Source organism: Dermacentor variabilis, chromosome 5, assembly GCF_050947875.1.
Source record: "Dermacentor variabilis isolate Ectoservices chromosome 5, ASM5094787v1, whole genome shotgun sequence".
Taxonomy (NCBI): domain Eukaryota; kingdom Metazoa; phylum Arthropoda; class Arachnida; order Ixodida; family Ixodidae; genus Dermacentor; species Dermacentor variabilis.
In genome coordinates, this window is record NC_134572.1 from 66,759,246 (window position 1) to 66,903,424 (window position 144,179).

The 144,179-nt window shown below is 45.1% G+C and overlaps 1 protein-coding gene across 1 annotated transcript; it reads right to left on the reverse strand.

Annotated features, from left to right (window-relative positions):
* Window positions 1-12,235: 12,235 nt before the first annotated feature.
* LOC142582720 (uncharacterized) lies at window positions 12,236-58,633 on the reverse strand. The gene is made up of 8 exons (XM_075692686.1): window positions 58,403-58,633; window positions 34,800-35,008; window positions 20,840-20,975; window positions 18,931-19,064; window positions 18,257-18,458; window positions 17,079-17,212; window positions 15,922-16,207; window positions 12,236-14,482 (listed from the first exon to the last, which is right to left on the reverse strand). Exons 1-8 carry the CDS (start codon window positions 58,485-58,487, stop codon window positions 14,391-14,393), a joined length of 1,278 nt encoding a protein of 425 aa, XP_075548801.1. The 5' UTR covers window positions 58,488-58,633; the 3' UTR covers window positions 12,236-14,390.
* Window positions 58,634-144,179: the final 85,546 nt, after the last annotated feature.

The following is a 144,179-nucleotide window of genomic DNA, read 5'->3' on the forward strand; positions in this document are numbered from 1 at the left end:
CCTTGACGTTTCTGTTACGGCCTATTCCCATTCTTTAGCGCTGTTTCGACTTCTATGTGTGCCAGCTGGCGCGCGTCAACGCTGCAGTTTTGTCTATAGTTCTGATGAAGTGTTCCTAGACTCCTTATTTTTGTGTCATTGCAGGCCAGACGTTTTTTATTTTCTTTCTTTTTCTTTTTAGTTAATATGGTTGTCCTGGAGCGCTGAAATCGACTCCGTAATAGCGTGGGACAATCCCTGCATAATAAGGTCACCCACACTTTCTAAAAACTGCCTAAAGAGTTGGTTTGCATAATAAGAAGACTTAAAAGCACTTTCTGTTGGGTTAGTTGGTAGCTGTTCGTTATAAAATATAAGGACACCAAATAAACGGACGCACACAAGAGAAGAGAACGGGACAGTTGCGAGTGGCGCCCTGTCCCGTTCTCTTATCTTGTGGGTGTCCGTTTATTTGGCGTCATTATATTTTATAATAATAAGATGATTGAACACGGCAGTCATACACGTTTTTTATGCTAATTACGTTAAATTTTTTGAGAATCGTTCACAATATATTCGTAATATTTAAGGCTGGCAACATGTGGAATGCTTTTTTTTTTTGCATTATTGAAACTTGTATCTATGTATGCATTGTATGTTGGATTTAGTTGTTGTCAACCAGGCTAAGCTACAATAATTAGTTCGAGAAACGAACACTGCATAATACATTTGAATTTTAACGTTTCAAGGAAGAAACCCACGGCCCCGCGACATTGCATCGCTGACTGATGCAAGGCTTTTACACAGCGTGAAATTGTGTATACCATGTAAGGTTTGAAGTACATGTTACACCGAGCAATGTATGTTTCTCAACTATTTCAATTCATCATCGCCACATTTAATGACGTGTTCTGTTCTCACTTCCTTGTTTCTGGCGTGAAAAAAAGGAAACATAACTTTTGGTTTTAAGCGATTAATTTTAAATGAGTTCGACATGGACCAGTTAACAATTTATCAAGTATGTGGTTACATTTAATTGCAAGCTTGTTCTCGTCAGGACCAGAAATAATCATGGTGTCACCATCTTCGTACTACATGACGAACTTTACAGTTGAATAGATGTTTACAATGCTGTTTATGTACACGTTAAATAGAAGTAGTCCCAACTCGCTTCCCTGCATTACGCCTCTTGTTATTGGTTATAAAGGTGGTTTGTGTGTCCTGATACATACATATGGACTTTTGTCAGGTAGGTAAGACTGTATTAAAGCTATAGGGTTTCTTCCTCTGACTCTTCACTGCCTTAACGGCGCGGCGGCTACATTGTAATGCAATTCCTTTCGCTACTGTTTAATGCGATCTCGTTGCTGATTTAGAGCTGTCTGTTTTGCACTGTGGTTCAAACGTTAGCGACTGTTCTATGATCGAATGCTTTTCGCAGTCGTCATCTTAGTTCTCGCGCGTCGTCGATTTGTCATTCCACATGTGCATAGTGCCTTGGGGCGCCGACAACGTAAGGTTATTCCATTCCAACGTGATTATAATCTGTATTTATGATTATAACCGTCTTATAATAAATCTTTTTATTTGGTTTGACCTTATCATGCATAATGAGTGAGCACAAGCCATCGCAGCAGAGGGCGTCGAGGGCACTGTTGCATTTTTTAAAGGCAACAGAATTGGACAAGCGGCTGTAGCCTGAACAGATGCTTATAGTGCTGCAAGTGCTACTGTGCCGTGCTGTGACAATATGCGGCGACAGTGACCGACTGTGATTGTATATCTGTGCTCCTTTCTTTCTTTATCTCTGCTTTGTTATCACTTTACCTCCCCTCCCCTCTCTCCCCAGCGTAGGGTAGCAAACCGGATCTACCCCTCTGGTTAACCTCCCTGCCTTTCCGCTTTCCTCTGTCTCTCTCTACTACACATCCTCTTGAGATGGGACGTTTTGCTGGTTTTCGTGGCGTCTTGTGACAGAGAGGCGAAGTGAGCGTAGCCCCCAGAATGTTTGACCAATCACGGAGGGCTACTGGAAGAAATGGAATAGAAACAGCTTGAAATAGAGTTAGGTTACAGCGCCCTTGGTTACTTCGGCGTTTGCGTTTGGTGTAATAGATAAGAAAGAAAAGTGGTTGTCGCGGCGCAGTTACAGGTTCTGGTGCGTTTTCTTAGAGGCTTTATATACCACCATCGTTGTGACCACGTGATGGCGATGATTTATTGCTACGGACATTTGTCTCTGGGCGCCATGCAGCTGAGCACTCGCGATGCGGAGTGCGCAATCAGAAGCTGTCGACCGTCGGTTAAGCTAACGTGTCAATCTTGTCATTGCAGTCAGCATCTCCTTCCATTGTAATGCTTCGGCTTGCTTGATTGCGATCTAATACGGTTTTCCCTCGACAAGCCTGCGTTGTGAGATAACTTGCAGTGACATGTGCCATTACCAACAGCCTTTTCTTTTTTCATCTTTTCTGTGAGTCAGATTTAGTTACGAAGTTTATTGGACCGAGCGACTTTGTCCTTAAGCAGAAAGTTTAATCGATTAGTTCTCAGAATAGCGAAATACGGGTCCTAATGAAAGTCGTTCTCTTGAGGGCTACACTTAACGTTAAATACGAAACACAATGGGAAACCGGCAGCTCTTTCTATATCGCACTGCAATCGCCGTATTACTTCGCTTTTCCCTCCATGACGTTGACAACATCGAAAATAATTAGGCCATGCTCGCCAGCTAAGTGCACTTCGCGCTGTCAACTTAATCACTGGAAGGTGACAATTAGATCACCAGGCGGACTTGCGAATTTACTCAGGTCAGCCGAGAACCAAAGAACCAGTGGTGTCAAGGGGAGCGTATAGGGCATTATTTCATGTGTGATGCCATAGCTGAAAGAAAGGTGCTAATGTGTGTTCATCTGGGCCCTCCGCGTTTGCTTGTTCAGTGCCTCCCTCCGGCTTTGATCAATCATCAGCGCACGGATCGTTGTTATGGTGAGGTGTATATATATATATATATATATATATATATATATATATATATATATATATATATATATATATATATAGCGTTTTCCACACGAATTTACTCCGTGGGCTTTCTATGAAGCCTTTAAGGAAGGAAGTGAGCTGGCGTATTCTCTCTTTCATGTTTGGTTCTGTGTGATAACTTCGTGCGTCGACTAACGAAGAAGCGATCCCAGGCTTTCAGTTAAACTTCGTCTCGTCTTGCCGGTGTATCATTGATGCAATGACTTGTACACAGTAAGTGGATTCTCACGGCAGATTTATTTTTTCTCTTAGCCACTCTTGCTTTGCCATTTTCTTTTTCATGTAGAAGTACACTGATTCAGCGCAACATAAGGTGGTTGAACTTGTTTACCAACTTACTTTGGCGGAAGTGCGATGATGACAAAGTAGTTAAGCCGTAATAATGAAAAAAGAAATAGAGAAGACGTATCACAGGCACAAGTGCAGGCCCATATAAAAAAAGAACGGCGCGTCTAACAACGCAGAGCTTGCCAATAACAAAACGAAAAAAAAAGAAACAATTTGGTATAATTTGTTGAAACATAGAATAAATTCATATGTTTAGACTTGTGTTGTGATTCTCGGACAGAAATGCACTATGCTTGTCAAACATTAACCGCATAGGCTTGATGCACCGGTGAAAATTCATAAAAAAATTACAACTTACCTGGAATCAAAGTGTATGTGCTAACCAGCTTGCCGATCACGTAACTGCTTGATGAAGATGTCGCTTCCTTCGCGTATTGGCTCAGTAGACCACTGGAGTTACTTGGAGGGAAATACCGAGCAGCGAGGGGAGTAGAGAAGGACGTGAGAAGGACGAAAGTAGAATCAATGAACTCGCAAATATCGCTGGTACGGGTTGTCATTGGTTCTCTCTGAAGTTTAGAAAAGTGGACAGCTGGCCGACTTGGTTGACGTGGATATTGCTTGCAGCACAGTAGCGACGCAAGACCACCAGAGAGAAATATAAAGCGTAGGCACTGTATAAGAACTGACTATTTTATTAGGATTGTGCATGTGCGTGTTCAGACTGACCTTTTGGATTTATTCGTTGTGGTTCTTAATAAATTTGTCACTTGTTAATCAGCGCCGGTCCTTTATGCTCGCCTCCCCTTTGCATTACAAGTACGATTATTATTTCTGGAAAACGAGAACTCCTCGTGGGCTGATCATAAAACCATCACTTCTCACAAAGAACAACTAACTGCATTTGATTAGACTAATGCATCACTTGAGCAAGCGTTCGCGCATTCTCCTTCAGAATGACCTTGGACACAGCCTCTCCTTGAGAATGGAGGGGGCTGACACAGTAACCCGGGTGTGTCCCACCCAGTTTTATTTTGAGCTTCTTTGGTCCGCCCACCCTTATCGTTATTGTGCGCCTGTGAACCAGAGTTTCAAGGACGAGAGTAAAACGCGGAACGAACCAAGCAGCGCTTAGAGCGTTAGCGGCCACATATACACGTACTTCGAAACCTAAGTAAGTAAACAAATAAACAGACAAAGAGATGAATAAACCAAGCTGACTTTAGAGCGCAGCTCTGCAGAATTACTTCATGCGAAAGTGCAACTGCAGAAATACGTCTACTACAGCGTAGTCGCGACCACGACGGAGCCATTATTTGAACGTGTTTTGCCCCTGAGGAGGAGGTCGCGAAGAACTGTTAAGAATACGACCTGACGGGATAGCAACGAGAAAGAACAAACTGTTATCCTTTAACTGTTCTCTATTCCGCAGCTTTTGTGGTTGCTGGCTGCAAGCCAAGTTGAGTTTCCGCACGTGTTTCTTGTTTTCTCTTTCGCTGCCAAGAGCTCGAGAATCGAAACGTCGTCATTGTCTGTGTTTTCGGTACGCCTTCGAGAAATCGCCGAGATGCCTAACAACTCGTGTCTGAAATATTCGGTGCAGCGACCATTTTATTTGCATTCATGCAAGCCGCTTACTTTTGATTTTGTTTCCTTTTCTTTTTACTTTCCCGCCGAAGAAAACAAGAGGGGAACGGAGTATGAGTATATGCGTATACACTCGCTTCAGTGCTCGGGAATCAGGGGCCGAATTCACAAACTCTATCGCTCGTAGTAGCTATTCGTCGTTGGCCGGTCGCCTGCGCTAATATTGCGTAGTATTGTAATAACGGCTCAGGACCCATACTCGTAAAACCGTTCTTAAGCTAGAACCATTCTTAAGGGTAGCTACCAGCCTACCGTGGTGTTGGATATATTGTTAACGAAGAAGCCCGGCCAGCGACAAACAGCTCCTCGAACCAAGAACTTTACGTTATTTGGCTGCAAAATTGTTGAGTGGAAGGAGAAAATGTTGTTTTCGGCTGGATATTAGTCGAAATAGCCATAGCCAAATCGACTTCAGGACCCGTATTCACAAAGAGTTCTTATGCTAGATTTGTTCTTAGGATAAAGTTTTGGCCAATCCTGATACCGGACACGTGATAAACGAAGATTGCTTGCAGATGGCAAAGAGCACTTACGAACGAAATGTTTTCGCACCAACTCTTCGTGTTCATGTGGCGGCGCCGTATGGCTGACAGTAAACATTGCAGCGCCCTCTTCGAGTCGCAGAAAATGGACCATTTGTATGTTGGTTTATCATTAAACTGTAGTTCGACTCGAAGCTCTGCCACTTCTTCTGCCGTCGACATTGTCAAGAGAGGCGTGCGTTTTCTTTCACTTTCCCTTTGCCCTCCTCCTAAACCTTACATCCTCCATACCATTGCAGGGTCGCAAACTGGAAATGCGCATTTGGTTAACATCCCTGCCTTTCCTCTCTCTCCCTCTCTCTCTACGAACGAAATGTTTTGTGAACTCGGCCCCAGATATTATTCGTGGCATGCCAGATAGAGGCATATGAATAAAAATGACTGCCCCAATTCACAAAACTTCTAATGAGTAAATCCCGTCCTTGACTAGCCATTGCTGCCGCTGCCATCTTGTCCTCACGCCTGTATCACTGTTACTAGTAGCGGGCGCTCAAGCGCCGGCCATTCAGGAAACATACGTAGAAGTTTTGTTCATAGGGACCAAGGTTGTATGCTCAAGCCAGCAGCACATTAGCTAGCAAACATTTAGAAGAAACAAAGTGTTCTAACCTTTACCCGATCAGGCCAAGCGTTGAATACTCCTAGAAGCATCGAGTGCCTTGTAGTTATCAGCAACCTCCCGACTGTCGAAAGCCGTTCTGCCCAACAGCGTCACACCTAATGTGAAACTGCGGCACACGCAGCTGCACGAACCATAGACGATGAAAGACTAACGACCAGTTGCAGATGAATACCTCTAAACATCTGCTAGTGTCCGAATTCCTAAGCTGGCACGATTTGGCCTCTTCTGTTTCTGCAGCTGCAAGTTGTGCCCCAATGTAATAAAGAAAGAAAAAGGAATTCAATGCGTAAATGCTAGTTCGTTTAAGCATTATTTGGCGATAATCCCGAAATTTTCTTTCTGCCGGCCAGATTAATGTGTACGAGAAAAAACAACTTCTTAATCCCTACTGCGCATTTTTAAGGAACCGTAACTTGTACTTGAAGTTTTTGCTAAAACACATGGTATACGTATAACAAGACATGCGCTACAAACCCTAGCAGCATAAGCTACTCAGACTCTCACCGTTGGAGTACAGGAGAGCTCATTCTGCAGCTTAGAGGGTCAAGGGCGCTGAAGGTATTCGCTGATGAAGAAATAGGCGTGGTTTTAAAGACCAAGAATATCGATTGCGTTGGCACTTTCTCTCCGTCTGCAAAGAGCCAAGCGTAGCCGCTTCTCCGGAAAATTAATGGAGCTGGCTTCGGCGACTATGCGATGAATTGCTCGGCTTTCCATCGGGGTCGCATTTTCTGCAACATTTCCTTCGGCGTGGCAAAGGCTGAACCAACTTGAGGAAGTAATGAGAATTTATGGTAAAACGTTGCCATAGAGAAGCAACCAAACATATAAACATACCAGTTTCTTAAAAATATCACTCTTATTTTATAGAAATTTGTCCCTAGAGTTATCTCTTTATTATGTTGCTATCGCTTAGTAAATGCTAGAAAACAACTAAAAAGAGTGAAAAGTACGCCGCTATGTTCTAGCACTTAATTAGGAAACAGTTATCTGTAGGACCGGCCGCATGCTTTGTTTTCTGATTGTTTTTGTTATTGTGATACGTCACAGATTGCCATAATGTGCACCAACTTTGCATTGTTTACAGTCATCAGCGATAGCAAGCAGGTCATCGGCAATTTCGTCCGCGGTAGAATTTCCAAACAGGCGTACCATGTCCTCACGCGGCGCCCGCTAAGCGGCTTGAAAACCCTCGTGTGGACCCCCGCTCACTCTGCTGTGCCCGGCAACGCGTCGGCTCACAGTTTGGCTCGAGATCTCGCGCGCCGAGCCTGAGGAGGAGAGACACGAAGAACCCTGCGAGACTTATGAAATATCCCATAGGTATCGCTTGAGGCGTCGCGCGCTCCCATCACCGGCCAAGCAACTCGATAAAACGCAAGCAGTCGCGTTTTAGGCGACTCCAGACAAACACATACCCATACCCAAAGTACATTAACAAAATGACAGGGGGCAAGGAAAGCGACCAATGTAGGCTCTGTTCACAAACAGGAACACTCACACATATAATGTGGGAATGCACCTCGCTCCCGTTTTCTCATCCCCCCGTCAGCAGCGAGACTGACTGGACAGGCTGGCTCAGTTCCGGGTGGCGTTGACCGACAGCTTGAACTGGTGGACTAGGCGGAGAAGGCCAAGCAGGCCCAGGGCCTTACTTGAGCCCGATCCCTCAGCCACGTCTCCCTTTACCCTTCCCCCTTTCAATAAAGTTTACCACCACTACCACCACCTACTCCAAGCCCAAGAAAACTCTTTCAGTATGTTCTTTTTTTTTTGCAATGTGCATGTTCAAATAATTCTTTAATGCAAGAACAGGGGAAAAGAAACGAACACTAAATGATGCCGGAAAGCTGAGCAATGGGCGGTGATGTGCATTCGCCTAATATTATTTTATTTCTTTGGCTTTCCATATGCACTATGTATTTTTGCCGCTGGGAAAGATTCAACTCAATATACACGAAAAAAAAAAGGCAATGACAAGGAAGCACTCTTGCATGCTAACCTTTGTTTAACGATAGTGTGTTGTTGTAGGTTAACCTTGTCCTGTAAGCATAGGAGGGTTTGCCGACTACAGAAGAGAATTCGCCGTGTGGGGAAACAAACGAAGAAATTCTCGGCTTAACGTCACAGCACCACTGAATTTATGTGCTAATTTCGGCACCCCATCGCTGATTTGCTTCGCAGCATAAAATAATCGGTAAGGGCAGATACACTCGGGAAGCAATATACCGTGATGTATAGCCCCGACTTATCGTAGCGCGACGAAAACACAACGTATAGCCACATCACGCCTTCCCAAAACTGCTCAGCGTTCTTGAAAGCCAGAATTTGCAAGAACTTACACTTACAAAAATACTTCTGCCCTTATATGAATAGCCCATATACCTTCTGTATGTAAGTAAAGTCCGTGAGCCGAATGCAGACTACTTTCTATAGAGTTTATATTCTCTACACGCTGTCTAGAGTAGTCCTCGAACTTAATTGTTGAATCTCCATACAATTATCGTCTTTAGTATGTCAATAAACGCAAGGTGAATTATCTGGCGAGGTGAAGTAGCACTCATTTTGTCTGCAGGTAGTCTACGCACTGTGTAAATCAATTTCCGCAAATAAGGCAGATGCTAAGTTGTTGACGCAAGTAAAGGCCAGCCAGCGATCGACGCGCATATTTTCATGATGTCAGGCGCATATCCTCAGCTGTCGTGACTGGTCAGCATGGTATCACAGGCTACTCACAAGCCATCCTCCTGTACAATGACCTTTATAAAATACATGTTTGACCTACGACCGCTGCAGCTTCTGCAGTACCATACAGTTTGAGAAACGCGAGGTGGAGCAGTTTCTTTCTGCAGCTGATTCGTTTCTAAATCCGGCGAAATCTGCGCACATAATGTAGCACTGCCGTCCACAACTGCGATTTGCTTTCCTTCGCACCCATTCGGCTTAAAGAAGACCGCCTTTCCCTCTTCTCCACGCATTACATGTCCTATGCAATGTATTTTTGTGCGTATTATTTCATATTCCCATCTGAAGTGTTGGGCTATATAGGCATGGCCACCTGGCAGACCTCTCCAAACTAAGGACTCCTTTCTTTCTTTCAGTGCTTTCATTAATTGCCTTTTTTTTTTCGCCCGGACAAGTGGCCACTTTTTCGCGTAATTTTCGCCAGTGCACACTACGCCAGCTTTGCTGCGCAGCTATTGACACGGCGCCCCCCGCAGCCTTCGCAAAATAAACTATAGCCGAAGTGTTTCTGTAAGACAAGAAGCTTTAGGTACTCTATGAGCTCATCCGACACGGAACAGCAGCAATGTCACGAGTAACCGCTGCACTTGTCGCCCTCGCATTTAGTAGTCGCAGTGCTGCCCATTTCCACGGTGACCCTACTAATGGACCATGCGAGGAGCGCGGCAGCCATAGGAAACTGCGTGATCTACGTTGAAAAATAGAACAGAGCGGCCGCCATCGCTTAGTTCGCTGAACCAATTAAGTTCGCAAGAGAGACGTCGTGAACACTACTTTTACTTCGGGACGCACGTGTGCTTAGCTAGGCTCAACACGACCTACACTTGCTACTTCAGCGCTCCTGTTTTCGTTGTTCTCCTTGTCCTGTCCTACAGCGCTGCTTTGTCGCTTGTCCCTATTATCTGCGGAGGCCAATCGCAACGCCTGCCGAGGTAGTCCTTATTTGAAAAAGTTGGTTTCGAAGAAACGACAAAAAGCCAAGCGCGGTCGAAACGACGGCTTGTGATGAAGGAAATAAGCGAGTAGCTCGCACGTGTATCGCGTCAACCGTCGAGCTTATTAGATGCTGAGACATTAAAACTTACGTGGAGCGGACCCGAATGGACTGTTCCTTTAGGGGAAACAAGGTGAAACACGTAAATAACTTTGGCAAGAACTCTTTGGCATTGATTTGCCACATTCGTTATATTTATGCTAGGTGCACTGTCGCCATTATTCAGCGAATGCGTTCTCGAACCACTATCGCTCACGAACTGCGTCATAGATAAGGGGGCACAGTTCGCATTCACAAAGCAGTTCCAGAACTGCTTTCACAAGCACTCATTACGAAAGGAAGGTATTCATTGAATGTTGCGAATGATTTTAAGCGTCGCTGACGCACACTGTGAACGACTTAAGAAATTCTCATACGCTTCGTTTTCTTTTTTGTTCTTAAATGTCAGAACTTTGATTCTGGCCGACCTCTATGTTTTCATAATAAATATATACGTATCCATCCAGCTAAACTGCAGTAATGCGCACGGTATAGAAAAATGGAACGTGCGGTGAACTGGTGCATTGAGAGAGAAAAATAGGGTACTTGCACAGTAACAAAGCACGAAATGTCTTGCCGTTTCGCTGCTGACGCTGTGATAGCCATCATTACCAGTCAATTTTACTTCCACTACAAGGCAAATTAGAAGCCTCTCCCATCGAAGTCCGTCCACTGACTGCATGCCCCATGCTTGGGAATTTCCTAATCTCATCACACCAGCTAATGCTCTGCCACCTCAACTGCCTTTCCCCCTTTTTTTGGCACCAATTCCTCTTAGACAGTCGTGTACCTGCTAAGTAACCTGCACAACCTATTTATAAATCTAACTTTCAACTAGGATGTCAGCTGTACCCGTTCGCTGGCCATACCCGTGGCTCTCCAGCCCACGCCGCCATCTTCCCGTCTCTTAATGCCACGCCAGTCATTTTCATTTCCACCGCTAGTGGCGCTGCCCTTTGTTACTTCTCAAGCTTTATTCTTATCTTGCAAATGTCAGCTCCATAGGTTACTACTGTTATAACGGACTAATTTTGTTTTATTTTGGAAGCACTCAAGGGTAATTAATTCCGAGTCGCAACCCTCTTTTATCCCTCAGATGAGCTGGTGAACAAGAATTCAAGCTGAAATTACGATGATTTTAACTAAAGATTGGACATATATTTATACGTGACATCCGTGAGGCTGAAAAATAGTTACAAACTACAGTCAACGGGTATTTATAAAGCTTCAAAAAAGCCCCACTCTCTACTTTCCTAGTCCCCCACATATGCCTCATCAACAAGAACAGGCAAGACCGTATTTAATCAGCATCGCGAGTACGTCCACTCCATGCACCTCAATGTCGTTCTTACTTCTTAAGTATCGACGTTGCACAACCCCTAATTACGGTGGTTTTAGCCGCTCGTCGGCCTGGAGTAATTAGTAACTGTCAACATGGCGCTCGAGTTCTCCTTGGCGTATTTGAACACATTAGACGCCTTAATCATCCACGCATTTGTTGTTCGTTTAGACGTTTTGTGCACGCATTTGCCATGCGATGAGAAGTTAGAGAGAGACAGAGAGACTTTATTGTTTCAGAAAGAAAGTTCGGGGTCAAAATTTCACCCACTGACGCACGCGCGCTCACACTTTTCCTTTCACCCCACACACAAGCACACACTTGCGCATGCGCACAAACATTACATCGCCGTGCCAGCTTCCCCGCAGCATTGGACTGCTAAGCACGAGTCGCGGGATCGAATCCCGGCCACGGCGGCCGCGCTTTGATGGGGGCGAAATGCGAAAAAACCCGTGTACTTAGATTTAGGTGCACATTAAAGAACACCAGGTGGTCGAAATTTCCGGAGTGCCCCACTATGGCGTGCTTCATTATCAGAAAGTGGTTTCAACACGTAAAACCCCATAATATAATCTATACACAGGGCCCACTGCCTGAAATATTGCAGCCCACGAAAGCACTAGCTGACCATAATCACCATTTTAACAATGCACTGGCTATCTTTTTTGTATCACCGGAAAGTGAGCTTGGAGTTTTTCTGAAGGACCCATTATAGTAGGGGATTGGTGTGTTTGCTTTCTCTCTCTCTCTCTAAACCCACTATAACTGTAAGTGTATGTTGCCAACCATGCACAATATATCTTTCGTATGCCTTGAAACAGCGTATGATTGATGTGAAATTCGAAGCTCACCGTTGCTCACCATTGATTCGAAGCTCAGCGTTGCATCCTGTCGCTTTCATATTTTGCGAATTCTTGGTCGGCTTCATTTTGTACGTAGTTGAAGCAAGCCATCGGCATTCAATTGAGGCCACCAATGAGACCATAAAAGCACTTATCTTTCCTTTATTTACATATGACGGTGAAGTTTTGATACAGATGTGACGCAAGATAGGTGTAGCAGATATCAAAGGAAATTTCGAACAGGTATGCCTACACGCAGTGACTATGTCATCGGGATGTTAACAAATTTCCCGGAACAACAGAAATTCCACTTGGTCAGAAAAGGGTTCCCTTTATAAAACATTCAGAAACGTATGATGGCATGAGAGGTACTCTGCACAAAAGAATGCAAATACCAGCAAAATATCCACTTTCTTAGAATAAAAGTAATACCGATTACTGTAATAACGTTTCATCTTCGCGTGAAATGTATAAATATACATCAGACAGTTTATCGCTTCATGTTTACTTTAGTTTTTGGACAGTTGCGTATGTTAAATGTAAACAGCAGATGTAATAACAAATGTTGCTCGTATATGTGGGTAACTGCTGGTAGTCAGCACAACTGTGTTTAAACCTTTAAGCACATATATACAGATAGAACGGCAAGTGTAAGAAACCACTCAACTACGACTCTACAAATTGAAGACAGTGTAATTGTGGGTCCTGTATTTAGGTATCCAAAAAGTTTTAGATAGTACTGCAAACAATTTGGGTGATTTTCGCTTATATCAGCCACATTTTACAATATCGGCTTCTGTTGCTGGGAGCAGGTGAGACCAACGGAGACTGATATAGCATCTCAATGTAGAGCAATTTAAGTGGCTTGCACTTTCGTCTTGCGTCTTGCGTCTTGTCGTCTACAACGACACAGCGTATAGAACATTCGGCTGTAGCGGATGAAAGTTGACTGTGCACGAACATATGTAGCTTTTAAAGGAAGAATAGCTGACTGGAACAGTGCTTTCCGCTGACAGCTTTAAATATTGAAAGTTAGCAACATGCTACAATGAGCAGCCGTTAACTTTTAGGAAATTTTCCTAAAGGAAGTATGGATGAACTTTGCCACGTTTGCGAACTTCACGCTTAGACGCAGTAGCAGCATTGAGCAGCTCCGTACTCTTAATACCCAAAAGTTTAATAATAATAATAATATTTGGGGTTTTACGTGCCAAAACCACTTTCTGATTATGAGGCACGCCGTAGTGGAGGACTCCGGAAATTTTGACCACCTGGGGTTCTTTAACGTGCGCCTAAATCTAAGCACACGGGTGTTTTCGCATTTCGCCCCCATCGAAATGCGGCCGCCGTGGCCGGGATTCGATCCCGCGACATCGTGCTCAGCAGCCCAACACCATAGCCACTGAGCAACCACGGCGTGTACTCAAAACTTTGTTAATGCGAAAGCGTCAAATGGCCCATTGAGCGAAAATGTCGGCGGCCTCTGTAGCAGCGAAACTTTGCATTGGTTGCGACACCACCTAACGAGCGCTCCTTGCGCGCACCTGACGCCGGCTCTCGCTTGCTGGCTCGGGCCTCGAAGGAGCAGAGCGGGCGAAAGCGAACACCTGCTGCCGCCGCTTTGCGTGTGGGGAGAGGTCACCGCTGCGACGCCACGTCACCGTCGCTTTCGCTCTCGGAAGCCTGTAGAACGCAAGCTCTCACCTGCGTTCTAACTGCGCCTCGGTAAGGCCAAATCAAAATGCGTCAAGCGTCTCAACGCGCTGGTTTGCCCGCGAGGAGTTCATAACTCGAAGAACCGCTCAGCAGCATTCAATTGGACATTAATGCTTTCGCATTCACAACTCGTAAGAAGTTCTTAGTTGTCCTCGGATTCAGTAACACTTTTCATTTCATTCATTTATTCTATGAATGTAAAGCGCACTACGAGTCCATTAAGCTACAAACAGGACTTTCCCTTTTATTATCAAATGTGGAAATAGTAATGCTGTTCATATGGAACTCTTATGTAAAAGACTACATCTGCGAACACGACAGCTCGCGAACGATACGTCAAGATGAGCGATATATTGCGCATAAAATTTGCTTTGTTCGTCAGCCATCTTCGCGAAGAGGTAGAAAGGCACTGAATTACATACACAACATTGTTCCGGTCCAGCGTCGTGTCGCACACGTTATCGACGCCAGAAATTGTTATCATGCGTGGTAGCTGAATTTCTTGCTTGCCGCGATCGATGCTGATGGAAAGCCAGATAACGTCTTGACAGCAGCGTACACAGGGTGCGAAGTCGGCTCTTCGTCTCCATGCTCATCGTGCACACATCACGAATAACGTGACTGCACAGCTTTGGACGATCCAGGCCACGGCCAGCCGTCTGGATGATCCACTGCTGTCCAGTGCTGAAAATAGATAGTCCAGAACATCAGAAATGTTCTATGAAGACTGCAACTACACTAGATAGCGGAAAGAAAGCAACTGAGAGTAAACTGTGAAATGGAGAGGGAATTGTGAACCGAGAAAGAAAGGGAGGTTAAATGGAAAAGCGGCCGGTTTACTTACCCGACAAAGGAAAAGAGGAGAGCTTATAATTGAAAAAGGAATAGAGAGAGAGAGAGAGAGAGAGAGAGAGAGAGAGAGAGAGCTCTATCTGAGGTAGTGACTGGGTTTTCAGCGGCCCTCTGTCCAGAGCCTGGTCACTGGCGAATCTCGTCAAGACCAACTCAACGAAGTACGCCAGATACTCTTATCTTCCGGTGTGGTTGCTTGATTGAGTCAGCCACTCGGCATTTGGGGGTGGAGTGAGGTGGGAGATAGGGGGGAGGGGTGCCAGCGACGGCTCACATTCCCAGAGTATGTGTGGCGAGTCAGAGAGAGAGAGAGAGGAAGAGAGAAACGGTGGGAAAGGCAGGGAGGTTAACAGGAAGAGGTTCTGGTTTGCTATCCTGCACTAGGGTAAGGGCAAGGGGAAGTGTCAGAGTATTCATCGCAGTTAATACTCTGACACGCCACACTTACTTAGTGGCATTGCGTTCGAGAGTCATTGACAATACCCCATATAATATGGAGTCGAGCCGGTTTTGGTAAACTGTTTCTCTGTGCTTGTCTGATTAATTACCCCTGGCTTCAGTTTATTTGCTACTGATCTTGGGAAATCTCCCACTATCTTCTTAGTAAGAGCATAAGTGGTTACAAGGTCGTCTGGTTTGGGTTAGGGATGTCAGGCGCCCGCTGGAAAAAATCGATAAGCTTCTCTGAACACATTCCGTACAAGGAACGTGTCATGTGGTCAAAGGTGACCACCCAAGACAGTCGATATCAAAAGAACGCAACTGCCTCTTAGGAGCCTCGCATTCTGAAATGCACGGCGAAAAACTCACAGACACTACATCGTCCTTGGCGGAGGCTGGCGCATGGCCTGCTTCATTGTTAGTGGCAGCAGCTTCACAAGCATCGCTATGGGTTTGCCACTGTCTCGTCGGCGCTCAAGTTCGGCACGGAGACCTTCTTTCTCTATTTTCTGCACCGACACTGGGGTAAAGGGAAGAGAAATTCTCAAGCTTTCAGCGAGATACGCAGGCTTCAGTGTACACTGTTCAAGAAGGTGCTTCCGAAAAGGACTTTGTCGTCATCCGTAGGGCAAACATCTGGCGGAACGAAGACGTTTGTGCGGACGCTGCGGTAAATTCTTTTTAATAATGTTTAGGTGTCCTTTGTATTGCTTCGCCCCATGTTTTTAAAATGCTCATTATCGTTTATTTTGAGCTATCAGTTAATCTGGACCAGTACAAGCAAGCGCGCGATGCTGTGAGTTAATGGAAAGCAGCAACAAAGAACACACCTGCAGCGCCGTAATGCTCCGAGACGTGGAGTCCCGACGAGTGGTGGCTTCTGGTGCCGAGCATGAACTCCTTCTCCGAGTAGGCGTTGTCCCTCGGCGAGGCGGAAGATGACGTCACCGGCGGCGGTCCCCTGCCGGCGTTCTGGAGCGTGGCCGTGCATTTGATGCGCATCTCGTCGCGCACGAAGTGTCCGGGCCGCACCGTGAAATGCAGGCCCAGCGACGTCACTTGGCCGCCGGACTCTAACCGCCGGAGTGGGTAGTGGACCAGGTACCGGTTCGACACCTGCGCTGCCCCAGTTATCGGTCTTGCAAGTCACGTGACGGGGCCTAACGATTCGAAGAAAGTTACTGAATCGATCGAGCTCAACCAATCGACTTTCGTTCCTTTCCTGCGACAATGTCGACAAGGACGACGATGCGCAGCATCGTCAGAGCCACGCGGTAGTTGTATATGTATGGGTGGCCTTTTGGGCCTCGAGATAAGAGATTTTCGAAAAACAGGTAGGCATTTTTCAGGCGTGCTATCGTTCACAGTATGTGTCTTTCTCGTATATTGTCCGGTGTGAATAATTTGAAAAATGAATAAGCAAAACCTTTTTCAGCATAGCGCCATAGCATTATTTTTATTATTTTCTTTTTCAATAAACGAGAACTAAGCGCTGAGATGATAACGCAATGAAAGCATCGGGTCGTTAGATGCAGCCTTTTGCATATTTCAAGGGTCAACTTAGATGTTTTGCGCGACTGTCAACGTTTTGTTTCATTTTTTTTTTGCTCACGTCCCAGTTTTTCTGCTAGTGAGACGGTGTGTGCGAAAGCAGGCGGCACCCAGCCTCTCCCGTTTTACCTCGGGTAAACATGCCCTAACTCAACATAACTGTTACTTGAATAGCATATCTTGCAGCGCCTACGTTATGACTTCTTTGAGCCAGCTTTCTTTTTTTTTTTTTTTTTGCCCCATCCAGTCTCTCTTGAACCAAACGCCAATAGCCTAACAGCAACGTATTTTGCAGTTTAAATGAAAACTGAAGGAACTTTGCGGGAAACTTAATACATAACTTGATTTCTTGTCCTACATTTGCTTTTTATCTTCTCTTTCTCTCTCTTTTAACTAGTCTAACGTGAAACGAATTAACCAAGTCAGAGCAACGTGCCTCTTGGTCGTTGAGGTGCCACTGTAGGTCGACGGGGCGTCCGTAGCGGGAGTAGCTGCAGGTCACGTTGACCATGTCACCGACATGGTAGCTCGCTTGGGCGCCAGTGATAGAAGGCTTGTCGTCTTCCGAGGCTGGGGAAACAATTTCAGCAACAGATTCTGGTAACAGCGTGCATGAGGGGGCGCGCTTAAAACTCCCGCGGCAAGAAAGAAAACCACTGTCACGCATGTCGCAAAGTGCTGCTTTATTTTGTTTATCCCCGGATGTTTTCGTAGCATGACCAAGTGGCACTTCATAGTAGGAATTGTGACTTTTCTCGTAACGTATTCGTTCAACGAATACAAAACAAAATAAACACGTGTCCTTCATAGCACCGTCGAAGTGATTACATAGCGGGGCTGGAGGTTTAGAAAAAAAAAAAACAAGCATGTAGTAGGAAGAAGCATATAGCAGGAACAAGAATATAGTAGGAACAAATTCTAAACTCTATGCCTCGCCGGCACATTAACTGCAGCTAGCCTAATCTCCGATTGGCCGTACACATCTTCGACATAATCGCAGCAACTAATGCTGCATGCTAATGCCCTTGGCAGTACGTACTGAAGAGAAACGAAAAGAAAATTCATAGAGCTCAAACTTTTCTATTTCTACCAATGAATAATCGGTAACTCGTGGTGAAATGTTATTTTTTTGATGCGAGAGCTTTCGTGCCCACTGCGAAAGTATTCCGCGGGGCCCTTCGCGCTGTTTGCATAGCAAGTCTGCGATAGACGTTAGTTATTATTGCGCTTGCTTCCCCGTTAACACATGCTACTCCCAATCGAAACCAAGAACGACACTACACAAGTTTTAATGAAATATGCTTAAGAATCTTTGAACAACCCCATCTTGTTCAGAAACTTGGAAAGAAGACGACAATTCCGAATTTTAGGTCAAAAAGTTTGTAGCATTAAGTGGAGATAAGAAATACAGAATGCCGGTGTCTATGTTTGTGAGTTTGTTTGCTTGCTTTCTTGCTGGCTTTCAACGTGACATCCATCTCCATGTCTCTACGCCCTCTGCCGGAAGACCAGTAGAAAGTTAAGTCCTCTGAGGAAGACCAGTAGTGGTTGTCGCGGGTTGTCTGACCGCGGAAACTAAGTTCATATACGATCAGCGGTCGTCCAAACGCGTACCGGTGCGCTTGGCGTCAGCCGCTGCCACGATCTCCTCGCTGGACAGCGAGTACGCGCCGGACACTGTAGCGGTGCACTTGAGCTTCATGGTGCCGTAGGTGAAGTGTTGGGGCTCGGCCGTGAAGGTCAAGCCTAACGACGAGTGGTACAAGTGGTCCTGGTCGCGGAAGATTGGGTACATCCTCTCGTATTCGGGAGGAATCTGTACAGACCGAAGAGCGGAAATTAAACGAAGTAAATTAAGGCGAAGCGCAATTATCGTGGTAATTTAAGCTATACGTTCTCGCTATTTCGCTCGGCTATAAACGATAAGTTAGAGTTCATGAAAATTTTTGCTGTCGACCGAGAATAACCAAAGCATTAAAACCGCCGCACTTGCGGAAGCACTGCATTTGAACTGCTAAGCATTAGTTACCACACAAAAACATTAAATCATTAGTCTTTATAGAGATTACCGTAACATGTAAACGTGCGCGCTCAAATTAGCCTTTTTTAAGATGCCAAGGCAAACTGTAGGCAAAATTCTAGTCATTTCCTGCCACGTTAACGAAGTCGTTGCGATATTCACTGCGAGAATATGACTGTGGCTATTCGAGTTTGATTACAGTATATTCGTTGGTTTCGCAGTGTGACATCCGAGGCAATGCCCTTTTCGCAAGAGAAACGACGCTTACCTGCTCACCGTTGATGTACCACATCAGGACAGCTGGTGGCTTTGTGGCGCTTGCGTAGCACGTGACATTCACCATGTCTCCGATCCTATAGTGGGGCTTGGTACCGCGAATCACGGGGCCTTTTTTGGGCAGCACTACAATGGAGGGAGAACTAGATAAATAAACTCAGGTGGTGGTGATGATGTTGCTACAGGCGAGGTTAGCCTGGCAGACATGGCCGATAATTGCTCCTCCTGAGCGCCTCTTTCCTCGCCAAATATTCACCGAAAGGTGTGATAGACATTTGTCTCCTATTTTCGCGTAATTGCATGAAAGCAAACTGTGGTACAAATCGAGCTGTATCATCTGTCCACCAGAAATAACCAATTAAATAACACCTTTGCTCTCAACCAGAGATAGCAGAAGAATGTATTCTTGTTTAGAAACAACTCCCCAGTGTGCAAAGCAGCACACCTAACTTATTGAGGGTATCAATACTTTGACATCACAGGTTTGTATTTAGGAGCGCCGACACACTGTGCGCACAGTCAAGGTTTGCATGGTTCAACGTAATCACAGGGGACTGTGCTACGCAAAGGGGCGTCTGTAAGGTGCAAGCAGTAGTTACGAATGCGCTCACTCCTAACTAAATTTTCATAATCCGCCATAACAAAGCAATTTCGCAAACCCGATTTCAATTTTAATATTCGACAAAACGCACGCCGTCCGAAGGTGAGCGTTGCTGCAATAATTACGTCCGCAAGCTCGTTTACGCATACACGTCATGAAGAAAACAGCGGCAGTGTCACCGCGTACTTGCCACATCACACGTTGCATCACATGCTCGCACGCTGTGATCACTAATTCATTTCTAGATCTCGTAGTTCAATAGTTGAGCAATGGATAATGTATATACTGTGAGTTTTTTAGAATAATCGAGCACACAAAATGTTCTCACACTGGCCACCTCGCTCACTCCTGTAATGGTCTTTGGAAAAAAATGCGAGGGCACCTAAGCACTTCTTATGAGTTGTGAATGCGAATTAATGTCCTATTGAACGCTACTGAGTCGTCCTTCGAGTTTTGCGCTGCCAGTAATGTACCGTAGCAGTACGTGCTGCCCGAGCCATCAAGCAGCAGCAGCCTGCGGTGCCAACATACGCTGCATGCCACCGACGCCCTGCGCGATGATAGACTGAGCAAGCGGCAGCGGCCTACAATGCCGGCAGGCGCGCTCAGCAGCTCAGCCCAGTAGAGGTGAGAGAGAGAGAGAGAGAGAGAGATATGCTGCGGACCACGCATCAGCTTCCGAGAGCGAGACGACGGCACCGCGCACGCGCGTCACGCGACTGCCTCGCCGACGACAAGCCGCCTCGCTCCGCGGCGTTGCGCCACCGTATCTGCTCCGTCGAGACGCGCTGGTGACGTGGCGTCGCGGCGATACACTCTCCCCTCACGCAAAATCATTTCGCTTGCTCTGTTCCGTCAAGGTGTGGCCGTGACGCAGCGTCGCTTCCAGTGGAAATTTACGTGCGTTTCGCTGTTGCAGACGCCGGCATTTTCGCTCAATGCGTCATTTGATTCTTTCGCATCGAAAAATAAGTCCTATATGGCAAATAAAAGGCTACTTGACTATACTATTTGAAGCATGATTAAGGCACCATATGACGGGGAGTTGTGGTATAGAAAATTTGCCGATGACGACCATTCACGCATTGAACCATGAAAATACCCATTCATATTCAGCAAATGCCCATTCCTACAAGCTATCCACGAAACGCCGACGCAGATCGTAAATATCGCAGTTTGCCTGCTTGCTACCTGTCCACGTCTTTTCGCTCTTTGTCCCTGAAACTACTATATACGAGTTTCGCACAGTCTCACTCCCTGTGCAGTGTGATCTTGTAGTACCGCGTCGCTGGACGCTCACCGTAGACCTTGAGCTCCTTCTCCGACCGGACGGTCTGAAAGGAGGGCGCGTCGGCCGACACCTCGCACGCGTAGTGGCCCTCGGTCTTCAGGTCCGTCTCCGTCATGTAGAGGCTGCCCACAGAGCTCCGGCTGACCTGTCCGATAGTAGCGGCAGTAATGAATAAATAAAAATGAAAAAAAAAGTTTGAAAATTACTGCTTGCTGCATGCACTGCAACTGCCTAGCTGCGTCCGCTGACACCAGAATGGCAGTCAGCAATCGGGGTGGGCTTGAAAGGAAGGGAGAGAGATGATAGAGTAAAATGCAGGTAACTGGTTAGATAATGCACGATGTGGCAAACAAACAAACAAACAAACAAACAAACAAACAAACAAACAAACAAACAAATAAATAAATAAATAAATAAATAAATAAATAAATAAATAAATAAATAAATAAATAAATAAATAAATAAATAAATAAATTCGACTATGTTATTATGAAAAAAACATAGTTCGCTTCAGCTGCCCCTTCGGCGAAGTGCAGAACAGCTCATCTGCATTCAAGAGAATACAGAAATAAATACTACATTTTAGGGGTGCGCGATTATTGATTTTTGAGACCGAGTCGAATACGAATCGAATAGTGCCAGAAGCGAATCAAATCAAATCGAATATCGCATACTCTTCGAATATTTTTCGCATAATGAATAGTCGTTAATAGAATTATTATAAAACGATGTTCACATACCAGTCTTCTTCAAATTAGCAATTTTCCTTCATTACGTGGTACAATATGATGCGTTGCTTATTAAAAGCACAAGTGAAGCATTAGGAGCAATCAAGTAGTTTCTTCGCATGCACAGGATTTTTCAAAGAGAACAAATAATCGCTTTACAGCCTGTAAAGTAAGGCTACCTAAGCGATGTAACCTGTTCCACCGCTCAAGGCGCTCATGTTTTATGTCTATGTTATGCCCGCGGGGATGATAACTTACCGTACTATTGCTCGAATTTTGTGTTTATTTGGGCGCAGTGGACATTTCGAATTGTTCGAAAAGTATTCGAAAACTCTTCGCTTTTTCGAATAGTGATTATTAGATTCCAAGACCGAATCGAATAGGACACTATTATATTTATTATTTGGAAGTTTCAAATACTCGCACACCCCTACTATATTTGTCAAATGAAAGAGAATTGAGATCACTAAAGGTTTGAACAAGGATTTTCACATGTAAGAAACGAGGAGCAAAAAAAAAGAGAGAGCTAGAATAGACAGAGAGAGAGAGAGAGAGACGAGCGAATGGTCGGCAATGGTTTGCGCGTCTGTGACATATTTGAAAAATTGTTTTTTTAACGATCTTCCAGCGACCACTTGTTGCTATAATTTAGGTTTGGTTCAAACACTACAAATGTGACTAAATTGCCTAAGGCCTTGCCTACTGAACATTTTATTCCGTATCACAGATATATCAACACGCAAATTCGAGTTGGGTCTGCGCTAAAGTTTTCTCTTAACAAAATTGGACGAATGTGGGGCAAAATTATCTGCCAGATGTTGGGAGCATAGGGCGTTTAGTTCTAGAGCAGAGCTTCCCACACTTGTCTCTTGTTTTAAACGCCTGGATTGCTACGTGGCATAACGTCGGAATGAAATTACATTAAGCATGGAGGCCTGCCTGATGCAGATACTGCAAAAGCGACTAATAAAATCTATTTTCGAGAGCCATCGTTAATAGTTTTCAGCTTGGTCACTTCTCGACTTCACACCCCTAAGCGCACTTTTGTCTACTGTCTTTCTCCCAGAGTACGTCCAAAATAGATGGCGGGAAGAATCTGCCGCAGATTCAAGAACGGAGCACTTCAGACACTACTGCACTTGTTTTCCATTACGTTATAAAAGGGCTGCCGTGGAAAGACTAAGCTAGAAAAGAACTCGGCCATACCCCTTCTCCCCAACTTCAATACAACGTCTCGTATGTTTCTTTAACCACATCCTGCTTCACATTTACACAGCAGCTAATAAACTCATAACGTGTTACGTCGGCAGATAACAGTACTTTTCACGCGCATGCTGAAATACTTACACTCAACGAAAGCCTTCTATGATCTATGAAAACTGGCTGAATATCTTGTGCCGCCGCGAACGTGACTGCGGTATCGCGTTTGCATCCTTCGCTCTCCAGACTAAGATCTAAAAGCTGGAATTCCTGATTTTTCTTCTTTGTATTTGTCCTCCCACATGTCATGTGCTGCTTTCGCCCATGAGACTATGCGCATGCAGATCTCTCCTTCTGCTATGCACATTTGCAGGTCCTGACATGCTACCTTCGCTTGTATGCGCAGCGGTGTTGCATGCGCAGCCATTGCCACTGTTTCATGTCTTTCGTATTCCAGAATCGTCGTCTACAAAATGGCTTCCTTTACTTGGCTTGTGTTTTTCCTTTAGACAATGTACTTTCAAAGAAAGAATGAGAAAGAAGTAAAGAAATAAATAAATAATAAAAATAAATAAATAGAAAGAAAGAAAGAAAGAAAGAAAGAAAGAAAGAAAGAAAGAAAGAAAGAAAGAAAGAAAGAAAGAAAGAAAGAAAGAAAGAAAGAACTACTGTTTCAAATGTGTCAGCCCCCAGTTGTTTTCCATCACCAACATTTATGCAAAAATACGAAGCACCATTGAAAAGAAAGTACAAGGGTACATCTAGAGACGCCACGGGCGCACTTTAGATGTATCTTCGACAGGCTCCTGTGATTTTGTTCTGCCTAAGAGAGCTAACACAAAGCAACACCGTAGAGCTGGGGCCCTTGGAAACTAATACAGAAATAAAGAAAAAACCTAACGCATTCAGGAGCAAACGCTGCAAAAGAGGAACGTCCATGATTTGAACGTTGAGAGTATAAACGAACACTACGGGCTTCAAAAAAAAAAAAAAAAAAGATGAACAATTAACATGTATTTCAAAACACGTGCATTCCGGGGCCAGCTATGTAATAGCGATAATAAAGGTGCCTCGCTCGGGCACTTTCACGCCGCCACACAGTATACGACCACATCCGTGTGTACAACAAAGGAGACGAGCAATGAGCGGGCTCGAGATTTACGCTTCTTCGCTTCCTGCGCGGCGAACAATGCGGACGAGTCCGGCCCATTCGCTTCCTTTGATCCTCCTGCACAGGGAGGAAGCGTGGGCGCCCGAATGCGCGAGCCAGAGCTCCGACTCGGAGTGCCGCGGCCACGGGGAACAAAGGGAGGAAACGCCAAAGGGTCTGAACACCGGGAACGCAAAGCACGCGGCGCCGGGATGCGGGTGCCGACGGACCATCTGCTATAGGGAGCGCGGAGCGAGATGCTGCGTTGCTGGCCCTCGCCAGTCGTCGCGGGCTGTGAAGGTAAAGTAAGGAGCGGGGACGTTTATAACGTGCCGAGGCTCTTTCGCACTGACACGGCTCGGCTTGGTACAGTCCGCAATAAAAGAGTGCAGTGAGTTGGTTATTGAATTGAAGGAAATGCAAAAATGGTTCGAAACCTCTTGGCACGCCGGCAGCAATGCAAAATTGATTGTAGCACTTTCTTAAAACATTTCTGTGGCGTGGTTTTCCTAGTGCCGTAGTTTTAAATGGCTGTGCCATTTGGCCCCTGTGTCTGTTATGTAGTCTTCAATATCTTACAACTACAGGCGTCCACCAGTGCTGTTGGGGCAGCGCACGCAGTCGAAGCGTCAACCACACATTTTCCAAACGAAGTATACGTAAGTTATGTCAAGGTGTTATTGCTTCTGCATTTACCACTACTTCTCTACCGCTGCAGTCGATATTTGCCATTCAGCCGAAGGTTTCTACACTCCAGTGCTAACTTCAGCGTTGGCCAGGAACATATGAAAAAAAAAAAAAAGAAATGCAGAGAGCACATTGTGACAACTGCTTCAGGTATAGCAGCAATTGTATTTATTTATTTATTTATTTATTTATTTATTTATTTATTTATTTATTTATTTATTTATTTTATTTTTCATAACGGACAATATAAAGCCTGATGCAGGGGGAGAAGCTAGAGGCAGTTGGTGCCTGACGAGGCCTCTGACCCTATACACAGTCCGGAGCAATGCAGTTAAAGAACATTGGAAAGAAAATTGCGCTGAACAAGAGAAGATATGTAACGCGACATTTTACCCTGTCCTAGGGTTACGAGAACCTGTCACTTGTACAGTAGCCGACACAACAGATCATACATTGCATGACACTATCTAAATATTAGGAGATTATGAAGATAAGGTCTAGGCATGTGAATATTGTAGAGAGAGATGCAATCTTTATTAATATGCCGCAGTTGTTGGCCTTGCTGATCAACTATATATACGAATACAAATATAGAAACAACACACTATTTACAACTATAGCATGCGCAAGGAAGAGAAATGCCACTCCGCAATCGCCTTGCCCGAAATGACTTGAAGTATAATATGACGTACTAGATAAATTCACGCCGTGTCTGGTAGTAGTCCGAAGAAAGAATAGCCTGAAATCTGGCGACAAATGCGCAGACTGACAAATTTGCGACACATGAAAATAAAACCTTGTAACATTGTGTTCTAAATCTGGAATCTGGCCTTTTTCGTCGCAATGAACGGAAATAATAGTCTTACAAAAGAAATAAAATAAATGTCGAGAACTGAGTAGGGGTGTTTTCAGGTCTGGAGAGAGAAAATTGCTTTTTCAGTCATCGCCTCGGAGCCATAATCGAAACACGATGCCTCAATGCTGTTCCGGATTGGGGAAAAAGAACTTGCGTTCAGGGTTGCAAATATTAAAGCAACAAAACAAGCATTAAGAGAACCTCGGAGCTTGTGCCGGAAAAGAATAATAAGAGAAATCCGGGATATCGCGCTGTTAGCTCACAGTAGCACGGTGCTCTCATCAGTGCCTTGTTTATCTTCGATGCTTGTTCGACGACTGGCCCCTGAGTTCGTCTGAAAGAATAACATCGGACGAACGCTGCAGCAAGGTAGTGGTAAACGGCTAAGGAAACGACCCTTTTCGTTGAAGTACGACGTATACAGAATGAAGCACGATTTACTTTAGGATATAACTTCCACGAAGCATTTCTGTTTTCGGAGCTCTCACTGCCTTGGACCCTATTTTGGGAGTCTTCTCTTTATCCTTTTACGTTCATTTCAGAAAATTTGATCAAGGCAAAGGCTAGTCACCTTGAGAAAATTCTGGCACATCTTTCTCCCTCCATCTTCTTCAGCTGTTCTAGCCTCTTCAGTTCCTCAAGTCAACTTACAATCTCAGTGTACAGTGAAAAAAAAAAGATAGTAAACCGCGATCTTAGGCATTTGAAATTTCTTGCAACAGTCGTTATCGTGATGCCCCAAACTCTTCCCGCATTTGTGCTCAATTGCGGCCTCAGAACGATGCTGTCTGTTGGAAATAATTATCTGTCCGTCGGCTCGCCACTGCACATTACCACCTACTGGACTTCAGTAGATGTGGGCACCCGTACCCGTGTACTTAATAATGTGCTCACTCATGGCGTGAGATAAATTCTTGAATGACACTACAACTCAACCACAGCGTATATAATGTGGCACATTGTTAGAGGGAGCCCGCCGTTGTGGGTCACTCGCTTTGCTAGCACTTCAGCTAGAAGTGGCAGCTGAAGCTATACAATCATACTAAACGTGTGCGTAGAAAGATACTAGCGCTGTTAACCTCAATTAGGTCCGTCTGCCAGAAAGCCGGACACTTTTACACTTGTCAGAGCAAAAAAAAAAAAAAAGCACATGTTTTACACTCATGCATTCTTTGAACGACTGTAAAATACGGGACGCGATGCGCTGAAACTTCATGCGAGTATAACGTATGAATACACCAATGGACGTCGATAAGAAACAGTAGTGTGCCACTTCTGATGCGCATATATGCATTATTTTTTCCCCTTTTATTTTGTTTTCTGAGTCATGGTCTACAAAGTGGCAGAGGTAAAAAGCGACAATGCCTCCGTCCCCTTTACACAAATACACAGCGATTAGACTATTGACGATTCCTCGCATCTCGACACATTGCTACGTCAGGGATTGCCTTCGCATCGCTTCCTTCCTCATTTTGCTTCTCTTCCTACTTCGCTTTATGGTCGAACCTGTGGTAGGAACATAAGCAGATAAAGAATGCCCCGAATTAATTTATGAATTTGTATCTATGTTCTTTATACATACCTTGTGTAAGCGCAAACAGAAACGCGCCCTCGTGGTACCATTTTCCTCGTATTTCCAGAGCTACCGTACTTTCCCGCTGCATTTGAGTGAGGTTGACGGCCCAGTCTAATCTTCGCGTCTCCTGAACCAGGACGACATCTGCTTCTAGCTGGGCTCCTCGCGTTTCTCGAGTTATTATATTTTTTTTCTCATGGGCCATTCTGCTGTGAAAATTTGGCCGTCACGGGGCTTCTTCCTTTTTGACAGCTCGGACGCTGTGAAAACGAAATTCCTTCCTATTCTCTTCCGTCACGTCTTCAAGAACCGCGCTTCGAAACCAACTTTACTGGCGAAAGAAGATCAAAACGAAACGAAGCTCTAAACGTGAGAGGAGACGACAGAAAGCGAGGACAGCGGCAAGGCAATGGAAGAGCGGCTGCGCTGGGACGGAAGTCGCTCCAAAAAGTGCAATGCGGCACTTCGTTTTTATCCAGGCAATGTTTCTTTTTTTTTCAGCTTTCACAATTCAGGGCGTCGTATGAGGTGGCACGCTGCAAAAGGAGAGAAATGGCTCGGTGAGCCATCGTAGTACGTGACGATGCGAGGCCGAACGGAAGCAGTGATGTCCAAGGCGGAGGACGGCAGATAAGAAACGGAAAGCCAAGGCAGGCGACATGAAAAGAGAGATGCGTGTGTGCTGAGAACACGGCCACTGACGAGCAGTGTCTCTAGTTATCTTGTACTGCTGCCGAAGGGGTGCTGGATAGATATAAATGAGCATGTGCGCACGATGTGGCACATGTATTAGGTGATTGAACAACTACCTAATATTTAATAGTACAAATGTTGCCTTTAAAAAAAGGAATCTAGAGGAATAAAATAAAAGAGAGGACGGGTTCCCCACCAGCCAACCTACAACAAATTTGGGCTGATTCTCAAATTAATCTTGAAGCTTTCTAGCAGCAACGGGTGGATATCCTTATCTGAAACAAAAATATAGGGCCAGATAATTCTGCCAGCATTTCCTTTATTCAGCCTTGGAGGTCGAAGAGAAGGCTGGATACAAAATTAAGATTAGCGCAATTGGTGACGCAAGGAAGAACTAGATGCGACGGGAAGAGTAGTTTGTATTTTAGGAACGTATCAGTGTTGGTGATATTCTAGCTAATTGCTGATACTCTTAAGTTAGCTTTAGCATTGCTTGTGACGCTCCAGTGTGCGACTATGCATTGGGTGTTGCTTCGTACCAAGAGACTCCTGCGTAGTTGAATGATAAAAGAATATGTTTTAGTCGCAACATTCGATTTATTGACGATGATATTCACCACATTTGGGCCGCATAGCCTTGTCAAACAGCCAGCTTTTTTAGCTTTAGGGCGCTGCGTCCTGCGCTTACCTGACAACTTTTGTGGATAAGGTTGGGCCGCTCCTATAAGGGCCAAAAGGGTCCACGCTCGGCGCTCTTATACGTTAAGGAGTCTCGTAAACACTATCGCCGGAGCCTGCTAACGCGCTGCTCTATTGCCTTAGAAGGTGTCTTCGCCGTCATAAAACAAAGCCTACGGCAAAGCAAACGCAAAAGGAAAGTAGTAGCATTAGCGTTTCGACAATGCTGAGCCATGAACTTATTGATTATCTGTGTTCATAGCTTGTTCAATTTCTAGGATGTCTTTTATGCTGCTTCATTCTATGCTGTACTGCTTTTCGTATTATATTGTTTTGTGTTAGTTACATCCAGGGTCCCAGCAATAGCGTTAAATATGAGTCCTTCGTCTCTGTATTTGAGTAATGAATTTTACCATCTTAAACCCTAACAGCGATTGATTGATTGCGTGATTGATTGATTTATTGATTGATTACAAATATTCAACAATACAAAACACAGCGTCGTTCGAAATTTTTTTTTTTCAGTATCTTCGGCTCCCTTATAATTTATGCAGTACGGATGAGAAAATGCATTTCGATGTAGCGGCATGCGCAGATGCATTCGCAATCTGTAGCTGGTGGGAAATGGCGGAGAAAACACTTCAGAAAAATAGCTTAATTTACACGAGGTAGCACACCGTTCCTTAACGTCTGACGTTCCGTCGGCCTTACACTATTCTGTGTAGTCGCCCAGCACTTAGGACTCAACACGAAATGCAATTAAAATTGAAAAAAAATCACCGTCCAAGCAATCTGTACAGGTGGTTAACAAGCGAACCTGAAACGAGCGGCCCTGGTGTTTATCACTGGGTCAATCCCAGCGGCTCATTAAACGACGGCTTGGTAGGCTGCCGGATCCTCGGTACGCAGTTGCTGCTTGCGCTCGACTGCACGAGCCTGTTCTTGTGCCCGGGCTGCAGCATCGACACGGCGCAGACGAGCTCATTCCCGGTTCTGCTCGCGGCGTTGCTGATCGAAAGCTGCCTACTCCTCGGGAGTGCGTATCACGCGTAGCCTACCCGTTTCAGGGCCGGAGAGAAACTGCCGCGCGCGCGCTCAACTGCGATGGAGAGCAACGACATCACTACTGAGGCAGCCAATCGCGCGCCTCTTTTTCTCTTTTTTTTCGCGCGTGCGCATGGAGTTGCGCCGCAGGAGTTTCTGGACGGATGGACGGACGGACGAATCGGCTAGCCATATACAGCTTCGCTGTCAAAAGCGCTTTAGCCATTGCCTGTTCGATTATATTGAAATATTTTGCATTCGACAAGCGTTCGGATAAGGTACCTTGTTATAGCCCACGAGACGAAAATAAACTTTATTTATGAGCTTCGTATCACGCAATAGGCTTTGTGATTACATTGGCTATCAATACTGTGACTGGCTATACTGGGCTCTCATCATTTGTGGTTCCTGCCAATCTCGAGCCTTTATCAAGGAAACGCATGCAAGCATTTCTGATGGTGTGTTTTGCCAAACAAACCCATGCTTTGGTCATTTCGATTGACAAAACTTTCTGAACTGGATACATGTGTGCCCTAGTCAATTAATTATAAAATAGCTCCTCTCTCTGATCCGCCACTCCCAAACGGAAACGACTTCGCTATCTCCTGCAGCTATTCACAGTTGTAATGCCGCCGCAATGATTCAGTACGATGTCCTTGGTTCCGCACGTGACCTCCGTCTTTGTTCATCCATTTTACGTGTCACGGAGATCAAGACAGCGAGCCTTTTAAAGCGACCTGCACATGACACGCTCCATGACAAATTCTATCGGCTTACGCCGTGGTGTCTCGTAATAATGGCAAAAACTTTGTACGCCATCGTTGTATCGAATTTAGAACCGTATGAATGGCACCATTGGTGTACTACAGCTTCGATTCAGAGATAATACTGGGACGTGCGGGTCATACCATATGGTTCTTATCACCAATTGGATTTGTGAGACACAATTCGTGATGAGAAGGTATGTAAGGAAATAAAGAACGACTTATGAAGCGGGGACTTTCGCTTGTCTTAACAATAAAGCTACGCAGCGTGCGGAATCTCGATTAGGAATATAAATTTCATTTGGTATCAGCAAAGTTCGTTTTCTTTCTTGAACAACATTTTTGAATGATTATCAAATCTAAATCCAGCGCTTATCCTGTCCCCTCTTTCAACTTCCAAATTCCTTATATATCTAACCATTTTACGTTTTGAGAACGCTCTTGTTTATTAAAATAATAAGTAGCTGCCACTTACGCGCGCTCTAGTTATAGCGTTAGGTTACACATAGAAGAAAATAAGTAGCTCAAAAGCACCAGTGAGAACGGTAAACTGATTTTGAATGCTGCAAGAGAGTTTTACGGCTTAATGTGAATTTGAGAAAAAGGAGCGCACCTATAGCCCCATTCGATTTGTTCCTTCGTCGAGAATGAGATACAGTTGTAAGGCGTCTTTCAATCCAAATATTCTCGTGTTCTCGCACTGAGGTAGTAGTTGTAGAGAAAAACCTCGGTTTCACTTCGAAATAATTCGGAAAACAGTAGGGAAGGACAGATATGGACTCCGGATAAGGTGATGACTGTTAAAATATCAAAATGTTCGAAAATGGTAAAAAAAAAAGAAATATCGACATTTCATCAGGTTTCAGACTGACTTCTACGCATATACGTCTAGAATCCATGCAAACGAAAAGAAGAAACGCCTGTAAAGAATGCGTAAGCACCAAATTGCATAAAGATAGGCAATCTTCATAAGGCCTGGTCATTCCGTCACGACATGGTTGATCACTGTTGACGCGGAGAAAGATACACTGCAGGCAGCATTACGCGCACGGCGCGTCCCTCTTGAAATCTAGTTGAAATCAAGAAAAAGAAATGGGCATGGGCCGGACATGTAATGAGGAGGGAAGATAACCGATGGTCATTAAGGGTTACGGACTGGATCCCAAGGGAAGGGAAGCGTAGCAGGGGGCGGCAGAAAGTTAGGTGGGCGGATGAGATTAAGAAGTTTGCAGGCATGGCATGGCCACAATTAGTACATGACCAGGGTTGTTGGAGAAGTATGGGAGAGGCCTTTGCCCTGCAGTGGGCGTAACCAGGCTGATGATGATGATGACGACGTCCCTCTTGGTGCGTGCGCGCGCTAACGCATGTCTGAGCGAAAGCAGACGTAGGCGTTTTAAGACGTGATAGTTGAGGTTCGGCTACAAGAGCCCCACGCAGGTAGGTTGTGCCCCTCGATATGGCGAGGAGGAGGAGCACGTGGAGGAAATAAAGAGAGAAGGCAAGGATGTTAACCAGAAACCCGTCTGGTTGGCTATCCTACTCTGGGGGACGGGAAAGAGGGAATAGAAAGATAAGATAGAGAGAGGAAGAGGGTGGGACAACGAACAAGAGTCAGACCGCGCGCCCTAACGGCACATCGAGCGCTCATCTGATGCAGCCTTCTACCTCCCAAAGAGAATATCATTTGGAACGAGCGCAAGAGCACCAATATGTCCGCGTAAGTGTCGCCTCTTGATAGGGGAAGAAACTGATGAATACACTGTTGAGCTGAAACAATCTTTTATTATGTGCTCACATTTGTTAACAATTTGGACAATTTCACGCTGTAGCGCCATCTAGTAACGTCTCTGACTGCTACTTTTATCTAGCCGTATTTTTCTACTGCACGTTTCAGCAAACAGAGCCGTACATCGCAAAGAGTATCTGGCGCACCTCAAACTCTTAAACACACCACGGGGCATCAATAAAGGAGCGACACTGTGACAATGGCACAATAGACACTCTGTACATGGAGACGACGCGCCATGGGTCGGCCTCGACTTCCGCAAAACAACGCATCAGCGGCTCTGATCTTGGCTCTGATCTTGGCTCTGAGCCAGAAGTATGCGAATTCCTTGTGCAAGGGTGAGGAAAGCTTCAGAGGTTACTGTTCCTTTCCGTTGCCCTACTTTCCTTCGCACAATTTAGATTTCTGTCTGCAGCTGCCTCAAGGACAAAAACTTATGAGGCGAGAAGGGCCCTCCTTGCTCGATGAGAACTGCGGATCTAGTCACGGCTGTGGCTGGCCTTGCTGCAATCCATGAAATGAGAATGCACAGTCCTCATTGCACTAACAAGTACAGAAGCGATTTGCCCTGTCTCAAAGCATTATCCGTCGCTCGGGCGCTCTTCTCAGCTTCGTTTTATGTTTCTTGCTGTCTCCATTGTTTCAACCCCATAGGTCAGTACTGGTACGATGCGCTGATTGTCTACAAACAAACGCCTACGAGAACTGCCTGATTAAGTATTTCGCGCAAAACAATTAAAAAAAGAACAGGTAACCTTCTTGACGCTCTTTTATTCCACCGGGGCTTTGAAAGGTCTATCTGAGAGACTATTAACATTAATCCCTTGGCTTACGCTGTCTCTCTTCGTAACCCATTTTATTTTCCCTTTCTTTTGTCCCGGCGCAGAGTATCAAAAGATAGGAGTAAACCTCAGGTCAGCTTCACTGTCGTTTCATAAATAAACGCACCTCTTTCTATCTCTCTCTGCTCTCTTTTTGTAATATTTTTATTTCCGATTTTAGCGGCAAGATTCCGTTCCCGACTTCACATATCCTGCAGCTTCTACTCGTGATCCCCGTAGAATCTAGGGACCAAAATAAATGTAATCATGCACAACTTCACACGAAGCTTTATTCTCTTACCAGGCAAGATATTTAACATTGCCTCCTTCTTCTGCATAATAAACTTCAAACCTGCACTTGCTAATACTTCATCCGTTCATGTCCCAGACCACCTGTTGAAAGTAATTTCCGCCTATGCTGAACGCGTTAATGTCTCCTGGAAGCGACGGGTTGTTGAGACATCCCCCAATCGGTCTTCGCATTTAATCCTTTCAAATGAAGTCGTCCCATTGTTGAAATCATGGGGTGCATACCTGACAGCCTTCTTAATCAGTATTTCATCATCTTGTTTTGTGAACTACGGCAACTGTAAAACTTCTGTAGATATTTTCTAAAGTACTCATGAATTTTTCGTATGCGCCTTGACTAAGCCCACGCTATTATAATTAATATTAATAATTATAATTATAATATTAATTAATATTAATATTAATATTATAATAATAATTAATATTAATAATTAATAACTGAATCGAACGCATTTATGTAATCAAACTCCAAGGTAACAAAACTCTAACGCAATTCTGGTTGAAGCGAACGCACGCGCCCTTTCTGTAAACGATGCTAGTATGCTGTAGAAACGTAGAAGGGTGCACTAAACATGTATATCACAAGTACACGTTGTTTAAAGCCAGTTTGAAGAAAAAAAAGTATAGCGAGCAATCAAAGGAGAATTTCTGTGCCACCGGTAAAAACGGGAAGCTTTTCCCACCTGGCTCACACCTGCGCATAAAGTTTCTATTGTAACGAGGTAATAGAAGCGACGGATCATAGCGAACACCCATAAATAGAAACAAATTTTACGTTATTTATTTGTCCATTTATTATTTTTACATAGTGCAGCTCATGCAGAACTATTTGTTAAGTGAGTTTGATTGTACAAGAACAAAAATAACAACAAGCAAAAACAAAAAAGGAACAATTAGAAGAAGAAGCGGTAAAACACATTCAAAGATTTTTACGTATCGCTGTGTGGATACAAATTTATCGGGCGGCAGGCAATGAGTACTGTCGCTTAAAGAATACCGGAGCCCAATTTTCCACGGAAAGAAGCTGAACTTAAAGATGTCCAGCGCAACTAATAATGCACCATTAAATTCCTGGTAATTCTGAGATCACGATTCCTTTGTGAACGTTAAGAAGGTCTTTAAGAAACAGTAGGAACAACTTGCAGTGCAGCGTAATGTTTTTAACGACTGGTGAAGCGACGCTAAGAGAGACAGGTTGGATTCAGCGAGTCTGGAACTGTAGAACGAGAGAAGTCGTGATCGTAGTTGTAAACGATCAACAGTTCCTGTTAGATTTTTTTTTTCTTGCCCGAAATTTAGCACGCACTTAGTTCGACAACATGAAATGAAAGGGGGCGGTTCATTGTAATCAATCAGCAATCATCTTCGACATATCTTCTTTCTTTTTATGTTGTAAAAAAAAAAACTGTCCACTGAATTTCGGGAAAGTATGAGCCAGCTATAGCTGACTGGAGAACCGGTTGGCGAGACTGATCTTGTTGTAAAAGCCGAGCGGGAAAGAGCTACCGCTGTTAAACGGCGGCGCCAATGTTCTACTTAGGTGTATTTTTATAATTATCTTTCTTTTCTGCTGCGATGATTTGCTTCTGAGCAGGCCGCACGGGTACTCGCATAGCCTCGCGCTACCTTTGTGTTCGTGCAAATCTTCCCGTTCACAGAGCGACTCCAACTCACGTCCACATAGACGCCCGACAGTTTGTACGCTTGTCCAGGCGGGCTTTCATTGGGCAGGTACCGAAAGAATTCCCTGTTGTTCTTGTACCACTTCACGGAGTAGAGCTCGTCCGACTCGAGGTCGAAGGAGCAGTTCAGCCACAGCGGTTCACCCCGAATCACGACACCGGGCATATCGAGCCGCACTAGTCGCAGAGCCTCGCTCAGCCCTGCGAAGAGGGAACAAGAGGAAAGCGAAACAAAAATTGCAGGTGAGTGACTGCTCAGTTTGCTTCCAGGTTCAAAGTAGATATCGATGTAAAAAAATAAAGAGAGAGAGAACTGGCGAAAGAAGATGCAAAGGTACGTCGTGCCGGTGTCTACATTTGTTTTTGTTTCTGACACACCATGCTTACAGAATCACGCATTAACGACTCACTCAAACCGCTGCGCTTGTGTTTATTACAATAAGAGACGGGCGATGCAGACCGACTAGAAAGAGGGAAGCCGGCATACTGTGCACCCCAATGTTGTCTGACATAAAGCTCACGCCACAGTATCGACCGTTTATACCACGAGAGTACTTGGTGAGGGCTAAGTCGTCGATGGTAATTAAAATGAGGCAACGCAATGGAGAGAAAAAAAATTATGCAGAAACGATCCACGATGAATCTCAATGCAAGCGAAGGGCCGAAAGCTTCTATAAAGCTGTTCGTTTTACGAACGGAAGAAGGCTCTTGATGGCTTAAATGCATTTGTCGTAGGGCTGTTCAGGTAGTGGTTGTTGTTTCACTGCGTAATTCTGTAGGAAGCAGAGCAGTTCGTCAGTACACCAGTAGCGGTAGCATAGGTGGACACCTGCGCATCTTAACGAGCTATAATAGATATCTAGAAATGACTCAATGTGCCATGAATTTGCGGGGTATGTTATGTGTAATGTGTTGCGAAATTGTAACACTTCTGGATTAATTATGATTGGCGCAAGTAATTACTCAACCCTCAACTTTCAACCCTCAACCCTGCCCAACGAGAAATTTATCCGTCACGTAAGAAATAAAAGTTCATTGTCTGTCTGTCACGTAAGACAGTGAGTGGCTCATACCCATATAAGGAAGCAAAATATTCAATGGCTCGTACCCACGTAAGGCAGAGGCTACAAGCGCTCAGCAAAGTGATGCGAGCAGTGCATACATTCATTGAGATTACCCATACAACACACAGAATAGCATACCTATACGTTTCAATAAAGCACAAGTTCAAAACAAGCATCCGAACCTACACTAAAGCACTCATACCCGCTCAGCAAATGTAGCGGAGGTTTGGAACAGCTTCGCTAAATTCACCTTAATTCACCTTAATCAACATCGAAGGTCGTGGGTTCGACTGCCACCGAAGGTCGAGGGATCGACTGCCTTAATGAACTATACCATAATTAAGTGTATAATTAACTTCGCCTTAATTAACACCAATGGTCGTGTGTTCGAGTGCCATATTGCAATCTATCTTAAATAAACCTAACTTATCATGTTCGCTATCGAACAAGATAAGCGAACGACCGATGAGGGTTGGTAAGGATTTATACTGGTCGGATCAAATTATATAACATTGACAATGATACCGCGCTAAGCGGAGATGAGCAAGTTGCACAATGCTTACGCGTACTTGGACAACTACCAGAGGAATTTCTGCGTGAATTTTTTAAGCACATCAGTCCATCAGTTAAAGCCCCGTAGCCTTTTGGAGTGGTGAGAGCGTGTTTCGTTTGGTGAAAGACTGGATGAAACTGTCCATTTCTCTTTTCTATTTTATTGTGAAAGAGTACAGTCGAACGCCTCTACAATGAGCGCCTCTGCAGCGAAATGACTTGCATAACGAAGGACTGATTATGTGCCGTCAGGATTCCAATCTTTCCTATGTGTTATGAACGCCTCTGTATACAACAAATTTGCCTGCACAGTGAAGAAATTTAGGCGTCTCCGACCGATGATTTGTTGCTTGGTAACGAACGCAACGTAGCAGTGCCACCCGCTGTTTTTCGCAGACTTCACCCAGTAGCGCTCTACGCTAGCGCTAATGGCAGGAAGTAGCGGTGCCCACTTGAGTGTTCAGTTGTCCTGCTGCGCTGCTCCACGAATAGATCAACTCGTACGCTGCTTGTTCTAGCACGTCTGCGGGCGTGACTGCTGACGAATACGTCGCACTTGAGGACGACGGGATGAAGTCATCGCAACTGACGACCTACGGTGTCTTCAACGTCAGCTAGGCTGGAAACTAAGTGAATATCAACGAAGACAACAGCGATAAGGATCCTGTAAACGAACCAAGGATTTCCACGGCAACGGAGACGATATCGGCATTTGACAATCTGCAGCTTAACTTTGGGTAGCACCTGTATTTCGCTGCGGAGCGTGCCGTGAATCTGACGCGATATGGTTGGCAGAAGTCGCACTTTAAAAACAAAATTATGGGGTTTTACGTGACAAAACCACGATCTGATTATGAGGCACGCCGTAGTGGGGAACTCCGCATTAATTTTTATGACCTGGTGTTTCTTTAACGTGCACCTAAATCTAAGTACACGCGTATTTTTGCATTTCGGCCCCATCGAAATGTGGCTACCGTGGCCGGGATTTGATCCAGCAACCTCGGGCTTAGCATCGCAACACCTAAGCTCCCAAGCAACCACAGTGGGTAAGTCGCACTTTCTGTCAACAAACTGTGCATACAAAAAAGTTTGTTACTTGTTTCAGTAGCCTGTCTTGAATTCATGTTAAATAGAGCTTTCTTTCTTTTTTTTCATTTCCTTTTTGTTGAATAGTTCAGAGGTACGGTGCGCAACATTTACAACGACGTGACTTTTACAACAAAGGATTTTGGAGGTCCTAAGCACTTCATGGTACAGGCGTTTGCCTGTAGATACAAGTATTCTAACCAATAGTGCGCGACGACGGGATTGCAAGAAATTGAGTCCAGCTTTTCTGTTTTTTTTTACTAAAGCATAATAAATAACGCGTAATAAATAACGCCAGAAGAATGTCTGAAGCTACAGGCACGAATATCAGACGAATCCATGTACCATACCCATGGTTCACTTTGTACCTGAACGACCACAACGCCAGAATTTCCTTTGGTTAAAACTTGTGGGGAATTCTATGGCATATGGAATCAAACAATCGCGCGCACACAAAAGCGTGCGCCGAGGAAAATGGCGGTACGCAGTTACACTGTGACAAGGGCCAAGCTCGCGTTAGCTCTGAAAGATGTCACCTCAAAGCCTCCGAATGACAAATAAAGCGACGACGCCAGCGTTGTCGACACGTCCTTCGCCTCGTGCTTTCCTGTGCAATCACCCTTCCCCCCTCCCTCCCACCTCGCGTCGGCGGTGATGGATTGCAAGGACCCCGGATACTTAGACGCTCGGTGCGACGGCTGTAGCGCGTCGAGGCACGGAGAACGAGGAGTGAAGCCTCCGCGAGAGATGAGGGTGGAAGGGAGGCGGCGATGAAGACAGGGGTGTTTACACTCTCAGGGCGAGAGTTTCGTTGTCGAGACCGACAAGTATGACCCACTGTTCTTTATTTTTATGTTGTTATCCAAACCTAGACACCTCGTTTGTCTCTGACACCCTGAGTCGTTACACTTAATCTCTCCCCTCCTCTCCTGCCTTGGCACTGACATCTTTCCTTACCGTTCTTGCCCTTCCAGCTTTGAGCCATGTTTAGTGCCTGCAGTGCTAACTTCGTGTTTTTCTCGAACTCGCTCAGTGACTCGCTCACTCGGTTTTTCTCGAACTCGCTCGATTTTAGCCAGCCAATGTCGCGCTTCTGTCGTATGCAAGCATCAAAACCACAGCAAAAAGCCATCTCTGAGAGCGAACGAAAGTGCAAAGCGAAGGCTGCAAAAGAAAATCACGGCAAAGGTCAGTGCACTTTGGAAATTTATGGCAGCTGCGCTGCTTACGTTAATTATACTAAAAACCTTTCCTGCCATCCGGCTGAATTAAGAGCACCCGATTTACGAAGCACGCCATGAAATTTATTTTGCTTAAAATCAGAGACACGGATATGCCTTTAACAAAGTCATGGTCGAAGGACTTTCACACAGTCTGCAACATACGTTGCATCAGGAAAAAGAAACAAGAAACAAAAAGAACAAGAACGAAAACAAGAGGGAGCCCTCATGCCACTACGATCTATCGCATATGATTCAAGGGGAATGTTGGGCACGTTATTTCAGTCTGTAAAATACGCCGAATAAGAATAGAAAGAAAGCAGCATTCACGCCACCACGTTATATCGCATATGACTCAAGTTTAGCGCGAGTGTGAGTGAGTGAAAAACTTTATTAGCTCTAGATTCGCTGGTCTTCTGCGGTCTTCAGATGGCTTCAGATGGCTTCAGATGGCGAAAGATAGTTGCGCATTTTACTTCGCATATACTCGTGTAACAAATACAGATATCCGTTCATGTGTGATCAACAATGAAGTAATGGCTGCCCGCAATCTAGCACAAAACCATTTGTGCTTGAGCGGGCTGGCAAAGCTTTAGCTGTAAATGAAGTGCAAAAACGTTATGATGATGACGATGACGCCACATTGTTTCAGTATCTACGATTTTGGATTACAACTAAGAGTTTCATCCACAAAGTTTATCGTTCGTGAGGGCTTACTTTGATTGGCAGGCCGCCTACGCTAGGGTGGTGGCAACATCTTTATTGAGATTCTGCTCAGTTATGATCTGGCAGGCCCCCGTCCTAGGATGGCCCCTCACGAGGAGCGACCCTTTCGGCCCAGAAACGAGGGCTTTTTGTAGTGTTTTATCCGGCGTTCGGAGCAGCTCGAATGATGCGTCCAACATCACTGGCTAATGTAATAACGTAATAACGCTCTGTGGCAAGTTTTCAGTGAGGCGTGGGGTCCAGACGCCAAAGCTGCTCGACTGAAAAGATCTCCACCTACCACATTGGCGGCGCGCCACTCATAAATTACCGAAGAGCTGATTAGGGCTTCTTGCATCTCTTTATTGAAAAAACAGTGCACTCACTAATAAACATGCACATACACGCCCACACACGCACACACGCACACACATATTGTTTTGAAGCTACGATGTTCCTGCCTGTGTTCTTTTCCGTCCCAACAAACTAGCATTTCCTTCTTTTACCCTGCGTACTGCATTTGTAGAGATGTGGTGACATCAATACTAATTTTTCGGGTGCCGTTCGTCGTGAGTAAGCCACAAGAATATAATATCTGTCCTCCACGTTGTGTCTACAAGGATAAATAAATGGCTCATTGAGTCCCCAAGACGTGGGTGCCTGGGGCGGTTGGCGTCATCATTGTCGGTTCGACGGTGGCTCCGACAACTAATGAGATCTACTCAATCGTTCAGTGTCTGGGGATTAAAAAAAAAAAAGAAACTTCGGAAAAAGAAACGCTGGCACATCTTTTTTTTTTTTTTCATACAACGCGTATACGTTATATCTTTATGTATGCTTTGACGGTCTGCATTGCAAAATAAAACATGAGAGAAGACAAATAAAAGCGACTGCCGCTTTCCCGTTGAGCAGCGATAATAATATTTTAATGTCGATTTTCTCGGACAATAGGAGCAGATCTAAAGAAAGTCTACTTGATAATCTGGAGGAGGGTTGTTTTCTGGGAGGAAAGGAGAGCAGGTCGAGAGTGCGATAGATTATATATATATATATATATGTATATAAACGAGAAGAAAAAGGGTTAACCGAGGGGCCCGATTTTTATTAGTCATATCATGAGAAGCCGACAAACACTGACACCAAGGACAACTTACGGGAAATTATTTGTGCTTGATAAATGAAATAACGAAACGATAAATTAATGGAAACTAAAGTGGATGAAAAAACAATTTGCCGCAGGTGGGAACCGAACCCACAACCTCCGCATTTCGCGTGCGATGCTCTACCAATTGAGCTACCGCGGCGCTGTTTCCCCACGCCCTTTCTTGGGTATTTATGTGTCCTAGTAGAACCCTGGGAGTGTTTGGGAGCGCGAAATGCGAAGGTTGTGGGTTCGGTTCCCACCTGCGGCAAGTTGTTTTTTCGTCCGCTTTAGTTTCCATTAATTTATCGTTTCATTATTTCATTTATTAAGCACAAGTAATTTCCCCTATGTTGTCCTTGGTGTCAGTGTTTGACGGCTTCGTATGACACACACATATATATATATATATATATATATATATATATGGCGTTATTCCAAATAATAATAATATTTGGGCTTTTACGTGCCAAAACCACTTTCTAAATATGAGGCACGCCGTAGTGGAGGACTCCGGAAATTTAGACCACCTGGGGTTCCTTAACGTGCACCTAAATCTAAGTACACGGGTGTTTTCGCATTTCGCCCCCATCGAAATGCGGCCGCCGTGGCCGGGATTCGATCCCGCGACCTCGTGCTCAGCAGCCCAACACCATAGCCACTGAGCAACCACGGCGGGTGGCGTTATTCCAAGTACGGCGTTACTATACACAGGTGAACGCAGCTGCGGCAAGCAGCGACCACCAAGCCAGCGCGCGTATGTGCGGATTCCACGCGCAAAGAGGGAAGAGCGGGTGCCTCTGCAAAAAAGGGGGGCATTGTTTTATTGACATACCTTTTAACTCTATTCTTTTTCTTTTCATTTGGCGCCTTCTGTTTACGCCAAATGAGGACTCTCGGAGTGGCGCGGTGGATCCTCTCACCTCGTGATGCGCGCGCGAGAGCGCGAGTTTGCGCGCCACTTTTACGAATTGCCATTCGCGACACGCTGTCGCGCTTTTTGCCTCCGTTTTTTCGTCTTCTTTCTTTTATGCTATACGAAGATCGCGCTGTGTTCTTGCGGAAAGAAACGGGCAGAGAATGAAAATTAATTTGCGCATTTATGCAAGCCGCGAGGGAGCATGTGTACAGCGCGGGAGGAATTTGACTAGTCCGTTCGCGGTGCGTTGCGGAGATTGAGTACACGAAATGACGAAACGCCCGGGCTTGGTGTGAGAAATGAGCGAATGAAATTGTAATGCCGCGCTCAAGCGGATTTACCGTGACACGCTGCAAGTACAATGTACAAATTGGTTGCGTGAATTATAACAACATTTGTTACCCTCGTTGTCCGCAACGGCAAATTCGAGGCTCCGTCTTAAAGGATCTGTCGAGCACAAGCAACTCAGAGATGCTCTGTCGAGAAACTTTTATCGATGCGATTCATCAGCTTTCAACAGCTCTCTTCATTTTGTTATTTTAGCTTAGCAGCACGTCTTAAGCATACCTGCCAATTCTCCCGAATTCTTTTTTGCAATGTTTACGAATGTTGCGTCAATTTTTACGAAAAAATATTGTCGTGTACGTTTCACTCGTAGGTCTCCGAGTTATATTCTAGAAAATATTCTGATGGCAACGGGCCACCAGAGGCGTACTTCCTTTGAGCCGTTTATTGCGACAAATCCCATTAGCAGGCAAAATAAGGAATATCAAAGTTGCTGCAAAAATCAGTTATCTCAAAAACTGTGTCCTGCTTAATTTGTCAGTGCGTGCTCTTCTAAGTCTGTTTGGCTTGTGTGCTGCGTCTAAAGATGTATAATCGTTGATCAAATGCGTATGCATTCTGCACAAGGTGCACGCTTAAGACAAGGAAACAAAAAAAGAAGATCGTAATTAACCGTAATACAGGAGGCAGCATACACCCAGTGGTCAATCCTGCGAGGAAAATACGACGAACGCGAAACCCCGGGGAAGAGGAAAGGAAATATTCGCTTTAAATGAAAGCCCTTATCCCCAACGCCACCGGGGGATAGAGCGCATGCGCCAGCGGCAGTACGCAGTTGGGCTCCGGACGGGCTAACCTCTGAACTACCGCGCAACGCTTGGGCTCAGTTATTTGTGCAGGTGTTTTGCGCAACGCGCATAGCCGGGTTGCTGTCGTCGCGGATTTCGGAGGTCACTGCAAGGAATGCTGTAGCGGAAGAAGACAACGCTGCTCGCGTCGAAAGAAACCAGGTAATCTTGAGAATACTGAACATAATCGATTGCCCTAATAGATCAATTCTTGAAAGATCATTTCTTTTCCTTAATATCAGCATTGCGCATTATTTTGTCTCGATTTCTACTTTTTTTCTCCCCAGCCCTATAAGTTTGATTTGTAAGTGGCAACTTCCTAATTGTTATTTCTCCTCGTCCTCATTATCCTTTTCTTTTTAACCACCCGACTCGTGGCCGATTCCCTACTGTAAGTATGCGCGACGACAACACACAATAGCAAAAACAACAAGGTGGCGATGACCGCTGCAAGAGGCTGCCGCTGTCGCAGTATATAAATGAGTACAAAGCCAGAGTAGTTGCTGAAGTCTGCTTGTGTTCTTGAACCGCATGTTCGATGCCCATATATCGTGCGTATTCATAACTCGAACACGTAATGGAGCCGCCATTTCGAAGCAGTCATTACGAGAGGACGACAAGCAAGCGAGCACCTGCGGCAGTGTAAGTACCTGCCAGAAATAGAAAGAACGTGCTGACTTAGGCAGAGCCCGAGGGGTGCACGCATTTTCTGCGGAGATGCTTGGTTCAGCGGTTTCGTGTCGTGCGACAGTTATGCGCGTACGCGGCAAGAGAGACTCCAAAAAAACGATCGCGCTCAGTGCACCGCCGTGGGTCCCGGGCTTCTCGCTCGCTACGTGCGAGTCATCACACCAAGGCGACACGACGTTTCTTTCGGGTCGGTCGACAAAGAGCACCTCCGGACATAGGGAGGTAACGAAGATTCAGAGACGGCAAAGCGAGCACCCGTCCTATGTTCGGGACTGGCTAGCGAACTTTTGGCAAATGAAAGAGAATAGGGGACCGTGGCCTTCCGCACAGGTGATTCAGCGGTTGTGTGGCGTTGTGTTAAGGTCCGCTGTCGGGGTCGCGACGTGAAACTCAGTACGTTTGGCCAGTTAAGAGCTCCGAAATTTGTCTTTCCTTTTTTGCCTCTTTAGCTTTTTTCCTGGTTTCCTTGACTCTTTGATTTTGTTTTTGTTTGTTTGTTTGTTTGTTTCTTATAGTTCTCGGTTGTGAGAAGACAACGCCGCTGGTGCAAACGAGAAGGAGGAGAATACATGTTTAAATATAAAGGAAGGAGGTAAGCTAGTTAGCAACATTGTAATCAAAGAGTAAACTTACGTGAGAACCCAATAGAAAAAGGGAAAGAGCCGAGGACAAGTCGTAAGACAACTGCATGAGTCTAGCATAAGATACTAATGCATTTCGACCATGAATACCATGCATTCATCCAACATCATAGACATCATACGGCATTATAGATTAAGCATATTGTTAATACTTAACAATATTAACAATATTGTTAATATTACAATATTAGCCCAGCATAGCCCAACTATCAGCCTATGCTAACGTCTTTTTCAAAGTCCGGCACTTCGAGCTAAGCCTTGCAACGCGCCTGCGTTGAATGCCCTGGTACAGATCTTGGGTTCCACAATGGGATTTACGTTAGCGATAAATTCATATCAAAAATAACATAGAGTATTTTTTTTCTGATATGCCAGGCGCCATGCGGGATTTGCGTCAGTCCTAATGTAATTTCTCGCGCGCGGATGTACATGCGTAGAGAGGCTGGAATGCCGCCCGCTGCCAGTGAAACTGACAAACGCATGAAAACTGCCTTGTTGTATTAAAAGATTTTCTGAAATTAAATTACGAGCCTTTGCGAGGTTTTACCCCCATATGGGCATACGAGGATTCACTCTCACATGCAAATCACTAGCTATGATGAGCGGGAGTTGCGTATCTACTTCGACCACCTGAGATTCTCTAAACGCCCGCTCAAAGCACGGCACACGAGCTTTGTTGCATAAACTTTACTGCCGCAGAAGCCGGCAGTAGAAACCGTGAGTTAAAGGAACTCTATTAGCCTTGTCGCGTGACTTTGAATGCTCCAGTACACACGACGGCTGCTAAAACTGTGCTCATATAGTCCCACAATACGCAAGGGCAGTAGTCATTGTGCGGGGCATATATATATATATATATATATATATATATATATATATATATATATATATATATATATATAACTTGAGTGGTGCTACAAGGTAAACAGAACAAGTATTTAATTGCAACAGTCTCGATCGGTGGACCGATCTTCATCTGGGTTTACAGGTGTTTTTTTTTTCTGTAAACCCTGATGAAGATCGGTCCACCGATCGAAACTGTTGAAATTAAATACTTGTTCTATTTACCTTGTAGCACCACTCAAGTTCTTTACGTTTGAAAGGTAGCCCGAAGAATTCCTCTTTGCCTACTATATATATATATATATATATATATATATATATATATATATATATATATATATATATATATATATATATATATACAGATCACTGCACGTTCACTGGGTGCAACGGGCCGACTTGTACACCATGGACCGACTTATACACAGGAACATTAAACGAACGGAGCCCACTTTCTTTCGTGCCACTAAATTTATCCACTTGGCGGAATTTAACACGCATGCTGGCTTCCAGGCTTCCCTGCTGGCGTCGTTTCTTTTTCCTTTTCTCTCGCGCTCGTGTGAGTATTAGTTTCTCTCTTTTCTTCTTTCTTTTTCTTTTGTCTGCAATTTGCGCTCCGCCGTTTCGCTACGATTGTAAAGGTACGGTATAGCGAGTGCTTTAAGTAACGCGGTAACGAGGCAACCATGTACGCGCACATGGCTCAGCGGGCCTGACCACAGGAGTATCGGGATCTTCACTGCTTTGAAGTAAAGCAGCTTAGCCATGAAGGGACAATCCTCTTTACGCGATGCTCTGCAATAACCCACCCTTACCACTATAGAACCTAGCTCTGCACACTGCAATCGCGCGACTTCTCCGCTTTTGTCTTTCTCTTTTGGACCAGGGTTGCGCAATCGCTCCATCATGTCGAGAGTCGGAAGGATGGTAGCCAATTCAACTGTCGCTGAAATTCGTAAAGTCAGTTGTGAGAGCTACGCTAAGGAAAAAGAAACATATCGGAAAACTTGGCTGTTGGTAGCGCATTACCACCAAGGCAACGACCTACAGGGAAGGAGAACAACGCATTGTGATGGGAAACAGATCCTGCATTCACAAAATTCTGACGCTACATCTGTTCGTAAGAACAGATATGGCAGCCACTTGCCATGCATTGCATATTATACGCAAAGTTTTTCGTTCGTAAGAGCCGCTTGCCGTTACCGCCGTCCGCGTTCGCTAATGATTATATGCAACACTGTGGTACTCTGGCACCTAATCGTACGAATAGTTCTAGCACGAGAACATTTTTGGCAAATGCGGGCATTGATGACGTCACTTCTCCTTTGGTCGGGCAGCTTCTTTTACACCCGAGTAAAATGGGAAAGCAAACCCGAGCTTTCGATGACGGTATTTATGTTTTCACAACGATTCCGCCTTCTGTATTTTCTATTTTTAGTGTACATTTGGAACACTGAATAGACTCTGTTCACACACACACGCACACACACACACACACACACACACACACACACACACACACACACACACACACACACACACACACACACACACACACACACACACACACACACACACACACACACACACACACACACACACACACACACACACACACACACACACACAGACAGAGAGATGCCGTAGGAGCAAGCACAAACTAGAGCTTTACCAAACGATGACGCGTATGACGCGCATTACGTCACATAACGTCACGTTACGTCCGCCGTCACGGAATAAGTAAGTGAAGACGCGCATTAGCGCCGTTTTGGGCCGTTTTGGGCCGAAGGATGTTTTCGTGCATTCGATAATCCGGGCAGCTATAAGAAATTACTGATGCGTAATTATCGGCAAGTGCTCTGCCTGCACGTCATGTAAAGAAGGAACATTATGAGATGTTGCTTGTTCGTTTATCTCGTGGCAACGGATACCTATGGCCGTTTTCGAACCACCTTTCGGTCCGCGGCAGCTCCGGAACTTCTGCACGTGATTTTGCCGTCAAGAACATCGGGCCGAGTTCGCTGAGCTTCTCCTTCGTTTTTTGCTGTTTGCCATCTGCCGGCTGCCTTCACCAACAGCACGCCCAACATCACAATTGGCCGGAATATGCTTTTTTTTATTATACCCTACGTATGAATTTGCGCAAGAGCCTTGTGAATATGCAGATTCGCAAATTCTTACGATGAATGACATGTATTCACAAAATTCTTGACATGTCTGATGCACGTCATGTTACTACTGTGGGCGCCCGATCAATGTCAAAGATCACTTACAAACGAAAAACTTCTTTTACCCGCCGTGGTTGCTCAGTGGCTATGATGTTAAGCTGCTGAGCACGAGGTCGCGGGATCGAATCCCGGCCACGGCGGCCGCATTTCGATGGGGGCGAAAACACCCGTGTACTTATATTTAGGTGCATGCTAAAGAATCCCAGGTGGTCGAAATTTCCGGAGTCCTTCACTACGGCGTGCCTCATAATCAGAAAGTAGTTTTGGCACGTAAAACCCCATAATTTTAAAACGAAAAACTTTGTGAATTGAGCCCCGTGTCTTAACTCACGTTGTCTCGGGATGCTTGCACATCAACGGTGACCACATTTTCCCGCACTTTCTCGCCTCTACATCTAACTTCCGATTTTAGCGAGGCATGCTCATTTATTCACGACACTTGAGCAAATTGTTAGCCTGTAACAAACCGTAGCCTATATTCACGAAGTGCTTCGTACACGAAGTTTCGTGCGTAAGAACAGCAGACTAGCAATCGTGATAACAAGTGTTCTATCAGCAAGGGTTCCCAAATAAAGATAAACAGTTCCACTAACAAAAGAAATTTGAGTTCCCTGCCCGAAAACAAAATTGTCTTGCTTCTTTTCTTCGGATGTGCACTCAGACATTCACCAGCACGTCATAAATGATGGTGAATTCTGCTCGAATAAAACAAGACCGCAGACGTGAAGACAGCGAAAAAAAGTTTTGCTGCTGGCACGTAATGAGTGTCCGAAAATGTACTTTTGGCTCCTTTTTTCGAAGAATGATGCTGATTTACCTGCTCATATTCGTATACGGAACCCTATCGTCATATTCATAACAAATATTTATCGATGAATGAATTTATTCGTTCATTAAATTGCTCAGTTGAACAGGGTGTGCTATGCGTCACCCTCTGCTCACCCTTGAGTGGGCACGGGAGCAGTACTGTTGGCATGGCTCTCAACCACTATGTTTTCACTTCGCAGGCGCTACTTGTCTCCTGGCTTGCTTGGTTATCAAACATAACGCACGGCATCATTGCATCCGATGTTCAGCATTTCAAGCCGGTCTTGCCCGTTTGTACCTAGGATGCTGCGCCATTCATCGACGTGACTGTATCTGCGCAAGTCACCCCTTGCTGCCCCTTACGCTCATCGGTGACATCACCTGCTGTCAGCTGTACAAAAAGCCCGCCTGTCCCGTTCGCCTTCGGTGGGCACGGGAGCAGTACCGTTGGCATGGTTCTCAATCACTGTGTTTTCACTTCGCAGGTTTGTGCTTCCTTTTCTTTGTACGCTAAGAAAAGCGATGACCCATGTTTGCTTCTGCTCCCGTGCCCAAGAGTTTCCTGTGAAACCGCTTGTGAGTGTTTTTCTGTGGCATTTCTTTTGTTGTGCTCGGGGGACGTTGAACTTAACCCTGGCCCTAACACCCACTCTAAATCTCCGCTTGACATTGAGTCCTTGCCAGATGACCCCTCTGAGCAGATGAGCATAATCTTCAAGCTCATAAAGGACATACATACGCGTCTCTTACAAGCGTCAAAGTTCCAGGCCGAAGGAAGGAAGGAAGGAAAAAGTAGAGAAGGAAAGGCAGGGAGGTTAACCAGTTTAGCGTAACCGGTTTGCTACCCTACACATGGGAGAGGGATGGGTGCGATGAAAGATGGGAAGGGGGAGAGAGAGAGAGAGCACATAGTACAGCACACAAACATCGTCCGGTAGAGTCTATCAATCTGGCATTGTACGTGATAACACTGTCAGAGCCGCTTGTCCAATCCCGTCTCTTTCAAAAACTGAAGTAGTCCCTTCGTCGCCTTCACCTGCGATGTCTTCTGTCGGCGGCATGTGAAAATCGTGTCGAGGGACAATGGTCTAGTGTCAAGGTGCGCGAGAACGGATGCCAGGGACTGTCGCTGAACATTATATTCAGGACAGTCGCACAGAATGTGTTGCAGCGTCTCCTCGCAAAGACAGGCATTGCAGAGAGCGTTGTCGGCCATTCCAATGCGGAATGAGTAAGATTTCGTGAAAGCCACCCCTAACCATAAGCGATAAAGCAGAGTCGCCTCGCTTCGGCGGAGTCCAGTTGGCATATAGAGATGCATCAAAGAGGGCAGGTGGTATTGACGGTTGCTCTGGTTGGTCTGGCTGTTTGGTGTGCACCATGAAGAGAGCGTCATCTCCTGTGCAAGCACTCGAAGTCTGCTGGCTGCGTCGGATCGTGAAAGCGGTATGGCCTCTTCTTGTGCGTCTTCAAGAGCTGCCCGAGCTGCATTATCGGCGTCTTCGTTTCCAGTGACGCCGCAGTGACTTGGCAGCCACTGAAACGTCACGTGGTGTCCTTTCTCCTGTAATGTATGGAGTAGGCATCTAATATCGAATACGAGCTGTTCGAACGGCCCGCGACGCAGAGCTGATAGTACAGATTGTAGGGCTGCCTTTGAGTCGCTGAAGATGGACCATTGTCGAGGTGGCTCCCGACTGACGAAACGGAGTGCAGCGCGAAGAGCAGCTAGTTCAGCAGATGTCGATGTTGTCGGGTGGTCAGTCCTAAAGCTGATGGTAATAGCTTTTGCTGGGACAACCACAGCACCGGACGAACACTGGATGTTTGTGGAACCATCAGTATAGATGTGTTCACTGTCCGCGTACCTCTCGTGCAGAAGAAGCAGAGACAGTTGTTTGAGGACAGGCGACGACAGTTCAGACTTTTTTCCGATTCCTGGTACACTGAGATGTACTGTGGGGCTGATAAGACACCAAGGGGGTATCGATGGTTTAGATGCAGCGGTGAAGCCCGAGGGAAGTTTGTCGTTGTACTTGTTGATAGTTTTAGAGAATGATGATTGGTGCCTGTCTGAAGGTAGTGCTGCAAGGTGGGGATAGGGAGCACGTGCAAAATGTCTGATGTGCGTTCTCAGGGCTTCCACCGTAATGTGAGTTCGCATTGGATGGTCCCGAGCAATCGCAAGAGTCGCCTCTGTTGACGTACATCTGGGCAAACCAAGGCAGACTCTGAGTGCTTGAGCTTGTACTGCCTGCAGAACACGAATATTTGTCTTGCAGGTGTTGATCAGTACAGGTAGACTGTATCTTAAAAAACCGAGAAAGAGAGCTCTGTAGAGTTTAAGCATTGCGTCTACTGACATCCCCCACGTCTTCCCTGTCAAGTATTTGAACAACTGGGAAGTAGCTGTCAGGCGCCGTTTCATGTAGGCCACGTGTGGGCTCCAACAGAGGTCTCGGTCAATAATGACGCCAAGGAATCTGTGGTTTCGGACATAGGAAATGGTCCGCCCATTGATTGAGATGATATAAGGCGTCATCGGTTTCCGAGTAAATGCGACTAGTGCGCATTTTTCAGGTGAAATGGTGAGACCCTGTTTACACAAGTAGTTCGCTGTCAAAGTGGCCGCTCTTTGAAGTCGCGCACGTATCTGAGGACGTGTGACTGCCGAAGTCCAGACACAGATGTCGTCAGCGTATGTTGAAATCTTGATGGTAGTTGGCAAGCATTCAGCAAGTCCAACAAGAGCGAGGTTGAATAGCGTCGGGCTGAGAGCACCGCCTTGAGGAACGCCCCTGCTGGTATAGCGTCGCGTAGTTGGGCCATCGTCAGTTAACACATAGAATGATCTTGCAGACAGGTAACTTGCAATCCACAAAAAAACTCGACCACCTAGGCCAACCGTCGCAAGAGCGTCGAGAATGGCCTCATGTAATACGTTATCGTATGCCCCTTTCACATCTAAGAATAAAGCTGCAGATAAACGCTTACGGGACCTTTCGTGCTGGACATATGAAACGAGATCAACTACACTGTCGATGGAAGAGCGGTCACGTCGGAAACCAGCCATGGAAAGCGGATAAATCTTGTAAAATTCAAGGTACCATTCCAGGCGGCCAAGGATCATCCGTTCCATTATCTTTCCGACACAGCTGGCCAGTGCTATTGGGCGGTAAGAGGTGAGTTCTAATGGGGATTTGCCCTGCTTTAAGAGTGGCACCAGGCGGCTTACTTTCCATTCGTCAGGAACATTTCCCTCCTGCCATGAGGAGTTGTAAAGGCTCAACAATTCTATCCGAGCGGACTCTCCGAGATAGCACAAGGCCCGGTATGATATACCATCTGGACCCGGAGATGATGAGCGCCTGCAGAGAGCTAGTGCCGCTTCGAGCTCCTCCATTGTAAAAGGAAGGTCCATGCGGCAATCACGGGAATGGGGGACGTCAGCTCGGGCTGGAGGATCTGGACGAGCCGCTTGGTCTGCGATCCGCGCACAAAAGTCTTCTGCGACATCGATGTCTTGCCGCCCTTGGAAAAGCGCTAGCGCCTTGAATGGAAAACGCCGTTCCGGAAGGCAACGCAGACCTTGCACCGTTTTCCAAATGTGAGACAGTGGCTTGCGGGGGTCGAGTGTCTGGCAAAACGTTGCCCACCGTTCCGACGCTAATCTATCCATACGACGCTGAATCTTCTTTTGCATCCTCCTGGCTGCCCTAAGGTCATGGATTGATTTTGTACGTCGATATCGACGTTCCGCCCGGCGACGAAGCGCTCGAAGTCGCTCTAATTCTATGTCGAAGTCATTTCGCGTGGAAGAGATCGTCATCATGCGAGTGGCGTTTTGCATCGTCATTTTAATCGTTTGCTCTAACCCAGAGGGTAGGCCCTCGCGGCAGGCATCTTCCATCTCAGATTTGAAGTTGGCCCATTGAATCGTCCGAATGGTATTCCGTGAGCCTGATGTAGACGACATGCCTTTGATGTTCAGATAGGTGGGAATGTGGTCACTCCCATGTGTCTCAATGTCTGGAAACCACTTCACACATCTGGCGAGAGAGTTGGAGACGAAAGCAAGGTCGAGGCAGCTGCCGTATGTCACGCCTCGAAGAAAGGTGGGGCTACCATCGTTCAGGAGAGTAAGGCCATAGTTGTGGGCGATACTTGCTAATATTCGTCCTCTTGCATTTGTCCTTGTACTTCCCCATGCTGGATGGTGTGCATTGAAATCTCCTATGATGACCCATGGGGCGGGACAAACACTCAAGATATCCGCAAATCTTTTGGTATCGAAATTGCTGGAAGGCGATATATACACGCCTATGAGAGTAAACAAGAGTTTGTTCTTCTTAACTGTGATGCATAGATATTGATTGTCGTCGTGGGGCGCAATTGGTTGCAAAACATGGGTGAGTTCACGACGAACAAAAACGACGATTTTGCTGCATGCACCGTTTGTTGATGAGATGATAAACTCGTATCCTGACAGTCTTATTGGTTTCGACAAGTTGGGCTCACAAATGACGATGAGTGGAAACCCATTGGTGTAGACAAACTGACGAAAATCTGAAATTCGTGATTTTAGCCCTCTGGCGTTCCACTGGATGACGGACGCTGCTTTGACTTCTTTCCGGAAGGATGGGGTAGGAGTAGCCATCTGTCTAGTTGAGGGATGCAAGCACTGGGCTTAAGGCGTCCAACACTTTAAGTGCGCTTCGAGCAGATGGTGTCCTCATGTCCACTAAAAGCGTTCGAATGGCCTCCATGAGAGAACGTAGCACCGAGATGACTTGACGGTCTGTTTTAGGTGAATCATCCATGGCCGGAGAAGGATCAGGTGGGGCCCCGACCTTCTGAGGTTCTGTCGCAAGGGAGCGGCTCGGTAGCGTAGGCCATTCCTCTAAAGATAGAGTCTTTTCTGTTTCCTTCGTGGAAGTGGTGGGCCCTTTCGCGGCGCGGCTAACTGGCACCGCAGAGGAGTGGGTACTGTCACTTCGCGCATGCGTCTTCTTCGAAGACGTACGATGGTGCCGACGTCGACGCCGACGCCGGACTACTTTGGCTGCCTCCCTGTGGGCCGAATTGTCTCTGGCCATTTGCTTGAGAACCGCGCGTTCCCTCTTGATGCGGGGACAGTCTTTCGACGAGGCCGCGTGAGGGCCGCTACAGTTAGCACACTTCAGGACCGTGGCACCGCAGGTCTGTTCTGCATGAGGTTCAGCGCAACGGGGACACAGTAGCGAGTTGGGACACACGCCCTTGACGTGTCCTAGCCTGAAACACTGATGGCATTGAAGCGGCTTCTGGATGAATGGTCGGACCGGATGTCGAAAATGTCCGACTTTAACGTGGGATGGGATACAATCCCCCTTGAATATTACTTTTACGCAGCACGTATTCCCAAGGCGGCGCACTTGCGTAATGATCGTGCCTTCGTATGCCGGCTTGATGAGGCTAGGTAAGTCATCATTAGGAATGGCTATGTCGATGTCGTAAATCACACCGGCTATGGATGTGTCGTCGATCGGGATAAAGGGGCGCATTTTGATTCCGCCTAGCTCCGTGATCGCTTGAAGTTTTCCAAGCGCGCTCGCGTTGTACACGTCTATGGCGAGTATATTCTTGCGTGGATTTATTCTTATATCTTTAATTTGATCCGGCACCGCACGTTCCAGAAAAATGGATAGGGCTTGCCTGTTCAGCAATCGTAGGTTGCTTGATGGCTCTTCCGGCATATAAATGATGACGTGTGGCCAGCGCGCAGGCCTTGACTTCATAGTCGTTGTGCTCGCAGGAGTTGACGGCGCTGTGTTGACGATTTTTCTTCTCGCCCTCTTACTCCGGACGGGTATGAAGCCGTCGTCGGATGAGTCGTCCGACATGGAGTACAGCTCGGTGTCTTCGGTGTCACTGGGGGAGCCAACTCGCTTCCTTGCGGTTGACGGCAGTGATGACGTCTGGCCAGGCGGGCCTCTAGCATGCTCCGCGTCCATGGCTGCAAGACGGGGAGGCGAGGCACCTCGAAAGCCGAAGATTTTACCAAAAATTCACAGAGCACAGAAACAAGTGTTCTGCCAAGAAGACACTTCGTCGTCTTCTCCTTCCAGGCCGAGATTACTGCTGATGTTAAGGCCATAAGAAGCGGACAAAAATCACTTGATTCAAAAGTTTCTGGCATTATGAAGAGGCTAGACGCGCTAGAGGAAAAATCGAAAAACATTGATAATGTCAGCCTGAAAGTTTGCAGCATGACAAAAAGAATTGACGAAGTTAGCGCTCGGAATAATCTTCTTGTGTCTCGTTTAATTGACTCGGAAGATCGGTCGTGCCGCAACAATGTAATTTTCCATGGTCTCCCTGATAATAATGAGACATGGCAACAAACAGAGTTGAATATAACCACATTAATTAGTAGTATTAATGACCCACTTCCTGCAGACGTAATTCAACGTGTGCACCGCCTAGGTTCGTATGCGCCTAATAAATGCCGTCCTGTCATTGTGAAGTTCACAAAGTTCAGAACCAAAGAAAAACTACCGTCACTGCGCAGCCAATTCAAGCATAAGAACATCAATCCGAGTGAAGATTTTTCTGTTGCTACACGAACCGCGCGAAGAAAACTGATTGCATTCAGTAAGAGCCAAGCCTCTTCTGAACCTTTTAAATTGCGATATGATAAGTTAATCCTGAACGGAAAATCATACATGTACAACGCCAATTCAGGTAAAATTGAAGAACTCAAACAAAGTAGTGATAATAATGCCCGCGTGCATATCCTGTTCCGCCACGTCCTCCCATCTTGGAAAGCGCGAGGGGCAATGGTTTATTTTCTTCATTTACTCAAGTTTCAGTTTTATATTGTTACGTCAGAAGCACCTCCAACAAATACGATTCTTTATCTTCTGCAATTGACACATGTTCCGCAAAGATCATTGCGCTTACTGAAACATGGTTACCTCCGCATGTCACTGACGCAGCAGTGTTTCACGGTGCTGTGCAATTTCGTGTTTATCGCTGCGATCGTACTGCACGCCGAGGAGGTGGCGTCCTTTTGGTATTTTCGAAATGATATTTCGTCTTCTCTTGTCTGTACGAGGCTGTCTGGGTTTCCGTAACTCTTGGTCACAAAAAATTCATCATAGATGTGCGCTATTCTTCACCCTCTGCACAACCTACGTTTTTTCATGACATACACGACAGTATAAACCTTGTGCGCACGCAATTTTCTTCATTTCCCATCCTACTTCTGGGCGATTTTGATCTTCCAAATATAACCTGGAAAGATCAACCTTCTTCACTCTCTCCCTTTTTGGCACAAGCTAAGGAGTTTTTATAATTGTGCGCAGTCTTTTCATTGGCGCAACTAGTAACACAGCCTACACGTGTAGCTACTAATTCTGCAAGTCTCCTTGACCTGATTTTGACATCCCTCCCTGATACAATCTCGGAGATTACACACTTACCTGGTATAAGCGATCACTCCCTACTTGCATTTTCAATTAACGCTTTCACCCGCGAACCAAATAAAATCGTAAAACTATACATATTTACAAAAAAAGCTAACTTTACCACCATAAATAACGAATTAACTGCATTTCTCGACACTTTCCTACCGAATTTTGAAAATCGTTCGCTCCAGCACAATTGGGACATGTTCGCAGCTCAAGTTGAGGAACTAACTGAAAAGTTCATTCCATTCCGCATCATTACCTACAATTCTGATGCTCCTTGGTCAATACCCATGTTAAGCGCCTATGTAACCGCAAAAAACGCCTATAACGCTCTGCAAAACACTCGCCAACTGCCACACGCTGGTCTGCTTATAAGTCCGCATTCGACACGTACGTAACAGCTCTAAAGAATGCTAAACCTAACTTTCTATCTTACGTACTTCCATCAATGTTAAAGACTAACGTTAAAAAATTTGGGTTGTAACCCTTGCATGATGAGCACCTAACACTGGAAGACACATTGGGCATCCTTATACCTAAAGAACAGTGCGCTGCCGCCCTTAATGACGCATTTGTGCAAAGTTTTTCTGTCCCCTACAATGACCGCCTACCTCCTACGCGCCAGTACGATTATGTATTTATGCCTCCAGTGATCGTGGATACGGCTGGCGTTGCGAAACTAATTGATTCCCTGAACCAGCACTCATCGCCTGGTTACGACTCTATTAACTCAAAATTTTCTTAAAATACCAACGCCCGTTTGTTCAATAATACTAACAAAACTTTTTCAGCAATCACTGGATACATCTATTCAACCTAGCCAAAGGAAGATAGGGAAGGTGGTTCCACTGCATAAATGAGGCAGCAAAAATTTAACAGCTAATTATCGCCCCATCTCACTCTCAAGCACTTGCTGTAAATTGCTCGAACATATATTCTCCAAACATCTTGTTAACTTCCTGGAATACAATGCAATTTTCACACCAGCCCAGCATGGATTTATAAAAACATTTTCATGTGAAACTCAGCTTGCAATCTTTACGCACAAATTACATCGCATTCTAGATCGTTAGTCATTTGCAGATTGCATCTTTTTAGACTTCGCTAAAGCATTTGATAAGGTCCGTCATAAACTTCTACTTTATAAACGAAGTCAGTTGAACCTTGACACTTACATCCTGAAGTGGATTGAATGCTTCCTATCCAATCGCTCTCATTTTGTAACTGCAAATGGCCTAACTCCCCACTTTGAAACGTAACTCCCGGTGTACCTCAAGGTTCAGTACTCGGGCCTCTCTTGTTTCTCATTTAATTAACGACCTCCCTTGGTCACTATCACCTAACATTCACTTATTTGCTGATGATTGTGTTATCTTTCGTGAAATAACTAATGCAGAGGATGCTAACCACCTTCAGTCTGATCTAATTAGTGTAGCAAAATGGTGTAAACATTGGCTAATGGAACTAAACGTTGGCAAATGTAAAGTAATGCCGGTATCCCGAATAACTAACAGCATACCTACATATTTCCTAAGTAATGTTCCCTTGGAATTAGTTAATTCTTATAAATACCTACGTGTGCATATCTCTGATAATTTATCTTGGAATGTTCATACCGACTACGTAACTCGCAATGCTAACCGTATGGTGTGTGTGGCTACCTATGCCGTAACTTTTAAACTGCCCCTTCATCCCTAAATATGCTTTTTATACTACCCTTATACGTCTGAAATATGAAAGTGCATGCGCTGTTTGGGATCCTGCCATTGACAAACTAAGTAATTCATTAGAACTCGTGGAAAATAATTCAGTTCGTTTCATCTTACGTAATTACAACAGAACTGCAAGTGCGTCTGCCATGAAAACCAACCATGCACTTACCCCACTTTCTTCTTGTCGTGAAATCGCACGTTTAGTCCTTTTTCATAAATTATACCATCATTTAACAACTCCGCAACGATTTCATTTTTCAGTCACAACACGTATCGCCTCGAATCGACCACCGTTATAAGGTTGGTCTTGAATCATATCGCACTAAAACTTTTTTGCAGTTATTTGTTCTGCCGTCATCCACGGAATGGAACCATCTTCCTGGTGAAGTCGTATCCATTTACGATAACCAAACATTACGAGCAGTTCTAGGTAGCATTGTGTAATTGAAACATTTTTCGTCGTTGTTGTTGTTTACTGTATGGTTGTAACCGAAGTACTTTTGTATTTACAGCTTTACTATCCTAGTTTGCTACCAATTTGTCATGACGTTGTTAACCCTAGCTAAAACTGTATAATCAGAAGCCTTTGTACTTATACGTTCTAACTGCTTATATTTGTTTCTTTTCTCATTTGCTGTAACCCACTCTCCTCCTTAATGCCTTTGGCCATGAGGGTAATAATAAACAAAACAATAAATAAATAGTTTTTACTGGCTTCCATAGGAGCGCATATTTAAATGGCTTCACGAATCTGACATAGTTGGACGCCAGAGAGTGCACAATAGTGTGACTGTTCTGTATTTTGTAACTTTTACCACACCCAACTTATACCTATTGGTCAGTCTAAGCTGAGGCAAAAAAATGCACAGGCTCTGGCGCACACACTTTGTGTAAGCGTAATTCTTTAGTCAATGTGGCCGTACATCGACAAACAGTCCTTATGAACGAATATATAGTGACTCCTGTCTTAATTAAAATAAATTACAAACTCAGCTCAGTGCCAGAAACAACTTTCAATCCTTCTCACAAGCATCTGCAATAACAACACTTCGATATGAGCCACTTAGCTCGTATTCGATCGCTCTATACTTGAAACAGCGAGAAATGTTGGTCTGTCTGTCTGTCTGTCTGTCTGTCTGTCTGTCTGTCTGTCTGTCTGTCTGTCTGTCTGTCTGTCTGTCTGTCTGTCTGTCTGTCTGTCTGTCTGTCTGTCTGTCTGTCTGTCTGTCTGTCTGTCTGTCTGTCCGTCCGTCCGTCCGTCCGTCCGACTTACGCCTATTTTTTCGCCAGTATTTCGCACCGTTCTGTGTACAAAAATTGAAGTATCTACCAATAAACCAGTAGGAATGCACCATGTGTTCTATCTTCGCACCACGCGAAAGCTGCGCTCGCAACACACTCACCGGCCAGTCCGATGACGCGACAGAGCACGAGCACTGCCCAGTGCAGCAGCGCCGCGACGCTGCCGGATCGGAGGCGATCGCACATCGCTCGGAACACGAATGGGCACCACGACACCGCGCGAAGGCGTGACGTCGCCTTGCTTATCCTCGAGTGTGCGACACGCGCAAGCACGACACCGCAACTCCGTCCCCGAGAAAGCGAGCGGAGCGGGAAACCCGCACCAGCTCCGACGGTTCTTCGGAGAGTGCCGTCGACGCAGCCGGCGGTGGGCTCCGGGATCCTCCCGTCGCGACCCCTACGGTGGCCACGGGTACTGCTTGCGCTCCGGTCAAGTAGCACGACCTCCGCGAGTCTGGAACCGCTGCTGTGTGAGGCTCCTCTTTTGCGCCGAACGAGTCTTGGAGCCCGTTTAGTGCTGTATTGTTAGGTTCGCGATGCTCCAGGGAAGAAAAGTTTGCCTTAACGTTTGTTCTGCCTCAGTGGAGTTGCTCTGACCAGGACCGGTATTCACGAAAAGGCAGGATTCTAAGAGCAATCCTTTTAAAGACAATCCAGCTACCGGAAATATGATTGCAAAAGGCAGCGGGCAAAGAGCCCGTACGAAGGAAAAGCTTGTGATTTCGGCCCAGAACTCTAGATAGCTGACTGATTTATTATAATGCAAAGTACGAGGCACGTTCCTAAAGCAAGTTTCGTCATTTATCTTCACACAAAAACTTTATTGCCTCCCCCCCCCTCCGAAAAAAAAAATACGCCATGGAATATCATGAACTATACACATTGCACTATTTTCCCATACAGTCACCACCGACATTGAGACATTTTTCGTAGCCTGCAATCGGTTTGAAGAAACCACTCTGGTAAAACTCGGTGCCCTGCGATGCAAGGAGTTGTCGCACAGCCTGCTCCACCTTAGTATTGTTTTGGAAGTGATGTCCCGAGAGTGCGGCTTTCCCTGCAAAGAACAGGTGTCCATTCATACCGGATAAAAGCACGCACTTCCATTGGCGACGACGTTGTCAGCACACGTCCGTCTGCCGTCATGATTTGTACTCGAATAACCTAGTGAAGGCCGGTCTGTGGCTACTCTCTATTCTTCGGCTCTCTGCGCGTGTGCCATTCTTCCTCAGCTGACCCTCTTTCCGTCGTTTAACCAGCAACGGGCGTGGATTGTTACGGCAATTGTTTGTTTCACGTGGTGTACCATCTTCCTCAAAAAAAGAGGAAACTTACTTTCGGAACGTCGCTTGCACACCCAGAGTGCCTCGCGAAGTTCACACACACACACACACACACACACACACACACACACACACACACACACACACACACACACACACACACACACACACACACACACACACACACATATATATATATATATATATATATATATATATATATATATATATATATATATATATATATATATATATATATATATATATAAAGGCGTTTGTTAATCACCGGCATTTTGGACCGACCGTTTGAGCAGGCCACGGACTCCCAGCACGAGTAGCGTTTTCCGAGCAAGAAAGCGAAAGCGTGTGTGTGTGTGTGTGTGTGTGTGTGTGTGCGTGCGCGTGTGCGTGTGCGCGTGTGTGTGTGCGTGTGTGTGTGTGTGTGTGTGTGTGTGTGTGTGTGAACGAGAAGAAAGGGAACCAAGGGGCCCGATTTTTATTATCACGCCATAAGAAGCCAACAAACAAAGCTACCAAGGACAACACAGGGCAAATAACTTGTGCCCACTACGTGAACTAAAGACATGGTAAACTAATAATGGCAATGAAAATGAAAGACGTGGGATCGTTCCCCACCTGCGACCAGTTGTTTCTTCATCCATTTTCAGTTGCATTCTATATCATTTCTTTAATTCGATTAGTAAGTACAAGCAATTTCCTCTATGTTGTCCTTGGTATCTTTGGTTGTTCTCTTATGATATATATGTGTGTGCGTGTGTATATATGCTTTTCTTTAGCTGCGGAGAGTAGAGAGTTTTTGAAAATTGCCTAGCACAATTCTAACTCTTGAGCTAAATTAGCATATGACGGGGCCAATATTTCTGCAAGAAATCAACATGCTGAACTGAATAATTACCATAATTACATTAACTAAACTTTAAATATTCACTTTTACGGGAAAGCTTGCTATACTGTCCAAAACAGCCGCGACGTGGCCCATCGTCGTTCAGAGAGCGCTAGCCATCGGTCTTAGGTGGCTAACTTGCATGCCTATTTCTGCGAGTTGTTTGTGTACGTTCTCATTTTACATTTGATATAGGCGACAGCAAGAGGAGCGGTACGTTTAAGCGAAGCCCACTAGAGGTACAATCCTTTAAATCCGAAACAAAAGAAAAAAATCGTGTGGCCGTAACATTCATATGGCAAAAGATTACCAGCGAAGCTGTTTAGGCTGCACACATGGGCTGCATACATTACGAAATCGTACATTTTTTTTGTCATACGGCACGCCACTACGCCGACACAAGCCACACTCTTCCCCCTCTCCCTTATCCGCCTGCATACCAGCAGCGCCGGCATCTCCAACGGGCGGCCACGTGCACAGGCGCCATTGCCAAACTCTTTACCCCTCTCCCCCAAACGGTCGCCTGCGCGCGCATTCCTGTCCACGATTTTGGGAAGTTACCGCAAGCAAAACACGAGACTTCAAAGAAAGGGACAACACGAAGCGGTACTGACAACAGATGATTTAATGAAACGAACGTCAAGCTTGTGTAGATCAGAGACACGTGAGCGCTCAAAAAGCAACGTAAAAACCAATAAAAGCACAGAACGACCTTAGCGGTGCGATACAAATATTAAGGTAAACGCTGGCCGGCTACTGAGGCACCGAACACCTGGAGGAGCTCCAGGTCGAGATCAAGATCCCGGCTCCGATCCAGATCCGGTTCTAGGGGCTGCCCGGGTTCCAGAACCCAGCCAGCATCCGGACCTCAGCCCACCTCCACACGTTGCGGGAAGCACCCGACCCTCGTTTGGGCCGATCTAGCATGTCCCAAGCCCGGTGTCAATACCGAGGCTGCTCCGGCATCTCGTAACGACCCGCCCCCAGAGCAAGCTAGGGACGCGGAAGTAATTCGCTTACGCAAAGAGAACGACCACCTCAAGAACACGATCAAGAGGCTAGTTAACTAAATGGCGGAGATCAGGAAACTCTTTTCGAAGGTGACGGGTGACGGTGTGTCAGTCAGGGCCGCCGAGACTCCAATACCAGCTCCGGTAGACGGCACTGCGACGTCCTCCAAACGCAGGGCAGTAGTCAAACAAACATGTTAATTGGGAGCGTTGTCCGCACAAGTCAGCGAGATTAAGCAAACTCTCATGGGCTGACAGGCGGCCTCAAACAAGTCAGCGATAGCGTCAGTTTCCTCATCGATAACGTTCGCCAAATTCAGGTTGCGCTCGGGGACCCCAACATCAGCCTCGGAGCTCTCACACATCGCATCGACACCGTTGAGGCGCGAATGGCTTCATCCGCCTCCGTCGTACAACCGCTAACTGTTCCCGCCATACTAAAGGAAGCTAGACTTCGGTATCCCACCAGTGCGGTGACAGGAGGTCCCAGTCCTTACGCAGCCGTAACTGCCCCGTTAGGTGGTAGTTCGTCCGGTCAGCCATAATAGATAGATTCAAAGACAGTTTTCGCATTTGGCAATGGAACTGCGGGGTATTCTAACAAAAAGCCCTTCTGCAACAGTTTTTCAGGTCTTTCGCTGTCAAACCTCAGGTAATTGCTCTCCAGGAAACATTGGTCTCCACCGCCTCACTCCAGGGCTACAGGGCCGTGTCCGGCCTACCCGGAGGGCGAAGGATTTGCACCTTGATCGATAAAAGGCTAACTCATCTCACCAAGGACCTCAAGATGACGAGTGGTAGAATCGAATATGTCATGGTTGAGATCCTGCTCGACGTACCGCAGCGGAATCAGCGCAGAAAGAGCGTGTTCGTCCTCATATCTATAGCAGACCCAGGGACTCGCGCCAGCAGTTCAAGACCATCCTCAAGAAAGCGACCGATTTGGCCGGCCCTCGACCCTTGGTCGTCGTGGGCGATTTCAACGCACCGTAAGGCATCTGGGGTTACGTCTACAATACTACCAAGGGGCGCAACCTGTGGCCAGACGCCAACGAGATGGACCTCACTCTGGTCACTGACAAGGATTTTGCTACGCGCATGGGCAACTCCGTCACCCGGCACTAGACACCCGACCTCGCCTTCATCAGGAACGTCGAGGACGTGGGCTGGGAGGACACCGCCATAGAGTTCGGCAGCGACGACTTCATTCTCGAGACCAACTTCAAGGTGTCTCGGAGTAGGATCAGGGAATGCACGTTCATCGATTGGGACCATTTTCGCAATATTCGCGAATAACCCGAAAGAGCCAGGGCACCCGCCACTCTCGAAGAATGGTGCGAAGGCATCCGGAACGCTCTTCCGCGGCCACCAAGACAGTGGAAACCGATCTTGACGTCGAACAGAGGGACAGCAGACTCGCCCACCTGATCGAGGCGAAAAACGCCCTGCTCAGTCGATGGAAGGGTCAAAGGCTCAATTGCAGACTCCGAAAGAAGATATAGGAGTTCAACAAGGTCATCGATTACCACTGCAAGGCGCCTGCAGCAGTGAGACGAGCTCTGAGAATCCATTGACGGACAGATGCGCAAAGGCACCTTCTCGACGAAAGCAGCTCGAAGTCAAATCAGAAGCATACGTTGGTCCGGGCCCTTCACGAAGCCACCGGGTATCACACGGTCGATGAACTCGTCTGAAAACTCATACATAAGTACCTATCCGTCCTTCGCGAGGGGGATCTGGGGACCCAACGCCCGGACTACCGAAGCCCTCCACGTCCCGAGCTGGACGAAGACTTCTCCGCTGCCGAGGTCAGACAGGCCATCTTCGCGCTCAGCCGCAAGTCTGAGCATGATTCGGACAGAGTCACCAACAAAATGTTGAGAAACCTCGACGACACGTCGATCGTCATTCTGACCGACAAGATCAACAAGTCCTGGAAGAGCGGCGTTGTTCCTACACAAAGGAAGACGACCTGCACGGTGCTCATTCCTGAGCCCGGCAAGGCCCCGAACATCGAGAACCTCAGGCCGATTTCTCTAACCTCCTGCGTCGGCAAGGTCATGGAGTGCGTCGTCCTCAACAGGCTCAACGGGTACTTCGAAGACAACGAGGTTTACACGTACAACATGATCGGCTTCAGTGCCGGACTCTCGACGCAGGATGCCATGAAAATAATCAAGCATCAGATTGTGGATGGCCGTTGCAGAGACGTGAAGGCTCTGCTCGGTCTTGACCTCGAGAAGGCGTTCGACGACGTGCTCCACGCTTTTATCGTGAAGACCATTTCGGACCTGGGTCCCGGTTCCAGATTCCACAGCTACGTCAGCTATTTTCTAACAGACAGGAAGGTCAAGCTTCGCATTGGAGACTTCCGCTCCGAAGATGTGCCCCTGGGAGGGCGGGGAGCTCCTCAGCGCGCCGTCATCTCCCCCACACTGTTTAACATCTGTATGATTGATCTTTCCTAGAGGCTGTCACGCGTCGAGGACGTCAAGCACACCACATACGCCGGTGACGTCATGACGTCACTATATGGTGCTCCGGCGGCTGCGAGGGCAGCGTCGAAGAAGCCATGCAGGAGGCGATCGACGTGGTCGAGGAGTATCACCGCCCCACCCAGCTTCGATGCTCCCCCGCCAAGTACGAGCTTCTGCTTTACAGAAAAGAGAAGGGAGGCAGACCCAAAGGTTGGAAGCCAGTCTCCGAAAGCAACATCAGTCTTCGCACTTTTGACGGAGGGGATGATAACCAGGGTCGACGTTATTCAGGTCCTGGGCATGTCTGTCGGGTTCAACGGTGGGAACGGAACGGCTCTCCACAAGATATCGCAAAGACGGACAACGCTTTCCGCCTCGTTCGAAGAATCGCAAACCGGCACCAAGGCATGAAGGAAAACAATCACTGCGGACTGATCAATGCCTTCGCAGTATGCCACTTCACGTACACGATTTGTATGCACAACTGGCTCAGACCAGAGCGAGACAAGCTCAACGCTCTCATTCACAAAGTAGTCAAGAGGGCTCTCGGGCTACCCATCAGGACCCATACCGAGGATCTCCTCAAGCTGTAGGTACATAACACCGCCGAGGAAATTGCCGAAGCCCAAGAATGCGCGCAACTCACTCGCCTAACCACCACAGCGGCAGGTAAACGCATCCTCGAAGAGTTGGGTTGCCACCCTGCGGGGTTCCCTATGGTCAGTACCCCGATCCCTAGGTGCATTCGAGACAAGTTCGAAGTGGCCCCTGTGCGCCGAAACGTCCATCCCGTCCACAACGAGTAAGACGCAAGTTCATAGCAGCAGCCATCCTCAAACAGATCAAGCAACAAGATATTAGAGCAAGCTTCGTCGACACCGCGGAGTACAGCGATGGGAAGACCTTTGCCGTCATTGTGGTCGACTCCAGCGGCAAGATTTCCATAGGCGCCTTAATTCGCACTTCAGACCCCGGACTCGCCGAGCCGCCATCGCCCTCGCCCTGCTAGACGGTCATGGGTCCGAGATATATAGCGATTCCAAAACGGCAGTTAGGGCTTTTTGGAAGGGTCGCATCGCCAAGCAAGCTGCTCGTCTTCTTAGCGGCTCGAGCACATATGCTCTCAGGCATCATTCAATTCACTGGTTTCCCGCTCACGTAGGGTTGGTCGAGGGTGCTCCCCCGAACCTCAATGAGTCTTCTCACGAGGCTGCGCGTGACCTCACCGACCGCGCTTCTTCAGTAAGGAGCGCCGACTCCCTTCCTCCTTATGGCCACAGGGACGCTCCCGCTACTCACAACGAGGTTATTAAATTCTTCTACCTGTCTAAGAGGCTGTTTCCACCCCCTCACCCCAAGTTGAATAGGGCACAAGTCGTGTCGCTCATACTTCTAAAGACCAGCACATATCCGTGTCTGTCCGTTCTTAACGAGGCTTACCCCGACGTATATCGCGACGACGCCTGCCCGTCCAGCGAGCAGACCTCCACTCTTGCGCACATGCTCTGGGAGTGCGGGTCGACATACCCCACGTTCATCAAGGTGGAGTGGGACTCGCTTCTGCGTAGCGCCGCTCTAGACAAGCAAATCCTGGCTGTCCGGCGTGCCCGCGACCGGGCCGGTGGGCTAGACCTGCCGATACCGACGTGGGACTAGCCGGGTGCGCGACAAGTTTGCGTCCTCGCCGGACCTGCAATAAAGTTTCTTTATTGACTCGATCACTCACTCATCGAATGCGTGTGTATGACATAGAAAGAAACAAAAGTTCTTTCTGAGAAACCGCAACTGACGGCGAGCTAACGCAATCTCCACCCTTAAAGCGTCGAATGGCCACTGCAATCTCTCTTTCCAGCTGCCATCTTTTTCTGCCAATAATCTCATCCTTTGAAAACTAAGGAGAGCAGCCCAAGCAAATACGGCAATGAAAAGCCAAGTTCGACCCTCCAGCAGCCCCCAGGGAACGTTCATCACCAACTGGCCCGTAGCAAGCATGTGGCCCCCCTCAGGCATAATGTTCGTTCGCCGCCAGGCTCGGTGGCTTCCCAAGCGCGGCAGGCAACATTGATCACCCTACCGTAATAAACACCAACGAGCACGGCTGCTCGGCGGTCAGTCATCATTCAGCACCACCACGCTGCGGAGCATCCGTCTAACGGAGGGTGCCTAGAGCCCTCCCTTGTTTACGAACCCGGGTGGATTGTGACACTGGCGACGAGGATGGGATACTCGTGACACTGGCGACAAGTACCCACGGATCGTCCCACCCCGCCGACACCGCCCCCCGTTACTGCCGCTCTGCCGCTGTACGGAAGGCTCGAGCCGTTCGAGGGAGATGAGTCCGCCTGGCAAATTTACGAGGAGCAAGTCCACGTGTTCTTCCGGGCAAACGACACACCCGAGGCCAAACAGCGGGACGTTTTCCTGGCCAGCTGCGGGACCAGCGTCTTCAGCCTCCTGCTCGTCCTTCTCAAGCCAGCCACGCCGCACGTTAAGACGCTGGGTGAGCTGCTCGCCATATTGCGCTCACATTTCAACCCAGCACCGTCCGCACTAATGGAGCGTTTCCGCTTCAACAACCGGAGCCGCCGGGAAGGAGAGACCTTCGGGCAGTTCGTTGCTGCGCTACGAGGGTTAGCGAGTGCCTGCGTTTTCGGGGACCAGCTGGACTCGCTGCTCCGGGATCGTTTCGTCTGCGGCATCAACAACCCCGCCATGCAGACGCGACTCCTGGAGCTTCCCGACCCCTCGCTGGACGACGCCGTGAAGGCAGCGCTGGCAATGGAAGCTGCCGCCAAGGACGCCGCCGAGATTTCCCGTGCGACTGACTCACCGTCGGCAAAAGCGGCGGTCAACGAGTTGGCGACAAAGGGCAGTACCTGCGGTCGCTGTGGTGGTGCCCACTCCCCCTCACAGTGCCAGTTCTCTCAAGCACAATGCTTTACGTGCGGGAAAACTGGGCACCTGGCACGTGTATGCCGAAGGAGGAGGACGAACAGCAAACAGCAGCAGCCTCATTCAAGCCCAGGTACCACAAAAGCCCGTGGCCAGGGTGGCCGTAGCAAGGGTATGCGGCGAGGGCGTGTGGCAGCAGGCTCAAGTTCTTCCGCGGCCAGGCTCCACGTCGTGGCCGAGAACCCGCCGATTTTCGGCATGTGGCACACAGGTATTGTACCGTCGTCTGTGCCGCCGTACATGCTGGTCGTCGAAATCTGCGGGCACCCATTTCCATGGAGCTGGACACAGGGGCCAGCGTGTCTGTAATGGCCGGGAAACTCTTCAAGCGTACCTTCCCCGGCATGTCCGTCGAGGCTTCAGGCGTGATGCTGCGCAGCTCCTCCGGGCCACTCTCCGAGGTCCAGGGTCAGGAACAGGTCAGCGTTCATTTTGGCGACAGGGAGGCAACCCTTCCCCTTTACTTAACGAAGGGGTCGTCGCCGACGCTGCTGGGCCGAAACTGAATTCATGCACTGGGCGTTCGTCTGCCAGAGTACCAGGAAGCCAGCCTGCATGTGGTGCAGAGCTGCCAAATCTGCCAGGAGCATCAGCGAGCCTCGCGTCATGTGGAAAGCACCCCCTGGCCGTTCCCACAGAGACCCTGGTCCCGCCTACATGTGGATTTTGGGGGACCCTTCAAGGGCCATTACTTCCTGGTAGTGATGGACACCTTTTCAATGTGGGTGGAGGTTCTACCTGTCACCACTCCATCAGCAGGGGCGACCATTGCAGCGATACGACAGGTCCTCGCCGCCCAGGGGTTGCCGGATGTCATCGTGTCCGGCAATGGTCCTGCTTTCGCCAGCACAGAGTACCTGGCCTGGCTGACGAAGAACGGAATCCGCCGGATGATGGTTCCGCCGTACCACCCTGCTTCAAATGGTGCAGCCGAGCGGGTGGTGCAAACCATCAAAGACAAGCTCAAGAAGAGCCAGACTGGGGATTTCCGGACGCGGATTGCCCGGATACTGTTTCAATACCGGACCACGCCTCACGATGTCACTGGCCACGCCCCCTGTGAGCTCCTGCTGGGTCGGGTGATCAAGACACCCTTGGACGTCTTGCATCCGGACCTCCCATCCACAGTGCTCTTGAAGCAGCTGAAGCAGAAGCTGGCTGCAGACCGAGGGTGCCGTCCCGCGCCTCTGCCAGAGTCGGGAGCTCCAGTTTTTGCCAGGAACTTCCGTCCTGACCCACCCTGGTCTGCCGGATAGGTGGTGTCTCCTGCCAGCGCCTCATCGCTGCTCGTGCACATGACAGACGGGGCCATGTGGCACAGACACGCCGACCATGTCAGGCCTCTCCTCGGGACCTGGCCAGCACCCTCGACTACCACTCCTGAGTTCCAGCCCGCAGGAGGACGAGCGGCAGCACCGGTCGCTTCCAGCGGAGCACCACCCACCTGGGATGCGGCAACCGTTGCTAGCGGTGCGGCACTCGTTGGGGGGGAGGGGGACCGGTGTCGAGCCAAGCACCACTCACGAGGCCGACCACTACGGACCCTCCGGATGGAGCGAGGCTGGCTCAGGCAGCACCCGGCGTTGCCACACCCGACCCATCAACACCGGTGCCCAGGCGGAGTACTCGACGGCGGAGCCCACCGGACCGTTACTCGCCTGGATAGCAGCCACTGTCGATCCAGCTAGTTTGTAGGCAGAGCCTCATATTTTGAACACGGATGTTTGTTTTTTATTTAACAAACAAACTGGGGGTAAGGGGGTGTAGCAAGCATGTGACGCCCACTCAGGCATTATGTTCGTTTGCCGCCAGGCTCGGTGGCCTGCCAAGCTCGGCAGGCAACATTGGTCACCTCACCGTAATAAACACCGACGAGCACGGCTGCTCGGCGGTCAGTCATCATTCAGCACCACTACGCTGCGGCGGAGCGTCCGTCTAACGGAGGGTGCCTCGAGCCCTCCCTTGTTCATGAACCCGGGTGGATTGTGACAGGCCTACACCCATACTCTGCATGTCCTCGATAAGGACGAAAGGCACCCAGAGTACCCCCTCTGGGAAAGCAAGCGAGGGATGCATACGCAGGTAAGAGGTAAAGGGCGTCGCTGTAAAATCGCACAAACACAACATATTCAGTCCAGCGACAAAACATACGCATAGCTGTGACTTGACGTTTTAACCGACGAAGGTACAAATTCTCTAACCTTATCCTCCGTAAGTATAGTTTTGGGCATTTCCCAGACGCGCTCGCTAATCAGATGTCCAGCATCAGGATTTGCTAAAATTTTCTTTCCCGAGCAATTCTCTCATAAAAATCTCAGACAAAAAATACTAATTAAGTTTTCAACTAATTAACTTACGGCACACATTGCTATTTAGAAATCGACACCATTTAGGAGCTAAGCACAATCAAATTAACACTGCACTGACTTACCACTTACGCGAACCGAGACTTAAAATTCATCAGTGTTCCGGCGAGCAGAATGTACCTATAGTTGGACGCTCCATGACACCCAGAAAGAGGCTAATGACCCATTTGAGAGCCACTTCCAGGAACACAGGGCTATACGCTTAACTATATTTTCCCGAGAAAGACAATTTGCGCATGTCCGTGGATTCATCTCGCGTATCGGCGTCAGTATGTATATCGGTGAAGGTAATGATGTATCCCCCGAGCGGTCGCCTTCCACAGAAGCGATTGGACACAGAGAATGCGACATTTAACGAGCTGTAGGTTAAGCTCTTTCACGAGAAAATCCAGTCGAGGAATGTGTTTATTGTTTGCGTAAATCGGTGTCGCCACTTATATTAGCGGGCGGAGTGATGTATCTGCCCAACAAACGCTTTCCCTAGTAGTTGTTGGACGTTGCTGCGCGGACATGGTAATGGCCTAAAAGCTTATCTTTTTCTATTTTTCGAGAAAGCCAATCTGCGCATGTCCGGTTATTAATCGTCTAAGTTGGCATCACCACGTGTATTTGCAAGGCAAGCGATGTATGCGACAAACCAGCGCTTTCCAGAGAATTGATATTGGACCTGTTCGCGCCAACATTGTAACACGCTTAAGCCTGTTACGTTAAGCCTATGGACGGTAAGACTATAGCCCAGGAAAATATTGTCTCAACCAGGTCGAATAAATTCTCTCTACAGCGCTGGTTCACCGCATATGTCACTCCCCACGCACGTGCTGACCCCGATTTAGATTTACGCTATAAATAAACAAATAAGCTTAGAATGTTTTCCTTGCAAAAAAAAGAAAAACGGTAAGCCTATAGCCCAGGGAATTATTGTCTCAGCAAAGGTAAAATAAATTCTCTCCAAAGCGCTGGCTCGCCGCACAAATCATTCCCCACGCACGTTCTGACTCCGATTTACTCTATAAATAAACAAATAAGCTCAGAATAATTTTCTCGGAAAAATGGAAAAAACATCAAGCCTATAGCCCATGGAATTTTTGCCTCAGCTAGGTAAAATAAAATCCCTCTAAAGCGCTCGATCGTCGCCCACATCACTTCCCACGCACCTCTGACTCCGATTTCCGCTATAGATATACAAATAAGCTCAGAATAATTTTCTCGGAAAAATGGAAAAAACATCAAGCCTATAGCCCATGGAATTTCTGCCTCAGCTAGGTAAAATAAAATCCCTCTAAAGCGCTCGCTCGTCGCCCACATCACTTCCCACGCACCTCTGACTCCGATTTCCGCTATAGATATACAAATAAGCTCAGAATAATTTTCTCGGAAAAATGGAAAAAACATCAAGCCTATAGCCCATGGAATTTTTGCCTCAGCTAGGTAAAATAAACTCCCTCTAAAGCGCTTGCTCGTCGCCCACATCACATCCCACGCACCTCTGACTCCGATTTCCGCTATAGATATACAAATAAGCTCAGAATAATTTTCTCGGAAAAATGGAAAAAACATCAAGCCTATAGCCCATGGAATTTTTGCCTCAGCTAGGTAAAATAAACTCCCTCTAAAGCGCTTGCTCGTCGCCCACATCACATCCCACGCTCCTCTGACTCTGATTTACGCTATAAATATACAGATAAGCTCAGAATAATTTTCCCGGAAAAATGGAAAAAACATCAAGCCTATAGCCCATGGAATTATTGCCTCAGCTAGGTAAAATAAACTCCCTCTAAAGCGCTCGCTCGTCGCCCACATCACTTCCCACGCACCTCTGACTCCGATTTACGCTATAAATATACAAATAAGCTCAGAATAATTTTCTCGAAAAAATGGAAAAAACATCAAGCCTATAGCCCATGGAATTTTTGCCTCAGCTAGGTAAAATAAAGTCCCTCTAAAGCGCTCGCTCGTCGCCCACATCTCTTCCCACGCACGCTCTGACTCCTATTTACGCTATAAATATACAAATAAGCTCAGAATAATTTTCTCGGAAAAATGGAAAAAAACATCAAACCTATAGCCCATGGAATTATTGCCTCAGCTAGGTGAAATAAACTCCCTCTAAAGCGCTCGCTCGTCGCCCACATCACTTCCCACGCACGCTCTGACTCCTATTTACGCTATAAGTATGCAAATAGGCTCAGAATAATTTTCTCGGAAAAATGGAAAAAACCTCAAGCCTATAGCCCATGGAATTATTCCCTCAACTAGGTAAAATAAACTCCCTCTAAAGCGCTCGCTCGTCGCCCACATCACTTCCCACGCACCTCTGACTCCGATTTACGCTATAAATATACAAATAGGCTCAGAATAATTTTCTCGGAAAAATGGAAAAAACATCAAGCCTATATAGCCCATGGAATTATTCCCTCAACTAGGTAAAATAAACTCCCTCTAAAGCGCTCGCTCGTCGCCCACATCACTTCCCACGCACCTCTGACTCCGATTTACGCTATAAATATACAAATAAGCTCAGAATAATTTTCTCGAAAAAATGGAAAAAACATCAAGCCTATAGCCCATGGAATTATTGCCTCAGCTAGGTAAAATAAACTCCCTCTAAAGCGCTCGCTCGTCGCCCACATCACTTCCCACGCACCTCTGACTCCGATTTACGCTATAAATATACAATTAAGCTCAGAATAATTTTCTCGGAAAAATGGAAAAAACATCAAGCCTATAGCCCATGGAATTATTCCCTCAACTAGGTAAAATAAACTCCCTCTAAAGCGCTCGCTCGTCGCCCACATCACATCCCACGCACCTCTGACTCCGATTTACGCTATAAATATACAAATAAGCTCAGAATAATTTTCTCGGAAAAATGGAAAAAACATCAAGCCTATAGCCCATGGAATTATTCCCTCAACTAGGTAAAATAAACTCCCTCTAAAGCGCTCGCTCGTCGCCCACATCACTTCCCACGCACGCTCGGACTCCGATTTACGCTATAAATATGCAAATAAGCTGAGAATAATTTTCTCGGAAAAATGGAAAAAACATCAAGCCTATAGCCCATGGAATTATTGCCTCAGCTAGGTAAAATAAACTCCCTCTAAAGCGCTCGGTCATCGCCCACATCACTTCCCACGCACCTCTGACTCCGATTTACGCTATAGATATACAAATAAGTTCAGAATAATTTTCTCTGAAAAATGGAAAAAACATCAAGCCCATGGAATTATTGCCTCAGCTAGGTAAAATAAACTCCCTCTAAAGCGCTCGCTCGTCGCCCACATAACTTCGCACGCACGCTCTGACTCCGATTTACGCTATAAATATGCAAATAAGCTCAGAATCATTTTCTCGAAAAAATGGAAAAAACATCAAGCCTATAGCCCATGGAATTATTCCCTCAACTAGGTAAAATAAACTCCCTCTAAAGCGCTCGCTCGTCGCCCAGATCACTTCCCACGCACGCTCGGACTCCGATTTACGCCATAAATATGCAAATAAGCTCAGAATAATTTTCTCAAAAAGTGGAAAAAACATCAAGCCTATAGCCCAGGCAATTATTGCCTCAGCTATGTAAAATAAACTCCCTCTAAAGCGCTCGCTCGTCGCCCACATCACTTCCCACGCACCTCTGACTCCGATTTACGCTATAAATATGCAAATAAGCTCAGAATAATTTTCTCAAAAAGTGGAAAAAACATCAAGCCTATAGCCCATGGAATTATTGCCTCAGCTAGGTAAAATAAACTCCCTCTAAAGCGCTCGCTCGTCGCCCAGATCACTTTCCACGCACGCTCGGACTCCGATTTACGCTATAAATATGCAAAAAAGCTCAGAATAATTTTCTCGAAAAAATGGAAAAAACATCAAGCCTATAGCCCATGGAATTATTCCCTCAGCTAGGTAAAATAAACTCCCTCTAAAGCGCTCGCTCGTCACCCACATCACTTCCCACGCACCTCTGACTCCGATTTACGCTATAAGTATGCAAATAGGCTCAGAATAATTTTCTCGGAAAAATGGAAAAAACATCAAGCCTATAGCCCATGGAATTATTGCCTCAGCTAGGTAAAATAAACTCCCTCTAAAGCGCTCGCTCGTCGCCCAGATCACTTCCCACGCACGCTCGGACTCCGATTTACGCTATAAATATGCAAATAAGCTCAGAATAATTTTCTCGGAAAAATGGAAAAAACATCAAGCCTATATTCCCATGGAATTTTTGCCTCAGCTAGGTAAAATAAACTCCCTCTAAAGCGCTCGCTCGTCGCCCACATCACTTCCCACGCACGCTCTGACTCCGATTTACGCTATAAGTATGCAAATAGGCTCAGAATAATTTTCTCGGAAAAATGGAAAAAACATCAAGCCTATAGCCCATGGAATTATTGCCTCAGCTAGGTAAAATAAACTCCCTCTAAAGCGCTCGCTCGTCGCCCAGATCACTTCCCACGCACGCTCGGACTCCGATTTACGCTGTAAATATGCAAATAAGCTCAGAATAATTTTCTCGAAAAAATGGAAAAAACATCAAGCCTATAGCCCATGGAATTATTCCCTCAACTAGGTAAAATAAACTCCCTCTAAAGCGCTCGCTCGTCACCCACATCACTTCCCACGCACCTCTGACTCCGATTTACGCTATAAATATACAAATAAGCTCAGAATAATTTTCTCGGAAAAATGGAAAAAACATCAAGCCTAGAGCCGATGGAATTATTGCCTCAGCTAGGTAAAATAAACTCCCTCTAAAGCGCTCGCTCGTCGCCCAGATCACTTCCCACGCACGCTCGGACTCCGATTTACGCTATAAATATGCAAATAAGCTCAGAATAATTTTCTCGAAAAAATGGAAAAAACATCAAGCCTATAGCCCATGGAATTATTCCCTCAACTAGGTAAAATAAACTCCCTCTAAAGCGCTCGCTCGTCACCCACATCACTTCCCACGCACGCTCTGACTCCGATTTACGCTATAAATATGCAAATAAGCTCAGAATAATTTTCTCGAAAAAATGGAAAAAACATCAAGCCTATAGCCCATGGAATTATTGCCTCAGCTAGGTAAAATAAACTCCCTCTAAAGCGCTCGCTCGTCGCCCACATCACTTCCCACGCACGCTCTGACTCCGATTTACGCTATAAATATGCAAATAAGCTCAGAATAATTTTCTCGAAAAAATGGAAAAAACATCAAGCCTTTAGCCCATGGAATTTTTGCCTCAGCTAGGTAAAATAAAGTCCCTCTAAAGCGCTCGCTCGTCGCCCACATCTCTTCCCACGCACGCTCTGACTCCTATTTACGCTATAAATATACAAATAAGCTCAGAATAATTTTCTCGGAAAAATGGAAAAAAACATCAAACCTATAGCCCATGGAATTATTGCCTCAGCTAGGTGAAATAAACTCCCTCTAAAGCGCTCGCTCGTCGCCCACATCACTTCCCACGCACGCTCTGACTCCTATTTACGCTATAAGTATGCAAATAGGCTCAGAATAATTTTCTCGGAAAAATGGAAAAAACATCAAGCCTATAGCCCATGGAATTATTCCCTCAACTAGGTAAAATAAACTCCCTCTAAAGCGCTCGCTCGTCGCCCACATCACTTCCCACGCACCTCTGACTCCGATTTACGCTATAAATATACAAATAGGCTCAGAATAATTTTCTCGGAAAAATGGAAAAAACATCAAGCCTATATAGCCCATGGAATTATTCCCTCAACTAGGTAAAATAAACTCCCTCTAAAGCGCTCGCTCGTCGCCCACATCACTTCCCACGCACCTCTGACTCCGATTTACGCTATAAATATACAAATAAGCTCAGAATAATTTTCTCGAAAAAATGGAAAAAACATCAAGCCTATAGCCCATGGAATTATTGCCTCAGCTAGGTAAAATAAACTCCCTCTTAAGCGCTCGCTCGTCGCCCACATCACTTCCCACGCACCTCTGACTCCGATTTACGCTATAAATATACAATTAAGCTCAGAATAATTTTCTCGGAAAAATGGAAAAAACATCAAGCCTATAGCCCATGGAATTATTCCCTCAACTAGGTAAAATAAACTCCCTCTAAAGCGCTCGCTCGTCGCCCACATCACATCCCACGCACCTCTGACTCCGATTTACGCTATAAATATACAAATAAGCTCAGAATAATTTTCTCGGAAAAATGGAAAAAACATCAAGCCTATAGCCCATGGAATTATTCCCTCAACTAGGTAAAATAAACTCCCTCTAAAGCGCTCGCTCGTCGCCCACATCACTTCCCACGCACGCTCGGACTCCGATTTACGCTATAAATATGCAAATAAGCTCAGAATAATTTTCTCGGAAAAATGGAAAAAACATCAAGCCTATAGCCCATGGAATTATTGCCTCAGCTAGGTAAAATAAACTCCCTCTAAAGCGCTCGGTCATCGCCCACATCACTTCCCACGCACCTCTGACTCCGATTTACGCTATAGATATACAAATAAGTTCAGAATAATTTTCTCTGAAAAATGGAAAAAACATCAAGCCCATGGAATTATTGCCTCAGCTAGGTAAAATAAACTCCCTCTAAAGCGCTCGCTCGTCGCCCACATCACTTCCCACGCACGCTCTGACTCCGATTTACGCTATAAGTATGCAAATAGGCTCAGAATAATTTTCTCGGAAAAAAGGAAAAAACATCAAGCCTATAGCCCATGGAATTATTGCCTCGGCTAGGTAAAATAAGCTCCCTCTAAAGCGCTCGCTCGTCGCCCAGATCACTTCCCACGCACGCTCGGACTCCGATTTACGCTATAAATATGCAAATAAGCTCAGAATAATTTTCTCGAAAAAATGGAAAAAACATCAAGCCTATAGCCCATGGAATTATTCCCTCAACTAGGTAAAATAAACTCCCTCTAAAGCGCTCGCTCGTCGCCCACATCACTTCCCACGCACCTCTGACTCCGATTTACGCTATAAATATACAAATAAGCTCAGAATAATTTTCTCGGAAAAATGGAAAAAACATCAAGCCTAGAGCCCATGGAATTATTGCCTCAGCTAGGTAAAATAAACTCCCTCTAACGCGCTCGCTCGTCGCCCACATCACTTCCCACGCACCTCTGACTCCGATTTACGCTATAAATATACAAATAAGCTCAGAATAATTTTCTCGGAAAAATGGAAAAAACATCAAGCCTATATTCCCATGGAATTTTTGCCTCAGCTAGGTAAAATAAACTCCCTCTAAAGCGCTCGCTCGTCGCCCACATCACTTCCCACGCACGCTCTGACTCCGATTTACGCTATAAGTATGCAAATAGGCTCAGAATAATTTTCTCGGAAAAATGGAAAAAACATCAAGCCTATAGCCCATGGAATTATTGCCTCAGCTAGGTAAAATAAACTCCCTCTAAAGCGCTCGCTCGTCGCCCAGATCACTTCCCACGCACGCTCGGACTCCGATTTACGCTGTAAATATGCAAATAAGCTCAGAATAATTTTCTCGAAAAAATGGAAAAAACATCAAGCCTATAGCCCATGGAATTATTCCCTCAACTAGGTAAAATAAACTCCCTCTAAAGCGCTCGCTCGTCACCCACATCACTTCCCACGCACCTCTGACTCCGATTTACGCTATAAATATACAAATAAGCTCAGAATAATTTTCTCGGAAAAATGGAAAAAACATCAAGCCTAGAGCCCATGGAATTTTTGCCTCAGCTAGGTAAAATAAAATCCCTCTAAAGCGCTCGCTCGTCGCCCACATCACTTCCCACGCACCTCTGACTCCGATTTCCGCTATAGATATACAAATAAGCTCAGAATAATTTTCTCGGAAAAATGGAAAAAACATCAAGCCTATATTCCCATGGAATTTTTGCCTCAGCTAGGTAAAATAAACTCCCTCTAAAGCGCTCGCTCGTCGCCCACATCACTTCCCACGCACGCTCTGACTCCGATTTACGCTATAAGTATGCAAATAGGCTCAGAATAATTTTCTCGGAAAAATGGAAAAAACATCAAGCCTATAGCCCATGGAATTATTGCCTCAGCTAGGTAAAATAAACTCCCTCTAAAGCGCTCGCTCGTCGCCCAGATCACTTCCCACGCACGCTCGGACTCCGATTTACGCTGTAAATATGCAAATAAGCTCAGAATAATTTTCTCGAAAAAATGGAAAAAACATCAAGCCTATAGCCCATGGAATTATTCCCTCAACTAGGTAAAATAAACTCCCTCTAAAGCGCTCGCTCGTCACCCACATCACTTCCCACGCACCTCTGACTCCGATTTACGCTATAAATATACAAATAAGCTCAGAATAATTTTCTCGGAAAAATGGAAAAAACATCAAGCCTAGAGCCCATGGAATTATTGCCTCAGCTAGGTAAAATAAACTCCCTCTAAAGCGCTCGCTCGTCGCCCAGATCACTTCCCACGCACGCTCGGACTCCGATTTACGCTATAAATATGCAAATAAGCTCAGAATAATTTTCTCGGAAAAATGGAAAAAACATCAAGCCTATATTCCCATGGAATTATTCCCTCAACTAGGTAAAATAAACTCCCTCTAAAGCGCTCGCTCGTCGCCCACATCACTTCCCACGCACCTCTGACTCCGATTTACGCTATAAATATACAAATAAGCTCAGAATAATTTTCTCGGAAAAATGATAAAACATCAAGCCTATAGCCCATGGAATTATTGCCTCAGCTAGGTAAAATAAACTCCCTCTAAAGCGCTCGCTCGTCGCCCACATCACTTCCCACGCACGCTCTGACTCCGATTTACGCTATAAATATGCAAATAAGCTCAGAATAATTTTCTCGAAAAAATGGAAAAAACATCAAGCCTTTAGCCCATGGAATTATTCCCTCAACTAGGTAAAATAAACTCCCTCTAAAGCGCTCGCTCGTCGCCCACATCACTTCCCACGCACGCTCTGACTCCGATTTACGCTATAAATATGCAAATAAGCTCAGAATAATTTTCTCGAAAAAATGGAAAAAACATCAAGCCTTTAGCCCATGGAATTATTCCCTCAACTAGGTAAAATAAACTCCCTCTAAAGCGCTCGCTCGTCGCCCACATCACTTCCCACGCACCTCTGACTCCGATTTACGCTATAGATATACAAATAAGCTCAGAATAATTTTCTCGGAAAAATGATAAAACATCAAGCCTATAGCCCATGGAATTATTGCCTCAGCTAGGTAAAATAAACTCCCTCTAAAGCGCTCGCTCGTCGCCCACATCACTTCCCACGCACCTCTGACTCCGATTTACGCTATAAGTATGCAAATAGGCTCAGAATAATTTTCTCGGAAAAATGGAAAAAACATCAAGCCTATAGCCCATGGAATTATTGCCTCAGCTAGGTAAAATAAACTCCCTCTAAAGCGCTCGCTCGTCGCCCAGATCACTTCCCACGCACGCTCGGACTCCGATTTACGCTATAAATATGCAAATAAGCTCAGAATAATTTTCTCAAAAAGTGGAAAAAACATCAAGCCTATAGCCCAGGCAATTATTGCCTCAGCTATGTAAAATAAACTCCCTCTAAAGCGCTCGCTCGTGGCCCACATCACTTCCCACGCACCTCTGACTCCGATTTACGCTATAAATATACAAATAAGCTCAGAATAATTTTCTCGGAAAAATGGAAAAAACATCAAGCCTATAGCCCATGGAATTATTGCCTCAGCTAGGTAAAATAAACTCCCTCTAAAGCGCTCGCTCGTCGCCCACATCACTTCCCACGCACGCTCTGACTCCGATTTACGCTATAAGTATGCAAATAGGCTCAGAATAATTTTCTCGGAAAAATGGAAAAAACATCAAGCCTAGAGCCCATGGAATTATTGCCTCAGCTAGGTAAAATAAACTCCCTCTAAAGCGCTCGCTCGTCGCCCAGATCACTTCCCACGCACGCTCGGACTCCGATTTACGCTATAAATATGCAAATAAGCTCAGAATAATTTTCTCGAAAAAATGGAAAAAACATCAAGCCTATAGCCCATGGAATTATTCCCTCAACTAGGTAAAATAAACTCCCTCTAAAGCGCTCGCTCGTCGCCCACATCACTTCCCACGCACCTCTGACTCCGATTTACGCTATAAATATACAAATAAGCTCAGAATAATTTTCTCGGAAAAATGATAAAACATCAAGCCTATAGCCCATGGAATTATTGCCTCAGCTAGGTAAAATAAACTCCCTCTAAAGCGCTCGCTCGTCACCCACATCACTTCCCACGCACGCTCTGACTCCGATTTACGCTATAAACATACAAATAAGCTCAGAATAATTTTCTGGGAAAAATGGAAAAAACATCAAGCCTATAGCCCATGGAATTATTGCCTCAGCTAGGTAAAATAAACTCCCTCTAAAGCGCTCGCTCGTCGCCCACATCACTTCCCACGCACCTCTGACTCCGATTCACGCTATAAGTATGCAAATAAGCTCAGAATAATTTTCTCGGAAAAATGGAAAAAACACCAAGCCTATAGCCCATGCAATTATTGCCTCAGCTAGGTAAAATAAACTCCCTCTAAAGCGCTCGCTCGTCGCCCACATCACTTCCCACGCACCTCTGACTCCGATTTACGCTATAAATATACAATTAAGCTGAGAATAATTTTCCCGGAAAAATGGAAAAAACATCAAGCCTATAGCCCATGGAATTATTGCCTCAGCTAGGTAAAATAAACTCCCTCTAAAGCGCTCGCTCGTCGCCCACATCACTTCCCACGCACCTCTGACTCCGATTTACGCTATAAATATACAATTAAGCTCAGAATAATTTTCTCGGAATAATGGAAAAAACATCAAGCCTATAGCCCATGGAATTATTGCCTCAGCTAGGTAAAATAAACTCCCTCTAAAGCGCTCGCTCGTCGCCCACATCACTTCCCACGCACCTCTGACTCCGATTTACGCTATAAATATACAATTAAGCTGAGAATAATTTTCCCGGAAAAATGGAAAAAACATCAAGCCTATAGCCCATGGAATTATTGCCTCAGCTAGGTAAAATAAACTCCCTCTAAAGCGCTCGCTCGTCGCCCACATCACTTCCCACGCACCTCTGACTCCGATTTACGCTATAAATATACAATTAAGCTGAGAATAATTTTCCCGGAAAAATGGAAAAAACATCAAGCCTATAGCCCATGGAATTATTGCCTCAGCTAGGTAAAATAAACTCCCTCTAAAGCGCTCGCTCGTCGCCCACATCACTTCCCACGCACCTCTGACTCCGATTTACGCTATAAATATACAAATAAGCTCAGAATAATTTTCTCGGAATAATGGAAAAAACATCAAGCCTATAGCCCATGGAATTATTGCCTCAGCTAGGTAAAATAAACTCCCTCTAAAGCGCTCGCTCGTCGCCCACATCACTTCCCACGCTCCTCTGACTCTGATTTACGCTATAAATATACAGATAAGCTCAGAATAATTTTCCCGGAAAAATGGAAAAAACACCAAGCCTATAGCCCATGCAATTATTGCCTCAACTAGGTAAAATAAACTCCCTCTAAAGCGCTCGCTCGTCGCCCACATCACTTCCCACGCACCTCTGACTCCGATTTACGCTATAAATATACAATTAAGCTCAGAATAATTTTCTCGGAATAATGGAAAAAACATCAAGCCTATAGCCCATGGAATTATTGCCTCAGCTAGGTAAAATAAACTCCCTCTAAAGCGCTCGCTCGTCGCCCACATCACTTCCCACGCACCTCTGACTCCGATTTACGCTATAAATATACAATTAAGCTGAGAATAATTTTCCCGGAAAAATGGAAAAAACATCAAGCCTATAGCCCATGGAATTATTGCCTCAGCTAGGTAAAATAAACTCCCTCTAAAGCGCTCGCTCGTCGCCCACATCACTTCCCACGCACCTCTGACTCCGATTTACGCTATAAATATACAATTAAGCTGAGAATAATTTTCCCGGAAAAATGGAAAAAACATCAAGCCTATAGCCCATGGAATTATTGCCTCAGCTAGGTAAAATAAACTCCCTCTAAAGCGCTCGCTCGTCGCTCACATCACTTCCCACGCACCTCTGACTCCGATTTACGCTATAAATATACAAATAAGCTCAGAATAATTTTCTCGGAATAATGGAAAAAACATCAAGCCTATAGCCCATGGAATTATTGCCTCAGCTAGGTAAAATAAACTCCCTCTAAAGCGCTCGCTCGTCGCCCACATCACTTCCCACGCACCTCTGACTCCGATTTACGCTATAAATATACAATTAAGCTGAGAATAATTTTCCCGGAAAAATGGAAAAAACACCAAGCCTATAGCCCATGCAATTATTGCCTCAACTAGGTAAAATAAACTCCCTGTAAAGCGCTCGCTCGTCGCTCACATCACTTCCCACGCACCTCTGACTCCGATTTACGCTATAAATATACAAATAAGCTCAGAATAATTTTCTCGGAATAATGGAAAAAACATCAAGCCTATAGCCCATGGAATTATTGCCTCAGCTAGGTAAAATAATCTCCCTGTAAAGCGCTCGCTCGTCGCTCACATCACTTCCCACGCACCTCTGACCCCGATTTACGCTATAAATATACAATTAAGCTGAGAATAATTTTCCCGGAAAAATGGAAAAAACATCAAGCCTATAGCCCATGGAATTATTGCCTCAGCTAGGTAAAATAAACTCCCTCTAAAGCGCTCGCTCGTCGCCCACATCACTTCCCACGCACCTCTGACTCCGATTTACGCTATAAATATACAATTAAGCTGAGAATAATTTTCCCGGAAAAATGGAAAAAACATCAAGCCTATAGCCCATGCAATTATTGCCTCAACTAGGTAAAATAAACTCCCTGTAAAGCGCTCGCTCGTCGCTCACATCACTTCCCACGCACCTCTGACTCCGATTTACGCTATAAATATACAAATAAGCTCAGAATAATTTTCTCGGAATAATGGAAAAAACATCAAGCCTATAGCCCATGGAATTATTGCCTCAGCTAGGTAAAATAAACTCCCTCTAAAGCGCTCGCTCGTCGCTCACATCACTTCCCACGCACCTCTGACTCCGATTTACGCTATAAATATACAATTAAGCTGAGAATAATTTTCCCGGAAAAATGGAAAAAACATCAAGCCTATAGCCCATGGAATTATTGCCTCAGCTAGGTAAAATAAACTCCCTCTAAAGCGCTCGCTCGTCGCCCACATCACTTCCCACGCACCTCTGACTCCGATTTACGCTATAAATATACAATTAAGCTGAGAATAATTTTCCCGGAAAAATGGAAAAAACATCAAGCCTATAGCCCATGGAATTATTGCCTCAGCTAGGTAAAATAATCTCCCTGTAAAGCGCTCGCTCGTCGCTCACATCACTTCCCACGCACCTCTGACCCCGATTTACGCTATAAATATAAAAATAAGCTCAGAATAATTTTCTCGGAATAATGGAAAAAACATCAAGCCTATATAGCCCATGGAATTATTCCCTCAACTAGGTAAAATAAACTCCCTCTAAAGCGCTCGCTCGTCGCCCACATCACTTCCCACGCACCTCTGACTCCGATTTACGCTATAAATATACAAATAAGCTCAGAATAATTTTCTCGAAAAAATGGAAAAAACATCAAGCGTATAGCCCATGGAATTATTGCCTCAGCTAGGTAAAATAAACTCCCTCTAAAGCGCTCGCTCGTCGCCCACATCACTTCCCACGCACCTCTGACTCCGATTTACGCTATAAATATACAAATAAGCTCAGAATAATTTTCTCGAAAAAATGGAAAAAACATCAAGCCTATATAGCCCATGGAATTATTCCCTCAACTAGGTAAAATAAACTCCTTCTAAAGCGCTCGCTCGTCGCCCACATCACTTCCCACGCACCTCTGACTCCGATTTACGCTATAAATACACAATTAAGCTCAGAATAATTTTCTCGAAAAAATGGAAAAAACATCAAGCCTATAGCCCATGGAATTATTGCCTCAGCTAGGTAAAATAAACTCCCTCTAAAGCGCTCGCTCGGCGCCCACATCACTTCCCACGCTCCTCTGACTCCGATTTACGCTATAAATATACAGATAAGCTCAGAATAATTTTCCCGGAAAAATGGAAAAAACATCAAGCCTATAGCCCGTGGAATTATTGCCTCAGCTAGGTAAAATAAACTCCCTCTAAAGCGCTCGCTCGTCGCCCACATCACTTCCCACGCACCTCTGACTCCGATTTACGCTATAAATATACAAATAAGCTCAGAATAATTTTCTCGAAAAAATGGAAAAAACATCAAGCCTATAGCCCATGGAATTTTTGCCTCAGCTAGGTAAAATAAAGTCCCTCTAAAGCGCTCGCTCGTCGCCCACATCTCTTCCCACGCACGCTCTGACTCCTATTTACGCTATAAATATACAAATAAGCTCAGAATAATTTTCTCGGAAAAATGGAAAAAAACATCAAACCTATAGCCCATGGAATTATTGCCTCAGCTAGGTGAAATAAACTCCCTCTAAAGCGCTCGCTCGTCGCCCACATCACTTCCCACGCACGCTCTGACTCCTATTTACGCTATAAGTATGCAAATAGGCTCAGAATAATTTTCTCGGAAAAATGGAAAAAACATCAAGCCTATAGCCCATGGAATTATTCCCTCAACTAGGTAAAATAAACTCCCTCTAAAGCGCTCGCTCGTCGCCCACATCACTTCCCACGCACCTCTGACTCCGATTTACGCTATAAATATACAAATAGGCTCAGAATAATTTTCTCGGAAAAATGGAAAAAACATCAAGCCTATATAGCCCATGGAATTATTCCCTCAACTAGGTAAAATAAACTCCCTCTAAAGCGCTCGCTCGTCGCCCACATCACTTCCCACGCACCTCTGACTCCGATTTACGCTATAAATATACAAATAAGCTCAGAATAATTTTCTCGAAAAAATGGAAAAAACATCAAGCCTATAGCCCATGGAATTATTGCCTCAGCTAGGTAAAATAAACTCCCTCTAAAGCGCTCGCTCGTCGCCCACATCACTTCCCACGCACCTCTGACTCCGATTTACGCTATAAATATACAATTAAGCTCAGAATAATTTTCTCGGAAAAATGGAAAAAACATCAAGCCTATAGCCCATGGAATTATTCCCTCAACTAGGTAAAATAAACTCCCTCTAAAGCGCTCGCTCGTCGCCCACATCACATCCCACGCACCTCTGACTCCGATTTACGCTATAAATATACAAATAAGCTCAGAATAATTTTCTCGGAAAAATGGAAAAAACATCAAGCCTATAGCCCATGGAATTATTCCCTCAACTAGGTAAAATAAACTCCCTCTAAAGCGCTCGCTCGTCGCCCACATCACTTCCCACGCACGCTCGGACTCCGATTTACGCTATAAATATGCAAATAAGCTCAGAATAATTTTCTCGGAAAAATGGAAAAAACATCAAACCTATAGCCCATGGAATTATTGCCTCAGCTAGGTAAAATAAACTCCCTCTAAAGCGCTCGGTCATCGCCCACATCACTTCCCACGCACCTCTGACTCCGATTTACGCTATAGATATACAAATAAGTTCAGAATAATTTTCTCTGAAAAATGGAAAAAACATCAAGCCCATGGAATTATTGCCTCAGCTAGGTAAAATAAACTCCCTCTAAAGCGCTCGCTCGTCGCCCACATCACTTCCCACGCACGCTCTGACTCCGATTTACGCTATAAGTATGCAAATAGGCTCAGAATAATTTTCTCGGAAAAAAGGAAAAAACATCAAGCCTATAGCCCATGGAATTATTGCCTCGGCTAGGTAAAATAAACTCCCTCTAAAGCGCTCGCTCGTCGCCCAGATCACTTCCCACGCACGCTCGGACTCCGATTTACGCTATAAATATGCAAATAAGCTCAGAATAATTTTCTCGAAAAAATGGAAAAAACATCAAGCCTATAGCCCATGGAATTATTCCCTCAACTAGGTAAAATAAACTCCCTCTAAAGCGCTCGCTCGTCGCCCACATCACTTCCCACGCACCTCTGACTCCGATTTACGCTATAAATATACAAATAAGCTCAGAATAATTTTCTCGGAAAAATGGAAAAAACATCAAGCCTAGAGCCCATGGAATTATTGCCTCAGCTAGGTAAAATAAACTCCCTCTAACGCGCTCGCTCGTCGCCCACATCACTTCCCACGCACCTCTGACTCCGATTTACGCTATAAATATACAAATAAGCTCAGAATAATTTTCTCGGAAAAATGGAAAAAACATCAAGCCTATATTCCCATGGAATTTTTGCCTCAGCTAGGTAAAATAAACTCCCTCTAAAGCGCTCGCTCGTCGCCCACATCACTTCCCACGCACGCTCTGACTCCGATTTACGCTATAAGTATGCAAATAGGCTCAGAATAATTTTCTCGGAAAAATGGAAAAAACATCAAGCCTATAGCCCATGGAATTATTGCCTCAGCTAGGTAAAATAAACTCCCTCTAAAGCGCTCGCTCGTCGCCCAGATCACTTCCCACGCACGCTCGGACTCCGATTTACGCTGTAAATATGCAAATAAGCTCAGAATAATTTTCTCGAAAAAATGGAAAAACATCAAGCCTATAGCCCATGGAATTATTCCCTCAACTAGGTAAAATAAACTCCCTCTAAAGCGCTCGCTCGTCACCCACATCACTTCCCACGCACCTCTGACTCCGATTTACGCTATAAATATACAAATAAGCTCAGAATAATTTTCTCGGAAAAATGGAAAAAACATCAAGCCCATGGAATTTTTGCCTCAGCTAGGTAAAATAAAATCCCTCTAAAGCGCTCGCTCGTCGCCCACATCACTTCCCACGCACCTCTGACTCCGATTTCCGCTATAGATATACAAATAAGCTCAGAATAATTTTCTCGGAAAAATGGAAAAAACATCAAGCCTATATTCCCATGGAATTTTTGCCTCAGCTAGGTAAAATAAACTCCCTCTAAAGCGCTCGCTCGTCGCCCACATCACTTCCCACGCACGCTCTGACTCCGATTTACGCTATAAGTATGCAAATAGGCTCAGAATAATTTTCTCGGAAAAATGGAAAAAACATCAAGCCTATAGCCCATGGAATTATTGCCTCAGCTAGGTAAAATAAACTCCCTCTAAAGCGCTCGCTCGTCGCCCAGATCACTTCCCACGCACGCTCGGACTCCGATTTACGCTGTAAATATGCAAATAAGCTCAGAATAATTTTCTCGAAAAAATGGAAAAAACATCAAGCCTATAGCCCATGGAATTATTCCCTCAACTAGGTAAAATAAACTCCCTCTAAAGCGCTCGCTCGTCACCCACATCACTTCCCACGCACCTCTGACTCCGATTTACGCTATAAATATACAAATAAGCTCAGAATAATTTTCTCGGAAAAATGGAAAAAACATCAAGCCTAGAGCCCATGGAATTATTGCCTCAGCTAGGTAAAATAAACTCCCTCTAAAGCGCTCGCTCGTCGCCCAGATCACTTCCCACGCACGCTCGGACTCCGATTTACGCTATAAATATGCAAATAAGCTCAGAATAATTTTCTCGAAAAAATGGAAAAAACATCAAGCCTATAGCCCATGGAATTATTCCCTCAACTAGGTAAAATAAACTCCCTCTAAAGCGCTCGCTAGTCGCCCACATCACTTCCCACGCACCTCTGACTCCGATTTACGCTATAAATATACAAATAAGCTCAGAATAATTTTCTCGGAAAAATGATAAAACATCAAGCCTATAGCCCATGGAATTATTGCCTCAGCTAGGTAAAATAAACTCCCTCTAAAGCGCTCGCTCGTCGCCCACATCACTTCGCACGCACGCTCTGACTCCGATTTACGCTATAAATATGCAAATAAGCTCAGAATCATTTTCTCGAAAAAATGGAAAAAACATCAAGCCTATAGCCCATGGAATTATTCCCTCAACTAGGTAAAATAAACTCCCTCTAAAGCGCTCGCTCGTCGCCCAGATCACTTCCCACGCACGCTCGGACTCCGATTTACGCCATAAATATGCAAATAAGCTCAGAATAATTTTCTCAAAAAGTGGAAAAAACATCAAGCCTATAGCCCAGGCAATTATTGCCTCAGCTATGTAAAATAAACTCCCTCTAAAGCGCTCGCTCGTCGCCCACATCACTTCCCACGCACCTCTGACTCCGATTTACGCTATAAATATGCAAATAAGCTCAGAATAATTTTCTCAAAAAGTGGAAAAAACATCAAGCCTATAGCCCATGGAATTATTGCCTCAGCTAGGTAAAATAAACTCCCTCTAAAGCGCTCGCTCGTCGCCCAGATCACTTCCCACGCACGCTCGGACTCCGATTTACGCTATAAATATGCAAATAAGCTCAGAATAATTTTCTCGAAAAAATGGAAAAAACATCAAGCCTATAGCCCATGGAATTATTCCCTCAGCTAGGTAAAATAAACTCCCTCTAAAGCGCTCGCTCGTCGCCCACATCACTTCCCACGCACCTCTGACTCCGATTTCCGCTATATATATACAAATAAGCTCAGAATAATTTTCTCGGAAAAATGGAAAAAACATCAAGCCTATATTCCCATGGAATTTTTGCCTCAGCTAGGTAAAATAAACTCCCTCTAAAGCGCTCGCTCGTCGCCCACATCACTTCCCACGCACGCTCTGACTCCGATTTACGCTATAAGTATGCAAATAGGCTCAGAATAATTTTCTCGGAAAAATGGAAAAAACATCAAGCCTATAGCCCATGGAATTATTGCCTCAGCTAGGTAAAATAAACTCCCTCTAAAGCGCTCGCTCGTCGCCCAGATCACTTCCCACGCACGCTCGGACTCCGATTTACGCTGTAAATATGCAAATAAGCTCAGAATAATTTTCTCGAAAAAATGGAAAAAACATCAAGCCTATAGCCCATGGAATTATTCCCTCAACTAGGTAAAATAAACTCCCTCTAAAGCGCTCGCTCGTCACCCACATCACTTCCCACGCACCTCTGACTCCGATTTACGCTATAAATATACAAATAAGCTCAGAATAATTTTCTCGGAAAAATGGAAAAAACATCAAGCCTAGAGCCCATGGAATTATTGCCTCAGCTAGGTAAAATAAACTCCCTCTAAAGCGCTCGCTCGTCGCCCAGATCACTTCCCACGCACGCTCGGACTCCGATTTACGCTATAAATATGCAAATAAGCTCAGAATAATTTTCTCAAAAAGTGGAAAAAACATCAAGCCTATAGCCCAGGCAATTATTGCCTCAGCTATGTAAAATAAACTCCCTCTAAAGCGCTCGCTCGTGGCCCACATCACTTCCCACGCACCTCTGACTCCGATTTACGCTATAAATATACAAATAAGCTCAGAATAATTTTCTCGGAAAAATGGAAAAAACATCAAGCCTATAGCCCATGGAATTATTGCCTCAGCTAGGTAAAATAAACTCCCTCTAAAGCGCTCGCTCGTCGCCCACATCACTTCCCACGCACGCTCTGACTCCGATTTACGCTATAAGTATGCAAATAGGCTCAGAATAATTTTCTCGGAAAAATGGAAAAAACATCAAGCCTAGAGCCCATGGAATTATTGCCTCAGCTAGGTAAAATAAACTCCCTCTAAAGCGCTCGCTCGTCGCCCAGATCACTTCCCACGCACGCTCGGACTCCGATTTACGCTATAAATATGCAAATAAGCTCAGAATAATTTTCTCGAAAAAACGGAAAAAACATCAAGCCTATAGCCCATGGAATTATTCCCTCAACTAGGTAAAATAAACTCCCTCTAAAGCGCTCGCTCGTCGCCCACATCACTTCCCACGCACCTCTGACTCCGATTTACGCTATAAATATACAAATAAGCTCAGAATAATTTTCTCGGAAAAATGATAAAACATCAAGCCTATAGCCCATGGAATTATTGCCTCAGCTAGGTAAAATAAACTCCCTCTAAAGCGCTCGCTCGTCACCCACATCACTTCCCACGCACGCTCTGACTCCGATTTACGCTATAAACATACAAATAAGCTCAGAATAATTTTCTGGGAAAAATGGAAAAAACATCAAGCCTATTCCCATGGAATTATTCCCTCAACTAGGTAAAATAAACTCCCTCTAAAGCGCTCGCTCGTCGCCCACATCACTTCCCACGCACCTCTGATCCCGATTCACGCTATAAGTATGCAAATAAGCTCAGAATAATTTTCTCGGAAAAATGGAAAAAACATCAAGCCTATAGCCCATGGAATTATTGCCTCAGCTAGGTAAAATAAACTCCCTCTAAAGCGCTCGCTCGTCGCCCACATCACTTCCCACGCACCTCTGATCCCGATTCACGCTATAAGTATGCAAATAGGCTCAGAATAATTTTCTCGGAAAAATGGAAAAAACATCAAGCCTATTCCCATGGAATTATTCCCTCAACTAGGTAAAATAAACTCCCTCTAAAGCGCTCGCTCGTCGCCCACATCACTTCCCACGCACCTCTGATCCCGATTCACGCTATAAGTATGCAAATGAGCTCAGAATAATTTTCTCGAAAAAATGGAAAAAACATCAAGCCTATACCCCATGGAATTATTCCCTCAACTAGGTAAAATAAACTCCCTCTAAAGCGCTCGCTCGTCGCCCACATCACTTCCCACGCACCTCTGACTCCGATTTACGCTATAAATATACAATTAAGCTGAGAATAATTTTCCCGGAAAAATGGAAAAAACATCAAGCCTATAGCCCATGGAATTATTGCCTCAGCTAGGTAAAATAAACTCCCTCTAAAGCGCTCGCTCGTCGCCCACATCACTTCCCACGCACCTCTGACTCCGATTCACGCTATAAGTATGCAAATAAGCTCAGAATAATTTTCTCGGAAAAATGGAAAAAACACCAAGCCTATAGCCCATGGAATTATTGCCTCAGCTAGGTAAAATAATCTCCCTGTAAAGCGCTCGCTCGTCGCTCACATCACTTCCCACGCACCTCTGACTCCGATTTACGCTATAAATATACAAATAAGCTCAGAATAATTTTCTCGGAATAATGGAAAAAACATCAAGCCTATATAGCCCATGGAATTATTCCCTCAACTAGGTAAAATAAACTCCCTCTAAAGCGCTCGCTCGTCGCCCACATCACTTCCCACGCACCTCTGACTCCGATTTACGCTATAAATATACAAATAAGCTCAGAATAATTTTCTCGAAAAAATGGAAAAAACATCAAGCCTATAGCCCATGGAATTATTGCCTCAGCTAGGTAAAATAAACTCCCTCTAAAGCGCTCGCTCGTCGCCCACATCACTTCCCACGCACCTCTGACTCCGATTTACGCTATAAATATACAAATAAGCTCAGAATAATTTTCTCGAAAAAATGGAAAAAACATCAAGCCTATATAGCCCATGGAATTATTCCCTCAACTAGGTAAAATAAACTCCTTCTAAAGCGCTCGCTCGTCGCCCACATCACTTCCCACGCACCTCTGACTCCGATTTACGCTATAAATACACAATTAAGCTCAGAATAATTTTCTCGAAAAAATGGAAAAAACATCAAGCCTATTCCCATGGAATTATTCCCTCAACTAGGTAAAATAAACTCCCTCTAAAGCGCTCGCTCGGCGCCCACATCACTTCCCACGCTCCTCTGACTCCGATTTACGCTATAAATATGCGAATAAGCTCAGAATAATTTTCCCGGAAAAATGGAAAAAACATCAAGCCTATAGCCCATGGAATTATTGCCTCAGCTAGGTAAAATAAACTCCCTCTAAAGCGCTCGCTCGGCGCCCACATCACTTCCCACGCTCCTCTGACTCCGATTTACGCTATAAATATGCGAATAAGCTCAGAATAATTTTCTCGAAAAAATGGAAAAAACATCAAGCCTATATAGCCCATGGAATTATTCCCTCAACTAGGTAAAATAAACTCCTTCTAAAGCGCTCGCTCGTCGCCCACATCACTTCCCACGCACCTCTGACTCCGATTTACGCTATAAATACACAATTAAGCTCAGAATAATTTTCTCGAAAAAATGGAAAAAACATCAAGCCTATTCCCATGGAATTATTCCCTCAACTAGGTAAAATAAACTCCCTCTAAAGCGCTCGCTCGGCGCCCACATCACTTCCCACGCACCTCTGACTCCGATTTACGCTATAAATATACAATTAAGCTCAGAATAATTTTCCCGGAAAAATGGAAAAAACATCAAGCCTATAGCCCATGGAATTATTGCCTCAGCTAGGTAAAATAAACTCCCTCTAAAGCGCTCGCTCGGCGCCCACATCACTTCCCACGCTCCTCTGACTCCGATTTACGCTATAAATATGCGAATAAGCTCAGAATAATTTTCTCGAAAAAATGGAAAAAACATCAAGCCTATAGCCCATGGAATTTTTGCCTCAGCTAGGTAAAATAAAGTCCCTCTAAAGCGCTCGCTCGTCGCCCACATCTCTTCCCACGCACGCTCTGACTCCTATTTACGCTATAAGTATGCAAATAAGCTCAGAATAATTTTCTCGAAAAAATGGAAAAAACATCAAGCCTATAGCCCATGGAATTATTGCCTCTGCTAGGTGAAATTAACTCCCCCTAAAGCGCTCGCTCGTCGTCCACATCACTTCCCACGCACGCTCTGACTCCGATTTACGCTATAAACATGCAAATAAGCTCAGAATAATTTTCTCGGAAAAATGGAAAAAAACATCAAGCCTATAGCCCATGGAATTATTGCCTCAGCTAGGTAAAATAAACTCCCTCTAAAGCGCTCGCTCGTCGCCCACATCACTTCCCACGCACCTCTGACTCCGATTTACGCTATAAATATACAAATAAGCTCAGAATAATTTTCTCGAAAAAATGGAAAAAACATCAAGCCTATATAGCCCATGGAATTATTCCCTCAACTAGGTAAAATAAACTCCTTCTAAAGCGCTCGCTCGTCGCCCACATCACTTCCCACGCACCTCTGACTCCGATTTACGCTATAAATACACAATTAAGCTCAGAATAATTTTCTCGAAAAAATGGAAAAAACATCAAGCCTATAGCCCATGGAATTATTGCCTCAGCTAGGTAAAATAAACTCCCTCTAAAGCGCTCGCTCGGCGCCCACATCACTTCCCACGCACCTCTGACTCCGATTTACGCTATAAATATACAAATAAGCTCAGAATAATTTTCTCGAAAAAATGGAAAAAACATCAAGCCTATATAGCCCATGGAATTATTCCCTCAACTAGGTAAAATAAACTCCTTCTAAAGCGCTCGCTCGTCGCCCACATCACTTCCCACGCACCTCTGACTCCGATTTACGCTATAAATACACAATTAAGCTCAGAATAATTTTCTCGAAAAAATGGAAAAAACATCAAGCCTATTCCCATGGAATTATTCCCTCAACTAGGTAAAATAAACTCCCTCTAAAGCGCTCGCTCGGCGCCGACATCACTTCCCACGCACCTCTGACTCCGATTTACGCTATAAATATACAATTAAGCTCAGAATAATTTTCCCGGAAAAATGGAAAAAACATCAAGCCTATAGCCCATGGAATTATTGCCTCAGCTAGGTAAAATAAACTCCCTCTAAAGCGCTCGCTCGGCGCCCACATCACTTCCCACGCTCCTCTGACTCCGATTTACGCTATAAATATGCGAATAAGCTCAGAATAATTTTCTCGAAAAAATGGAAAAAACATCAAGCCTATAGCCCATGGAATTTTTGCCTCAGCTAGGTAAAATAAAGTCCCTCTAAAGCGCTCGCTCGTCGCCCACATCACTTCCCACGCACCTCTGACTCCGATTTACGCTATAAATATACAAATAAGCTCAGAATAATTTTCTCGAAAAAATGGAAAAAACATCAAGCCTATAGCCCATGGAATTATTGCCTCAGCTAGGTAAAATAAACTCCCTCTAAAGCGCTCGCTCGTCGCCCACATCACTTCCCACGCACCTCTGACTCCGATTTACGCTATAGAAATACAAATAAGCTCAGAATAATTTTCTCGAAAAAATGGAAAAAACATCAAGCCTATATAGCCCATGGAATTATTCCCTCAACTAGGTAAAATAAACTCCTTCTAAAGCGCTCGCTCGTCGCCCACATCACTTCCCACGCACCTCTGACTCCGATTTACGCTATAAATACACAATTAAGCTCAGAATAATTTTCTCGAAAAAATGGAAAAAACATCAAGCCTATTCCCATGGAATTATTCCCTCAACTAGGTAAAATAAACTCCTTCTAAAGCGCTCGCTCGTCGCCCACATCACTTCCCACGCACCTCTGACTCCGATTTACGCTATAAATACACAATTAAGCTCAGAATAATTTTCTCGAAAAAATGGAAAAAACATCAAGCCTATAGCCCATGGAATTATTGCCTCAGCTAGGTAAAATAAACTCCCTCTAAAGCGCTCGCTCGGCGCCCACATCACTTCCCACGCTCCTCTGACTCCGATTTACGCTATAAATATGCGAATAAGCTCAGAATAATTTTCCCGGAAAAATGGAAAAAACATCAAGCCTATAGCCCATGGAATTATTGCCTCAGCTAGGTAAAATAAACTCCCTCTAAAGCGCTCGCTCGGCGCCCACATCACTTCCCACGCTCCTCTGACTCCGATTTACGCTATAAATATGCGAATAAGCTCAGAATAATTTTCTCGAAAAAATGGAAAAAACATCAAGCCTATATAGCCCATGGAATTATTCCCTCAACTAGGTAAAATAAACTCCTTCTAAAGCGCTCGCTCGTCGCCCACATCACTTCCCACGCACCTCTGACTCCGATTTACGCTATAAATACACAATTAAGCTCAGAATAATTTTCTCGAAAAAATGGAAAAAACATCAAGCCTATTCCCATGGAATTATTCCCTCAACTAGGTAAAATAAACTCCCTCTAAAGCGCTCGCTCGGCGCCCACATCACTTCCCACGCACCTCTGACTCCGATTTACGCTATAAATATACAATTAAGCTCAGAATAATTTTCCCGGAAAAATGGAAAAAACATCAAGCCTATAGCCCATGGAATTATTGCCTCAGCTAGGTAAAATAAACTCCCTCTAAAGCGCTCGCTCGGCGCCCACATCACTTCCCACGCTCCTCTGACTCCGATTTACGCTATAAATATGCGAATAAGCTCAGAATAATTTTCTCGAAAAAATGGAAAAAACATCAAGCCTATAGCCCATGGAATTTTTGCCTCAGCTAGGTAAAATAAAGTCCCTCTAAAGCGCTCGCTCGTCGCCCACATCTCTTCCCACGCACGCTCTGACTCCTATTTACGCTATAAGTATGCAAATAAGCTCAGAATAATTTTCTCGAAAAAATGGAAAAAACATCAAGCCTATAGCCCATGGAATTATTGCCTCTGCTAGGTGAAATTAACTCCCCCTAAAGCGCTCGCTCGTCGTCCACATCACTTCCCACGCACGCTCTGACTCCGATTTACGCTATAAACATGCAAATAAGCTCAGAATAATTTTCTCGGAAAAATGGAAAAAAACATCAAGCCTATAGCCCATGGAATTATTGCCTCAGCTAGGTAAAATAAACTCCCTCTAAAGCGCTCGCTCGTCGCCCACATCACTTCCCACGCACCTCTGACTCCGATTTACGCTATAAATATACAAATAAGCTCAGAATAATTTTCTCGAAAAAATGGAAAAAACATCAAGCCTATATAGCCCATGGAATTATTCCCTCAACTAGGTAAAATAAACTCCTTCTAAAGCGCTCGCTCGTCGCCCACATCACTTCCCACGCACCTCTGACTCCGATTTACGCTATAAATACACAATTAAGCTCAGAATAATTTTCTCGAAAAAATGGAAAAAACATCAAGCCTATAGCCCATGGAATTATTGCCTCAGCTAGGTAAAATAAACTCCCTCTAAAGCGCTCGCTCGGCGCCCACATCACTTCCCACGCACCTCTGACTCCGATTTACGCTATAAATATACAAATAAGCTCAGAATAATTTTCTCGAAAAAATGGAAAAAACATCAAACCTATATAGCCCATGGAATTATTCCCTCAACTAGGTAAAATAAACTCCTTCTAAAGCGCTCGCTCGTCGCCCACATCACTTCCCACGCACCTCTGACTCCGATTTACGCTATAAATACACAATTAAGCTCAGAATAATTTTCTCGAAAAAATGGAAAAAACATCAAGCCTATTCCCATGGAATTATTCCCTCAACTAGGTAAAATAAACTCCCTCTAAAGCGCTCGCTCGGCGCCGACATCACTTCCCACGCACCTCTGACTCCGATTTACGCTATAAATATACAATTAAGCTCAGAATAATTTTCCCGGAAAAATGGAAAAAACATCAAGCCTATAGCCCATGGAATTATTGCCTCAGCTAGGTAAAATAAACTCCCTCTAAAGCGCTCGCTCGGCGCCCACATCACTTCCCACGCTCCTCTGACTCCGATTTACGCTATAAATATGCGAATAAGCTCAGAATAATTTTCTCGAAAAAATGGAAAAAACATCAAGCCTATAGCCCATGGAATTTTTGCCTCAGCTACGTAAAATAAAGTCCCTCTAAAGCGCTCGCTCGTCGCCCACATCTCTTCCCACGCACGCTCTGACTCCTATTTACGCTATAAGTATGCAAATAAGCTCAGAATAATTTTCTCGAAAAAATGGAAAAAACATCAAGCCTATAGCCCATGGAATTATTGCCTCTGCTAGGTGAAATTAACTCCCCCTAAAGCGCTCGCTCGTCGTCCACATCACTTCCCACGCACGCTCTCACTCCGATTTACGCTATAAACATGCAAATAAGCTCAGAATAATTTTCTCGGAAAAATGGAAAAAAACATCAAACCTATAGCCCATGGAATTATTGCCTCAGCTAGGTGAAATAAACTCCCTCTAAAGCGCTCGCTCGTCGCCCACATCACTTCCCACGCACGCTCTGACTCCTATTTACGCTATAAGTATGCAAATAGGCTCAGAATAATTTTCTCGGAAAAAAGGAAAAAACATCAAGCCTATAGCCCATGGAATTATTCCCACAACTAGGTAAAATAAACTCCCTCTAAAGCGCTCGCTCGTCGCCCACATCACTTCCCACGCACCTCTGACTCCGATTTACGCTATAAATACACAATTAAGCTCAGAATAATTTTCTCGAAAAAATGGAAAAACATCAAGCCTATTCCCATGGAATTATTCCCTCAACTAGGTAAAATAAACTCCTTCTAAAGCGCTTGCTCGTCGCCCACATCACTTCCCACGCACCTCTGACTCCGATTTACGCTATAAATACACAATTAAGCTCAGAATAATTTTCTCGAAAAAATGGAAAAAACATCAAGCCTATAGCCCATGGAATTATTGCCTCAGCTAGGTAAAATAAACTCCCTCTAAAGCGCTCGCTCGGCGCCCACATCACTTCCCACGCTCCTCTGACTCCGATTTACGCTATAAATATGCGAATAAGCTCAGAATAATTTTCCCGGAAAAATGGAAAAAACATCAAGCCTATAGCCCATGGAATTATTGCCTCAGCTAGGTAAAATAAACTCCCTCTAAAGCGCTCGCTCGGCGCCCACATCACTTCCCACGCTCCTCTGAATCCGATTTACGCTATAAATATGCGAATAAGCTCAGAATAATTTTCTCGAAAAAATGGAAAAAACATCAAGCCTATTCCCATGGAATTATTCCCTCAACTAGGTAAAATAAACTCCCTCTAAAGCGCTCGCTCGGCGCCGACATCACTTCCCACGCACCTCTGACTCCGATTTACGCTATAAATATACAATTAAGCTCAGAATAATTTTCCCGGAAAAATGGAAAAAACATCAAGCCTATAGCCCATGGAATTATTGCCTCAGCTAGGTAAAATAAACTCCCTCTAAAGCGCTCGCTCGGCGCCCACATCACTTCCCACGCTCCTCTGACTCCGATTTACGCTATAAATATGCGAATAAGCTCAGAATAATTTTCTCGAAAAAATGGAAAAAACATCAAGCCTATAGCCCATGGAATTTTTGCCTCAGCTAGGTAAAATAAAGTCCCTCTAAAGCGCTCGCTCGTCGCCCACATCTCTTCCCACGCACGCTCTGACTCCTATTTACGCTATAAGTATGCAAATAAGCTCAGAATAATTTTCTCGAAAAAATGGAAAAAACATCAAGCCTATAGCCCATGGAATTATTGCCTCTGCTAGGTGAAATTAACTCCCCCTAAAGCGCTCGCTCGTCGTCCACATCACTTCCCACGCACGCTCTCACTCCGATTTACGCTATAAACATGCAAATAAGCTCAGAATAATTTTCTCGGAAAAATGGAAAAAAACATCAAACCTATAGCCCATGGAATTATTGCCTCAGCTAGGTGAAATAAACTCCCTCTAAAGCGCTCGCTCGTCGCCCACATCACTTCCCACGCACGCTCTGACTCCTATTTACGCTATAAGTATGCAAATAGGCTCAGAATAATTTTCTCGGAAAAAAGGAAAAAACATCAAGCCTATAGCCCATGGAATTATTCCCACAACTAGGTAAAATAAACTCCCTCTAAAGCGCTCGCTCGTCGCCCACATCACTTCCCACGCACCTCTGACTCCGATTTACGCTATAAATATACAAATAAGCTCAGAATAATTTTCTCGAAAAAATGGAAAAAACATCAAGCCTATAGCCCATGGAATTATTGCCTCAGCTAGGTAAAATAAACTCCCTCTAAAGCGCTCGCTCGTCGCCCACATCACTTCCCACGCACCTCTGACTCCGATTTACGCTATAAATATACAAATAAGCTCAGAATAATTTTCTCGGAAAAATGGAAAAAACATCAAGCCTATATAGCCCATGGAATTATTCCCTCAACTAGGTAAAATAAACTCCCTCTAAAGCGCTCGCTCGTCGCCCACATCACTTCCCACGCACCTCTGACTCCGATTTACGCTATAAATATACAAATAAGCTCAGAATAATTTTCTCGGAAAAATGGAAAAAACATCAAGCCTATAGCCCATGGAATTATTGCCTCAGCTAGGTAAAATAAACTCCCTCTAAAGCGCTCGCTCGGCGCCCACATCACTTCCCACGCTCCTCTGACTCCGATTTACGCTATAAATATGCGAATAAGCTCAGAATAATTTTCTCGAAAAAATGGAAAAAACATCAAGCCTATAGCCCATGGAATTTTTGCCTCAGCTAGGTAAAATAAAGTCCCTCTAAAGCGCTCGCTCGTCGCCCACATCTCTTCCCACGCACGCTCTGACTCCTATTTACGCTATAAGTATGCAAATAAGCTCAGAATAATTTTCTCGAAAAAATGGAAAAAACATCAAGCCTATAGCCCATGGAATTATTGCCTCTGCTAGGTGAAATTAACTCCCCCTAAAGCGCTCGCTCGTCGTCCACATCACTTCCCACGCACGCTCTCACTCCGATTTACGCTATAAACATGCAAATAAGCTCAGAATAATTTTCTCGGAAAAATGGAAAAAAACATCAAACCTATAGCCCATGGAATTATTGCCTCAGCTAGGTGAAATAAACTCCCTCTAAAGCGCTCGCTCGTCGCCCACATCACTTCCCACGCACGCTCTGACTCCTATTTACGCTATAAGTATGCAAATAGGCTCAGAATAATTTTCTCGGAAAAAAGGAAAAAACATCAAGCCTATAGCCCATGGAATTATTCCCACAACTAGGTAAAATAAACTCCCTCTAAAGCGCTCGCTGGTCGCCCACATCACTTCCCACGCACCTCTGACTCCGATTTACGCTATAAATATACAAATGAGCTCAGAATAATTTTCTCGGAAAAATGGAAAAAACATCAAGCCTATAGCCCATGGAATTATTGCCTCAGCTAGGTAAAATAAACTCCCTCTAAAGCGCTCGCTCGTCGCCCACATCACTTCCCACGCACCTCTGACTCCGATTTACGCTATAAATATACAAATAAGCTCAGAATAATTTTCTCGGAAAAATGGAAAAAACATCAAGCCTATATAGCCCATGGAATTATTCCCTCAACTAGGTAAAATAAACTCCCTCTAAAGCGCTCGCTCGTCGCCCACATCACTTCCCACGCACCTCTGACTCCGATTTACGCTATAAATATACAAATAAGCTCAGAATAATTTTCTCGAAAAAATGGAAAAAACATCAAGCCTATAGCCCATGGAATTATTGCCTCAGCTAGGTAAAATAAACTCCCTCTAAAGCGCTCGCTCGTCGCCCACATCACTTCCCACGCACCTCTGACTCCGATTTACGCTATAAATATACAAATAAGCTCAGAATAATTTTCCCGGAAAAATGGAAAAAACATCAAGCCTATAGCCCATGGAATTATTGCCTCAGCTAGGTGAAATAAACTCCCTCTAAAGCGCTCGCTCGGCGCCCACATCACTTCCCACGCACCTCTGACTCCGATTTACGCTATAAATATACAAATAAGCTCAGAATAATTTCCCCGGAAAAATGGAAAAAACATCAACCCTATAACCCATGGAATTATTGCCTCAGCTAGGTAAAATAAAGTCCCTCTAAAGCGCTCGCTCGTCGCCCACATCACTTCCCACGCACCTCTGACTCCGATTTACGCTATAAATATACAAATAAGCTCAGAATAATTTTCTCGGAAAAATGGAAAAAACATCAAGCCTATAGCCCATGGAATTTTTGCCTCAGCTAGGTAAAATAAAGTCCCTCTAAAGCGCTCGCTCGTCGCCCACATCTCTTCCCACGCACGCTCTGACTCCTATTTACGCTATAAGTATGCAAATAAGCTCAGAATAATTTTCTCGAAAAAATGGAAAAAACATTAAGCCTATAGCCCATCGAATTATTGCCTCAGCTAGGTAAAATAAACTCCCTCTAAAGCACTCGCTCGTCGCCCACATCACTTCCCACGCTCCTCTGACTCCGATTTACGCTATAAATATACAGATAAGCTCAGAATAATTTTCCCGGAAAAATGGAAAAAACATCAAGCCTATAGCCCATGGAATTATTGCCTCAGCTAGGTAAAATAAACTCCCTCTAAAGCGCTCGCTCGTCGCCCACATCACTTCCCACGCACCTTTGACTCCGATTTACGCTATAAATATACAAATAAGCTCAGAATAATTTTCTCGAAAAAATGGAAAAAACATCAAGCCTATAGCCCATGGAATTTTTGCCTCAGCTAGGTAAAATAAAGTCCCTCTAAAGCGCTCGCTCGTCGCCCACATCTCTTCCCACGCACGCTCTGACTCCTATTTACGCTATAAATATACAAATAAGCTCAGAATAATTTTCTCGGAAAAATGGAAAAAAACATCAAACCTATAGCCCATGGAATTATTGCCTCAGCTAGGTGAAATAAACTCCCTCTAAAGCGCTCGCTCGGCGCCCACATCACTTCCCACGCTCCTCTGACTCCGATTTACGCTATAAATATGCGAATAAGCTCAGAATAATTTTCTCGAAAAAATGGAAAAAACATCAAGCCTATAGCCCATGGAATTTTTGCCTCAGCTAGGTAAAATAAAGTCCCTCTAAAGCGCTCGCTCGTCGCCCACATCTCTTCCCACGCACGCTCTGACTCCTATTTACGCTATAAGTATGCAAATAAGCTCAGAATAATTTTCTCGAAAAAATGGAAAAAACATCAAGCCTATAGCCCATGGAATTATTGCCTCTGCTAGGTGAAATTAACTCCCCCTAAAGCGCTCGCTCGTCGTCCACATCACTTCCCACGCACGCTCTGACTCCGATTTACGCTATAAACATGCAAATAAGCTCAGAATAATTTTCTCGGAAAAATGGAAAAAAACATCAAACCTATAGCCCATGGAATTATTGCCTCAGCTAGGTGAAATAAACTCCCTCTAAAGCGCTCGCTCGTCGCCCACATCACTTCCCACGCACGCTCTGACTCCTATTTACGCTATAAGTATGCAAATAGGCTCAGAATAATTTTCTCGGAAAAAAGGAAAAAACATCAAGCCTATAGCCCATGGAATTATTCCCACAACTAGGTAAAATAAACTCCCTCTAAAGCGCTCGCTGGTCGCCCACATCACTTCCCACGCACCTCTGACTCCGATTTACGCTATAAATATACAAATGAGCTCAGAATAATTTTCTCGGAAAAATGGAAAAAACATCAAGCCTATAGCCCATGGAATTATTGCCTCAGCTAGGTAAAATAAACTCCCTCTAAAGCGCTCGCTCGTCGCCCACATCACTTCCCACGCACCTCTGACTCCGATTTACGCTATAAATATACAAATAAGCTCAGAATAATTTTCTCGGAAAAATGGAAAAAACATCAAGCCTATATAGCCCATGGAATTATTCCCTCAACTAGGTAAAATAAACTCCCTCTAAAGCGCTCGCTCGTCGCCCACATCACTTCCCACGCACCTCTGACTCCGATTTACGCTATAAATATACAAATAAGCTCAGAATAATTTTCTCGAAAAAATGGAAAAAACATCAAGCCTATAGCCCATGGAATTATTGCCTCAGCTAGGTAAAATAAACTCCCTCTAAAGCGCTCGCTCGTCGCCCACATCACTTCCCACGCACCTCTGACTCCGATTTACGCTATAAATATACAAATAAGCTCAGAATAATTTTCCCGGAAAAATGGAAAAAACATCAAGCCTATAGCCCATGGAATTATTGCCTCAGCTAGGTGAAATAAACTCCCTCTAAAGCGCTCGCTCGGCGCCCACATCACTTCCCACGCACCTCTGACTCCGATTTACGCTATAAATATACAAATAAGCTCAGAATAATTTCCCCGGAAAAATGGAAAAAACATCAACCCTATAACCCATGGAATTATTGCCTCAGCTAGGTAAAATAAACTCCCTCTAAAGCGCTCGGTCATCGCCCACATCACTTCCCACGCACCTCTGACTCCGATTTACGCTATAAATATACAAATAAGCTCAGAATAATTTTCTCGGAAAAATGGAAAAAACATCAAGCCTATAGCCCATGGAATTTTTGCCTCAGCTAGGTAAAATAAAGTCCCTCTAAAGCGCTCGCTCGTCGCCCACATCTCTTCCCACGCACGCTCTGACTCCTATTTACGCTATAAGTATGCAAATAAGCTCAGAATAATTTTCTCGAAAAAATGGAAAAAACATTAAGCCTATAGCCCATGGAATTATTGCCTCAGCTAGGTAAAATAAACTCCCTCTAAAGCACTCGCTCGTCGCCCACATCACTTCCCACGCTCCTCTGACTCCGATTTACGCTATAAATATACAGATAAGCTCAGAATAATTTTCCCGGAAAAATGGAAAAAACATCAAGCCTATAGCCCATGGAATTATTGCCTCAGCTAGGTAAAATAAACTCCCTCTAAAGCGCTCGCTCGTCGCCCACATCACTTCCCACGCACCTCTGACTCCGATTTACGCTATAAATATACAAATAAGCTCAGAATAATTTTCTCGAAAAAATGGAAAAAACATCAAGCCTATAGCCCATGGAATTTTTGCCTCAGCTAGGTAAAATAAAGTCCCTCTAAAGCGCTCGCTCGTCGCCCACATCTCTTCCCACGCACGCTCTGACTCCTATTTACGCTATAAATATACAAATAAGCTCAGAATAATTTTCTCGGAAAAATGGAAAAAAACATCAAACCTATAGCCCATGGAATTATTGCCTCAGCTAGGTGAAATAAACTCCCTCTAAAGCGCTCGCTCGTCGCCCACATCACTTCCCACGCACGCTCTGACTCCTATTTACGCTATAAGTATGCAAATAGGCTCAGAATAATTTTCTCGGAAAAATGGAAAAAACATCAAGCCTATAGCCCATGGAATTATTCCCTCAACTAGGTAAAATAAACTCCCTCTAAAGCGCTCGCTCGTCGCCCACATCACTTCCCACGCACCTCTGACTCCGATTTACGCTATAAATATACAAATAGGCTCAGAATAATTTTCTCGGAAAAATGGAAAAAACATCAAGCCTATATAGCCCATGGAATTATTCCCTCAACTAGGTAAAATAAACTCCCTCTAAAGCGCTCGCTCGTCGCCCACATCACTTCCCACGCACCTCTGACTCCGATTTACGCTATAAATATACAAATGAGCTCAGAATAATTTTCTCGAAAAAATGGAAAAAACATCAAGCCTATAGCCCATGGAATTATTGCCTCAGCTAGGTAAAATAAACTCCCTCTAAAGCGCTCGCTCGTCGCCCACATCACTTCCCACGCACCTCTGACTCCGATTTACGCTATAAATATACAATTAAGCTCAGAATAATTTTCTCGGAAAAATGGAAAAAACATCAAGCCTATAGCCCATGGAATTATTCCCTCAACTAGGTAAAATAAACTCCCTCTAAAGCGCTCGCCCGTCGCCCACATCACATCCCACGCACCTCTGACTCCGATTTACGCTATAAATATACAAATAAGCTCAGAATAATTTTCTCGGAAAAATGGAAAAAACATCAAGCCTATAGCCCATGGAATTATTCCCTCAACTAGGTAAAATAAACTCCCTCTAAAGCGCTCGCTCGTCGCCCACATCACTTCCCACGCACGCTCGGACTCCGATTTACGCTATAAATATGCAAATAAGCTCAGAATAATTTTCTCGGAAAAATGGAAAAAACATCAAGCCTATAGCCCATGGAATTATTGCCTCAGCTAGGTAAAATAAACTCCCTCTAAAGCGCTCGGTCATCGCCCACATCACTTCCCACGCACCTCTGACTCCGATTTACGCTATAAATATACAAATAAGCTCAGAATAATTTTCTCGAAAAAATGGAAAAAACATCAAGCCTATAGCCCATGGAATTATTGCCTCAGCTAGGTAAAATAAACTCCCTCTAAAGCGCTCGCTCGTCGCCAACATCTCTTCCCACGCACGCTCTGACTCCTATTTAGGCTACAAGTATGCAAATAAGCTCAGAATAATTTTCTCGGAAAAATGGAAAAAACATCAAGCCTATAGCCCATGGAATTATTGCCTCAGCTAGGTAAAATAAACTCCCTCTAAAGCGCTCGCTCGTCGCCCACATCACTTCCCACGCACCTCTGACTCCGATTTACGCTATAAATATACAAATAGGCTCAGAATAATTTTCTCGGAAAAATGGAAAAAACATCAAGCCTATATAGCCCATGGAATTATTCCCTCAACTAGGTAAAATAAACTCCCTCTAAAGCGCTCGCTCGTCGCCCACATCACTTCCCACGCACCTCTGACTCCGATTTACGCTATAAATATACAAATAAGCTCAGAATAATTTTCTCGAAAAAATGGAAAAAACATCAAGCCTATAGCCCATGGAATTATTGCCTCAGCTAGGTAAAATAAACTCCCTCTAAAGCGCTCGCTCGTCGCCCACATCACTTCCCACGCACCTCTGACTCCGATTTACGCTATAAATATACAATTAGGCTCAGAATCATTTTCTCGGAAAAATGGAAAAAACATCAAGCCTATAGCCCATGGAATTATTCCCTCAACTAGGTAAAATAAACTCCCTCTAAAGCGCTCGCTCGTCGCCCACATCACATCCCACGCACCTCTGACTCCGATTTACGCTATAAATATACAAATAAGCTCAGAATAATTTTCTCGGAAAAATGGAAAAAACATCAAGCCTATAGCCCATGGAATTATTCCCTCAACTAGGTAAAATAAACTCCCTCTAAAGCGCTCGCTCGTCGCCCACATCACTTCCCACGCACGCTCGGACTCCGATTTACGCTATAAATATGCAAATAAGCTCAGAATAATTTTCTCGGAAAAATGGAAAAAACATCAAGCCTATAGCCCATGGAATTATTGCCTCAGCTAGGTAAAATAAACTCCCTCTAAAGCGCTCGGTCATCGCCCACATCACTTCCCACGCACCTCTGACTCCGATTTACGCTATAAATATACAAATAAGCTCAGAATAATTTTCTCGAAAAAATGGAAAAAACATCAAGCCTATAGCCCATGGAATTATTGCCTCAGCTAGGTAAAATAAACTCCCTAAGCGCTCGCTCGTCGCCCACATCACTTCCCACGCACCTCTGACTCCGATTTACGCTATAAATATACAAATAAGCTCAGAATAATTTTCTCGGAAAAATGGAAAAAACATCAAGCCTATAGCCCAAGAATTATTGCCTCAGCTAGGTAAAATAAACTCCCTCTAAAGCGCTCGCTCGTCGCCCACATCACTTCCCACGCACCTCTGACTCCGATTTACGCTATAAATATACAATTAAGCTCAGAATAATTTTCTCGGAAAAATGGAAAAAACATCAAGCCTATAGCCCATGGAATTATTGCCTCAGCTAGGTAAAATAAACTCCCTCTAAAGCGCTCGCTCGTCGCCCACATCTCTTCCCACGCACGCTCTGACTCCTATTTAGGCTACAAGTATGCAAATAAGCTCAGAATAATTTTCTCGGAAAAATGGAAAAAACATCAAGCCTATAGCCCATGGAATTATTGCCTCAGCTAGGTAAAATAAACTCGCTCTAAAGCGCTCGCTCGTCGCCCACATCACTTCCCACGCTCCTCTGACTCCGATTTACGCTATAAATATACAATTAAGCTCAGAATAATTTTCTCGGAAAAATGGAAAAAACATCAAGCCTATAGCCCATGGAATTATTGCCTCAGCTAGGTAAAATAAACTCCCTCTAAAGCGCTCGCTCGTCGCCCACATCACTTCCCACGCACCTCTGACTCCGATTTACGCTATAAATATACAAATAAGCTCAGAATAATTTTCTCGGAAAAATGGAAAAAAACATCAAGCCTATAGCCCATGGAATTATTGCCTCAGCTGGGTAAAATAAACTCCCTCTAAAGCGCTCGCTCGTCGCCCACATCACTTCCCACGCTCCTCTGACTCCGATTTACGCTATAAATATACAATTAAGCTCAGAATAATTTTCTCGATAAAATGGAAAAAACATCAAGCCTATAGCCCATGGAATTATTGCCTCAGCTAGGTAAAATAAACTCCCTCTAAAGCGCTCGCTCGTCGCCCACATCTCTTCCCACGCACGCTCTGACTCCTATTTAGGCTACAAGTATGCAAAAAGGCTCAGAATAATTTTCTCGGAAAAATGGAAAAAACATCAAGCCTATAGCCCATGGAATTATTGCCTCAGCTAGGTAAAATAAACTCCCTCTAAAGCGCTCGGTCATCGCCCACATCACTTCCCACGCACCTCTGACTCCGATTTACGCTATAAATATACAAATAAGCTCAGAATAATTTTCTCGGAAAAATGGAAAAAACATCAAGCCTATAGCCCATGGAATTATTGCCTCAGCTAGGTAAAATAAACTCCCTCTAAAGCGCTCGCTCGTCGCCCACATCTCTTCCCACGCACGCTCTGACTCCGATTTACGCTATAAATATACAAATAAGCTCAGAATAATTTTCCCGGAAAAATGGAAAAAACATCAAGCCTATAGCCCATGGAATTATTGCCTCAGCTAGGTAAAATAAACTCCCTCTAAAGCGCTCGCTCGTCGCCCACATCACTTCCCACGCACCTCTGACTCCGATTTACGCTATAAATATACAAATAAGCTCAGAATAATTTTCTCGGAAATATGGAAAAAACATCAAGCCTATAGCCCATGGAATTATTGCCTCAGCTAGGTAAAATAAACTCCCTCTAAAGCGCTCGGTCATCGCCCACATCACTTCCCACGCACCTCTGATCCCGATTCACGCTATAAGTATGCAAATAGGCTCAGAATAATTTTCTCGGAAAAATGGAAAAAACATCAAGCCTATAGCCCATGGAATTATTCCCTAAGCTAGGTAAAATAAACTCCCTCTAAAGCGCTCGCTCGTCGCCCACATCACTTCCCACGCACCTCTGACTCCGATTTACGCTATAAATATACAAATAAGCTCAGAATAATTTTCTCGGAAAAATGGAAAAAACATCAAGCCTATAGCCTATGGAATTATTGTCTCAGCTAGGTAAAATAAACTCCCTCTAAAGCGCTTGCTCGTCGCCCACATCACTTCCCACGCACGCTCGGACTCCGATTTACGCTATAAATATGCAAATAAGCTCAGAATAATTTTCTCGGAAAAATGGAAAAAACATCAAGCCCATAGCCCATGGAATTATTCCCTCAACTAGGTAAAATAAACTCCCTCTAAAGCTCTCGCTCGTCGCCCACATCACTTCCCACGCACCTCTGACTCCGATTTACGCTATAAATATACAAATAAGCTCAGAATAATTTTCTCGAAAAAATGGAAAAAACGTCAAGCCCATAGCCCATGGAATTATTGCCTCAGCTAGGTGAAATAAACTCCCTCTAAAGCGCTCGCTCGTCGCCCACATCACTTCCCACGCACGCTCTGACTCCGATTTACGCTATAAACATGCAAATAAGCTCAGAATAATTTTCTCGGAAAAATGGAAAAAACATCAAGCCTACAGCCCATGGAATTTTTGCCTCAGCTAGGTAAAATAAACTCCCTCTACAGCGCTCGCTCGTCGCCCACATCACTTCCCACGCACCTCTGATCCCGATTCACGCTATAAGTATGCAAATAGGCTCAGAATAATTTTCTCGGAAAAATGGAAAAAACATCAAGCCTATAGCCCATGGAATTATTGCCTCAGCTAGGTAAAATAAACTCCCTCTAAAGCGCTCGCTCGTCGCCCACATCACTTCCCACGCACCTCTGACTCCGATTTACGCTATAAATATACAAATTAGCTCAGAATAATTTTCTCGGAAAAATGGAAAAAACATCAAGCCTATAGCCCATGGAATTATTGCCTCAGCTAGGTAAAATAAGCTCCCTCTAAAGCGCTCGCTCGTTACCCACATCACTTCCCACGCACCTCTGACTCCGATTTACGCAATAAGTATGCAAATAAGCTCAGAATAATTTTCTCGGAAAAATGGAAAAGCATCAAGCCTATAGCCCATGGAATTATTGCCTCAGCTAGGTAAAATAAACTCCCTCTAAAGCGCTCGGTCATCGCCCACATCACTTCCCACGCACCTCTGACTCCGATTTACGCAATAAGTATGGAAATAAGCTCAGAATAATTTTCTCGGAAAAATGGAAAAAACATCAAGCCTATAGCCCATGGAATTTTTGCCTCAGCTAGGTAAAATAAATTCCCTCTAAAGCGCTCGCTCGTCGCCCACATCTCTTCCCACGCACGCTCTGACTCCTATTTACGCTATAAGTATGCAAATAGGCTCAGAATAATTTTCTCGAAAAAATGGAAAAAACATCAAGCCTACAGCCCATGGAATTATTGCCTCAGCTAGGTAAAATAAACTCCCTCTAAAGCGCTCGCTCGTTACCCACATCACTTCCCACGCACCTCTGACTCCGATTTACGCAATAAGTATGCAAATAAGCTCAGAATAATTTTCTCGGAAAAATGGAAAAGCATCAAGCCTATAGCCCATGGAATTATTGCCTCAGCTAGGTAAAATAAACTCCCTCTAAAGCGCTCGCTCGTCGCCCACATCACTTCCCACGCACCTCTGACTCCGATTTACGCTATAAATATACAAATAAGCTCAGAATAATTTTCTCGGAAAATTGGAAAAAACATCAAGCCTATAGCCCATGGAATTTTTGCGTCAGCTAGGTAAAATAAACTCCCTCTAAAGCGCTCGCTCGTCACCCACATCACTTCCCACGCACGCTCTGACTCCGATTTACGCTATAAATATGCAAATAAGCTCAGAATAATTTTCTCGAAAAAATGGAAAAAACGTCAAGCCTATAGCCCATGGAATTATTGCCTCAGCTAGGTAAAATAAACTCCCTCTAAAGCGCTCGGTCATCGCCCACATCACTTCCCACGCACCTCTGACTCCGATTTACGCAATAAGTATGGAAATAAGCTCAGAATAATTTTCTCGGAAAAATGGAAAAAACATCAAGCCTATAGCCCATGGAATTTTTGCCTCAGCTAGGTAAAATAAATTCCCTCTAAAGCGCTCGCTCGTCGCCCACATCTCTTCCCACGCACGCTCTGACTCCTATTTATGCTATAAGTATGCAAATAGGCTCAGAATAATTTTCTCGAAAAAATGGAAAAAACATCAAGCCTACAGCCCATGGAATTATTGCCTCAGCTAGGTAAAATAAGCTCCCTCTAAAGCGCTCGCTCGTTACCCACATCACTTCCCACGCACCTCTGACTCCGATTTACGCAATAAGTATGCAAATAAGCTCAGAATAATTTTCTCGGAAAAATGGAAAAGCATCAAGCCTATAGCCCATGGAATTATTGCCTCAGCTAGGTAAAATAAACTCCCTCTAAAGCGCTCGCTCGTCGCCCACATCACTTCCCACGCACCTCGGACTCCGATTTACGCTATAAATATACAAATAAGCTCAGAATAATTTTCTCGGAAAATTGGAAAAAACATCAAGCCTATAGCCCATGGAATTTTTGCGTCAGCTAGGTAAAATAAACTCCCTCTAAAGCGCTCGCTCGTCACCCACATCACTTCCCACGCACGCTCTGACTCCGATTTACGCTATAAATATGCAAATAAGCTCAGAATAATTTTCTCGGAAAAATGGAAAAAACATCAAGCCTATAGCCCATGGAATTTTTGCCTCAGCTAGGTAAAATAAATTCCCTCTAAAGCGCTCGCTCGTCGCCCACATCTCTTCCCACGCACGCTCTGACTCCTATTTACGCTATAAGTATGCAAATAAGCTCAGAATAATTTTCTCGAAAAAATGGAAAAAACATCAAGCCTATAGCCCATGGAATTATTGCCTCAGCTAGGTAAAATAAAGTCCCTCTGAAGCGCTCGCTCGTCGCCCACATCTCTTCCCACGCACGCTCTGACTCCTATTTATGCTATAAGTATGCAAATAAGCTCAGAATAATTTTCTCGAAAAAATGGAAAAAACATCAAGCCTATAGCCCATGGAATTATTGCCTCAGCTAGGTAAAATAAACTCCCTCTAAAGCGCTCGCTCGTCGCCCACATCACTTCCCACGCACGCTCGGACTCCGATTTACGCTATAAATATGCAAATAAGCTCAGAATAATTTTCTCGGAAAAATGGAAAAAACATCAACCCCATAGCCCATGGAATTATTCCCTCAACTAGGTAAAATAAACTCCCTCTAAAGCGCTCGCTCGTCGACCACATCACTTCCCACGCACCTCTGACTCCGATTTACGCTATAAATATACAAATAAGCTCAGAATAATTTTCTCGGAAAAATGGAAAAAACATCAAGCCTATAGCCCATGGAATTATTGCCTCAGCTAGGTAAAATAAACTCCCTCTAAAGCGCTCGGTCATCGCCCACATCACTTCCCACGCACCTCTGACTCCGATTTACGCAATAAGTATGCAAATAAGCTCAGAATAATTTTCTCGGAAAAATGGAAAAAACATCAAGCCTATAGCCCATGGAATTTTTGCCTCAGCTAGGTAAAATAAATTCCCTCTAAAGCGCTCGCTCGTCGCCCACATCACTTCCCACGCACCTCTGACTCCGATTTACGCTATAAATATACAAATAAGCTCAGAATAATTTTCTCGGAAAAATGGAAAAAACATCAAGCCTATAGCCTATGGAATTATTGTCTCAGCTAGGTAAAATAAACTCCCTCTAAAGCGCTCGCTCGTCGCCCACATCACTTCCCACGCACGCTCGGACTCCGATTTACGCTATAAATATGCAAATAAGCTCAGAATAATTTTCTCGGAAAAATGGAAAAAACATCAAGCCCATAGCCCATGGGATTATTCCCTCAACTAGGTAAAATAAACTCCCTCTAAAGCGCTCGCTCGTCGCCCACATCACTTCCCACGCACCTCTGACTCCGATTTACGCTATAAGTATGCAAATAAGCTCAGAATAATTTTCTCGAAAAAATGGAAAAAACATCAAGCCTATAGCCCATGGAATTATTGCCTCAGCTAGGTGAAATAAACTCCCTCTAAAGCGCTCGCTCGTCGCCCACATCACTTCCCACGCACGCTCTGACTCCGATTTACGCTATAAACATGCAAATAAGCTCAGAATAATTTTCTCGGAAAAATGGAAAAAACATCAAGCCTACAGCCCATGGAATTTTTGCCTCAGCTAGGTAAAATAAACTCCCTCTAAAGCGCTCGCTCGTCGCCCACATCACTTCCCACGCACCTCTGATCCCGATTCACGCTATAAGTATGCAAATAGGCTCAGAATAATTTTCCCGGAAAAATGGAAAAAACATCAAGCCTATAGCCCATGGAATTATTCCCTCAACTAGGTAAAATAAACTCCCTCTAACGCGCTCGCTCGTCGCCCACATCACTTCCCACGCACCTCTGACTCCGATTTACGCAATAAATATACAAATTAGCTCAGAATAATTTTCTCGGAAGAATGGAAAAAACATCAAGCCTATAGCCCATGGAATTATTGCCTCAGCTAGGTAAAATAAACTCCCTCTAAAGCGCTCGCTCGTTACCCACATCACTTCCCACGCACCTCTGACTCCGATTTACGCAATAAGTATGCAAATAAGCTCAGAATAATTTTCTCGGAAAAATGGAAAAGCATCAAGCCTATAGCCCATGGAATTATTGCCTCAGCTAGGTAAAATAAACTCCCTCTAAAGCGCTCGCTCGTCGCCCACATCACTTCCCACGCACCTCTGACTCCGATTTACGCTATAAATATACAAATAAGCTCAGAATAATTTTCTCGGAAAATTGGAAAAAACATCAAGCCTATAGCCCATGGAATTTTTGCGTCAGCTAGGTAAAATAAACTCCCTCTAAAGCGCTCGCTCGTCGCCCACATCACTTCCCACGCACGCTCGGACTCCGATTTACGCTATAAATATGCAAATAAGCTCAGAATAATTTTCTCGAAAAAATGGAAAAAAGGTCAAGCCTATAGCCCATGGAATTATTCCCTCAACTAGGTAAAATAAACTCCCTCGAAAGCGCTCGGTCATCGCCCACATCACTTCCCACGCACCTCTGACTCCGATTTACGCAATAAGTATGCAAATAAGCTCAGAATTATTTTCTCGGAAAAATGGAAAAAACATCAAGCCTATAGCCCATGGAATTTTTGCCTCAGCTAGGTAAAATAAACTCCCTCTAAAGCGCTCGCTCGTCGCCCACATCACTTCCCACGCACCTCTGACTCCGATTTACGCAATAAGTATGCAAAGAAGCTCAGAATTATTTTCTCGGAAAAATGGAAAAAACATCAAGCCTACAGCCCATGGAATTTTTGCCTCAGCTAGGTAAAATAAACTCCCTCGAAAGCGCTCGGTCATCGCCCACATCACTTCCCACGCACCTCTGACTCCGATTTACGCAATAAGTATGCAAATAAGCTCAGAATAATTTTCTCGGAAAAATGGAAAAAACATCAAGCCTATAGCCCATGGAATTATTGCCTCAGCTAGGTAAAATAAACTCCCTCTAAAGCGCTCGCTCGTTACCCACATCACTTCCCACGCACGCTCTGACTCCGATTTACGCTATAAACATGCAAATAAGCTCAGAATAATTTTCTCGGAAAAATGGAAAAAATATCAAGCCTACAGCCCATGGAATTTTTGCCTCAGCTAGGTAAAATAAACTCCCTCTAAAGCGCTCGGTCATCGCCCACATCACTTCCCACGCACCTCTGACTCCGATTTACGCAATAAGTATGCAAATAAGCTCAGAATAATTTTCTCGGAAAAATGGAAAAAACATCAAGCCTATAGCCCATGGAATTATTCCCTCAACTAGGTAAAATAAACTCCCTCGAAAGCGCTCGGTCATCGCCCACATCACTTCCCACGCACCTCTGACTCCGATTTACGCAATAAGTATGCAAATAAGCTCAGAATTATTTTCTCGGAAAAATGGAAAAAACATCAAGCCTATAGCCCATGGAATTTTTGCCTCAGCTAGGTAAAATAAACTCCCTCTAAAGCGCTCGCTCGTCGCCCACATCACTTCCCACGCACCTCTGACTCCGATTTACGCAATAAGTATGCAAATAAGCTCAGAATTATTTTCTCGGAAAAATGGAAAAAACATCAAGCCTACAGCCCATGGAATTTTTGCCTCAGCTAGGTAAAATAAACTCCCTCGAAAGCGCTCGGTCATCGCCCACATCACTTCCCACGCACCTCTGACTCCGATTTACGCAATAAGTATGCAAATAAGCTCAGAATAATTTTCTCGGAAAAATGGAAAAAACATCAAGCCTATAGCCCATGGAATTATTGCCTCAGCTAGGTAAAATAAACTCCCTCTAAAGCGCTCGCTCGTTACCCACATCACTTCCCACGCACCTCTGACTCCGATTTACGCAATAAGTATGCAAATAAGCTCAGAATAATTTTCTCGGAAAAATGGAAAAGCATCAAGCCTATAGCCCATGGAATTATTGCCTCAGCCAGGTAAAATGAACTCCCTCTAAAGCGCTCGGTCATCGCCCACATCACTTCCCTCGCACCTCTGACTCCGATTTACGCAATAAGTATGCAAATAAGCTCAGAATTATTTTCTCGGAAAAATGGAAAAAACATCAAGCCTACAGCCCATGGAATTTTTGCCTCAGCTAGGTAAAATAAACTCCCTCGAAAGCGCTCGGTCATCGCCCACATCACTTCCCACGCACCTCTGACTCCGATTTACGCAATAAGTATGCAAATAAGCTCAGAATAATTTTCTCGGAAAAATGGAAAAAACATCAAGCCTATAGCCCATGGAATTATTCCCTCAACTAGGTAAAATAAACTCCCTCGAAAGCGCTCGGTCATCGCCCACATCACTTCCCACGCACCTCTGACTCCGATTTACGCAATAAGTATGCAAATAAGCTCAGAATTATTTTCTCGGAAAAATGGAAAAAACATCAAGCCTACAGCCCATGGAATTTTTGCCTCAGCTAGGTAAAATAAACTCCCTCTAAAGCGCTCGCTCGTCGCCCACATCACTTCCCACGCACCTCTGACTCCGATTTACGCAATAAGTATGCAAATAAGCTCAGAATTATTTTCTCGGAAAAATGGAAAAAACATCAAGCCTACAGCCCATGGAATTTTTGCCTCAGCTAGGTAAAATAAACTCCCTCGAAAGCGCTCGGTCATCGCCCACATCACTTCCCACGCACCTCTGACTCCGATTTACGCAATAAGTATGCAAATAAGCTCAGAATAATTTTCTCGGAAAAATGGAAAAAACATCAAGCCTATAGCCCATGGAATTATTGCCTCAGCTAGGTAAAATAAACTCCCTCTAAAGCGCTCGCTCGTTACCCACATCACTTCCCACGCACCTCTGACTCCGATTTACGCTATAAGTATGCAAATAAGCTCAGAATAATTTTCTCGAAATAATGGAAAAAACATCAAGCCTTTAGCCCATGGAATTATTGCCTCAGCTAGGTGAAGTAAACTCCCTCTAAAGCGCTCGCTCGTCGCCCACATCACTTCCCACGCACGCTCTGACTCCGATTTACGCTATAAACATGCAAATAAGCTCAGAATAATTTTCTCGGAAAAAATGGAAAAAACATCAAGCATATAGCCCATGGAATTTTTGCCTCAGCTAGGTAAAATAAAGTCCCTCTAAAGCGCTCGCTCGTCGCCCACATCTCTTCCCACGCACGCTCTGACTCCGATTTACGCTATAAGTATACAAATAAGCTCAAAATACTTCTCTCGAAAAAATGGAAAAAACATCAAGCCTATAGCCCATGGAATTATTGCCTCAGCTAGGTGAAATAAACTCCCTCTAAAGCGCTTGCTCGTCGTCCACATCTCTTCTCACGCATGCTCTGACTCCGATTTACGCTATAAATATACAAATAAGCTCAAAATACTTCTCTCGAAAAAATGTAAAAAACATCAAGCCTATAGCCCATGGAATTATTGCCTCAGCTAGGTGAAATAAGCTCCCTCTAAAGCGCTTGCTAGTCGTCCACATCTCTTCCCACGCATGCTCTGACTCCGATTTACGCTATAAATATGCGAATAAGCTCAGAATAATTTTCTCGTAAAAATGGAAAAAACATCAAGCCTATAGCCCATGGAATTATTGCCTCAGCTAGGTAAAATAAACTCCCTCTAAAGCGCTCGGTCATCGCCCACATCTCTTCCCACGCACGCTCTGACTCCGATTTACGCTATAAATATGCAAATAAGCTCAGAATAATTTTCTCGAAAAAATGGAAAAACCATCAAGCCTATAGCCCATGGAATTATTGCCTCAGCTAGGTGAAATAAACTCCCTATAAAGCGCTTGCTCGTCGCCCACATCTCTTCCCACGCACGCTCTGGCTCCGATTTACGCTATAAATATGCAAATAAGCTCAGAATAATTTTCTCGTAAAAATGGAAAAAACATCAAGCCTATAGCCCATGGAATTATTGCCTCAGCTAGGTAAAATAAACTCCCTCTAAAGCGCTTGCTCGTCGCCCACATCTCTTCCCACGCACGCTCTGACTCCGATTTACGCTATAAATATGCAGAAAAGCACAGAATAATTTTCTCGAAAAAATGGAAAAAACATCAAGCCTATAGCCCATGGAATTATTGCCTCAGCTAGGTGAAATAAACTCCCTATAAAGCGCTTGCTCGTCGCCCACATCTCTTCCCACGCACGCTCTGGCTCCGATTTACGCTATAAATATGCAAATAAGCTCAGAATAATTTTCTCGAAAAAATGGAAAAAACATCAAGCCCATGGAATTATTGCCTCAGCTAGGTGAAATAAACTCCCTCTAAAGCGCTTGCTCGTCGCCCACATCTCTTCCCATGCATGCTGTGACTCCGATTTACGCTATAAATATACAAATAAGCTCAAAATAATTCTCTCGAAAAAATGGAAAATACATCAAGCCTATAGCTCATGGAATTATTGCCTCAGCTAGGTGAAATAATCTCCCTGTAAAGCGCTTGCTCGTCGTCCACATCTCTTCCCACGCATGCTCTGACTCCGATTTACACTATAGATATACAAATAAGCTCAAAATAATTCTCTCGAAAAAATGGAAAATACATCAAGCCTATAGCTCATGGAATTATTGCCTCAGCTAAGTGAAATAATCTCCCTCTAAAGCGCTTGCTCGTCGTCCACATCTCTTCCCACGCATGCTCTGACTCCGATTTACGCTATAAATATGCAGACAAGCACAGAATAATTTTCTCGAAAAAATGGAAAAAACATCAAGCCTATAGCCCATGGAATTATTGCCTCAGCTAGGTGAAATAAACTCCCTCTAAAGCGCTTGCTCGTCGTCCACATCTCTTCCCACGCATGCTCTGACTCCGCTTTACGCTATAAATATGCGAATAAGCTCAGAATAATTTTCTCGTAAAAATGGAAAAAACATCAAGCCTATAGCCCATGGAATTATTGCCTCAGCTAGGTAAAATACGCTCCCTCTAAAGCGCTTGCTCGTCGCCCACATCTCTTCCCACGCACGCTCTGACTCCTATTTACGCTATAAATATGCAAATAAGCTCAGAATAATTTTCTCGAAAAAATGGAAAAAGCATCAAGCCTATAGCCCATGGAATTATTGCGTCAGCTAGGTAAAATAAACTCCCTCTAAAGCGCTTGCTCGTCGCCCACATCTCTTCCCACGCACGCTCTGACTCCGATTTACGCTATAAATATGCAGATAAGCACAGAATAATTTTCTCGAAAAAATGGAAAAAACATCAAGCCTATAGCCCATGGAATTATTGCCTCAGCTAGGTGAAATAAACTCCCTATAAAGCGCTTGCTCGTCGTCGACATCTCTTCCCACGCACGCTCTGGCTCCGATTTACGCTATAAATATGCAAATAAGCTCAGAATAATTTTCTCGTAAAAATGGAAAAAACATCAAGCCTATAGCCCATGGAATTATTGCCTCAGCTAGGTAAAATACGCTCCCTCTAAAGCGCTCGCTCGTCGCCCACATCACTTCCCACGCACCTCTGACTCCGATTTACGCTATAAATATACAAATAAGCTCAGAATAATTTTCTCGGAAAAATGGAAAAAACATCAAGCCCATGGAATTATTGCCTCAGCTAGGTGAAATAAACTCCCTCTAAAGCGCTTGCTCGTCGCCCACATCTCTTCCCACGCACGCTCTGAATCGTCAAATTCACAAGTGCCCTTTCCTGGTTAAGATTCCAAATCATGTGTCCTGTTCGGCAACACCAGAGATCAGTTGCACAATGTCATTTGCAAATCGAAGGTTGGTGAGATATTCACCGTTGGTCCTCACTCCTAAGGCTTCAAAGTCTAACAGCTTGAATACTTCTAGGCAGGTGGTGAATAGCATTGTAGAGAACATGTCTTCTTGCCTGATCCCTTTCTAGACAGGCAACTTTCTGCTTTCGCTGCGGAGAACTGAGATAACTGTAGAATCGGCGTAGGTACTTCCCAATATGTTCGCGTATGCCTCCTGTACTCCTTGATTACGCGAGCCTCCATGACTGCTTGTATCTCTAGTGATTCAAACGCCGTTTCATAATCCATGAAAGCTATATATATATATATATATATATATATATATATATATATATATATATATATATATATATATATATATATATATATATATATATATATATATATATAGGTTGATTGTACTCTGCAGATTTCTCAATTACCTGAATAATGATGTCGGCCTGTTTTCTTGGTTGAAGTGTAGCCCTGATTCTATTGGAAATTATATTGAATATTTTATACCATGCTAAAAGAAAGCTAATGGACCTATAGTTATTCAATTATGTAACGTCTCCCTTCTTAGGGATTAGTACAGTGTTGACATCCTTCCAGCTCTCTGGTACGCTTGAATTTGGGAGGCATTGCGTATGGTTCATGGAAAGCGTAATACGAAAGAGTGAGAAATGGTTGACCTGGGACTCACCTTTTACAAAAGAAGAAAGATGGGAAAATCACACATTTTACAATCCTAATAACACATAACTTGTCTTTATTCAAAATAAACATCGTAAAACAATAACAGGTGCTTCATTCGGCCTCGTACATGCCATACACTCCTACAATATCTATATAGCCAAAGCACGCAAGATGTAATGAACAGGTGAAATGAAAGTTTTGGCACGTAATAACCCACAAGCTTTCTGTAACACGAATATAAGGCGCCTTTATCTGTAACGTCATCTGGAACTGCGCGTGTACCTAATCAGTAATAGATTTTAAAAATAATGTCCAAGTAGGTACCACCCCGCGTTGGGGTTGCAGAGCGGCCCCATTAAATCCTCCGAACCCTTACCTCACTAACGAGCTTTGGGAGAGAGTCTGGGCCAGCTCCGACCTCGAGGATCAGCAACGGCTGATTGCGAGGGCCCAGGATGCGGCCCGAGCTCAAGGCATTCTGGAATGAGGACGCCTCTCCAAAGCTGCATTCACCCAATAAAAATGTTTATTTTCTCTCTCTCTCATCCGGGACGCCCCGTGTCTCGAAATTCTGGCCATGAAACGTACGCATGACCTAATCGTCGTTGCCGTACTCCTGAAAGTGTGGGTGCTAAACGAGAGACACGTCCATCTCCCCGCCCGGCAGGCAGGAATAGAGTGAGTGGCAAGGGAACAGCGAGGACCGGATGAGTCTCTGCTTCTGCGAGGACGCCCGGGAGCCCATCGAGACGTGCGAGACGGCCGCGCTGCGACGGTCTCCCGCCAGGTGGGAGTCGGCTCGGCTTGGAGGACCCTGCGTGAATGTATCATCGACAAAGAGCCTTTACTGTCCACTAATATGTATTAACCTACAATTGCTAGGTGGGTAAGTGGAGCGCAGAGGTATAATAGAAGCATATATCGTCTATCATGACATTTGGCTTACGCGCATTCCACCTTTCCTTAACGCATCGTGTAGTTTTTCCTACGTAATGTGTGCCGACTAATTGTCGAACGACATATGTTTCACCTTCCACTCATGCGACCTAAGGACCGCGGTGCACGTGGTGAGCTTTTCTAAATGTATCAATTCTTAATTATGACTTTCAACCTCTTACAGCAACGTTGTTAAGAGCTACTTTCCCCACTTTCGCCTCCGCGTGTAGAAAAAAAAAATCCCGAAAATAGTACAATACTGGGCCAACCCGCGGCGGAACTGAAGCAGGCGTTAAACACTCCCCATACACTCCCCATAAGTGAGCCGAACCCAAAGATGGTGCAATGCCGGGCCGACCCGCGGCGGAGGTGAAATAGGCATTAAGCACTCCCCATACCTGGGCCGATGCCGAATATAGTGCGATGCCGGGCCGACCCGCGGCTGAGGTGCAGTTCGCCATTAAGCGGCCCACACACACAGCTTCGCTGGTAATCATTCTTCACAGAGTAAAAGGGCACTGAGTTATTCGGGCATATGATCTTTTTTTTTGTCTAATATAGAATTGGTGTTAAAGGTAAGGTATGACTAAGCCAACGGAACGAAAGACTAAGGTTGACGATATATAGAAGACTACGGTAATGCTGGATTGTCTAGAAAAAGATCGGAATTCGCGAATAGTAGTCAGCCTCTAGGATAACATATATCAAGGCAAATTAGTCAAAGGTGATTCAAAGGTGATCCTGCTCAAGGAAAGGAAATTTACCGGAAAATAAAATCGGTTGGATAGCATACGGCACCCGTAACGAAATCGTGGTCGACAGCTTACAGCTATCCTTGAAATTGGTAAAATAGTTGCATTCTACGGGTACTAATATAAGGAGCAGAGACTTCGAAATTAACAAGAGCAAGAAAACAGTGAAGTGAAGTAGAAAGCAAACAGGGGTAGCCGATATGTTAGTCCATATTAAGAGGAAAAGATGGAAGAGGACGGACCATGTAATGCGTAGGACAGATGACCGGTGGTTTATTGGAGTTACACAATGGGTGCCAATGGAAAGTAAGGGCAGTCGTGGATGGCAAGGGGTTAGGTAGCGTGATAAATATAGGAAGTATGCAGACATAAGATGAAATAGGGAGCCACAAGACAATGCTTATTAGAAATTTCTGAGAGAGGACGCGAATAGGCAGATAATAATAATAATAATGACTGCTTTATCTTTTCCCCTTAGGGTTAGCTTCCTTCTTCATTGCTTAACTTTTTTACGGCCACCTTCGCTCATAGACGCAATGAGGTTCAATGGACAACGCACCAATGCAATAACCAACAAACTTAACCGACAACTGCTCGAGCAGAAGAAAGATCTTTATTTTCTCTCAAATGCAGCAATGGAGCATGACATTAGAGATATGTCGTTTGGTTTTTTTGTCGTCCGTGAGCGCGGCATTAGTTGCGCTATTGTATACAGAGTTACGGTATCTCGAAATCAACGACATATAACATTCAATATCTGCCATTTTTTAATATCTTCTTTTTTTGAAGATCGCACTATGCTTGCGTATTTCGCTTCTATTAGTTCATTTATGCACTGTCAGAGTGTCTTTGCTATATTACCAACAAGCCGATGTGAATAATTTCGTCAGTAGTTTTATGTTTGTGAGAAAGGAAGTACGAGTACAATGTAAGTACAATGAACCAAGAATTGAGTAGGATAACCTGCATGGTTCCTGGAGTAGCGAGGCAAAGAGCTGAAAGAAAGAAAGCTCGTGCAGCCAATAACATCTGATGGTTTTGTTTAAAATGCTGCAGCATATATCGGGTGTTTCTGCGAAGACTTTCAGTTATCTTTAAAAATGATGTGCGGCAGATAGCACAATTCTAGTACTCGAGCTGGATTACTCGAAGAGGCGGACATGCACAAGAAATCGAAGCGCTTGATATAATAATTAACAAATTCATGAATTAATCTCTAACTAATTGTCTTACGTCACATATTGCAATTTACAAACTTTATCTCGTGATGCTGTAAGGCAAATCCACTTGAATGGAATTCTGTGGATGGCATCATTTTAGAGATAGGCACCATCAAGCTTGCTGTAAAAATGCGCTGTCATTCCACTTACGTTTTGAATACGCCGTTTTATGCCTGAAGCACATAAGCAACTGGACCACCAATGTATTCCTTCGCAAAGTTTGGGAATTATTATATCGAAACTGGTGTCATCCTGAGAATTTGTTGCAAATACCTAGCGAACTCCGAGGCTACAATTTATAGAGTACAATATGTACTGCAAATGGATTAGTGAAAACGTAATTATTGATTTTTTTATTTATCTAATTAGGCATTTCGATTTCTCGCCCAGATAATGTCCGCCTGTTTGGGTAATTTTTAAATATCTGAAAGTCTTCGCAGAAACACCCGGTATAAAATGGACTCATAAAGAACCAACAGGGAATATGAAATGTAATGAAGTTCAACATGGCAATAGATGGTCCGGAGTAGAATTTCGTTTCGCGTGTCCTGACGCTGTTGTGCAACGTAGAATGTCTCAGTTGGTCCGAATTAGCACGCCGAAATGACTGATGCATGCCCTATGAAAACAGAATTATGCAGATACTAAGTCGGCGTTGGAGTTTATGTGGAGCGATGCTTAAGTGAAGCGCGTAATCAAATGCTATACAACTAACGGTGATGCGTACAACTGTGGTTACTTTCATCCTGTCGAGTGTGCGATGCCATACAATGTTTATATTTATGCACCACGAAGGTCACAGCTTTATTCTCATTTAATTTTTTAAGGTTTGTAAACAAGACTTCTCAGTCTGTGCCGAAATTCAAACACTAAATCACGCGGATCAGTGCGTGCGTGCGTGCGAAAGAGAGAATAGGACAATGGTTCTACGACAACTACACGAAGTCTAAGGGCGACGAAAATGGCGCGGACGTTAAGCTGCCATATGACTAAGACGCCATCATGACGGCGATGACATATCCGCTACGCGGGTGTGACGAAAACAGTACAATAACGACACCGGTGAGACACGAAAACAATAACAACGACGGCATGGTGACAATGACACGTAGATGATGACACCGACATGCCGAGCACGACCACCACAAGAGTAGGAAATGACAGCGATATGACAATTACGTGATAGTGATTAATATGACGTCGGTGGTCTGAATACTTAGCTGCTGTCGAAGGGGAAAAAATTGAGCACGAACCATCGACGGCGATTGCCAAATGAACAAACGATTGAGCGGTAAAGTTAAACAACGAATGGCGGAACGCACCAACATCATACTAAAGTAATGATTGAACGAGCCAACTACGAACGAGTGGAGGAACGAACTAACGAACAAAGGAACAAAATAATGAAATAACGAACGAGCAAACGGTGTGCTCTCCGAGTCCGGCCACTGACCACCGACCAAAAAAGACGAAGAACGCAAAAGAAGCTATTCGCTTAAAAGTTTGCAACCATGAATATTCTACAGCGCGTTCCGCTGCTTGTGCCGTCGCTGCTGCTAACCCATCATCGTCAATGACGGCGCACGCTGTTCTTGCTGCCAAAGCAGGTAAGTAGTCACGCTACCGATGATACAGTCATCATCATGTCCCGTAAACATCACTGTCTCGTAATATTGTTGTCCTTTGAAGGTCAATGTCGTTTATTATTATTATTATTATTATTATTATTATTATTATTATTATTATTATTATTATTATTATTATTATTATTATTATTATTATTATTATTGTTATTATTATTATTATTATTATTATTATTATTATTATTATTATATGTCGTTAACATCATGTGGCTGGGATCCACGATTAAGTTCTAATGTTTGACCGGACAATAACAGTGAAAACGAGTTCCTGAAAGCTACAAACATCAATGAACAAAAAACAAAGTTCATATTGTCATCCTAAAAAGAAAAAAAAGCAGCCACTGGGAGAAACAGAACACAATACATTGTACAATACATCGCAGTACAATACAATACATTGGCTTTACTAATAATGCAGCATGGACAAGGGAAACCCGACCGTTTTTCATTTTAACGAGGTGCATTCACCAACGCCAAAGAAATAATTATTTCCTATATTAGTACGATCACTTTTGAGATCAGGGTCGCGATTTTTTAGCGATGCCTTTTCGCGATGCTAATGCGTTGCGGCGCTTTTCGCGTTCGTGAGTGGCCGCGTTCCACGCTTCGGCCGGGGCCCAGCGCCTCTTGACCACTCACGAACGCGAAGAGCGTCGGAACGCATTATCATGGCGAAAAGGCATCGCTAAAAAATCGCGGCCAGGCACGCATCCGTAACTGCGGAGGGTACATGGCCCTCAGTGATCAAAAAACGCAAAGCTACTGAACCACGCTTTACCAAAATTACAATTTCCTTGAACATGTCCCGAATAGATGTGATTACAAACGTGTCCTACTTATATGTGCACACGCCTGTTATCAACATTCTTCCATACACAAGCATCGCACATCGTCTTCGTCCACGTGACATTGCTCAGGCTGTGCGTCCACCTGATTTGGAGTTTGCATTTCATAATAGCTTATGAACGGTGCGGTGCACAAATCTAAAAAAAAAATGTATGTGGCGAAGGTTGTGAATACACATTTCATAAGTTTACTCGTTGCATTGGATCCGATTAAACCACTGTACGCATCGCCGTTAGTTGTATTGCACTTACATAAAAAATAATTCGCTTCAAATAGGTACCAACATGTGCCTTGAATTTGCATAACATTTTTCTTTCTGCACAATTTGATCGTTCATGGATGCCCCTGATTTGGCACGTTTTACGCCGATGGTTCCATAATAGAAACCAGCAAAAGCTTGGCTAAACGTCGGCAAACGTAAAGCTACCTACAAGGGTCCTCGAGTGCACTTTCAGCAAGTTTTGAATTTCATTTCGGAAAAGGAAACGAACGGGTTATTTTTTTAATGTGCCGACATCAAATTTGGCGACGAGCTGAACCGAAAAAGCAGCTGTAGTGCATTTTTCTGAGCACCGATACACCTGCTTCGCGAGCAGGAAAAAGCCTTTCACGGCTAAAAGCGGCAGAAGGCACATACCGTGTAGCTGCTACACGTAAAGTTCATTAAGCGTAATTTCCCTGAATATGTCCTAAATACGTGGGATTACGAATGCGTCCTACTTCTCTGTGCATACACCTGTCGTCAGTATTGCTCCCTCGACAAGCATCACATATCGCCTACATACTCGTGGCATCGCTGCGAAGACGTCTTACTGTGCACCTGTCTGATTTGATTTGAATTTCAGAATAACTTCTGAACGGTGTAGTGCACAATTATAAAAATACGGAGTGAAGGTCTTGCATAAACATAGCATGAGTTGGGTCGTTTAATATCACAAAATCTAAAAAAAAATGCTGACGGCTGATCGCCGTTAGCTGTATAGCATTTAATTAAGAAGCTTCACCTCAGCTATATAAAGAAAATGTGCGTTGGATAAAAGTATTCTCCGCAGTTGCTGGCACAACAGAAGCAATCAAAGCAAGGTGAGACGTCAGCAAATGTAAACCTGCCAGCAGTATCCTTCAATATTTTATCAGCAGGATTAGAATTGCGCATCGGAATAAGGAACGAGCAGGTTATTCTTTCAACTAGACGACCTAGAATTCAGGTAAGTGTTGCACTGAATAGGCAGCTGCTGTACATTTGTCTAACCACAGATACGCCAACTTCACAAGCGCGAAAGAGAAAGTGGTTACAGCAAAAAGTAGGATGGCACTTCGCGCGACTGGTACACGAAAGTTGTTTGGTCGTAAATACTTCAAAATAGTCGAAAGGCTTGGGCTCACCTCACCTTCAACGAAGCGGAACTTGGCCCGGCCCTCCGTCACCGCGGTCTTTGAACCAAAAGCTAGGGGGTAATCCTGCATAAACGCGCAACCATCACTGATCGAGCTACTTCGGGGTGTCTTCAGAAAAGATGCGTGAGTTGCTTTCGGACGTTACAGGGGAAAGCTTTCACGAAAACCGTTAAACACTCGCGCAATCACATGCACCGTCAATGTCAATATGACAGCCACCGTGAAAGCAATCGCCGATATCGATTCGTTCTACTTCGTCCGTAATCGCAGCGAATACAATACAAAGGAATGGTAAGAATCAAACAGCGCAAAAGGAATGAAGTTAACACAGACGATTATGTTCCGCATGTTAACCACCTTTCCCAAATCACATATTTGATAAAAAAGTGTGGTAGCAAAAGCTTTTGGCAACTGTGACTTTTTTTAACGCACGCGCTATCCTCTGAAGACAGCTCTGAAGAATAACTGTCCACCAGGTTTAAAGGGCACAAAGCAAGACACCATGCCGCTACACTCTTAAGCAAAATTACACCCTTTTGCCACGCAACAATAATCGTCATCTGTCTGGTCCGCCCTTCCTTTCTTTAACGCGCCGAGCCCGGTACTTCCCAGTAACGAACGGCATGCGCGTTATCAACATGACATAGCATTCCCTACAGGAAAGTAGCGGGCGCGGCGTTTTCAAGAAAGGAAACGCAAGCAAGGCAGATGACGATTATTGTTGTGTGGCAGAGATACACCCCAAAGGGTGTAACTTTGCCTAAGAGTGTAGAACAGCTGGACACCAGCTCAGCAGGGCGGGCATCGAGATACCAGGTCGCTACATCAGCTGGCCACGAGATGCACATGATGGGCAGCAAGACACCACGCTACTAGAATAGCTGACCACCCGGTGCATAGGGCGGGCTACCAGACAACATCGTGCTAGAAGGCCCGGCCACTATGTTCACAGGACGAGCAGCAAGATACCGGGAAGCTAGAACATCTCAATGACCCAAGTCGGCGTCAAAGAGGTTCCTTGAAATGCAGTGCATACCCACTGGCACATACCCCTGCAGTTACCCAACTTGACATGAAGACTATTGACTGGAGGGCAATACCTACGCAGTGAATGGACTTTTACATTTCAGGACTACGATTATGTGGCACAGCATAGTGTAGAACTCCATATTAATTTTTACCACCTGGAGTTATTTAATATGTACCCAATGCACGGTACGCAGGCGTTTTTACATTTCACCCCATCGAACTGCGACTGGCGCGGCCGGAATTTGATCCAAAGGTTTCGGACTTAGCAGCTCAACGGCAAAAGCCACTATGCCACCCAGAATGACGTGAAATAAGTTAATAGAGGACCAGTGCATACCGACAAATAACCAGTGACCTAAATTGGTCCGAAGGTTCGTTTCGAAACCTGTTCCTCTGAAAAATGTTCCACACATTAGACCACGGTTTACCCCGTGACCCAAGTTGGATTGAAGCAGGTCAGATACGGATAAACAAACCAACAGCTAGACAAACATACCACCAACTGGGTGAAGTTCCCGAGGAGTGCTAACGGCAATAATTATAAGGTATAACTGTAACACACTAGACTTCACGGAACTGTATAGTCTCGAGTTAAGGCTTTGCGTTGTGTCGTTATATTTAAAATACTATCAGTATTGAGTCGGTGAGCTCAATGACTTTTGAGTCAGCTGAAAACAAACTTGGGCCTAAATTATTCATGTCTTCTTGATTCTTGTGTTCTAGTTTGAAAATGTATGGTTCCAATTAATATAATGGTCAATGACAAGCACGGGTGGCAGCTTTACGTCTAATGAACTTGCGTTATCGTCGGTCAAGAACGAGCCTTGAAAACCGTATTGTGTTTCCTTGTGCTACAGCGTTAAATTATTATTTTTTTAAAGGATAGGTACAATTGGACAGGACAGGGAAAGTGAGGAGCAGGCTGGCAACTGCCACCGGAAGGGGCACCACGTCTGCCTACTCTTCAGAAAGGAGGAGACAAAAACATAGAAATGGAAGATAGGAAGGAGGGGAGGAAAGAGAAAAGGAAGAGCAAGATGACAAATTTCAAAGAATTCAGCAGAACACACAAAGTGCAGGCCACGCATAGTCCACTGCAGGTCGCGCTACTAAAAAATATTAAAGCCATGAACCTAAGTTTGTTGCTTCTAGAAAAGTAAGGAGAGCGCGATGTTCCTGATCGCCTGGAGACGCACAACCACTCGGGTACGAACATTCGTCGAGCGCCGTACACCGCAGGCCAACGAGATGATAGTCCCTAATAAGCCATAAGCACGATAGACATAAGCACGCTGCTGGAGATGCCGACTCCATTTTTTTTTCGTGGGAACAATACATGTTAATAACTGCATGAACATCAATGTCAGATTCAGGATATGCATGCATGCATTGCGACACATCAAACTCTAGCTCGGATGTCGTCGGTGACGGCCGCTCTTATAGCGGCAAAAAAAGAAAAAGAAAGAGAGAGAAAGACAACGTCGAACTGCATGCTGTGGCATGGTTTTACACGCACCTGAGTACCCGCTTGAACTGTACATCTTGTTTACCTGGCCATCTCCGTGACTTCTTAAGGCACCTCTGGTGGCGGAATGTTTTTTTTTTTTCATGCTCGACCACCGTAAGCGGTTGGAATGATCCACTGGACAGTGTGCCTGAACTGCCCCGTTTAGTAGACAAATCAGAATGTGCAGATGCAACGTATCATCGCACGTACCTTCTGTAGGGGCATGCATGCTGAATTCTACTGCCTTAAAAGAAAGCGTTTCATTTTTTTCTGGTCATTGGTTGTGGCGCAGCTGCCGGTTGCCATAGGCTGCAGTCGCCGCTCTCTTATCCTAATCCAAGTGCAACTGCGTTCCGGGCTTTTTACCTCTTGCGGGGTGATTATATTATTATTTTTATTTCTACCGCCGCACAACTACGAACGTCTTGTTCAAGATGCCCTTCTTTCTAGACGAAGACAAACTCCTTCGGCAATGGTCCTTTCCCTTCGATTCGATCTCTGACAGGTGGTGAAGCTTTTTTTCGGCCCGTCTGGTTCTGGTAGCCATATGCTGAGGTTCCTATTGGAAGCAATGCCAGGTATTATTCGCAGAATGGACATCTGTTATGTGAACTAATTCCAGTGTTTACTTCTGTTGTATGTCCTGTAGATAAATATATTTACCTGTTTATCACTTATATACTGTGCATGTGTGCAGCTTTTTGATGAGTGCTTTGTGTACTTTAAGTATTCCCGCTCCCCCTTTATGTTATCACTTTTGTTCATTTCATTGTCGCTGTGTATGCGAAGCTTGTGTATAGATATTTTGCTATTTTGTGAAGCTACAGCGCATTTCAAGTGTCTAACGCATTGCTGTTGTTAGGGCACTGCGTCGTGCACTTAGTGATGCGATTCGCCTATCTAGTAGACTTTTTTTTTCTGAACACGCAGTTTTGTTATGTTGTGAATTATAAAATACTACGTGTCATCCTTTCTTTAAATATTTTCCTTCTCAACACATGTGCCTGGACATAAAGTTTTCCTAAGTTGCTTTGTCATTGTTGGATTGGTAAAGAGCGCCTATAGCTGGTTCTTTTTTCTTTTTTTTTTGCCATATGTATATAGTTTAGAGGTCCTTCAACGTCACTTCTCAAGCTCCTTGAAAGGTGCTTTCGCATTCCACCCATCCGCTAAAGTACAGCTGCCGCGATGGAGAATCGAAGCGCCACATTACGAAAAAAAAAATAGGAGGGGGGCGGCGGAGGGGGGAATGCAAATATTGAAGCGAACCAAGCCGTCGGCCCCGTTCTCGCACCCATGCGTGACGGTTGCTATGCAGCGTGTCATCGTCCGCGCAGGATGCGTGTGCGACTTGGCCCCCCGGGGCTCGCGTAGATCACCCCGATCGAGCCGTGAACGCGGCAGGGGTCTGTTTCTCTTGGGCCGCTCGACAGTTCACGAGAAGGGCGCCATTCGTCGCCGCCAAAGAAACTCTACGCATCTTGGCTTCCGGCACGCGGTACATAGTCTCACATTCAACCGCTGCTGCCACGTGCCGGTTGTGAACTTTATATCACGCCACGTTGTTTAGATCTGTTTACGCCGTACTGCGCCTTCGCCAGGACGTGGACAGAAACTTGGCATACTGCTTAAGTATGCGCTACTGCCGTACGCATTCCTTTAATTATCATCTTTGCTTAAGGCGTCATCGGCTTCTGCAGAAGGCGCCGCGGCCACGCCCGTTCTAATATTAGATGTGTGTGTAGTACACTTCGGCATCAAGGGTGATGTCAGCTGCTAATTCTTTAGTCGTGTAAGAGGTAGCAAGAAAAACTAGAAAAGGTAAATGCAAGTACGGACGCGTTTGTGCACAGCCGACATAAATTATGAAGAAGCAAACTACCATGACATGAAACGTGTACAATTTACACCGCAGAGTGAGAACGCATTCGCTTGTGATCTGTTAAAAAAATTGGAGTGATTTCTCCGTCTCGAGCGAAGAAGCGCAATATCAGCAGCAAGCGTAGCGAAGTTAAAGTACGAAAAAGAAAAAAAAATAATGGAGGGGAAAATGCAAGGTATGCAAGTTATGCAAGGTGAGGTATTTCATGGCTGTTTCTTTTCTGCACTGTCTCGGTGCAAATTGTTTCGTCTGGAAAGTTATAATGCAGTGTCAGAGACCCTTCTTTAATGAGTGCGCAGGGCAGTTTAACATTGCCTTATGGCAGTGGCGATGGCGACGCAATGACCCCGACCACCCGCAAACAACTTTGTAAGTAAAATGTTATGCATGATCGAGAGAGGTAACTTCAAGAGTTTATCACCTCGTGTGGGAATGCGAAGGACTCGAGACATTCGAAGATATGTGCCGGCTAAATGAGGTGACATAGTTTCAGCACTATCCCAAACGATGCCCTGAGGTCAAAGGGACACTTCCCACCACGGAGCTTCGTGTGCGAAGCTTCCTTAATGAGCTGAGCTTAGCTCTCTTCCCCTTAATCACTTCTCAAAATAGGCCTAGAACCATCATTTAAATATATTATTCTCTCTTTATCTCTTTAATGTTGACGAGCTTTGAATATACTTCACAAAGAGTGAACCAACTGTTTTTCGCGCACATTCTTTACCTCGTTAAATGCAAGTTCGTGTAAGGGGCAGGGGTTAAAATTTCAGAGAAATTTACCTTTTCTGCTTATAATGCCTTCATTAACGTAGCACTATTACTTCCGTTTAGCTACGTTCACGGCTACGTTCAGTTTCAGTTCAATCACTTCTGAAGCGAAGAATGCGTGCTCTATATCATTTTCCGGGCATGGCATGGGCGCGTGTACCAAGTACTGTTTACCCGCACACAGCCCCTTCGCCACACTGCTAAAAGGAATGCGCAACCACAAGAGGGCCAACACAAAGTAACAACGCAGTCAATATATTTATCAATGTATGATTCGGTATTCTTTGCTTCGAGGCCATTCTTTTGTTTGAGTGGATGACACAAAGTGATAAGTTCACTCGCCGTGAGAAGTCGCCTGACTGTGTGAATTCCAGTGCACGCTGACACAAATCAAATATAATCGCCCATTATCCAAACTCACCTTTTCTTTAAAGTTTTGACACAAGAGAGAGAAGTCATAAGAGAAAGACTGGGAGGTTAATCAGGCTGAGCCAGGAAGTATACCCTGGACTGGGGAAGGGGTAGAGGGGATTGACACGTGTGATCAGGGTAGGGCGTACCGGGGTCCAGGTCGATAGTTTAGAAAATGAAAGATTAATGTGTCGAAAGCATAACTATGTTGAGGAGCAACGGTATTACTATACGCTTTTATTTCCAAAGCGCGAGCTAACGCGCCGAAGATGAAGTTGCGAAGCGATGATGATGGTTATGCGCAGATGAGGAAGCTGACGTCCATATAAGATAAATGCTCACAATATATATTTTGGTAAGTGGGAAGTTTGGGCGAAGCGTACTTCCGGGTACCCCGTTTCAGCTATGCGGACAAGAGAAACGTGAGTGGGTTCTTTGAAGTTTCGAGACCCACGTATTTCTTGTTTTGTTGATCCGTTTGGCTGACTGGAAAGCGTGGGCCCGCGTTTCCCTAAACGCCGCGGCATCAACGCTTCACTCGGCTTTACAAACTCGCGCTCATCGCCCCCCCCCCTTTTTTTTTCTTTATCTAGCGGCTGTACCATGTCTTATTGTTTTGTTATCGACAGTTGCCATTCCTCGTGACACCGCTGGGACAAACCCATTCAAAACCTGAACAAACTAAGAGGGCCATCTTTCTTTGAACTCGGCCTCAGATGACATGAATAACTCCGAAACTTGCGCATTATAATTTTTTTACAGAAACCAAAGAGGCAGTGATCGCGCAGCGTAAGAGTTCTGAAAGGAAGCGTGAGTAAATACCGCGAATTACTCGCTGAACTAAATTTCTGTTCTTTTTTTTTAAAGAATGCTCCTCTATCCCGAAGCAACGGTTTCCGAATGAGAAGCATTCTAAATAGTGCGGTTCACTGGATCCGGCATTTCTGGACGCGGGAGCAGAGATGAAAATTTCGCGTGGCTTTGTTTTTCACTGTTGACTAAGACGGTTCTATCCGCCGTGGTGACGCGCGAATCGCGGAGTCAAATTCAGTTGTGAACGGCACGAATGGAGAACCGAGACCAGAGCGGGGGAGATCGAATTAAATAGCCGTGAAATGTGCTAGAAGGAAGTCGCGTAACGGAGATGACACGGAAGAGGAGGATCTCTTTCGGCATCTATAATTGCGCTCGGAGCCACGTTCCACGTCTTATGCGGGTGGCCTAAAGTTATTCTTCACGGCCAGAATTACGGACAGTTGCCATCAGCTTGAGCAAGAAAACCGCGCAAACGTCGATTTCTTTATTCCTCCCCCCAGAAAGCCTATAAAACCCCCAAGTAAGCATATTAAAGTATCTTATGAATAAACAGATAGCAAACGAAGACGAATTATTCTTTGTATCAGACCAGCGCCTTTCTCTGGTGGCACATGTAAACAGATCTAATGAACAAAAAAATAAAATGTAAAAAAATTGCAACAGCTGAAAGATCACTTTGCTCATTTCCAGATAAGTGCTTTTCATTAAAATGAAAAATTTTGATGTTCTAAGACAGCTGTTGAATACCTGCAACTCCGATATAGCCCGTATAAATTTTTTCACATACGCGAAGTATACACAGTGAGCGCAGGCTGACGGCAGTGAATATTGCGCTTGAAATACTTCGCAAGAGGGATCTTCTTCTATAGTGGAGCTTGGATATCTTAAATCTAGAATTATACGGTTCCTTGAATTTTTCTGCAAACAGCGGTCGGCGTTCATGGCTTACAGACACGACATGAGACTACAGTAGTATGCAGAGTACTAACCGAGTTGCTTTTTCGGTGAATTTAGGGCCCAGATTACATAACGATTCTTACCTCTCTCTGTCTATTTTTTTTTCCTTTGTCATTCGTTAGAACGAAGCCGCGCCTGGGCTATCACCGAGATTGGCCACTGAGCGGGACGGGTAATAAGGAAAGAATAGAATCGAACGAAAACAGCCCTCACATAACCCGGGCATCGGCTGGACTATCTCATCCCAGCTAAGCGTGGTTCTTCTACTTGCATGCGCACAGTCTACTATGTTTTGGTAAGGGATGGAAAGGTAAAAGCAAGATATGGTACAAGACATAAATATGCAATTAAAATTGAGCGTGTGACCATGCGAGAGATTTGTCCTTCTTCCTTATTTTTTTTTTCATTTCGGCTTAGCAATGCTTGTCTTCAGTAATCAGATTATAAGAAAGGCTGTACGTCATCATTAACTAACAAAATAATCTCTCTGTTTTTAAAGCCCGAGCTCTGCAAATAACTAGGCAAGTTAACTACATATATAGTACAGTAATGCAAGATCCAAAGTGACGGCGACGACGTCTTCGTTAAGGTAAAAAACCGCCAACTCTCTAAGAATGTGATAGCCTACTTAGAGAATGGGGTTATTGTGACGTCACGACAGCAGCGCGCACGTGCGTCACGGGCGAGCTTGCACGTTTTAATTTATCAAAGACATTTTTCTATAACCTCGTATCTCCTCACAAATTTGCGATTTCGTGCACACTGCGACACGCTCGCAAACGCCCGCCAACTGTCGAGTTTTCTGTTAGACGCCTCCAAAACGGGTGAAGTCCGCCTATATTGCTACAAAGAAATGCGTGACCGATGGTAAGACTAAACCTTGTGTCTTCTAGCTCAGCTGCCCAACGCTCAAATCACTGTGGGCCCCGATCACACGCATGCTTCTTTCGCGCCAAATTCGCTCTTTGAAACGCCTGCCGCGTGCGTTACGCGCAAGTTCCTCGCATTCCTCTCTTGTGGCAGCATGCGCTTCGAGACACTGTATAAGGCTGCACTGCCTCCAGGATCGGCCCATAGCTTTCGTCAGGGGAACTTGATATCTTCCAAAGTGGATCTAAAGTCCACCTGAAATGCTATCGCATTAAAACCTTCGCACATGTACGCCAATCTGAGCAACTGCTACATCAAAGACAGCGAAGCTGTGTGAGCGAGTTCTCACACCTATCGGTGGAAATACTCGGCGCATTTGCTGGCTGTTCTCGGTGATGGTTCATCGCCGACGTCCCGGTCATACGGCCGTTTCGGGATTACCACACAGGCTGCGTTGCTGTCTCGTCTATCAACGCAGCCCCAAGGTTTTTGGGACAAGTTTAAGGCGGCGCGCTATATGCGTGAGAAATAGCGTGCCCGACCAAATGGCCCGACGCAAACTACGAGCGCCATCTGTGTCTGACGCATGCGCGATGGCGACAGATTTCTCCGAGGCCCTTATTCTAAAAAAAAATCCCTAATGTTGCGTTTGGTACGACAGACGCGGGAATTCTCAACTAACCGCCATGGGGTTCGCGCAACGAAGACGTTCAGCACGCAAGGGCCAGTTCGCTTCTATCGATATGCACTAGCTGCACGTGGAACGATCTCTCTACACTTTCTGCTCGCAAACAGAACGCCAAGTGACTAATGGCTTCTCCAAGCCGGGAAAAAGAGGTTTGCGAAAAAAAAACAACCTTTTTATCGGGAAAGTGTAAATAAGTTTTTGGTAATATTGCTATATAGCACGACACGAAGGCTCTACCATGTTATTCAGCTATTCTGATTGAAATAGAGAAAGCACATCAACAATCGCCGTGCACTTTCCTTAAAGATTTTTCATCAAACAAAAGCGCGTCGTTCATCGCACTCTTGCCGCGAATGAAAAAAAAACGAGGCTAATCCGAGATGTGACGACAATGGGACAGCATTTGGCAAGCATTTTGGCTAATTTCTACCGCGTGAATGAAGTCCTCGTACGCAGGACAACGCGCGCGTTCCGCACTTCCTGCTAGAAACCTTTCTGTACGTTTGCGACAGGAGCTAGCTCGATGCTCTCCGCACCCAGGATCGAATTCACAAAGCTTTTCGTATCAGTGTTCTTTGTTGTTTGTCACTGGCCGGCTTCCTTCGCTAACGATATGTCTAGCACCATGATTGGCTTGAATTTTCACTTAAATATGAAACAATTCTATCGTACGAGCTTTTCTGTGAGTATACGGACCCTGTTTCTCATTCTCGCATTTCGTGCTGATTCTATTCTCTCACGTCTCTTGTTGCATCTGCTGTCCTTTCTATCTCTTCATTTTTTTTTATTGCGATAGCAATTTATGGACACTTCAGGCGAATTTCTGCCGTCGCCGCGATGTCCCATACAGAAGTCCAAGGGCGATAACATTGTTACCGCGCGCCGTGTGCCTTCTGTGCGAGTGAAAGCGTACGAAGGTGAGCCGGCGATCGCGGCTCAATCTCGCGCACGCAAGCAAGGGAAGCGGGTCGGAAGAGCGCCGTTTTCTGTCGCGCGCAAGGATCCGAAGGGAGTGGGGGGGGGGGGGGGGGGAGGCAGAGGAGGGAACGCATTATACTCCGGGTGGCCGCGCCCGCCCGCCCGGCTCTCTGTGTCTTGGAAGCTATCTGCGAAGGGAAGAGAGTCCGGCCGCGCGCTGTATTTTCGCGTCTTAGTTCGCGTTGATGCGAGACGCGGCACAAGATAAATTCGCTCGCTGCTGCCGCCGCATTTCCTCGCTCCAGCGTTTTGTCATCGAGTTTCCGCGCTCGTCGAGTCAGATGTGTTCAGGTTAGCTTGCGCGCGCGTGACACCATGCTTGTTGATTTAGTTAGTACGCCTATGTTTACAGGTCTATATATAAAACTACCACCCTTACTTCGTATAGCTAGCTGTCCATTACTTTCCCATCGCAATCGATTGTTCGCCTTTCGGGCGAAACTGCGACTTTTTTTTTTTATTCCTGTCCTTTTCGTCGCTAAAGCACAGAGCTGCGTGAGAACGACCACAGAAAGGTTGCGCAACACGGTACTTTTTCTTTTTTTCTTACTTAGAACCAAGCCAACAATTAAGGCCGCTAAGGCCATTAACGGGCTAACATTAACTAGCAACAACATTAACAGTACAACTAGTACATTAACAGTAACTAGTACAACATTAACTGGTATGCTATTAAATGGCTAACACTATATAAAAAAGATCATCAATCGTTTCGGGATGAAATAGCATCTCAAGCGAAGTTGTCCCACGGGGTATGCTGCGCTTAGTCTCGCTCGAGTGTAGGCGTTGGCAAATGTGCGCTAATATCATGCGCGACCGTCGTCGGAAATCAATAACAGAAGACGTCGTCCGATAACTGCTTCCTAAAAAAACGCACTTTCTGATGCAACATTTTTCTTTCAGTTCCGCGAGCTCACCATTATTCCACCGTTCTCCACCATTCTCGTTCTCGTAATGATTCCGCGGCACATCTCTCGAAGAAAGAAATGACATAATCTGCCTGCGGAGCTGCCTTCGCTGTGCGTTCCCTTTTGCGTCGAGACGAGGTTTCTCGACGATTGAAGTTCGAATAAATATACATATAAACAAAAATGAGGAACGAGGTATTAGTCGAGTCAGGATGACTGAGGAAAAAATAAAATAAAGAAGTTAAGAAATAAAGCGTAAAGACTCAAGCAAGGCAATTTGTGCTCGGAAAGACGAATAGATGGCGTTCTGAGAGACGGCTGACGACTTAAGTGAACGTCGGAACCACCGCCAATCCTCGGCGAAAATTGAAAAAAAAAATCTTGGTTTTTAGTTTCAGGCCTATATATATTGGACATGCGCCGTTGCGGCCGCGTCATTTTCACGGACCGAGAAACAGGGTAATGTAGGCCCCGCAAAGTTTTGAACATCGCATTAGAGCGCATACTGATGACACATCTCGGTAAGCAAAAAAAAAAAAGATCAAAAATAAAGAAAGAAATGGAGAGGGGAGGCATGTTATATCGCGGATACGCCACAGAAAATGTTTTTGTGTGTCTTATACAATTGATACCTTCCTGACTGTTTAGTTTGCGCATTTTCGTATATATTGATTTCATCGCTAAGTTGCCCGTATACTTTTCAGGGCCTTAGCTCATGCCAGCCGCTGCTCTAATCCAAGACCTCTTGCAGCCAACCGATCAGAAGCCAGTGTCCTGAGCCACAATTTCATGCAACCCGCGCCACACCTGAATAAATTGTGGACGTTCTCGTAGAGTTGTGCTCTCTATGATTATAGACTTGAGCAGGAGTAAAGCTTAAGTGACGTACGAGCAAACTGTGAACCGAAACAATTGTGCAGCGGTTCTATTTTTTTTTAACACACTAAGAGTTTTCAGATAGATTCTCAAAATTTCACTTCCTGTTTCTTTAAGTTAAAGCAAAAGAACCGCTGTGCTGGAAGCACTTGGATAAGATGTCCACGCTTTGAATCGCAGTAAACGATAAACTTTTAACTCCTATCCATCGCTCGGGCTCTTTTCTCGTCTTAATGTTCAGAATGGCCGGCGTAAAAACAGCGTGTTCTGCAGTATTTGTTTTCGAGACACCGATTTGTTAAAGTTTACGCGTGACTTGTAGCACGCTCGCTAAACGAGAGTTTACGATTGTTTTGTCCGTGTCCCAAGGTCGCAACAACCCACGCCAATCAACTTCACGCTTTCGAAGTGTTACAGGCGTCGCCGTTCGTCTTTACTTGCTTTTCTGACTTGTATAGAAACGAAGTTGCTTAAGTGAAAGAAATGCCTGGCGTCGATTACTTTCGTATCGGCTTTTTCAGACGCCCTTCGGTCCTCAGACGACGCGGAAACTTGTCACGAAGTCGCACACGGATGGATTCCTGGAACGGTCGCGGAAAGCTGCAGCGTCGTATGGTTTCCTGTAAATTTGACTTCGCTCCTCTTACATCTTGTTTCGTTGTCTTCTATTGGTGGTCGCATTCTTTTTTCGGATTTTCCCATTCAACACCATTTGCTTTCCTTTTTTACCTGAAAAGTTACCTTTCAGCTTACTTAGTGCAATGAAAATAAGCTCACTGCTTCTTCTTTTCCATCTTCACGCGTTTACACTATTCGAGAGAGCAAGTGCCTCGGAAAATACTCGCTCTTATTTTTTTAATTATTGTCTCCAGGATCGATGCACAGTAACGCGGACGTTATGGGCATGCCGTTATAAATGGCGAGAAAGACCATCTGAAAGAAGTTATTATTATTTGATAAATAACGAAAGATGGCGTCAATTACGAAATGTGTAGCAGAATGACAACAGTCACGGCTGTCACCTGTAACTTGTTTAACCAGCAGGTGACAAGTGTCATAAAGAAATGCTCGCAATACAAGAACTCGCTACGAGAACTTGTTGCTCGCCATCCGGTAGGTGTGGCATTTCTGGCAGGCGTCTTTGACGACGCTTCCTTCTGGAATGCGCGGTGCCCTTGAAGGCGAGGCTTTGATGTCTAAATCATCGCGTATACAATAAAAAAAAATGAAGAAGTTACGCAGAATACAACGCGTGCGTCAGAATACATATGAAGCGACGCTTTATTCAAGCAGTCTGTATTAAATCAGATACGACTTACGGTAATAATGCGCGTACTTGTGTCCACTTTCGTCCTATGCAGCGTGCGACCTCATGCAATGTTCCATGTTCATCTACCACATAAGTGACAACTTTACTCCCGCACAATCTCGAGCAGAGTGCGAGATGTCTACGCAGCGACGTCACGAGGACGAGAGCCTGTCGACGGAAGAATAGCGATGACAGGTGTACGCGCAGAGAAGTGCGACACATCTGTGTAGCTACATTTAAGGATCACGTATACGTATCATGTCACAGTAACACTTACACCCATTATGAGGAATTGGCCAACCATTGGCACACAACCAGTGGCACATACCAAGTGGATAAATAAAAAAAAATAATGTAAACCGAAGAATCCGTTTAATATAATGCGCTATGCCAATAAGAGTTCGGTGTGGTTTAGAGGTACATCTAAGATTATGCGATTTTACGTACCAAAACCACGATCCCATTATGAGGCGCCCGGTGGGGGAGGGAGGGGGGGGGGGAGGGCTTCAGATTTAACATGCATCTAAATCTAAGTGCACGAAGTTTTTCCCCTATCGCCCTCGTCAAAATGCGACCCCTGCGGCCGGGATTGAGCCCGCGACCTCGAGCTTAGCAGCGCAACTACATAGCGACTAAGCTACCATGGCGGGTGTAAGTGCTGTTTGTCATTGGCCGATTGCCTTCGCTCATGTTAGGTCCAGCATAAGGGTTGGCTAGAATTTGCTCTTAAGAAAAATTATATAGCGTAAGAGATTTTTTGTGAACGTGTGCACAGAAGGGGGCATCATACATATTGCTCAAACGGGAGCAGAAGGCGTGATCTGGAGTGCTATACCGTAGAGCTATTTTAAAACTGCTTTTATTTCATTTCTGTAATCAGCCCTCCACAAATGGTCAAACAATTTTTCGGGTGACTCTCGGCTCGCTTGTCTGTCAGGCGACGTTACGAAAACCGTGAGAGCTCCCATTTTGATATGACATCTACACACTGATTCTGCTTGACTAGACTGTAAAGAAAAAAAGAAAAATAGTTATTGACGATTTCATACTTTTTTCGCCATTAGCCCTCCGCTATTGGTCAAAAGCTTTCGGGCTGCGCCCACTTCACGTCTCTGTCACGCGCCGTCACAAAACCGCGAAAACTAATCACGTCATATTGTCGTGTACGCTTGAAAGATGCATTAATATGCCGAACAAAAATATTCACCGACGATTACAATACTCCATAATGCAAAATTTGAGCGCAGAATGTGTTTTCATTGCGCGATATATTGGCTCTCGCGGACAATCTTTCTCGTGCAGCACTTTCCAAACGGAGCGAAGTATGGCGCGACATCCTCGCTAAACTGGAGATCGCGAGAGCCCGCGCGTGGCTGACGCGTGGGCGCGATTCACAGTAGCCGCCGCCGACAGACCTCTGCTCATGCAGCGCTTTATTTACATACAGACGACGCGCGCTACTCTGGCGCCATCTTGTAGCCATCGTCGCCGCACTACGCTTTTCTTCTCACGCTTTCGCCAAGCCCTCCTCCGCTTTCCGCCCCCATGGTACCGCCTCACTCTCCTCTCTACTCTACTCCTCGCGTCCTTCATCCTTCGCTGCGCTCCGCGTTCGCTTTCGCATTTCGCTGTGCTCGTTAGCTCGGTTATACCGCCACCGCCGCGGACGCTCGCCGCAGGAACGAGCTCCTAAATGTTGCGCTCTAAAATGAATTATTTTAGAAATAGCCATCGATTGCCCCTTTCCGAAGGGAACACAAGGGGTCAAGGTGTCTGCCCACCGATTGCTCTGGCACTGGCTACCTCAAGGTGCAGGGGAGAACGGGTTTATTTGCATATAATAGAACTTTTTATGTGGAAATATAGCATTGTCGAACCGTTTCGGCACGTATACGACATCGCTCTGCCAATTCTTCTTCGCTCAGGATACGTTTTAGTGGCATTTTTAGCCTTCCGTTGCACACCGCCGCGATTTTCGACCAGCCACTGCAAGCTGAGCAAGAGCAAGCGGGCCATCGCAGACGCCGGCAACCACTCTCCTCGTCCGGTTGTCTACTTTCACTGTGCTAGCTAGACCCCACCATAAGAAACTCATCTTCTGCTTACTCCTCGCCTCCTGTCAGCCAATTAGATAAGAAAAATCTGTCAAGATAGGCAGGGCTATTCGCTTTGAAAGCAAACGAAAGTGACCTCCTATAAACGAGGACGGCGATTAATTGGGCGGTTCAAGCAACGCTGCTGCGGGTCACCGCCCGATGCTTGCGTCGGCGGTTACGTAAATTTGACGTAGTAAAATTAGAATAAAAACAGATTGGAATAGTTTTACGCTGTAGGGTTCCTGGTATCTTATTTCTTTGCCCTCAATTCACCGAGAGGCTGCTGCAAAGATAATCATGTGCGCTGAGTGGGAAGCGGCGCATTTGCGTAATTAACTGCCGTTGCGACTGTTTCTGTCGTGATTTGTCGGCTCGAAAGTCTCTTTGTGCTACTCCCTTTGATTAGAAGTGATGAGTCGAGCCGGTCTCGGGACAAAGCTAAACGCCATGATCTCGGTGCGTTTAAAAAGAGTCGCAGTTTCACCCGAAAGTCGAAGCATCGATTCCGATAGCAAATTAGTAGACAGCTACACGAATTAGGGATGGCTGTTTTATCGGCCGTATAAACTTGGGAAAATTCGCTTACTAACCGAATTAACAAGCATGGTGTCAGCATGCGCACGCAAAGATGAAACCATCACACTCGATGATTGCGGGCACTCGCTGTCAAAACGCTAGCAAGCGCGGCAGCAGTGAGGGAAGTTACCTTCGTGCTGTGTATCGTTTCAACGCAAGAGCGGCGAGAACACCGAGCGCACGAAGGTGTGAGCCGTCTGCAGATCCTTTTCAAGATAGGGCGCGCGTTATTGCGCGCGTTAGCGCATGCGGCCGTGCAAATGACGCACTTGTTCGCGGAGTCGACGCCCCTTCCTGCCACGCTGCCTCCCCACTTTCCTTCTTTTCGCGCGAGATATTGAGAAGCCATCGTCAGCTATCCTTGCGCCCCGTCCCGAAATACGCAGTTAGTGCCGGAGCACAACGCCGCCCCGCCTTCCCCCTCCTCCCCCCCCATCCCCCTACGGCCTTTCGCGGGACGGAAGACGGCGCGTTTGCTCTCCGCTTTCCTTCTTCGCGCACTCCAGACTGAGCCGCGATCGTCAACTTCCCTCGCGTGCTTTCACTCGCACATACAGCATACGACCCGTGGCGACACTGTTATCGCTCTTGAACTTTATACGGAACATCACGGCGACGCCGACGACAATAATGCGCCTGGAGTGTCCATGTAATTGCTATCGCAATAAAATGTAGGACACAAAGGAAATGTGAACGTACTTACACGCAGTGCAAACTCCATGTAGAGAGAGAGTGAGGATAAAATTTGAGATGAATGAGATCGCACTAAGTGATAAGCTTGATTGTTTCTTTGTCTTTTCATTAAAGAGTGTTAAGTTACTAAAGGTTACTATTAAGTCAACGTGGACTGTTGAAATACCATCCCAGAAACCTCGAAACGCTTGTTTCGTGCCAAGGAGAGACTTATTTTAAGAGAAAATGCGTTCTGAAGCGTCCGCGTACCTCTAGCGCAGTTCAAATCGCCCGCCCTCCGATCGAGGAGAACTGACATCATGGTCTCATAGTGACGTTGCGCCATCGGTGAGTAGAACGGCGTCCGCAGACGGCGCTACGGCTTTTCTGCGCAAAACGCGAACGCGCGGCCAGAAACAGAGCCAAGACAGAGCCGACAGCAGAGCGAAAGCGGGAGTATGGTGGCTAGCGGAAGGAGAAACGAATTACGTCCCACGTTACGTCCCACGGCACACGGAGAGTCCGTTTTCGTTAAACTATAGGCTGCAGCGAGCTCGCAGCGTGGTCGGCGTGGTCTATGAGAAGCGACGAGCCTTTTCGCACTCGCAACAGGGCATAAAAATGTGCGAATCGACGGAAAACTCGGCCTAGAAACGTGCTTCGCCACAGCCAGGGCTCAATACGACCCAAGCTGGCACGACCCAGATGTCGTTTCCCGCACCGCCACCAGGCGCCGCTACTATACCTCACACTCCAGCGCAAGACGCCCATAAGCTGGTACTTCATTCTATGACGCTAACTTCGACGCTCGTCGCAATGGACCCTGACACCGACAGATTGGCTCGCGATGGTGGGCTCAACTTCAGCGATTTGAGCACCGACGAGCGCGACCTGCTTCTGAGGGCTCGCACTGCCGGCGTCGTTGCGTACTACGACGGCGGCCTCGACACCGGCTCTCCGGAGCGGGAAAGCAACGAGGGCTTCCCACGACATCACATGGACGTGGCATTCTCGCTGCTTGTTCCAAATGAAAGTTTCGCGAGCAGAACCCTCACAGCACGACGCGATAACGAAACTACTGAAACTCCAAAGCGTGCGCGGCGCAGAGTCGAGCGAAAACGAAACCTTTCGAACACCCATATTACTGAAGGGTAACGTCAAAATGTTATTTTTTCCTAGAATCGAATAGACGTAGACAAGTAGCATTTTTTCCGGCTTATAATCGAATGAAATGATATTTTTAATACGAGTAGTTGAGTATTAGTAACACAAATTATGAGGAGACCTTTCGTCATCGGGCTAGTACCGGAATGTCGCTGGGGGGTCTCAAATCGTGTCATGCATTTACCTCAATTTCTCGGTTACTAAAGCTCTGTTCGCGATTATATTGACGACTTAGACGTTCTAGAACATTGCTCTACCACTTTAACTTGAGTTTCTGGTAACCTTTAGTGTCCCTTTAAGGCGGGCCTCAACGCTCTTTAATGAAAGGACAGCGAGACATTCAAGTTTATATCACTTCGCTTTATCTCGACGTTCCATTACCCTTGATATACCGATGAGCCATCCCTCTTTCAATAAAGTTGTACCAAGGCACGCCATTCGTCGTTCTTTTTATTTTCTCGTTGAAGCTTACCACTGGCTGGCAAAGGGTGCAGGCAAGGCAAGCACGCGCTACGCGATTTCAGCGAGGTAATATTGACAGCTTCCTTTCGGAGAGTTTGGGAGTTGATCCAAGAAAAATGGGACGAGTTGACAAGCCGAGATTTCTCGTGTCGATGCCAATACTGGAAAGCCGATAAGTGATGCAAATTCTTACTTACGACTTTGCAAGGCGCCTCTGTAAATCGACGACGTAAGCATTCCTCAGTGTTTAGGTCATCGGGAGAAGAGGGGAAAATTCGAAAACAAATTACTTGTAACCGTTTATTGTGAGAACGTGGGACAGTGCATATGACTTGTTCCCTAGTGAAATGGCGCTACTTGGTCATGAAATTGCTCAGTGTCGATGATGATAATAATTATGATGCTCAGCTGTGGCACGTGCCCACAAATGGGGATTGGACATTAACCGGGCGACGGGGAGACACAAACATAAAGAAGGAAATATGACACAAAGACAAACAGAGTTGTACGTAACTGGGAAGTCAAACTAACTGAAGCGAAACTATAGGTGAGGTATTCATGAACGAAACATAAAAAAACTGCGTTATACAATAACTTGAAGAACAAAATCGTTCCAGTGAAAAAAAAAATCTGTGTTTGTGTGTAACATCACTAAATATAGTCTTCCTCACTCTCGCTGCCTACAATAGTTTATTAAATTATTAAATTCTCGAGTTTTACATGCCAGAACCTCTAATATGAGGCACGCCGTAGTGCGTGTGCGTGCATGTGCGCGCGTGTGCGTGGTGAGGGGACTTCGGATTAATTTTTAGCACCTGGAATTCTTTAACGTGCACCTAATGCACGGTACACGGGCGTTTTTTTTTTTGCATTTCTACCCCACTGAAATCCGGCCGCCGCGGCCGGGATTCGATCCCGCGCCCTCGAGCTTAAGCAGCGCGACGCCAAAGCCGCCACGCCACCACAGCGGGTGCCTACAGTAGTCAGAGACTCCTGCTTGATCAAAATTAATTTATGCAGCTGCAGCTCTACTTGCACCTGCTCAACGAATATGCACGCGTTCATCTCAAGTACGTGCCCCGAAGCAAGCCTCTCCTCAGAACCTGTCCAGATGCAAGCAAACTTCGCCAAGATCACCGCCGTTCCCGAAAACGTCCTTCGTTCGGTGACGAGCACATCATCCCCACGTCCAAAGCCCGTTTCTCGCACGCAGCTTGGTCAAAGCCGAAACAGCGCTTCGA

Bases quoted from the DNA above. Each gene is read 5' to 3' on its own strand.
- LOC142582720 (XM_075692686.1), bottom strand. From the start codon at position 58,487: ATGTGCGATCGCCTCCGATCCGGCAGCGTCGCGGCGCTGCTGCACTGG. The intron at 35,009-58,402 runs GTGAGTGTGTTG...CCCTCTTCGCAG, and splicing joins TCGCGTCATCGGACTGGCCG to GGCTGAGCGAGGCTCTGCGA. The intron at 14,483-15,921 runs GTGTGTTCTTTG...ATCTATTTTCAG, and splicing joins GGAGCATTACGGCGCTGCAG to CACTGGACAGCAGTGGATCA.